General features: G+C 42.5%; 1 protein-coding gene across 2 annotated transcripts; it reads right to left on the bottom strand.

Annotated features, from left to right (window-relative positions):
• Positions 1-2,056: 2,056 nt before the first annotated feature.
• LPAR1 (lysophosphatidic acid receptor 1) lies at positions 2,057-75,328 on the bottom strand. Of its 2 annotated transcripts, none has more exons than XM_037374170.1 (4): positions 75,243-75,328; positions 51,034-51,203; positions 38,786-39,533; positions 2,057-4,207 (listed from the first exon to the last, which is right to left on the bottom strand). In XM_037374170.1, the coding sequence occupies exons 2-4, from the start codon at positions 51,091-51,093 to the stop codon at positions 3,906-3,908; spliced, it is 1,110 nt and encodes a 369-aa protein (XP_037230067.1). In that variant the 5' UTR covers positions 51,094-51,203; positions 75,243-75,328; the 3' UTR covers positions 2,057-3,905. The 2 variants fall into 2 exon arrangements, with proteins under 2 accessions (XP_037230067.1, XP_037230068.1); XM_037374171.1 differs by lacking the exon at positions 75,243-75,328 and adding an exon at positions 59,683-59,780.
• Positions 75,329-144,179: the final 68,851 nt, after the last annotated feature.

Genomic DNA, 144,179 nt, shown 5'->3' on the forward strand with positions numbered 1-144,179 from the left:
AAAATGCCATTACTGGTGCACTACAGGCAGACAGGTGTGCTTGGTTTCAGGAATCACTGAAAAAGCTCTTAATTGGTCTGCCCTGTTTCCTTGTGCCAGCTATCTGCCCAGCTTTGAACATCCCAGTGAGCAGCCAGCCTGAGGCTACCAAGAGATATCAGAGAACACAGAGCAAAAAAGGGGTTGACAAGAAATGCAATGTGTGTCAAACACAGATTACATTTTCAACTTTTCATGTAAATGCTGTGAGTAACAGTTCTGTGGACCAATGGGGTCACCCAGCCTCTATAAATGTGATAACAACAAGGAGTTAAAATTCTACTTAATAATACTTCATTCAAAGAAAAAAAATTTAGTTCTCAGACTTGTGCTACCACCAAAAAAATGAAGTAGGAAAAATACATTTTCTTTGACCTACAAGTTATTTCATCAACCATATTCCTTTTAATACACAACTCCCCACCACTACAATTGCTGAAACAAATACCATTACATTTGAAGTTCAAGATGATTTACTTGGACCAGAGGCAGCCAGCAACAAAAGAATTTTAATGACTGTGGGAGGATCGTTGGTATTTTAAGAAGTCTTCTAAAACCTTTTGAAGGATTTGAGATAAGTAAAAATAAGTGGAGCGATTTTTTTTTTCCCCATAAGTACTTTGCACCATGTTTTCACATAGCAGGAGTGAGTTCTACAACTGCACAATGAAGCTGGAAAATCTGAACAGAGAAGCAAAAGTTAAAATCTGAGATGAAACGAAGTGGCATGGGAAACACTCTAAAGAAGACAGCAAATGAACCCTATTCCAAGCTCTGATTTTTATTCTCTTTGCTCACAGCAGCTTTAATTTCATTAGCTTGCAAAGAAACACTCAATCCACAGATCAGATTTTTCAAGGATATAGAGAGATCATGTCAAAAAAATAAAGCACTAATTAATTTTTAAACAGCAGCCACACGCTCAGTGAGTTCCTCTAGTGGAATCGTACAAGCAACGTTTGCGTTCTGTTGCCTTTGCTTTAAAGCATCGCACTTCACCTTCTGGAAGAAAAAGCCACCTGCTGCTAGAAGTGCTCTGATTAATCTACATGACAACTGAAATTTTAACTGAAATTTAACTTAAATCTTAAATTTAAGTGTTCAAATGGTCCAGCTTCTTGAATTGTCAAATGCCTCCTTGGAGAAGAGCTGATCGATGTACCTGGGCAGCAACTGCCACCTGTCACAATTACAATAAGAAAATAAAAGCTGCCCTGGACACATATATTCACAAGCGGCCTCTGGACCCACCTGCATATCATGAACAATTGCATGGTTTAAAACTATTCACCCACAACTTCTCTAAAATCACTGCACTTTCAGCACAGTAAGCTAAGGTGAATTATTTGCTGCTCTTTTCTTAAGATCATCATCCCCCCACCCTATCCAGGAGAGATTCACTAAACAGCATGCAAACAGCAGTGAAAAGGACACTTGGAAAGGGCACACTGTCCTCACGCCTCCCCCAACCCCCGCCCAACCCCCCCCCCAAAAAAAACACCCCCCCTCCCAAAAAAAAGGAAGTGTCTATGATATCCTTCTTTCGTGAGGGAGTTGGGGACAGGAAAAAGTGCTCTGCCTGATCCAAGGAAGAAAGCAACTATGAGCACTCTTGAGAAAAGGAAATTATTTTTTAGTCAGATGTTGCCGGTCATTGGAGGCACTCTTACCCTCTCCCTTCTTCTGCTTACCTGCAATAGCTCAAACACCATGCAAGCAGTAATGAAAATTTATGAGTGGCTTAGCAAGAAGATGTTTTTAAATCAAAAAGTTCATATAGCTTGTTCTTCTCTTTCTCAGTACTGTTATGTGGATAAAAAGCAAATCGGCCTTCACATTCACTTGCTCTCAAATAGAGTCAGGAAAAAGAGCTGGTTTGTCCAAAGTAAGTGTGACATTCAGTAACTCGGTCAAATGGCAGATAATGTTGTGTTTATCTTCTCTGCCCGCTCCATCTTCCACAATGTCCACACAAATTTGGCTTGACAGTACAGATGAATTTCAGTTTTACTAAAAGCCATGGCAAAACTTCCAGCTTTATTCAGTGGAGACAGTTTCTGCTCACTTGCTGCTCTTCCCTCCCTCAGTGAGGAACTGCCTTTCCCAAGCTATTTTATGCTTGGAAGCATAAAATCCATACATATCTTCAAAGCAAGGGATGCTAAAAACTCTGCTGCTTGCTGGGCTGACCCTGCCTCCTCCATTTCCTCCTTGCCCGAATGGGAGAATATTGCCCCTTATATTACATTCCAGGACAGTACTTTGAAGGATACATCTCTATTTTTTTTGTTTGTTTTTTGTTTGTTTTGTGGTTTTGGCTTTTTGTTTGTTTTTTGGTTTGTTGTTTTTTTTTTTGTTGTTGATATAGAGGCAAATTATGATGAGTAAAATGCCCCCAGGAATTTACTGTTGATATATTTGACATTGTCAGGAGAACACACAGCTTCCCAGTGAAAGGTCCCAAGTTTTTTATTAGCAAGATCCCATGTTTGTTCACTTTTACCCCTGTCAAGGAGTTTTGATTAATGTCACTGATTCTTGCTAACGAAGATTCACACAATTGGCATTTCCCTTCAAAACAGCCATGTACATGAAAAAAATCCGTCTGTTAGGTTAGCTGTTCATAACAATGTGCATGTGTGGCTGTTACCTGTAGCATGGTCTTATAGGTATACAGACCTATAATATATAGGTATATATATTGCAAGCATCACTTGCAATAGCTGACTACCTATGTCGTTTTCACCTTACAAAATAAAATTGTACCTTGGTTCTTAGTAGTCCATGGCTTGTAGGATGAAGCATACATCTTTTGAAAGATAGCCTAGAAATGTTTCTCAGTGCAAAAATGCAGTAGCTGTTTGTTTTTTCTAATTACAAGAAAAATACCATTAAAACATATCCATTTTTTTACATTAAAAATCCCTTTGCTTTCCCAATGCCATAAATATATATATTTTAAAATCTATCAACCTGACTGTAGCCCTTTCAGACCTTAGCAATGTGTTGTACTTTAAGAACTTGTCCATGAAAAACTTGGGACCCCTCATGTGTCATACATTGCATACTGCTCTTCAAAGAACAACGTTAAATACCTTGTGACTAGAGTACTGTTTATTTCATAATCTAAACAAACACTGGAATACAGTCTATGCTTTTCTACTTTCCTGAAGACTTTACAACAAGGGTTTGTTTTTGTTTTTTTTACCTAATTAAAACAATCTGCATACACACAGAGCATGCATGCTTTCTAACACCAGTAATGAAGGTAAGAAGAGTCAGTTTCCATCATCTTTCTGTTGCCTGTATTAGAAAAAAAAATACTTTTGTTTTTAATGTAGTTATGGCAGAGTGGCTAAGGATATGAAGACTAGAGCACAGTTTTACTCCCTGCACAGAAAATGTTCATCACAAGCATGCTGATGATGATAAATATTACATGTCTATTAAATGATAGGCATACTTTTATCCCCTTTACTCCCTTTTTAAAAAGACTAAGTGGCTACATGTAAATGCAGTGAAGCAGGTATAAGCTTAATTAATCGGAGTTGATTCAGACTGGCACCAAGATGCAGCGAAGTCCGACAAAGTCTCAGTGAGGCTTTCCATGAGCTATCGATGACTTTCACCACAAGGCACCTGCCTTCTGCTTTTTGAAAGCAGAAATCAAAAGCCTTGCAGCTCGGCCAGTCCTGCAGATGGGGTGGACTGCGCCAGTGTGTTGGGCTCCCTGGAAAAGAAGCACTTGTAGTCCATTAGTGTTTGAGAAAACCTTGTGAGTGGGTAACCTTCCCTGGGGCCGTGCTCCCACCCAGCTCTGTGGCATAGCCCTCTGCTCTTTGTCGGCCACGCGGCTGGCTGCGGTTTTACACCACCGAGTGGTCATTGCTGTGGACACCAGCCAAGATGGTGTGGTTCAGTGAGGATGCCGACCGGTCCGAGCCTTCGGTGGGGCCGTTGGCACTCTCACTGCGCTGGCAGCAGAGGATCTGCTTGAAGGTCGCACTCATCTCCTTGTCCCGATAGGAGTAGATGATGGGGTTCATGGCGGAGTTGAACTCCGCCAGGAGCAGGAAGAATTTTTCATAGGCCAGGACGTTACACTGGGGACAGCAAACATCAAGGAGCAGCAAGACTAATCCTGGGGTCCAGCAGATTATGAAAGCACCTAGGAAGAGAAAGAGAGGACAAAAACCACCAAACCCCACAAATACACTAATGCACCATTACTTGTCAAAACACTAAGAGAACCATCCAACTGGAAGTGACAATGGTTTTCTCTTCCAAGAGTATCGTTCCCACACTATTTCTTCGTTGACCTGATGAGAGGGATGTGTTTCAAAGATCTGTAAATGGTTATGGGCAGCACATCAAAAGAGCAAGGCATTCCCCACACACACACTCACCATCCAAAACTCTGCTTGGCAAATACTTTTGTGTTTAAAGTTGATAATGAGGAACACTTTCCCTTCAGCTAGAGACCTCTGACTAATCAATCTCTTGATCAGGAGAAACAATGCAGTAGTTTACTTCTCAAACTAATAACAACAAAGAAAACCTTTCTGTGAGTGCTGTGACTGAAGCATCAGTAACAGAAAAAGAGTGGTGCAGGCAGCGATTCTCAAGAAAAAGAAAGACTGGGTCTTGTTAATCCATTTCAGCCCCATTATGTAACGGAAAGTCCTAAACACACATCCTTCTTGCACTGAAATGCCGGCCTTCAACAGATCTACTTCTTTTTTTAGGGCTCTATTCACTAGAAATTCAGAGGCTCCTCAGGCTTCAATAGCGTAAATGCCAAATGCCTCACACTGATTAAAATGCTTCCCCCTCCTTTCACTGCTTTGCAAAGCTCTGAGGGGAGTAAAGCCCAGAACAAAATTCAGAGTTCAATACAGAAATGAAATCATATGCCTTGCACTTTTTTGGGAGTACTCAGTTAAGCAAAGATGAAAACCCCTTCCAAGGTTATAGATGTTTTAAATATTAGCACTGCTGGGGAAGCCCTTACACACTAGTCATGTCAGAACAAAGACAGTGCTCCTGAGATTTTCCAGGCTGACATGCTTGCCTGATGTGGAAACCAAGTCTTATCATCAGTGGGCAGGCTCAGCACAGGCAGCAGCAATAAGGGCTTCCCAGCACTACCTGGCAAGCGCTGTTTTCAGACAGGTTCTCCTGTCACTGTGGTATTTATTTGCTAACACACTGACTTTGTTTTTTTCTGCAGTGATGCTCTCTGCAGGTCTAGCAGCTGACTACAGTCAGCCTCTGGAGCATGCAGACTTTTTGCCGTGCCTGCCAAGAAGGTGCCAAGCTATTTCCAGTTTGGGCAGCAGCGCCTGTAAGCTGTGCAGACACCTTTCTGTTTGGATACCAAACTCACCTAGATCAAACAGAAAAATGTTTTCTGAAGGGCTTTGCAAACATGCGTGGTGTGCTGCGCTACAGACACTGGTTGCCAACCAGGCAACCACACACAGGCTTCCTACGTACCAGAAGACATCCCTATACTGAGCTTGCTCGCAACTGATGGTGCCACAGTGCCACTCAATGCCTATCACTTTGCTGACCAACTAAGACTGCAAAGGGAAAGAAGCTGTTAGGCAAACTGCTGGCTGACAGTACAAAGCATCGATGTCTTTGGCCAAATGACTTTGTTAGGGGCTGGCAGCAATTTTACAGCATAGGGATGAAACTCTCCCACGCCAAGGTGGCATCAAACACAAGAATACACTTCACAGCTTTTGTCTGCAGCTCTTTTGGAATTCTAGCAGTCCTAGAAAAGAGTACTTGAAACCCATACAAAGGACTACAGTCTTTTGTCCCTTCCTTGTACCAGTTCCCAGAAAAGTAGAAAACGTCACCTCTTTATTTGCAGGATTGTCTGCATTGATACAGAGGCTGTCCTCTGCATGCAGCAGCTCTGCTGAGCTGGTTTCTGCAGAAACCAAGCTAAACTTCCCAATTCAACCACTCACTCCTGAAACTGGTGTGTTCAACCTCTTAGCTAGCGAGGCAGTGGTAGACTTTGTTCCAGCTTGAGCATGTATTTTCTTCATTACAGTCTGCCTCAGGAGAACATCAGAGAAGGGAACAGTGCAAGTCTTGGGACCTACAGTTGAGTACCAAAGACGATGACAGCACCCTCACCAGGCCTGTAGCAGAGAAGTCCAATGCGGGAACAATAGAGCTGACAAGAAAGCTCTCAATGCATTGTTCAAAGTTGCAATTGAAAGCTTCCAATTTTTCAACAATTTTTTGGTTTTCTTTTGTTTCTTTTCCCCCAGATCTGTTGTTGAGAATCTGAACATGCCGAACAGGATACGGTGTTGCTATCATTTTTTGGGTATGTTAAAAGCATCAACAAGAAGAAATAGTACTGTGAGGCAGGTAGGCATTTGCCCTTGGGAAAGCCCCAAATTCTTTGACAAAAGTCCACATGTGGCCCACTGCATTGACACTGGTCTCAGGCAGAGTTTCTGAGCCCTTCTGGGCTCCTCAGTATCTCAGATAGGTCCAATAACTCATATGCTGAGGCTTGACATGACTGCACTTCAAAGTGAACTGTGACTGAGCAAGCAACTAAATGCCCTGTGAAGCTCAATGCTACGCTGAAAAAAGATAAAAACAAAGGGTTGCTTTCCCACACGGCTCTGGAAGGGTATGGAAGTAATTACTCTGCAAGTTGTCACCCTGCTGCTCACACTGGACATGGAGCTGGGTCAATGATGTGCTGGCAGCCAGGGTGTCAAGAGAAGGAGAAACGCACGCTGCCCAGCTCCAGACCTGTCTGGGTAACATGGGCTTTCCTCTGCCCTGGCCCCCAGCCACAGGCCAGGCTGATTTTCCAACCTTTCCCCCATGTGGCAGCAGCAGCAGCAGAGGAGCACACAGCATCCAGGACCTCACCTTTGTGCAAACAGGGCTAGCTTCAAGTCTCTGAACAGACAGCTCATTTGTTATTGGAAACTAAAACCCACTGAAGACAGCCCCATTCATTCTAGAGGGTTTTATTTTATTTTAGCCCCTGGGATTTTCCTAGCAAAACTTCCCATCATGCTAATGGCTCCTGCAGCTTATTAAGTGCTTGCAAATGGTGACACAAACAATGCTTTGGGTTTTCTCACTTGTTATGTAACTGTCAGTACCCTGGAAAATACTGGAAAGCATCACTCATGGTAAGGGCATGTTTGAGTTAGGTACTGTGCAAGGAACATAAAAATGTCAGGCTCCTATTACTTCAGATTTAGGAATCATCTGTTAACATTGAATTCTTTCTCTGAAAGGAAACACAAGCTTGGAATTTATTTTTCCTACTTCTTACTTGGAATATTTGTCAAAGTAAAGTGATACTAAGCTAAAAGCTAGGTTAAATTCTCCCCTTTCCAGAAATCTGTTCTGTATTGATTTCACCAAAAATGAAGATCTAAGAATATCACATCTAATAAAACTATGAGATCCAAAAACTTCCTGCTATCAAATACTGAAAAGCCTTAAGCGTACATCAAAATCTTGATGTATTTTTCTGCTCAGGAACAGAACTGAGAGTAGCCTGAAGTAAAGTATGAGTAATTTCCACATGTACCTTAATATTTTACAAACATGGTCAAAGCAATGATATACAAAGCAGTTCTATTGCATTCAGTGAATTAATTTGTTCATCTTCATGGGTATGTCATTGTCACGCCACGGCACTAGGAGAGCCCAACATGTACAAATAAAATCCTTGGGTGGCTGAAGAGCACCATGGCCTGGAAAGATAGCACCTTGGGGTGACACCTCCAACCCTGGCAGTCCTTAGAGGTGCTGGCACTGCACAAGGCTGACCAAGCTGTCCAGTTGCAGAAGGAGGAACATCTCTGTGTTGCCTGGCCAAGTTCTGCCCTGCAGGTCTGGCAAGAGGGATGGGTGGGGAAGAAATGGCCATCAGGCTGAAGGGGCAACTGGCTAGCCATGAGACAGAAAAGCTTGAGGGAACCAGAAAAATGCCACTGTACATTTTAAAAAAAGATTTAAGGAGACAAGAGGAGAAGGGCTGATACAGGCCAAACTTTCTGTTGCTGTGTGGTACTTTCATCCATGGCTGAAACTCCAGCTCCTCATGCATACCCTGTCTTGCTGTGCTGTGACAGAAGTCCACCGAGGGCTTTCCAATCACCACAATATGACTTCATCACATCTCCCTGAACCTGGTGCACCAGAGCAAATTGCACTTCCATAGTAGCTGGATGCTTGGGAACTCCTGGGTAAGCATGGCATGGCCTCACAGCAAGATTTGATTGCAAGACAGTAAAAACTGTTGTGGGCAGTAGGCATATGAAACCAACCATGATAGATGACACAAAAATAAGTGAGTAGAAAAATAAAAGAGAAAACTCCAAAACCCAGCAGCAGAAAGGAAACAAGCTACATGAGAATAAGCACGGATGAACTAGTCACTCATTACTAGGATGCCAGACTGGATGGCTACTCATGAAACTTCATGAAACTTCTCATGTTAGCAGGTGAATCATTTTGTAAGCAGCAACTTTCCCTCCCCCCCCCCCCCCCCCCGACAGCCTAAATCTGTGTTTATTCTATGAATGTTTCTTTTCCTCTAACTCACAACAGCAAAAAAGTGTTTCTGCTCCTGCCAAGTCACACACTGCTGTCCCTGGGAGGCTCCAGTGGGATGCGGCTCTTGTCAATGCACACCTATTCTGAAACACCCCTTTTCTCCTGCTTAACCATATTATGTCCCTTTTGTGTGTCCTTTTCTACCCATCTTGATGTTGACCCTGACTTTGCTGTTTTCTGGCACAGCCTTACACCCACCCTGCAAATCCCTTGTAAGAAGAAGTCCATATGGAGGTGAAAAACTATAGAAAGGCCCTCTTGGAGTGAGAGAGGAGAAGGGGGGATAAAGATCTCACTTGTGTTTGCAGTTTTGTAAAGATTACAGAAACCGGGTAAGGCACTACCATATCAAAGACAGAAAAGACCCACTCCAGCTGAACTGCAGCGACATTTATGTTCTGCCACTCTTGCCCACACACTGTCCTCTCCAAATCCCTTCCTGTTGTCAGTGGCACTTGTGACAGGTGGCTACACCATCTCTTCCACTGGGTTGATGGTGACCTACAGAGGAAAGGACATCGAGCATCACTGCCAGTTACCCACAGGGAGAAGGGTCTTGCTGCACATTCTGCAGGCTGAAAGCAATGCTATGGGGAGATGATTTGTTTTATTTAACAAAACTATAGCCAAAAAGACCTACAGAAATGCCTGGCAACTTCCATGCCCTGATACAATCCCACCCTCAGCAGGGAAATCCACTTGCTGTGTTAGCTGAGGAGCAAGCTCATCAGCCACAACACAACTGCACTTCTTCATGCCCTAGCCATCTGTAAGCTGTATCAACATCCCTCCTTATCACACTGCATAACTGTCTTGTGCATAGCATGAATAGACATAAGTACTGCATGAAACAGTGCTTATTTAGTTACATATTGTTTTCCCCAGATACAAATATTAGAGAATGAAATCTAAAATGAATGCTGAATAATTATATATGCAAAAGATCCATGAAGATCATTTATCACACTGTAAACATACAGAGTATATGAGTTGTTCTTCTAATTCTAGTCTGACATAATTTTCCCCAATTTTGCCACAATATTACTACAATATTGCTTATAGTTCTAGGTGGATGAAAACACAGTTGTTGCTGGTTTTTGTAGTTTCTGCTGAAAATAGTCTATATTGGGGTAAGGTGTGCTTCCACGCATGGAATTTTTATGTGAAAAAATAAAATGTGGCTACCACATACGGACCAGATTAACAAATGTAACATAATCCTATGCTGAATTTGGCAAATTCTGCAGAACCTCAGATATACAAGGCTTTTCTCTCCATCCACAGACTCCAAAAGACTAGTGGAAGATGCTAGTGAAAGACAATCCTTGAAAAAGGAGGAGGGCAGCATGCAGCAGGCCAGCAAGAATGGTCTTGTTGGAAAGGGTGCTATCAAAACCCCTTCATTTATTTAAGGTGTCTGTGTTTAAGGAAGCTGTGTGAATTTTGAATTAGTGAGAGATTTGTAGCACACTCCTGCCATTTTTGATTGAGGGCAGAATGCTGCTTTCTCTGACATGTGTCTGGGAGACTTGGATGTGATGGCCCCCTTTGGGTTTCAAGCCAAACATTTCTCTGGTGGAACTGTGTATGAAAGGAAAGGTGGATACCTCCAGCAGTGTGAAACAGGAGATGAGAAACAAAACAACACTAAATAACATCTACATGCATATTCATGCAGTGGTATCTTAAATATACATCTCATAAGATGATTTGGAGCAAGATGACCCAAGCAAATATGAGAAAATACACAACTATGTGGCATATGGGAAGAGCTGGGTGGTATGAGCTATCAGCTTCTCTTTCACAACACTATACATACCCATCCCTGGGGACCCCTGTTTTAGTCTTCCATGAGCTGAATAGCTCTGAATGTGCAGGTTACAGATAAAATCCAGACATCAGCTTTTCCAAGGACCCGAACTCCACATGAGAAGTTGACAGGTTTGCCAGATTTTTCAGTATACTGCATCCATGGTTTGGACAGGGATTTTTAAATAATCTGTTTCTGCTAGTACTGCATCCATTCTCTGACTTCCTACCTTCTCTACAGCTATATGCACCAGCACATTCCGGTTTCTTCCTGAATCCTGTCTGGGCTTGCAAGTTTGGTCAGGCTTTGCACAAAATAATGGGTGGATCATGTAGAACACAGAAATCTTGCCTTGATCCAAAACCTATTTCCCCTTCCCAGCAGGAATACAGTGCTTGCTTCTAACATGTCTTCACTTTTGAACTCCTGTGCACAGAATTTACTCAGTGTTTAAGGGGTGGCCACCTTTGTCAACAAATCACCCCCTCTCTGAGGATCCTTTCTGCTTCCCTCTCAAACCATTCATCTGGTTTAAAACAAGCTGATAACTTTACATGAATGCTTTCTTGGGGCTCTGCCTGTGCTCTAGCTGGGCTGGGAGGAGCGGCAAGCCTTGCCTACAAGTTAAGTTCCAGTGCATGTTAACATCACCTCATTCTGGGCTTTAATATTTAGTATTTCACCTGTCTCTCAATCTCTTTAATGTTCCTCACCTTCTTTCTTTCCAGAGAAAATAAAGTAAAAAACCTCTTCTTAAATGGACATGCATCCTTGACCACAACTGATACTCCTGATGGCATACAGACTCCTTTGCTACAGGCTGGCCTCTGCTCTCCCTGTTCTCTTCCAGTGCTCACATCATTTCACATTTCACATCACCACACTGCTCTTGACAATTTGTCATTGAAACACTGATCTTACAAATTCCTCGGTGAAATCTTCAGGTCAAAGTCTTCCTTTTAAATCAAACACACTTCTGCATCTACACCTGCTGCACACAGGGCCAGCTGAAGACACCCCTGACTCACTGCAGCATTTCACTGGGTGCTGACAACAACCGACAGCCAACAAATGTGCTGGTAGCACCAGCCGCATGCCTGCTGCCTCTCAGCATGGGGATGCTCAGACGGAAAAAGCTTGTGGTCAGTACGACTGCATCTACAGCCATTGCACCTCCCCGTTTCTCACGGTGGCCGACACCTTCGGTCTTCTCTTTGTGTTTTGGTTTGCAAGCCCAGACCAGGGTAATGAAGAGCAGGTTTCTCTCAGGAGGACTTGCCAATGGCAGCTGTGGGAGTCCTCGTGAGCTTGCTCCCTGCAGCACTCTGAGCTCGCCACGCCTGAGTGCTTGCTGCCAAGTGCGGGAAGCAGGGTACGCTGACACTTGGCCTCCTGCCTCTTCTTCTGAAGGTCCTAGCTGCTGGGTGTCTTTCCACCTGGACCCTGAGTGGCCTTTCCATAGAGCCTGGCATCAGCTGCGGATGTTTCAGATACCACATAGGTCTCCATGCCGTTGTGTTATCTCTGTAGTATCCGAAGCTTTTGAAGTTTGAAACAGCAACAGACAGAAAAGCCTGGAGAGAACTGATAACAAAACAAAACAAACTGAAGAGAAAATGAGACGTGAGCAGAAGCAAGCAGTCAGAACTGATCTGTTTATTTCATGGGTGCTCATTAAATCCTAGCCCAGGTTAACACTTGCCTGGTGTCATTCTCTGCCTGCTGCTTGCAGTCCTGCAAAATGAGTTCGCTGGTCTCTGGCCAGCTGATCCAGCGCCTCCCCAGTATTTGTTGACTGACACGTCTGAAGGAGAGATCAAGTGCTAATGCAAATGGAGGAGACCAGGACTGTTTTTCAACTGACACCTGCAAACCAAAGGCGTTTGAATACCTTCGCCTTTCAAACTTATGCTTGTTGTGGTTTTAAAGAACAAATCACAAAGGCAGCACGTGCAAACCACTTTCCAAAAAGAAAGCAAAAGCTTTGGCCCGTGGCAATTTATCCACATGCATTTGAATCCCTCAAATCAAAAAGTGTTAAAGGAAAACAGAATTCACCACTGATCTAGTGACTGCAGGAGAGAGACAGTGGTCCCCTCACCACTCCCTGCAAAAGAAGAAATGAAGCCTTTTATCTATAAAAAGCATTTTAGACAAAAACAGGAAGTCATTAAACACCAATGGTCAGGATTCCAACTGATTTCTAAATTCATAAAGATACGTGAAGCTAATCTCTGAATAAAAGCCTGGCTGTTGCCAAAGCAATCTGAGTATTTATCTCTGTGTAAAGACAAACAGTAGTCCCTGTGGAGTTTTGCTGTTGCCAAAAACCTGACATATGGAGGAAATTTTAGTGTCTTTTTCAGCTTTCAGCCGTTCTAGATGAGCCTTTATTCTCTGTTGTGGACACAAACACTCCTACAGTCCCAAATCAGTGGCAGTAGCTTGGCTGGAAAAGGAACACAAAAGCCCATCTGATAAGAGGCTCCTGAGGCTCCTGGTCCCTTCGACACAGGACAAAGAAAAGCAGGCAACCGATGTCTGGGGAGAACTAGAAGCAAGAAACTGCCTTTCAGTCCATTTCTGGCAACCTACCTGCATCCCCTAGCCCAAACTCAGCCAGGATCCTCTTTGTGGGCACTGATTGCGCAGGGTCATAACTGGGGGTGCCAGGTGGGTGACAGACCCATGCCTGAACAGCAAGAAGACCCTGTCCTAGGAGTCTGGTGAGGCCTTCAGGTCCTGGATGCGGGGTAGCTGGAGGTGGCCAGGTCTGGCGGCGATGCGGTGTGTAGACAAACACGCCTAGGCAAGCACGATGGCTCGCCACAAGAGGTCATCTGAGGCGGGAGTGGGACGGCTGGCACCCTGCAGGCCGGGCTCACAAACTAGAGACTGTTCTGCCCGTCTCCACAAGGTATATTTAGCGCGCCTGGGACTTGGGTGTTTCCCCACTTCTCTAGTACCTGCAGTTTTCAATCACAGAAAAATCATTCACAGCCATGATGAAAAAAAACCCTGTCTTGCCCACTTTTCCTCTGGAAATCCATGCACCGCCTGCGGTGCTCTGGTACTTTCCCATGGACAGTCACAATGCTACACTCAAACAATACAGTTTGTTTAGCAGATTTCAAACAACTCTGGTACAAGAGATTGTTTAATTGTATTTTCTTTTGTTGTTAAGGGCATTAAGTGTTACTGATAATATGTTTGGATAAGCTCCAGTTGCAACACAAGTTTCCAAATGAAGCATGGGTGGATGCAATTTAATATGTAAAGGACTGCTTTGATTCTTACATAAGATGAAACTAATAATATTAGAAGAAAAATATTAGCCTCTATCTGCTTCCTTAATAGCAATAAAATTTGTTTCTCCCATGCGAGTACCAGACTATGAACAGGAGAAAGGGTTACAAAGAGGTAGAGATACTTAAAATGACTGTTATATTCCAGCTCTACCTCAACTACAATAAAACTGTGTGTGCTTTTATTTTTGCATAGACATATGACAATTTATCTCATTATAGCTAGCTGGTTAAGCTGTGGTAGACACCCCTCGAAGGAACTGCATCAAGACCAGTTACACAAAACAGTTTAAAGAATCAGAATCCACCGGTGGCAGTGCTCCTCTGGCAAAATGAAGCACATGAGCTCCGGGGTGCAGTGGACAATAGGGGAAAACCCCTCTGCGTTAAAGGGATGTCACTCCAGAATAAACCTTCTGGAAAATCAGTCTGTCTTTTAGATATGTTAGGATAGCCTCCTCCTCAAAAAGACCTACTCCTCATCTGAGTAGATGAAAAGACTGCCTTAAAGCAGCAGCAGTGTTGGACAGGCTGTATACAAACTGCAGCGCTACCGTAAGTCACCTGCACACCTCTGCACTGAAGCAGCGTCTAGGTCATACAGATATTACTCAGGTTATCAGACTACCAGTAAGGTGTCTACAAATAGCAATGATAAAACAGAGGGATAGCAGACAGATATGGCATAACACTTCACGAGAGAAGCACTGAGTAAAACGAACCACCCAAATTTTTCTTCTGATAAGTAAATTCTGACAGCTTATCAGAAGGGTAAATTCCAGGTTTTAGCACTTAATTCCATATGTACTTGTTTAAACCTGTCTCTATGAGGCTGACAGCTTGGGTAGAAAATGCAGCTTGTGGTCTATATTTCTACAGGAAGATGAGACATGATTTAAAGGGATGCAGCTACCTCTTGGTTCTCACAGATACTTCTGAATTCCCTTGGAACATCTCATTTTCCCTGTCTGGACAAGATGTCATCATAGTGTAACTTATGTCTTAGGCGAGAATGGAAGATTAGTATTTTATCAACTACACTGAAGCCAGCCTCTGGCTTTTCTTTCATATTCAAAATCTGGATTCTCTTTCATATCAGTCAGAAAGGAGCAATGCAGTTGGGTATAGCAGGTACTTTTTTCCCTGTCAGAAGGGTGTTTACTGTCCTGCAGCATATAATTTTACTGTGGTAATGAAAGTATTTCTCATACTTAAAATGGGAAATACAGCGAAACAAGTCTGGAAATGTTTCATTGCTGATGGTAGATGTCTGGATTCCAGTGGCAGCTTTTCTGTGTTTTCCTTTGTATTTAGCATTACAGAATCTATATTGATTTAAAGTCTTCAGGCAAACACAGAAGACAGCACTGATAAAGTTTAGCCTTTATTTCAACTCAGCTTCCAGAATCACACTGCCAAACCACGCATTACTGCGGGAAAAAAAGAGTGTGTATGCAGCTAGCCCCCCTCTCTCACCAGTACACAGTTGTGGAAAATCCTGGGAACACAGCTATTTGGGGAGAGATCCTTTGCGCAGTTCCATGTCATTAGGTCAGGACAAAGCAAGGGAAAAATTCAGAATGCATTGGACACCTCCATCACTACTAGCGAGGGAACCCCAGTCTGATCCACCTAAAGGGTTAGCTGTTAAAACTGCTTCTGGGTTAGGTGAGTGACATATCCTCTCACCACGACTGAGTTTTCACAGACTCCACATATTTATCTGAGATGTGAGTTTGATTCAGCATACTGAACTAAGCTAGTGTTTCAGTTGGTTTTCAGGAGCAGCGCTCTACCTTTGGCAGTCTGCTCTCCTGTGCTATATTTAACCCCTGCTATACAAAGTATGGCACCTAGAAGTGTCCAAGAATAGCGCTTGCCTTTCAGCTACTGTGTTAGCACCACATCCTGCGTCACTGTGGCTTAAAGATTTCTATATAAATAGCCTCTGAAACCACAAAAAGAAGCACTATCACACTATTTTCAAGGTTGCTCAATCTGCATGTTTCTGAGGATGTGACTCCTTTGACCTCTGGCACACAGTCTGCTCCAGTGTCCCCATAAAAGACTGTAGATTTTGGCTATGATAAAAAGGAACAATAACGACGAAGGAAAAAAAAAAAAAAAAAAAAAGCGGTCTTCTCTTTCAGCTCACTTACTCCCACCTACTCATGAAAGAGCAATTTTATTGCAGCAGAATACTAAGCTACTTTCAACACCAAAACCGGGCTGATTCCCAGCCACCTCCATTTCTTTCAGGGGTGCCCACAAGAAGTGCCAGACAAAGGTCATTTAAATCCAGCCCTTATCTACCAAGTGAGGAAGGAAGAGGTGTCAACACTGCTGCTTTCTTTCTAGCATGCCTGGACCCCAGCTCGGCTTTGTCCTGGGTCTTCTCCTGCTGGGCACGGAAAAAGCTCTGTTCCCACCGAACTCTTGGCCTCTCTTTTCTAAGGTTACCTGTCTCCAGACTAAAGGGTGAAACCACCTCATCCCTTAGGAAGACACAGAGAAGGCAAGCTGCTGCCAGGGGAGAGCTCATGGCTGTGCTCCCTCACAGACATGCCGGGGAGCGTGCTGCTTCGGCAGGGCAAGATCTTGAAAATTCTTCCCTTTTAGCACTCTCTGCTTGCCAGGGACTTCAGTCTTCAGGGGATAAGGGATTTAAACCATTCAATGTAAAATCTTTGGCAGTTGTAAATGACACCATCTAGTATTTTCAAAATACAAGACATTTATCTGAGATGCAAACCGAGTGGATTTGGTAATAATTCACCTCACCATTATATGCGGCAGGACAGTACTTTTTAAAATAACCACTAACAACAGCTCCATCAGATGCAGCACATCAGCTAAGTACAATGCAGGCCACACCAATGGCTGCCAGAAGCAGAGTATACCTGTTGAAAGTGTTTGCTTCGCACTTGGAAAGCCTGAGACTGCATGCAGAGAATGATAAAGCAGTGGCATCCAAAAAGCAAGCCTCATTTTTTATCCACGCTCTGATGGCCCTTAGATCTGTCTAATCCCCACTGATTGATCCCATATGCTGTGCCCACTGGCCACATCTGCACGGCATGCTGCTCTGATCCGTCAGTGAGAATAGGTTCTAGATGCAGGTTTGGGATGTCTGCTCAAAGAAAGGGGACAGCATACAAGCAGGGAGCCAGCCATCAAAGAAATCATAACTCCACTGACTTCCAGAAGCAGTTGTAAAAACAAACAGTTGCAAATGGTACAGCTGCACTGAAAGCAGGACTCCAAAAGAAAAACAAAGGCTCCTCCATACTCTCTGTGGAAAACCACAAGAACTTTCTGCAAGTTTATCAGCCCTTAAAAGAAGGTCTTAGTATGTCTAAGCCATCTACTGTAGTGCATCTTTCTGTTCTAAACAATGCTGGGTTGCAACCATGGATACAGGCTGCAAAATAGAAAACCTAACTAGCATAACATCAGCTGTAGTTCCCCAATGAAAGAAGAGCTGAATGACCAAGACTGCTACCAAATCATAAAGGCAGTTTCCAGCTGGATTACCTTCGGCATCTTGCACAGGTCTGCAGCTCAGCTATGGGGCTGAGAAGGCAGTAAATTGATGGGCTAGCAAAAGGGATGAGACAGGGCCATGCTGATTAAAAGTACACCTCCTCAAATCACTGCTGCCAGCTTCTGAATTGCTCCATGTTAAAAAAAAAACCTACAGCACCAAGGAGACAGGGTCTGCTCACTGGCACTGCTCGATGGTACCAGCATGTGTCCAGGAGGTGAAACCTGGGGACACAGGAAATATGTTTTATTGCAGTGTGAACTAATCAAAGCACTACATTGAACACTCCTTCTCCAGGACACACTCAAAATAGTGCTTGCATGATCATTCAGATTGTTTCATCCAGCACTGCTCACAGGAGTTGAAGTCAGATTATTTTGGGACAGACACACCAATAGACGAACTCACAAGATTTCTGCAGTTGTTTTTGTAGCAGTTGTTTGTGGGCTTGCACCTAAAGCAAATGGGAAGCTGCATGAGATAAACTGAGACCTTTGAGGCAAAAGGCCCTCCACTGAGGAATTTTTGGATTAAAAAAAAAGGCAGAAAGGGCAATTAGTACATTGTAAGCAGATTGGTTGCAAAATCCTATTCAGCAAAGTAACTGGTTCTAAGAAGTACCTCTGCTGCTTTAAATGAAATGCACAGCTTTTTTTTTTTTTTCTTCAAAAAAGAATAAACCCCAACAATTTAGCAACAGACTGAAGGAAGAAAATCATACCTAACCTCATTTTCTTTTAAAATATCTTAACAATGAAGGAATATTGAGGGAAACTCCCAACACAGCAGCAGTGTTTTGGGAGGCACATAAAGGAGAAGCCCTGATACAAACTCAGATCAACCTTTGCTGGACTTCATTTAAAGCTCCTGGTGATAGTTGCTGGCTTCTCACCACTTTTCTGCAGAGCTCAGAGCAGCGGCCATAAGCAAAGCCAGGCTAGCAAAACTAGGGATGAATGCAGCAAAGCAGCGATGCCATTTCAGTGATGTAGGAAAAGCTCATGCCTCCAGCTGCTTGTCTTTAATAGGCAGGCTTTGTAGCCTCGGGATTGATCACAGCTGTGGCTCAAATAACAAAAAGCCAAACCAAGCGACACAACAAGCTTCAGATCTGCTGGGTTCTTGCTAGCTGTTCTGCAAACCGAGAGGAGGAGAACAGCACAGATTTTCTGTCTCTGATACCTTCTTGGAGAAACAAGTGACAAAAGATGAGTGCACTTGTTCCTCCTCAAAATTAATGAGCAATCAGCTTCCTTAGTCACCTGGTGACACCAGAAGTGTTTTTACTGGCACCAGTGCTCTATCCGCTGTCCTGCCATCTGAACCCTAATACGGTAACTGCATTCATTAATGCACTATCTTTGTGTGTGAGAATACAATGGGATAATGACCAGGAAGGTTTTCCAGACTAACCTACTGCAAGTTTGATGATTCCATAGTACTTCCAGCATGTATTTTTCTGAAAACACTCACTATTTATATTTATTGTTCACTACTCTCCTGCCTTAAACAGCATTTATCAGAGAAGGCTGGAAGCACATTTCACCAGCTGTAATACTTTTAAGGATGCAGTTTTGGTGTATGCAATGAGGCTGAACACGGCTATGGGCGCATGACAGGTAACGTGGTCTGGGCAGGACAGAGTCTTTGCTGCTTGTTCATTTCATCAGCTTTTGGCTGACCTCAGGTCTGAAGCCAACTGAGTGCTTTGCAAAGCCTGCGGTGTCGGGATCCCTTCGGAGCCACCTGGGTCGGTGAGCTCTGTGTGCTGGTGCACAAGATGTCCTTCCTGGTTGTGACTCAGCCGCCCTCCTCCCTTACTGACATGGCTTACCTGCAGAGTGTGCGCTCCTCACGCCTGACCCACCGCCGGAGAAGCCCGAACCAGTGCCTGACCATGGGGGTTTTGCAAAACCCGAGCTGTGCGTGACTGGGGAGGGGAATGGGTGAGAACAGGGAGGTGGCAGCAGCACTGCTGGACACTGTTCCCCTCTTACCCTTCCCAAAACCAGGAGGATTTTCCCTAGCAAGCCATAAACAGTGTCACTCTTTCACAGACAGTGCTGGCTCTTTTTTTCCCCCTCCAAACTGGCCAGGGATCCCTCGAGATCAAACCCTGCTACTGTTGCCTATCACTGTGACTGTCCTCTGGCATCAATGCTTTCTATGCTACTGCATAATAATACATTTAATTAAATATTTAATAATATATTTATATTTAATTTAGAATAAATTATCTATAATATATAAATTATATAAAATATAGAGTTTAATAACATAATTAAAATAATCATTATGCGATACATGATAATATGATTTGTTATATAAGAATATAATATAATAAAGTAGTACAGTTACTATACTATTGGCTATACCTTACAGTCACAAAAGGAAAAAAAAAAAGGCGCAAAAAATGGTGTCTGCACCTGATCTACAGCCTGGAAGTTCCTCATCTCCTCCTTACTCTTCATGACAGAATAATGATTCATCAGAGTTACTTTGGGCAGGAGTTCAGGGTTGATGGGAGAGGGTTGAACTGCAGACATTTCTTAGGGTTCAGTTGTGGTTGTCAAATACTGCTGCTAGCAGCAGGTCTGAGCTGGAACGTTACTTCAATGCAAGCATTTTGAGTGGAAAATTCATTCATTCACAGTAGATGGTGCAGGGCGCAGGCAAAGGCAAACACATCAAAAGCAACAAAATGAGTTTGTTCACAAAATGCGGTACACACTGTCAGAAGACTTTTTGATACTGAGATAACTACATACAGTACAATGGGCGCAAGGAAAGGGAAAGGCGGAGGAAGTATGCCAATGCCTGTGAGAGTGCTGCATATTGCTGCAACAGGCAGGTGTAGACATTGACAGATACAATTTAAAACTTAATCTTTTCCCCAGAAATGTTCTATCGAGACATGTAAAAAAGATGCAAAGCGGCAACCCCAAAAGTTGTTAACAGCAGAAGAGGGCCATATGACCTGCTACCTCTCCATCCTTCTCCCTAGCTGTGCTTTCTCAATTTTGTGACACTACGAAAGTTGTCCCATCAAGCCAGCATCACAAGAGCATGAGCTGTCTCCTTCCTGTGCTGAATAGCTGAGAGCACAAACTTGCTGATGAAATCCTTTCTTGCCACAATTCTTAGGTGATTTTTCGGGGAACATTCACACTTAAAGCAACTTGCAACACACTAAGCAGGGAGAAGGAAAAGAGTGTGAATTACGGAACAGTACTGATGTCTCTCTGGCTCATTTACCGCTGCCTGGCTTTTCAAAAGCATGTTGTTACCACAGTTTTAGAAATTATTTAATGCCACTGTGGCATTGTGTTTGTGTTGCCTGGCTTCAAGAACAGCTAATCCTTTTTTTTTGTGTTTGTTTTGAGGAGCGGTGAAAACAAAAATACTGGCACACCTCCATGCCAAGGGAAGTGATGGGACTCTTTGGGAGTCCCTGCTGGAAGGACCAGGAGAAGGAGCCAGAGCAGCCTCCACTTTCTGGCTTCCTCAGAGAAAAAGGCCAAACAGTTCACAGTGGTCACCCAGGGAGAGTCATGGCCACCCTCTATAATGCTCCCTGGCATCACGGCACAGCCAGTGAGCCAAAACCCTCACTCACTGGAGGCGCTCCCAAGCCCCAACACAAACTCTCTACCCCAGCCATTTGTTGGCATTCAGAGACAACTGCTATGACTAGAATTTGAGGGTTCATCTCAAATTGTGCAGACCCACCACCTGTGCCATCACAAAAAGTGCAGGCCCACCACCTGTGCCAGTTTTTGGTTCTTTTTCTCAAGCATCTGTATAATTCTGGGAAAGGGAAAGGACACATGCATCACATGCAGACCAAAGGAACATTTACCAGCTCTTGAGAGCTCATCAGCTCTAAGCAAGTCCTGGAGCCAGAGCTGACACTGCCACAAAGGGGGCAGTGGTGCTCGCAGAAATGGAGGATCCCCTGGAAAAACCTCACACCAAGGGCACAAATTGCAGTATGCGTATATGCCCTTTAATCTCAAATGATGAAAATAATCTAATATCACCTAAATGAATAAACAGTTCATACGTGAAGTGAGCTAACAAATAATTAAATATTTCCAGATGTTTCTGTTACTGGTATCTCTCATGCTGGTTCAGGAAGTTTCCAAACCTATTGCTAGTCTAGCAACTCTTCTCTTACAGCTCTTTAAAATGCTGGCAATGTGCCCGTCTTTTCCAAGCACTTTGTGTTTTATTTTCCTGGGGCATGAAAGATAGAGGTATTTAGACAAAGAAAATATACTTCCAAGCTTCCAAGCATGTGGACTTTTTTTTTTTTTTTTTTGCTTTTGATAGTGGTCAGTCCATGTCATGGAAGTGGAGGAGATGGTTTCAAGATGTGGCAACATACATCTCTTATTATCGCAGATTTCAGCACACAGAGAAATCCATCATATCACACTATTGCAAAACGCTGTCTGCAAAATTGCATATGTGCAGCTTTACAGGCAATTATGTCAGGATACTAGTACCTTTTCTACGCACTGTGCTAAGACTACTTTCTTAACAATAAAACCCCTTAACTCTTTAACACAGTGTCAGAAGCCTTCTGCTTGGGCTGACTTTTTTTGTTTGTTGTGGTTTCTTTCTTACATACATCTGAAGAGATGCTCAATGAAATTGCTCCACCCAACAGACTTTTCTCTTTCCTGTTTGAAAGCAACTGCAACAAAAAGAGGCAGTGAACTTAAACTTCAAATGAAAAGATGGGGGTCAAAGCTTCTCTAATAAAATCTCTAGCAAGTATAACATTTTCTTTAGTAATTTTTATTATTTTGGAGGAGATCGGTACTCCACAATGCAATACGCAATGGAGACATCCCATTGCTCACACTTTGCAAGATTCCCTCTACTGTACGAATCAAGGGTAACTCATGATAGTTAGCCTGTGGATGCAGGAGAACACTCTTAAAAGTTTTGGGAGAAAAGCGCATTGTTTTAAAGCAAAGTGCATAACGTACAAAGCTTATGGAGGATCACAGTCATGAATTTAAATAAATTTCATCATTTTTTAAGGTCAAGGTCAGGTTTTAAAATCTGGTTCAAGTTCCTGCTAAGATTTCAGCAACGTTTTTGGTGAAATCCTGGTGTTAACACAGCCAAATGCAGAGCTAGCGCTTCACCCAGCTCTGGGTCCAGCTCTTTCTGCTTATTTTAAATGGAGGAGGTGTTAGAAATTTGAGGCACTGTCATATGCACTGTATCCTGGAAAACTGCTAAGCTGGCGGCTGAACATCCCTCCCAAAGGGAAATACTCAAGCAGGCACAAATTTCTGATCAAGCCTTGACTGGTTGTTATCTCTGTGCAATCTACTTTTTCAATTACTGATGCTCTGTCAGGTGCTTAGCTTAGGAGCTGGAAGTATGTGACAACTAGGTTAAAATAATTTTTTTTTTTAAAAAAAGTACCTTTTTGGTGTCAAGTTTCCCAGAGCACTAAGGAGGGGTTATAGTCTTCCTAGAACAAGCAGAATTTGGGGAAGCCTGGAAAAAAATGTATCCCTACACTACAAACCACTGCCATGCAGGAGGGCGTGCCCCAGTCCTACTCAGTTTCTGTGGGCTCTGCTGGACCAAAAAAGCCCCCCCAGATCTCAGCAGCAACAGTAAAATAGCCTGTGCCAGCAGTGGCCAAGGGCAGCAGGCTCTGTTGCACCCTGGTGCTCTGCTCCCTGGGGAGCAAATGCCTGCCAAGCCAGCTCTGCAAGCTAGGTACTCGATACTCCTCCCACTGAGGTAGTTGTCTCTCAGTCAGAGATAAATCAACAAGGGGGCTCAATGATGAATATTTAATTGTACTATTTCCTAAACTTTCCAAGGAAAAAAAACCCCAACCTTTAAGTTTCATATCCAAAATTAATGGGGTATCTTTACTTATTCATTTGGTTTTAATTCTTAGCAACTCCAAGTTTCTAGATGATTCAGAATTTCTTGGGAATGTAAGCAACTTGCAGATGGGCTGCAGGGTATGAAACAGGCAATTTCAGCAAAACCAAAAAAATCCCACCTGAAACATTCAAAAAACTAGACAAAAAAATTAGATAATTTCTCAAAAGTGTAGTGAATTAAGAGCTCCCTGTTAATTAAACCATGCATGCCTGTAAAATCAACGTCCATATCCATAAAAGAAGTGTAAGAGGTTAAATCTTCAATGCATGTTGCTAATAACATACGCTTCAATATTTTTTTAATGCACACTGAAAAAACTGAAGTATTGTCACTGGCAGGGTGAAAAAATGCATCAAATGGTTCTTCCATTTCACGGCCTCGTTGCAAAAACTCAGGGAAAATATCTTCTCTTCTTAGAGTAGTAAATCTCAACACACTGGATATTTACATCTATGACAATGGTTTCCTGTAAGGTATCTATACTTTGTTTTCTAGAAATAGACCTGGAACCATTTTTCTCCACCGTGCCACAAGGCAGGACAGCCTGGCAGCCCAGTGCAGCTCAGAGGCACCTGAGATGGGGCTACCAGTGCTGTGGGACAGGGTGGTCCAGGCTGCGATGGCCCCACAACATCCTCCCACAGCTCATGCTCCTGTGTACCATCCTGGTGGCTGGGCTGGCTCCCAGAGGTGCTGTTCCTGCCTGCCAGCTGAACGGGGCAAGGCTACAGAAATAAAGTTATAAATAACAAAAGGGAGTGGAGAGATGGGAACAGCAGGAGGGCAGGTGAAGAATTAAAGAAATATAAATAAAAGGGAAAATCTCACAGGAAGCCGCATCAATCACTAGTGTGTTGTCTGGAATGTGCTTAAAAGGTCACATTTTTTGAGTGCATATGGCTTTATAAACAACTCTTATGCTTAACTTGGTGGGGCAACTGGGGCCAGTGCTGCATATCTGAAAACCTTCCACTCTTTAACACCTCCCACAGCAGCACATGGGTATTTGACAGTTTAACAGACTGAAAGCTGAAGTGTTCATCGAAAGAATGCTACGTTAATTATTCCCAGTTAATTAGTTTTCTTTGTTGGGTTATTTAAATTGACCCCTCCTCCCTCTAGACTGAACCAAGCCAAGGTTTTCTGCTGGAAAGAACTCAGCGGAACTCATTTCATGCAGAAGACTGGCTAAACAGCCAAGGGTTGGATCCTGACTATCCTCAGTAAAGGACCATTTTTAATCCTCATGGTCTACAGAAGCTGTATAAGTCTCCTAACCAACAAGCATTCTTTTTACCTTTTTTTTTTCCCCTTCCTTTTTTTTTTTAACAATAGGAAGGACGTAACACACTTTGATATTACTCTCTCCTTCTTGAAGGAAAGCAAATCCAAAACGCAACTGGGAGGCACAGCCCGTCCACGAGGCTGAGCATCAGGCAGCAAGCAAGCAGCAAGTGATGATGCCTCGGCATCCAGAACCCCTACACATACGTCTCACAACATTGCTTCCACCTAGGGAAAATGCTTTCTGGGAATCGGGTTGCAAAATGTAAAAATGCAGAACAGGGACATAAAGAGTGATGCCAAGGGGGCTGAGCAGGCAAAGGAGTTTTTGCAGGTGGCCTTTCTGTGTACCTCCCATCCCTGTGGGGCAGACTCAAGCACCCTCCCTGGGGATGGGAATGGTGAGGGCAGAAGCCGCTGCTGAAACCTATGGAGAAGTGACTGAAACCAGCTGCTGGATTAACAGCTCTCTCGGGGAGTCTCTTTATCTTCTGTCCTCACCTGGGGCTGGTAGGCTTTTTCAAGTGATCTCATTAAGCCCTTAGTGTGCCTGAGAAAGAAAAAGGAAGGAACCCCCAGATCTTAATGTTTTCATAGCTAAATCCTGCAGACCACCCTATATTCTGGCACCAGAAGAAAAGCAGAGGAACAGAAAAGCCAATTTTCTTAATTTCCCATTTCTCTATGTTGTATTAGCAATCACTTATATTGAATTCATAATAACAAAACATGTGATCTCTTTAGGGAACAATTAATACATTCCACTGCTGTATACTACAAAAGGTACTTCCAAAAGATGTACTGTTGAAATAAATTAATAAATCTTCATGGAGAACTCATACAAGTTCCAAAACCCATGCCAAGCATTATTAGAAATGCCAGTTCCTTCTGTATTTCACGATGTACCCAGGGGATCAGCTTCAGCTACCGAGGTACCGCATCTCTTCCACTCTCATCTAACAGTGACAGTTACCTCCTTTTCTCTAATATAAATTATTGACTCATCAGCTTCAGAACAGGAATTTTAGTCCGCACACTTAATTGGGAAATGATTCTTCAGTTTCCTAAATGCCACAGCATACAGGAAAAAAAATTAAAAAAATAAAGGGAAAAAAAAAGTAATCATCATGCAACTACAATCTTCAGATTAACCGTATCAGTAGTCAACCTCTTAAACAAAATACAACACAAATTAAAATTCTACCAATTTACCTATTCATCTTGCCTGAATGTAAGTCTTTCCTTCCTGTTACTGTCAATCTTACAGATTTTTATTTTTTTTCAAACCTTTAGGTCAGGGGTCCTCAAACTATGGCCCATGGGCTGGATACAGCCCCCCAGAGTCCTCAATGCGGCCCCCGGTATTTACAGACCCCCCACCCCCACCCCCCGCTGGGGGTTGGGGTGGGGGAAACCAAGCAGCCGCAGATGGCTGCCTGCCACTGCATCCGCACCGGCCCCCTGGTTAAACAGTTTGAGGACCCCTGATTTAGAGCTTGTGCACCACCCCATGACACCCACCCTGCACATTAAGATGCGACACCCTTTGAGTAACCCACCGGCATCTGTGTGGCCTTTAGCAGTACAACCTATGTTTCAGGTGATTTGTGGCAAGTCAGGTTGAAGACCCAATGACCAACACTCGCACCTGCAACTGCGATTAACTTTAAACATTTCAATTGTGCCTAGTGCAGTCACCACATGGAGAGTGTGACTTTCAAATGGCACATGCCTGAAAGCCTATAGCAGAACAGTAACTGACCAAGCAAGCCTTTTGTTATTCTGCAATTACATAAAACCTCTCAATATCCACCTGACAAATCATACACTTGAAGCAAAGCAACAGATACGAAAACCGGAGGCTTAACTGTGACCCATCTAAAATGTAGAGCATGCCCTCTCCATCTCCTTCAAAGGCAGAAAAAAATGACAGAAATTTCTCAGTCTCGGAGGATGAGACTGAAACACTTGGGGATGTCAGCAGGACCACAAGATACCACCTTCACCTCTTGCCTTAAGGTAGAAGAATAGCCCGTGGTCCCCTCAGATGCATTCTACCATATCCAAGGAGCAGAAAGAGCAAAGTTACAAAGTTGCACACTGTTAATATGTGTTTGGAAAGCTCAGAAGGTGATGAGAACTCAAAGAAACACAGCAGTTGCTTTTGTGTGCAGCAGCATGTAAATGAGAGCGTTGCTGTGGAGGCGAGACTGGATAACACCAGTAGGAAATCCAGACAGAGCAAAGGCTTTTTGATTCAGATATTGAAGAGCCAGGTATCTTTCTGTGTTGACATCACTTCAGAAATCACCCATGGTAATCTAAAAATCCACTACATTTTACAGGGTGGAAAGGCAGTCCTCTTCATATTATTTGGCTTCCATGCAAACCTTACAGTTTATTTTGCCTGGGCACATGCATGGCAAAGGCAAGGGATCTCCTGGAAAAGGAACTGGTCAGCACTGAAATCCATTCGACTATTCGCCTCCAGAGGAGGAACGAGAACATGCTGTGCCCTGCTGATGTGACTTTGAACATCAGGCATTAGCAGACGTGCTTTGCAGGTCTGCCAGCTCAAGACAAACAATCTTCTATTGCAAATTTCTGTTTTGACCTCTTCAAGCAGGGCTTAGGAAAAACCACACATCATTCCCACACTGCTTTCTACAGCGTGGTACAAGCAGATGGGAGTTGATATGCATTTCTATTTGCAGAGAAGACACAAGTTTTCTCCTTCAGCCTCTGCCTTTCTACATCCATGAGGCTTTTCCCAGCCTGGAGTTAAGTGACTCTTTCTAGCCCCTTTGCCAACTAACTGAGAGCAAGGGGCTGTTTCACACATCACTTAAAGTTGACATTTTTTTACTATGTATTGAAAGAAATATATTTCCCCCTTAAACAGTTGTAACCTGAAGGTAGAAACATCATTGCTTAAAGTACATAGCCAAACTCATGGCTATGCTAGTAATTTTTGAGTTGTAACCCACCTATATGAAAAGCAGACCTTGTAGCACCAGCTGCTGATTAATAGGCACAACATTACTGACTTTTTAATACCGTTATTCACCAGACTCTTCACTCCTTGCTCTGCTCACCAGCTGAAGAGATAAATAAAAAACCAGCCTGTTCCTCATATGTTCAAGGTTTGAAATTAAACTTTTTTCTATGAAATTACTAAAAAAAACCACCCAACTTTTTCTCCCACTTCATGGGAGCTAACCAAAATGCACATGCAATAGCATTGGCACGGAAGCAGGCGGGCTGTGAGGGGCAGCATGTTGCACAGGAGACCTGCAAGTGATGCTGGGTCCCTGGTGCAGTACCTCAGCCTGTTTTGGGGCGTTAGTACAACCACTACAACCTGGGAAAAGTAAACAGAGCTTCCACTGCACCCTTTTCTCTTATATAAGCAGGATGCTGTTATGGTAGAAAATGTCATTAAATGTGTTTATTTTGATAACTCATTAAGGTAACCAACTTAAAAAAACCCCAACATATCATGAAGGAAATCCAGTTACATATCTAAACACATTTAATATATATTTGAAGACTTACTCTAGATTTCCTTTTATGAACTACAGTTTTCAATTTTAGCTTGTTTAATGGAAGAAAACGGCAACCATCCTACAAAAACACAATCGATTTACACAGGCTTTTTTTCTTAACTCTTATATACACAGCTTCTGCTTGGAAAATTCACTTCTACATTTCTCCTTGTACAAAGGTAAAAAGCGGGCACTTAAAAGCAACTTCAAACAAAGGAAGACAAGAATTATCAATGCCATGTGTCTGAACAAGTTCTTTCTGAGGTTACATCAATATCAGAAGATGGGAAACAGCTCCAAAGCCTCTTTTAGGAGAACAAGGAAGGTAGTGAGTCCAGAGTCAGAGAAAACAATTTCCATGAAAAGAAGATAAATGCAGGAGCCTGGCAGCTTCTCCTGCTTGTAACAGCTAAATTCCCTCCCTCTTCTTCGGGGGCCAACGACTTCTTTCATGAAGGAAGATGGTTCAAAAATCTTAACTGTCCTTGTATTTATCTGTGGTTATATTAGCCAACTCATACTTAGATACCATGTACTTTATTAAAGCAGAAGACCCAAGCAGATAGCTCTTACTCCATCGCAAAGAAATAAAACAGGAAGCACTTCAGACTTAACAAATTATGTCATAGCTTCTGAACTCTCATGACCTTCCATACAAGCTCTGAGTCCTTTTACCTGCTCTCCAGGCACTGGTGGGAAAGGAGATGTGTCCACCAGTGGACAAGAAGCACACTTGAACATAGCGTCAGTGTTTCTCTGTGTGGATACAAGGAGAGAATGAACTTCAGTGACTTTTCTAGGCTGAGCAAAGTGGAGGGGTGGCACGAAGGCTTGCTGAATGAGAACTGCAGAAAGCATGAGGATTTTCTGTTGCTGTTGTTGCTTTCAGCTTTAAAGGACGATGTAAAATGTGTAAGTGTGTAACAGATACTTACTCATGGAAGGGCTGGAAAAAAAAACCAGAAAAAAGCAGAAAAGACCTTTGTGTGAAAGAAAAAAAAAATAAAAAGCAGTCCATCTGTGAGCTCAGTGACTGCATCCCCAGCTGAGTGAAACAGGAAAATAAGAAGCTGTTCTGCTAATCAAGCCAGAACCAGAAGAGCTCAGAATCAATTTTTTCTTTCACGTTCAGGTTCAAAATACATTTATTGAAAAAATGCAGAAACTAAGCCTTTTCCTTGACAACACTTTTCATGCTGAGATTAGAAGGAGGGAGGCACAAAAGCTGTTGTCTGAAAGCTATCGCTCAGTGCTGACCATTTCCCACCCACTGACTAGCGGCTGTACCTCAGATGTCTCAGCAAGCTTTTCCACTGACCATAGCTTTGTGTTTTGATGTTAAGAGCCAGAGTTTCATTGAAACTATAAAGGAAAAAGTAATTTGGGGTTTAAAATCATATTCTTGTGTATTCACAGATTACCCCAAAAAACAGACAACCCAGAATACTTACTCACGCTGCTCATGTGCAATGAAGCAATGCACAAGAAGGAGCACCACTTCTTCTCTCCCACAAAACAATCTCTTGTTTTCAATGTTTTCCACTGGTGGAAACAAATGATTGTTCAACGCCTCATTGAATGCCGTTTTGCAATGCGACAAGTTAACAGCTGGCATTTTTGTTCACATAGTTTCTCAAGCCAAGGTCTAGTTTGAGCCGTTTTCACTGAAACACGGCAAGGAAAAACTGTATCTCAGAGATAAAAAGAAAAAAGGGTGGCTGGACATGGACATCACCCAAGATCTTCCAGGCTGCAAATACTTTAACAGTTACCGAGGCCGTATCAATTTTAGCTGAGGATGCAAGAAATTTAACCCAGAGAGTTAGCGAAGAAATTAAGCAAAACATTTAGAACCAAACTCCCCATGCAATTGCATGCTTTCTAGAGGACAAAAAGTTATCTTGCAAGCAGGCATTCTGCAAAAGCCTTATTGTTGCCCCTTCTAAAAGATGGATTTCCATCTTTTGTTGCAAAAAATTCAGCTCAAAAAGCCCAGGATAAATAGATAATGTCATGACATTTTACATGTAAGCCTTCCTGCAGATGCTGATTTTCCAGTTTTTTCCTCAGTAACAATTTCAACCCTGGGCCTTCAGCTTTTCTCAGATTTTACCGAGAGCTCTGGTTTAGCGGAGATGTCCCACAGCACATCCCCACCTCCGCTATTTTGGAGGAGCCCAGGTTGATAAGTACTCACTTGTGGACGTAGCATGGCTAAGTGGAGTCAAGCAGCAGAGTGAGCTATGATACTAATTTATTTGGTTTAGGGCAGATTTTCACTAAGTGAATTTCTTTCTTTAGCCAGCAGTTTGTTATTTCACCTGGATCCAACAGAAAAGGTTGGATTCTACTGCTTGGAATAAGGGTGTGATTTCAAAGTCCTATTATTCATGAAAAAAATAAAAATCAATTTGCTTGGCCTTGTTGTAAAGAGTACCTAACTTTTGCCATTACAATTAAGTTTTAGAAGCCTTTTGGAAATGAGACAACCTATGCAAGCAATTAGAATTATTTTTTATTTTTTTTAATCAGAAGTTGAACGTGAGTACAAACAGAGAACTACTCAAGGTTTATCGCTCTCTGGCCATTCTTGGAAGAAGGCAGAGAGCTTTCCTTCACCCTTTAAATTTATTTCTTCCCTGAAAAGGTAATAAATTATACTGAAGTCAGGAGAAAGACTTTTATTAAACAAGACCTCATTTCCATTGTATGTAAAGGAATGGATTTACTAGAGGGATTTTCCCCCTTCAAAAGTGAAATAAAATAAAACCACATTCCTGCCTTGGGAAATGATGGAAGTTCCTCAAAGCACAGTTTCAAAGGAACCCAAGTGAAAATAAATAATACTTATTCTTAACTGAAGGGGGAAAGAAGGGGGAAACTTCCAAATGGTTTCCCCAAGGGTGAAGCAATGAATTACACAGGGATACTTGGAATACTTCAGAGAAAAGACAGTTACCAGGGACATAATAAGCTTTAGCTGGGAATGCAGCAAATTTAATTGGAAGGGTCAGTGAAGAAATTTAAGCAAAACTGTTAGAATGAGACTCCCAACACACCCGACCATGCTCTGGGTTCAGAGGAAGAGCTGTCTGGATCCAAGGCACCAGTAACTTCTGCTTTAGCAAGGAGAGCTTGCACAGGCTGGTTTTGAAAAAAGAAAGCTACTTACGAGGTTTATCACACAAACAAACTGACTACACTGTAATTTTCAAATACTGTGCTTCCTTATTCTTTTTCTGTTCAATATCCTCACCAGCCAAGCAGTACTGGGAACAGGTTTGGTTTGGGGCTACCAGACAAAACTCACAAAGGTTAACTGGAATTCATTTACAGGACTATAAGTGACAATAAAAATGATCGGGGAGCAGTGAGATTTAGACAGACAGGTTAAGTGTCAGAGAACGTAGCCAGTATTACTTTTACTAGAAGCATTAAAAAAAATGAAGCAAACACAAAACATCCTATGCAAGTCCAAAAGGTCTTAAATTTAAGACACACTCCAACCATTGCATAACTACATATAGATTATAGCTTAGATCCTAACTTATTTTTAACAGTTCTTTGTGAAATTTTTTCTTTGTTTTATAAAACAGAGCTAGATCTGTCTAATAGAGTAATCAAGCTATATTTATCACGAAAATAAGAATATGGATATTTACACATATGAACATAAAAATATTAGTCCACTTGTTATGGATAAATAGACATCAGGAAAATTCTATTTTTTGTTATTAAATCTAAAGATTTCACAAAGAAACCTTCTAACAAATATAAGCGATAATATGAAGCCTTCCGTTCTGTTTCACCTACTCGTAAGCTGAATGTAAGCCATTTTTTAAGTCAATGCCAAAACGTTGTTAAGATGCATGGGAAAAATACACCAAAAATATTTTAAGTAGTAACAGCAAGCCCTAGGAGCCACCCCCACCCCAAACTGTACATGTTATTTTCCTCCAAGGAAGCTTCTGAGAAGAAATCACACCTACTCCTAAGGACTTCCATGAAAAGAAAGATATCAAAAACCATCAAAAATCCTATATGATAAGCTATGCCATAAAAACCCCCAAACCATACTTAGAGAATAATTTTAACAGCTTGAAAGTATTGCTGCTACATTGCAGCTCTGAAAGCACTTATTATAAACCTACCCTCTCCCTATAATGATAGTAAGAACTAATACTACAATTAGTCCTCCTCTGTGAGGAGCACTCCATATAGACTATAGTCATCAGCCACGATTTCCTGGTTTAGTTGACTGAGTGTTAAATTCACAGTTTATGCACTTTTAAAATATACTTATCTAAAAACACTGGGACTGCACATAACTGCACCCTGTGTGCTAGAACAGAAACTCATTGATGCTCAGGCTTGTATTGCCAGTGCCAGTTTCAGAATTTATTGCCCTGTTTTTCTGTCAGAACTAAATCAATACACAAGCAACATTACTGTGATGTAGAGGTCAGGCAGGGTTGATGACTCTGAACGAGTCCCCAGTGTTGACCACAGGGTAACCCAATATTTATAACTTCACTCCCTCGCTTCCAGAGATGCAGCTGTGAAAATGTGCTACTGTCATCTGAACTCCAGCCTGATGTCACTGCCCAGCCCAGCTCTCTAATAAAAACGTAATAATGTCCAGGCAAAAGAAACCCAACTGGTTCCTGCTCTTCTGCAAATGGGGCCACTGCTGCCTGGTGGAAGGACATCTCAAAGTTAAGATGTCATCCTCATTCTTAGTCATCGCAGGCAAAATGCTGCTGGGGAGCTCAGCTCTCTCCATGCCAGCAGGACTCTTCAGGGAGAAGGAAGTTGTCTTCTTCCAGTCACAGGGCTAAGAAGTAAACCCTGGCTTCCCCAAAAGTTCCTCTTACCAGCTGCATTTGGCTACCAAGGATGATGTTTGCTTTGGCCCACCAGAATAACTTTACATGGGCTGGGAAGGTCTGCTGAAGTTCAAGCGATGACATGACTAAGCTCTGTCTAGACAAGACCATCTTCATCTCGGTCCAGTATCACTTAACCTGGTAACCAGTGAAATATAGTTAATAAGGCTTAGGTAGGTCAAAGCCTTATGATTCAGGGGCTGAAAAAGACAGGCCATCCCAGTTAACCACCTGACACTGCATGAGGGGTATGGACATAAAGATATACCCGGGGCAAAACACAGGGTACTGCCACTCAGGTTGTAGCACTATTTCAGAGCGTCTTTATTTTCTACTGAAAATCAAGCACTCTTACTGCTTGAGGAAAGGAAGCAGGAAAAGGTGCAAGCTGCGTGCCAGAAGAAACAGAGTAGATATTGAAAACATCGTTTTAAAAAAAATGTGCCTCCTCAGAACTTCATGATTTTGATCTTGGCATGAAATGCTGCATATCAGTCAATCACCCAGAAAGGTTAAAGTTATCAATAATGCACTTCATTTGCTTTAACTGTCTGGCTACAGCACATGTTGACATTCAAGTGCATTACCATAGTTACTTGCTGCTTTCTGTTTCCATTTGGTAGCTAGATGTGAAAGAAAACCTACAAAAGTACAAAAATAAGTCTCTCATGCAATTCATAACTGTGGCAGAGAGGGCAGGAAAAAAGCTGTTGCTGAGCAGTTCCACCCTCCCAGATGTTTATACTGAACTTCCAGATGTTTTCCTTGCATTTATTGCTTCGTTATAATAAGTAAGGGACTGTCTTCAAACACAGTGAGACTCCTTTAAATCAAAACAGTTTATAAAAAAAGAGCCTTCACTTGTTTATCTGTGCCCACATTAATTTCTAAATCTTACAGAGTAAACCACATTCCTCCAAACAAAGTGGATGGTCTTACAGGAGGGAAAGGCCCAAGTGTCTTTTTAGTTCCCAGGAACATAAAGGGTAAGCAATTGTGAATTCCTTCTTTGCTCTCCCTACATCCTGGCAGCTAGCTGTGGTGCTCGGCTCAACAGGCATGCCTGATTTTGGCCAAATACTATTGGGAACTCACCCAACAGAAAGCTAATTGGCAGGACTGGTAAAATACATGTAACAATAGCAGCAACAACCCTTCTTATTTAAAATTAAGTGATAAAACCTCGGTGTCATAATCTCACAGTCTAACTTCTAAATAGAGAATAATGCCCTAAGACACGTGTGGAGGTATGGGGAACAGTTATCCACATTGCAAAAGCAAGAGCTCACGAATTAAGGATGGCTGCTTAACCAGCATTTAGGAAGAAAATATACAGGGTAACTTTCCAACAGTAACAATCTAAGCCGGTAGTTGTCTACAAATGTGGGTATATAAGAACCCACAAAAGACTAGCCTTTCATGACTTATTCCAGGCGATGGAAATCCAGAGCAGAGCTAGTTTTTCCAGCCCTGAGCTCTGAAATCCTTTCTTAGTGCTTTTGCCATAGTATTATAAAACCGTAGTTAGCTACTCTCATCCATTTTGGGGCCAAACCTGCACTGGGCCAAGTCAAATGCATTCAGACTCTTAACTATGACCTCTACCAGAAAAACTGTTTAGCTTTGCCTTTAAATATAAGATGAGAAAATGTGGGGGATGGAAGAGAGGATGCCAACTTTCAGCTGTCACCCAACTTTCTGCCTGTTCCCTTGATTGCTCATTTAAACATAACACATGGTAGTGGTGAAAGGCAAAGTGTCATTGAGCTGCAAGCCAAACCCAACCAGATTTTATGGCTATGTGTGTTAACACAGTTCAGTCCTGCCTTAGCCCCAGTGCAAAGGGAAGGCGTGCTCCAGAGAAGGAGCTTTATGTTCCTTGTTACTTTCGAAAGATTTCAAAAGCAGCCTTGTTAAAAGAAAAAAAGGGCTAAACTATGAAGTCACTTCCTTCTGTTTGAAATATTTTATTCAAGAAAAAAACCCAAAAGGGCATGAAAAGAAAAAAAAAAAAAATCTGCTCTCTGCTTATGACTTGTTCCTAGGATTCAGCATCCCACCCGCTCTGCGGGATGACGCAGTGTGCCAGATCCCGACCGTTCCAGCCAGGGCATCAAGCGCCCGTAGTCCTCCCACACAATCACCCTCTTGTCAGCGGCGGCTGGCGTCCACCCCGCACACGCTGACAGCATCGCGTCCAGAGGACTGCACCCCCTTCGGGGCGGCTCTTCTCCTCGTGGAGCAAGGCGTGAGGAGGGCGGGCAGTGCTGGGCAGCTAACGAACAAGAAGCTCTTGTGTTACTTCCCTCCCCCTCCTGCCCTCTGAAACACAGAGTGGATGGGGACAGGGGAAAAGATGTTCTTCCGCTTGCAGAAGCGAGGCTTTGCCCGGGAGTACAGCCAGCAGGAGAACTTCAGGATGGCCGTTTATGGAAGTTTAAAAGTCAAACGAACAGTTCATTGCTGCCCAAGTCACAAGGGGGTTACTTATGGCTAAGCAGCATTTTAACAATGATCCTAAGATGAGGACCAGTTTGCCTGCCTCTGCCAATGCTCATAGGTTTACTCCAGACTCCTAGCTCTGTTTTTCCTTGGTTCCCAAGCCACCCTCCCTCTCCTCCAGAATGAACTGCCTCCTCCTGGCTAAGTGAGCTGACACACATAAGCTCCCTTCCCCACTCAGCTGCGGGGCAGGAGAGACGGGAGAGGGTTCTTAAGAATAAACTGAAACACTTCCTTTCCCCATCTCCCCTCCAGCAAAATGGTGCTTTCTGCCTCAAACAGCAACATATTACCCTGATCTGCACCATTAAGAAAGGCAGGGTGTCTTTTCCTCTGTGTCATCGAGGTTCACTGATGCAGAAAAAAAAGAGAGATTGCAGGACATAAGCATTCAGCAAGTTGCTCCCAGCAGCCTAAGACACTCACCATTTCTGCCTTTCCCAAAACTGAAGCAGATAAACTTGCAGTGGTATGTATTGACTACCTTTGCAAGAGGGCACTCAGAAATATGGCACTTGAAATTACATTTTCTGTTTGTGAAAACTGCAAGCCACACTTACAAGCATACCGCAAGCGGCACCAGAATACCAGGACACTGGCCTGATCAACAGGCTGACAGCACTGTCTACTCCAAGCTGAGCTACTGTCTAACCAGTGCTTTGAAGGGACGCTTAACATTTTTTTTTTTTCTTTAGAACCATAAAACAATCCTTCACTGGAAGTGCAAATCCAGTAATATGGGACAGCACTCATCAGCTGATGGCAACTGACAAACATTTCTCAGGGTTTATTTAGCAGTCTGCTTAACTCCCTGATGCACAAACATTGAACCTCACAAAAGTCCCTGTGGTTGCCCCTAGGCTTGCTTCTTGAGTTCAGGCTTTTTTTTTTTTTCTTTTATTTATTAAAAAAGCCAAAAAACCTAATCCACAACAAACCCACAGGTACTTGCCAGCTACCTTTATCTTACAACCATGACTCACAGGTAGTAAGGCAGTGAAAGCATTGCTGCTTCTTTACATATAGCCCTATGACTGACCTCCTCTAACCAAAGAAACCATACTACTCTGGGAGGGAAAAATACTGAACACCAAACCAAAACCCAAACAAAAAAGTCAATTTTCAAAATAATACCAAAGTGGGAGATTCGAATACAGGATGACACATGTCACAGCCTGGGAACGCCTTTATTTTCCTCAAACCAATTTAATAAAGTAATATGTTACCTCTCTTTGTAAATGGAGTTTTGTGCAGATTAGCAGAGGTGCTAAAGCAGAGCATGTGCACGATACTGAATGAACTTAACTGCACCAGAAGCAAGGTCCTGTTTGACTTTTGAAGAGAGCTTCAACATGTGCTACCTGCAGTCCTGAAAAAAATCTTACTCCAGATAGCCCCAATGAGGAATCAAGTTATTAATGAACTACATCAGCACCCAAACTTGAGTCACCTTTAGTTTGGCTAAAGCTACTTAACCTCTGGAATTGTTCCACTGTTTCCAGAATAATACCTGGGAAAAATAAGGTACTTATTAGGGGGGGGGAAAAAGGGCTACTTGATGTTGTTTGTACACATCACTGCTGTGGCCACACTGGGTGATCTTCCCTGTGACCTCTGCTCATAGGAGAACAGAGAAGGGTGCAGTCACTATCTCACTTTCCTGCTGCATACATATCTCTAGTCCCATACTGGGAATGCCTGCGATTAGCTGCCATGTACTGTTTATTCAGTGACTACTTTTTTATTCCTATAACTCTGCATTGCACTGGTATGAATGCTTACTATTTCCCAACTATTTTTTTTTTTTTTTTTTTTAACATCTGAGCTAGTTTTTCACCTCACAGGAAATACTCCACTGCTGTATGAACAGCAATTCCTTCAGGAGGGAAAACAAGGATCTACTTCCTAGAAAGCAGACTGCAAAACATGAATTTTCTTTGTGTTCTTAACCTCCTCTTGCCTTCTGCAAGGAGGATCATGGAGGTGGGACAGGACAGATTTCCAAAACACCAGGCAGTCAGGAGAGGTTTTACCCACCACTACAGCCTCCCTTGCAAAACTCACAGAGATTCTTTCCCTAAAGAGAAGAGCAGGCATGTAGGAATACATCTTACCAATGGCTGAACAGGTTAGTCAACTACACAGTTCATGTTCTGGTTACAAAACTAATCACTAGGTCCAAGAGTAACATGTACATTCTTAAACTAACATATGAGTTGACACAGTGACTCACATCAAATCTCTGCAACTGTTCTGCTGTGTTTGTGTAGACAGAAACTGCTAAAAAACCACAAGTCACAGTGTAAAGCCATAGAAATCAGGATGTCAAAGCAAGAACTGGGGCTATTTATGGACTACTAGGGCAACTTCACCATACAACAGGGTACTAGGGTCCCAAGAGACCTGTGTACAGTGCTGGAGGACCTCATGGGTGGGAACACAGGTTGGGACAAAGAGAAAACTAGCACCATCCCTGCCTGCCTGCAGCTCGCTATTATGTGTGGCAACAACGAGCAGGATAAACTGCAAAGAACATCACCAGGGAATGGTACCCAGCATCCAAGCCATGCTTTTGCATAAGAAAATTGGGAGTCCCAGACAAAAAACAAATACAGCAATTCACAGAAAGACAGGAACCTTCTGACTCCAAAGTGTGTCATGACATTTGCCTCACGTTTCCCTGTTTTCCAGGCCCTGAAGTTCAGGCACCTCCTGAGCAGTGTGCTGAAGCACACCAGTGCCTCATATGCTACTTTTCTGCATTAGAAAGTTGTCAAGTGCTCAGATGTGCCAAATATTAATGACCTGAGCAAACTGTACACGCAGCCCTGCTTAAAATGCAAACCCTTTTTCTTCAGTAGCCTGTAGCCCCTCACTGTTCTTGAAATGCAAGTGCACTGCCTGAATACACACGACAGCTTTTGGCTGGCAAAAAGGAAGTGAGAGGTACTTCAGTGGAAGACTGAGCCTTCCCTGTACTATTTTAAGGTTGCAGTCATTTGGCATCTTCAAAGACAAAAGAGCCAACACTGCACAGTACAGGCTGCTACAACAGGTTTTAAAACTGCATTGCTGCTTACATCTCGAGGCTCGGGATTTTCATCAGTTTCATGTCACAGAGCTGAGTGGCCAAGTCTCTTATGCCCACTTCCATAAATAAAATTTCTAGTCCAAACACAGTAATGAATGCTGGGAGTTCTATTTACCACCACCTCTCGTAGTGTCTTCCAAATGCTGCTGAACTCCCAGAAGCTGGACATGCATTACTGAAATCTCCTGATAAGAAACAGAGGGGGGAGAACAGGGGAGGCAAATAAAGCACTTACCAAGCACAATGACCACAGTCTTCAGGAGGCTCATCATGGTGTCCCGATTCCTGCGGGGTCCAGAACTGTGCCTGGACATTCTCATAGTCCTTTGGCGGACATACCCAAAGATATGAGCATATAGGACTACCATGACCACAAAAGTGACCAGGTTGAAAATAGCCCAGAAGACCAGGTAGGAGTCACTATAGAGTGGTGCCATGTTGGAGCAGTGAGTGATGTCACAAATGCAGTTCCATCCAACACTTGGTATGGCGCCCATGACGATGGCCATAGTCCAGATTACAACAATTACGACCACGACTCGCCGGTTGCTCATCCGAGTATGTAGCTGCATTCGGAAAACCGTTATGTGCCGCTCAATAGCGATGGCCAACAAATTGGCTACAGAAGCTGTCAGGCTAGTGTCAATGAGACCCTGACGGAGAAGCCAGGTGCTTACAGTCAGTCTTCTAGTGTTGGGTCCTGTGTTGAACATTAAGTAAAAGTAGGCCAGCCCTGCAAAGAAGTCCGCAGCAGCTAAGTTGGCCATTAAGTAATAAATAGGAAAGTGGAATCGGCGGTTGACATAAATAGCCACCATAACCAAGAGATTGGCCAGCATTATGAAGATGCAGACGGTAATCCCCAGTCCCATTACAAGTTTGCTGACAGTGTTCCATTCCGTGGCTAGATATTTTCCACTTCGGTTATAAAAGAAGGCAATGGTTTCATTGTAGTAACACTGTGGTTCGCTCATGGCTGTGGACTGAAAGAAGAGAGGGGAGGAAAAAACCAACAGAGAGAAAAAAAAGAATGACATCAGAACTGAAAACATATGATTGCTTCCATGGACAAGACACGCGCAGAGAGCAGGGAGGGGGACAGGAAGGGAACACACTTCAGAACAAATTCATTTGTTCAGACCAAATGACATTCCACAACTCGCAAACAATTGCTCTGAGGAGTCCAGTAACAGCAACCAGATTAGAAACATCCAGAAATGGTTCCATCTGCTCTGGGAGCTAGCACGATTTCTGACGTAGTTGTAAATTGCACTGCAAATGAGCTTCTGGCTAAGCAGACCTGCTGAAAATTCACTTAAAAAGAAGGGCATGCAATTTGTAGGAAAAGTTAACGTTGTTACAGGGCACCTTATTTACATTATCAGTGCATAAAACTGTTGTTTGGCTGGAGTGGTGTTAAAAGAAGTACTTCTCAAAGAGGAGAAGAAGTGGATTACATACCCTAGCAGGTTTTGATTCATTCACATCTCCATCAGGGGCATTCCTTGTTGTTCTGTCTTAAAAACTGGGAAGAATACCCTAGACTAAGATCATCAATATGCTCCAAGACAGAATTGCCAGGGCTGGGAGCCATGTCCATAAAACATGCAGTGCATTTACAAACAACAGAAGCATATCAGTGTATTTCTGCAAGCATTCTTTTTTTCATCAGCCAAATTTCAAATCAGGGTTAGAAATATAACTCATCTAAACTGGCTTATACCAATTTGAAATAGGAGCAAAGCAAGAAATCAGAAAAACAGTATTCAACTTAACCAGTGTTAAAAGCATCAAGCCTTATTTCTTGCATTAAGTATTGTTACGGCTATGTTAGGGAATACACAATTTATTTTCCTCGCAGAGTACTCAGCTGAGCACAGCTACAGGTGCAAATACAAGCCTTATACTCCACCACAATGTGGAAGTTTTGCTTAAAGCTGTTAGCTAACAAGAAAATGCTTAACGAGCTTCCTTCCTCACTTATAATCAGTTACTCAAGGTGCAATTCCCAAAAGGCAAAACTTAGAAAAAGAAACCCTCTGAATGACATCCTGGTTCCCTGTTTGGCACAGCTTAACCACAAAGATGTAATAATAATAATTAAAAAAGCCCCAAACCAAGAAAATAACGTCAAAAAAGTCTCTTTCTAAAGAGACCCAGGAGACTTGGCTCTGACACCCTACTTTTATGGCTGTGAAACTCCACTAAATTTGAATTTTTACAAGAAGACAACCAATTTTAGCAAGAAACCAGGTAATAAGACCAATCAAAGAACAGAACAACAAGAAGAAAGGATGAGAATTTCTTCCCATTAAAGCATGCGAACAAAAAACTATGTTTTGGACAGCTCCAGCCGTTCTGCAGGAAATGCTACAGCTAACCTAACCTTCATGTTGAAACCAAGATGTACCGAACTGGGAAACAGAATTAGTAACTGGACTTGAGTGAAAATAGTATCTGATAAAGATTTCCTTAGAATTACCCAGAGCTGTTTCTGTTTCATTTTATTTCCATCTGTTTGTCAACACAATTAAGCTAATTTCAATAAAGCAATATACAAAACTTTCCACCTATATCCGAAGTGCATTACATGACATTTAGACTTATGTTAAAGAAAAAGGTCTTTTTTAGAATGATTTTACCTCCAACACAAACACTGATCAGAAACATTTGCAGACCCAGGATAATAAAAAGCTAGAGTAAACAGTATTTCTCAGCACAGTGACTATAAAACTTTTATTGTTCCTCTAGGATACATCAACTCTCAGGTTAGAAACCTTTCAGCCTTAATTATTTAAGAATTTTAAAAAGTTCTCATGTAAGATTTTTCTGTTGTACAGAAAAAACAATTTATAAAGGATACTTAAAGGGGAACCTAGCTACAAGACATCTGGCTTTAATTCTTTGTTTAAAGACCACGTGGTAATAACAGGTCAAGTATAGGAACCCTTGAGGGAGAGAGGAAGTCATACGAATGAATTAGTGGCCCTTATAAAAGCTTGCCAACATCTGCATTAATTATGTGAATGCCCTGGTTTCTTTGCTTTCTGTAGGAATACCTGGATGCAGTCTTGCAGTCTGAATTATGGAGGAGGTCAGGACTCCAGGATCTAGTGGGGACTTTTGCATTCCTGACTAAATTCTCTCTTTGTCTATATATTTGTCCATCTAAATTCCTTTCAGATGGCTGCTGCCCATATGTAACTATTCCTGCTCCACAGTTGCTCCTGTAGGCAGAGGCCAGCTACACCTGACAACACATTTTTAATTCAGAAACTTAAATTGTGGTAGATACACATAAAAAAAAAAAAAAAGGTGATTGTGTGGCTTTGTTTTGCAAGTGGGTTTAGAATGTGAATTATTCCCTTATTTTGTAATATTTTCCCCAGCCTTTTCACATGAAATATGAAATAAGATATGATAAAAAATATCTTGTCTTCCTCACAAAATGCCAAGCCAGGGCTGAGTGTATGCAACACACATGAGTATGTAAAACATTACAGTTAGACTTGTTCTATTTAAAAGCACGACAGCACTGCAGCAATCTTGGAGGAATAGCATGAGGGTCACTGCTTCTCTTCTCATTTTGAAGACACAGGAACAAAATGCTCTGTTTGCATAAGGGATCTTGGAGAAGTTTTGTTTTTAAGGTGTGCTAATTTAAAACCTGGGAACTCTTTTAAAAACAATCTTTTCAGTCCCAAGGGAAAGAAGTGCAGAAGAGATAGTTTGCTGACAAAAGTTCTAACAGGGGAATTTCAGATGACCAGCTTTCTCAGATGCCAGCATATATCTTACAGGAAGGTTTTGATCTCCCAGGTCATGAATGTACAAATCCCAAGGCATTGCATTTACCTATGATGCTGCTATCTGACTGGAAAGGCTCAAGCGGGAGAGAAACACAACATATCTCCGAGTACCGAAAGTGTTAACATACCATAACAGCCATCCAAGCAGGCAGACTCATCCCCTCTCCTGCCCCTGCAGGAAAAGGGGCAGGGAAGTTTATATTTTAATTTCCTGAAGTTTCACTCAGTGTGTTTCATTGCCTGGGTAAGCCAGATGTGCAATGCCCTGAGATTTACCTCATCCATTTAGAATATCTCAACAGAAGTTTAAAACAAACTGAGCTGCAAATTGCCCATGTTAACTGACCCTCTAGGACACATCCCTGTAGAGAAAAGAAAGGTCTGGATTATAAAGCAACAAGACAGATAAAGCAAAATGGAGTAATAGCAGGCTAAACACAAAGCCTCCTCTAACCACGTGAGGTTGATTTAACACTCAAGACACAGTTGTCCTAAACAAAAGAACAAGAAAGTCCTGAGCACATGGAGTTAAACCTCTTAATATTTGTATGACGTAGTTATAACCACAACATAGTACACACAGACCAGGAAATTTGGCACCAGGACTTAATAAATAAACCTTGCTCTGCTTCTATAGTCAAAACCAAGTCCTCCTGTGACCAGACATCACCTTGGCACTGGCCTTTCCAGCCGCTACATGCTATACTCATCCTCTTGGTTCCTCTCCTTTGGTGGTATGGAACCAAGCCACTGGGGTGGCAGTGGGGAGACTGGGAAGAAAAACCCATGCAAACATCTTCAGAGTGTTTTGTGTTTGATTTGTCTCGCTGCTGTCCCACTTCTCCATCACAGCTTAAAGAGTGGGGTGAGGATCTGGATCCAAGACATGGAGCAGCTTGCCTGTGGGATGTTCTTAAGTGAGCAGGCCCTTACCCACCTCTTCCCTCTTGGGAAAGGATCAGAATGGAGAAGGTACTGGCTGCCTGGAGTGGGAAGGCGAGAGGGGATCTCTGAATCCTGCCAGCTAAGAGGTGAGTGACAGCCCACCTGGTGAGGTCTGTGCGTGGAGAGATGCTTAGGGTGGAAAACAAACACCACCAAGTTTTCAAACACTGCTGATTGATACCGTCTAAATGAAGCATTTAGTTAGCACAAGGTGCCTGAGGGGCAAATGATCAGTTTACAAACCCCACTACAATCCAAGTGTTTGCTGAGTTCCTCAGTCCACCTAACAAAAAACAGAAAAAGAAAAGAGGACGCTCACACCCCACCTCCACCCCCGCATGCACAAGTGTATTTCTTACTGAGAGAAACAGAACTGAACATTCTTAGAATACTAAGGTCTCGCTTCTACAGAGCTTTTAAAACTTGGAAACCACAAAACTTATTCCATATCCAAGAAAATTCTTAAAAATATTTTGACCCTAAGCTCTCTGAACACAGTCTGCTCCTCTTTTTCCCCCCCCCCCTCCCTTTACTGAACTAACCTTGACATGCTGCTGTTTTCTTACCCAGAATGCAAACAGGAGATGAAAAGCAATTTATTTGGCAAGGAAATCTGAGGGAGATTATAATTTTGTACGCAATGAAATGCCAAGTACAAGTCAGCGACCACAATTTTGAGAAGTCATGCAACTTGCATGCAGTCTCCTTCAAGTTTGCAGGACTCTGAGGATACTCATTCTGTACAGGATGAGATTTTATTTCTGAGGTAGCTAGTATTGGATCCTAAAAATAATATTTAGCATTCTTAGTGCCACCAGAAATCCAGAAAACATTTCAGGGGAAATGCAAAGTTAGGAATGATGGACTAGGACTCCAAAACAGCAAGAGGTGTCTTACACCCTTACATTTAGCGCTGCAGTGACTGGAAAAGCAGTAACACTGCCTTCAGTTTACATAAATACTCTGAAGTTTACCAATATACCAGGAAGGCTAGAGCTGAAAAACTCTGGGGAAGCACCAACTTCAAAATCCCCAAATAAGAGTATCAATTAAGAATATTTTAATATAAGCATAAGCAAGTAAGTATAGGAATAATTGACTCAATACGTAAATACTTTCTTAACCCACAGCTGCAAAACCATGGGTTTTATGAAAATAAAGTTGTAACAGATGAGAAAAAAATTCCAAGTTGCAACAAAAAATTTCTCCATTATCTAATGAAAAACACAAACTATTGTTCAAACTGCACAAAGAAAAAGAATAAGTTTAAAAACAAAGGGGAAAAGACAGTGTTTACTTTAAAGTAAAAGTTTAGGAGGCATTTACCCAAAGTTCAAGTAAAATAAAAAAATAATTAAAAAATCAGAAAGTCTCAAGGCAAGGGTCCTGATTAATTATAGCCTTATGCCTACTATGCCTATGTACAGATACAATCTCCTCTGCACAATGAAAGTATGAAACCCTACCACCAAGACACAACAGCTTCTCACATATTCTTTTCAGAATTGCATCTTCCGAAGTAATTGTTCAACACTTAACGAAAAACTTGTACAATAAGGGATCCTTTTAACTCTGCTGTGACATGATAAAGCTTAGGGACAGTGTGGCAATAGCTACCGTATTAAATCATTTTTAGGATGCTTTTGTTGTAAACTGTATTACTATGGAGTCTCAGATCTAACAAGTGTCCCAACTACTAGAAACAGAACTTCTCAGTTCAGTGTCTTATACCTGGAAAGAGTAACCTCAACCTATCTAGCCACTCAGTGTACCGAAGAGATCCAGACACCAGCAATACCAGAAAAAGAAGCAATTTTACTACTGAAAGGTATAATTCACAAGTGACACAGATCCTGTTGGAAACTATGATTAAGACCTCCACAGACTGACTATAAAATCAGGGAGGGTGTTGACCTTCTCTACTGCTTATTCACTGTTGACTACTACAAAAGCAAGTTCAAAAATAGTTTCCATGGGCTAAAAAAAAAAAAAAAAAAGGCATGAGTGAAAGCAGGAAATCCAGCAAACTCCAAAAATACCTTTCTTCTGGAAGATGCCAGGGTAACTATCAAGTCTGAAATACCTCGACTCAGCCCTACAGCTTTTCAGGACAGATAAATCAGGAGCCATGAAATTCGCTATTCAAACACAAGAGCATTATTGAAGAGTAGTGATGGTCAGGAGCAACACTGAGCTGGCCCAACAGCACTGCAGATTACAAAAGTTGAACCCACAGAGGCAGCACTTGGTACTGCTACAGAAAGGAAGCATGCATGCACAAGCACATGCACATGAAGTCTCTTTCACTGCAGAATTCTGCAAGCAAAAGGAGTTTCAAGAAATTAGAAAGCTAGAAGAGTTGGGAAAAATACCCAATGAAAGACAGTGAACTCATCCCTCCAGCAACCTACCCAATAATTCAGACACTGCTGTGTTGTTCCTCCTTTTCCACATTTTCAGGTGAGCTGCATTGCTAGCCAGCACTACCTACATGTTCTAATGAACATTTTCTAGTTGAGGAGCAAATGTTTGAATCAGAGCATAGTTCTACATCGTCACATCCCACTTACTTTGCTAGCGTGGCTTAAACACTTTGAATATTAGATTTTTTTTTTTTCCCAGACCAAACAGCACTTCTCTGTCACCCCATCTCCACCATTCAAGCTCATCTTGAAGGGAGGCCACCACTGCAACATGGAGGTACTGCAAAAAAGCTAATTTGCTTTGCCGCTAGGAGAGACACGATAGGGCATGTTGAACCCAAATCAGGTAGTTGAGCCTAAATGTCCCATACAGAGTATAGAAAGGGCTTCTGCAAGCCCTGCAAGCTTCATTTTCTTCTGAGAGAGCTTTCATGACAGGCTGAGCTACACAAGCAGTAGCCAAACACAGCTGTAGGCTCAACATTTCCCAGCTTTGTGGGAGATAGAGGAAGACAATTGTAGTCCATCGCTTAATTTAGTGACTGAAATACTCCACCTCTTACATCTTCAAAAGAAGTCTGTGTCATGATGCAGACTAGGCTTCTCCACCATCTTGCCCAGCTCACACTCCCAATGCCTACCTGCCTCACTCTCAACATCACAGCCAGGCATCTGACCTGCTGCAAACCCCTTGAAGGCTGCTGTGCAGGACAAGTGCAGCACAGGACAGACCTTTCCCAAAGACCCCAGTCCCAGGAAGAGCTTTCTGGAGAGGGGTGCAGCACACAGTCCTCTATCTGTGTCACTTTAGAATCCACAGGAGTGGAAGAAATGGGAAGGGAAAAAAGATCTGCGCCTCTAACACCTCTAACATGGAAGTGAACTTTCATGCATCCTTTGGGTCCAGTTTGGTGCTCAGTAAGCCAAGCTGGGAATTAATTCTTGGCTATAGCGGCTGAAAGACTGGCCTTTTATGTGGACAAAATGCTGTAGGTTACTGGGGCTACTTGCACCTCCAGGGCACAGCTTCCATTACTCCTTGTGAAGCAAACCAGCAGTGTGAGCACTTGGGAGAGCTTAGCCTACAAACAAAATGCTTATTCAAAATTATGTTAATGAGCACAGTAAATTTCATTTTGGACTGGAAACTGAGATTTCCAAATGGAAATAAGATGGCTATTCTGTGTTTACCATGGCAAATAATTTTTTCTTGAAATATACATTAGACAGTTTGTGTTTCTTTTGCTTTGATGCACTGTTTTGTGAAACATATAAACAGAATATAGAAAAATATTTCTCAGAGCTCTGGCAGCAATGGGTTCTCTACCAGTAACTTGTTCATACAGTACTGAGCAGCTGCCTATAAGGCAGTATTGGTCTACTTCGAGCAAAACAGAGATCTCTTTTGAACTCCTGGTAATCTCCTCTAGTGTAAGATTAAAAAAACCCATTCCCTATGACGCCTGTAACTGGATGGATATAGCTCTGATCACAAATGACTACTTCCAGTCTCATCACTTCCTTTTGTTCTCGTTTACCTTGTTCACCACCACCACAGGTTTGTTTTGGTAGAAAGGTTAATTTGTTTACTCACCTAGAAGGGGAGAAAAAAAAAATAATCACCCATTTGTTGATGCAGAATTGGGCACCAAATCCAAAATGCAAATCGTGTTGGCCTTTGTTAGGTAAAGGGGTGACTCCATAAAAACTTGTTCTCAAGCATCATTATAAAGAGGGAAAAAAAGCTACTGAGGATAACCATCCTGTGGTAAGGGTAGTTTAAATCTCTTCCACTCCAATTCAAACAAAAAGAAGGGAAAAATAGGTAAGCATTCAGTGGCCCAGAGCAGGAGAAGTGGTTTTTGGCTCTGGTAACCACATAGCAATGAGAGGCCACTATAATGGAAACTGCTCTGGATTTCTCTTAGAAACAGCTGCAAAGCAGTTATTTCAATGTACTCATTTACTTCTAGTATTTGGCTGGTAGGATCCACTGCTGGCAAAAGCAAAGAGAAAATGATGAATTTTTGTTGTTTTCTTGTTTTAAGCATTTCTAAAGCACTGTTGGAAGTCCCTGGTTCATTAAGCAACTGGAGCTCAAATAATTTCTTCTTCAAAGGTTTTAGTGCAGAATTCATCTCATGCCATTCACAAAGAAAGAAGATACTAATCACTTTACAGAGTACATTAATCAGTTTAGATCATCACTTGTCATGTTTCCTTTTTGCAAACAGCAAAGCCCTCTGGGATGCTAAATGCTTCTCACAGAATTATTTAACTTTCCACTTACTGCATTATCAGACTAATCAGGTTTCTAATGACATAATTTTGCTTACACATAGCTGAGGTATGAAGTCATGTGTACCACAAAATATCCCCAACTTAAAAGTCAAGAAGTTTTGTTACATTTTGTTTCTCTCTCTTTAAGAGCAGAATGACTTATCCGTTCTGAAACCACTAGACTCTGCCTTACAATAAAAGCTTGTTGCCAAAAACTCAAAGCATATTCTTGAAAGTTTTCATTTCATTGACTTCTTTGACATATTGTGGATGGTGTCCCAGAATGGTTTTCTATTGCAGATTTCAGCTATGGATAGCTAAACTACCCTGAAACTTTACTTATCCTTCACATTTAAACATGACCAAGATGCCTTAATTCTGTGCTCTTAATCACAGCTTATGCCTGTTAACAGGATGCTGGGCGGGGAAAGAAGACAGGAGCAAAGAGCTTCAGACAGGTCAGTATGTAGGGAGGGTACGAAGAGACATGACTATGGACAATGTGTTGCTTCAGTAGAGGGTTGCAGAAAGCACCAAAAGCAGTTTCTATAGTGGCATGCTAGCAATAAGAATATTTTAAAACAGTAACAATTTCCCACCTGGTATCCAGAAGGGACTTTAAAAAACTTTCTCAAGATGTGTATCTTTTGTTACCTGACTCAGAAGGCAAAGCTTGAGTAAGATACCATTTGCAATTAAATTAGCAGGAACTTATTGTGGTGCCACCACATACATCTGTAGGATTGAAGCCCAAGTGAAAACCTGTCATGGTGGGCTTCAGATTGCAAAAGAGCCTGCTGAGGTATCTGGGATTCTCCTTTATGGCCAATAAGAGTCTATTCCTTTTTGACCTGTGCAGTTAAAGGACTTATGGTAGGCAGAGGAATATTTATTACTGATATGCATATACACACGTAGATATATGTACATGTGTATATAAAATAGATAATATTTACTTCTAAGATTAAATTGACCAAATGTGAAGGAAACCAATTATTCTGGCAATGCCAAAAGAAAGTTTTAAGAGAAAACTTTAAACTTTCTTTATCTTTAATCTTTTTTTAAGTAGCAAAACACTTCTTCTGAGATGCCATCTAGCTCATGCAAAAGGCATGCAAGGCTACTTCCAAGTTAAAAAAAATAAAATCCTTCCCTGAAACATTAGTCTCTAAATGTCTTCTGCAGCACACTGTAGCATCTGCTCTGTTTTAAAAGGCAAAACAATGCACCCCAGGAAAAAAAAAAGGTGTTTTAATGAATACAGTTTTATAAACTATACCCAAAATTCATTTGTATGCTACCACAAATGGGAAAGGCAAGCTCATGCAGTCCCAGTCTGAAAAGTGCTTTACTTCAATACCTCCATCTAACGATGAAAGTCCATTTTTATGCATGAGCTTGAGAGAACGGCATTGTTCTATGACAATCTCCCACACTGAGATACAAGTCTTTTCTTCCTGTTGCTACTTCTTTTCAGCTCCTAAGTCAAACATTATTGATGCATAATCTCTAAAACACATGCGTAGAAGGGCAGCTGTTCAGATTACAAGTCAATGACCAGAATCATCCATTTATCTCTGACCTTGGGTCTAGTGATGCAAGTCCATGGCAGGATTTAATCAGCAGAAACTCCCTGCAGTCACAGGACACATGTATTTGTTGAACCACAAGTACAACAGAGTGGTGACTGTGCTGATCATCAAGTCCTTTACAAGTGACAGCTTTTCTTCCACTCATTCTCGCACCACAGTTGACTTATTTTCTTTTCAAAAAGGCATTTATCCTTACCAGCAATCCTTAGATACACAAATTTCTCATATATAAAGAAGGGTCTGAAGAGACAACCCGTGGAGGCAGGGGGTTCAAGTGCCTTTCAGGGCACATGAGGAGATCCCCTGGGGGAGTCTTTCTCCAGAAAGGGAGAAAGCAGCTAGACAGCCTGGGCTACAAGCATACAGCATCCACCTCCAACTAGGTATTCTGTTCTGCTGTAAAGACCCAAAATCCTTCTCCTGACCCTAAAAGGGACAGAGACTTGGAAAGCAACAAACATACTTCTAAAATATACTAGCTCTCCATATGAAACACAGGAGAATGAGGAGGACAAAGAAGTTTCTCCAGAGCGGATTTTGGGTTCAGCTCACTTCACATCACCACCTACTAGTGAACATGGTCTTTGTAAATTCACAGGGTCGAGAGATTTCTGAACTACTGCACTTCTTAGTGCAGATTGCTAAGAGGTATAGTCTCCTGAGCCAAAGAATCTTCAGCCAACAAACAAAAGCAAAGTAAACATAAAATCTCCTGTTATCTGACATCTGCCTTAAGCAATTGTGGTGCCTTCTACAGTAAAATGTAGAACTTAGAACTGTTAAGGATGTAACAGACACTTGGATCTCTATAAAGTCAAAGGGATTTTGAAAAATGCTTTTCTGAGATGAAATCTTGATTGTTATTAACAGCTCTTTCTGTTTGTAATACATACTTCACCAGAAAGACACAAGTACTTGGTGTTCAGTACGTGGAGCTGAAGAAATCACTTTAGTATTTATAAATATCAAGCCTGAAACACACACTTTGATTCATGATAGCAAGATTAGTGTGTTAGTAATTGTAAGTACATTATTAATTTTATTACTGCTTTCAGCTTAAAACTTTAGCTTTCCTGATAAGAACACTGAAACTGAAATTTCCTGTGGCATTATTTCAACTGAACCACAGTATGACCTTCTTCTATTTTGTATTCACTAGGCACAGTAAAAAAATGAACCATAGCGCAGGGATCACCTACATGGAGTCAATGAGGACTGTATTTTGCCATATATTTTCTTCTACAAATAGTAAAATAATGTCATGTGTCAAAATAGGACAACATTTTTAGCAAGTGATGACTGTCTAATACAATATTTCAGCTGAGTCACAGAGGGAATTTTAGAAGTGAGACAGGAGAAAGATCTAGGATTCAATGAGGAAATAGGAAAGAGGTTCAGTCAGTTTAGTTGCCAGTTTCATTGTGGTCTACTCACCTCAATTACCTCAGGTTGGGACATCATGGAGGACGGCACCAAATCAGTGGGGATATCCATAGTAGCTCAAAATATCCCTGCTGTCCTTTGCACCCTTCCTCTGCACCCGCAAACCCGTGGTAGGAACACAGAAGCACTTCCTCAGACCCTAGTCATGCTGGCATTTGCTCCTAGTAGGAAGGGAAAAAAAAAAAAGTGTTGAGAGTAACAAAAGAACTGGACGTGCAGTCAACACCCAAGCCCCTCGGCTGCTGCAAAAACCAGCCTGTGATTTTGCACAGCCCAACTTGCTTGCATGACGATTCACAACAGATTTGCAGAGAAATTTCAAAGGGCACACTGGAATTTGGTCCAGAAGAACAAAACAATTCACTTGACCACACAAATTAGAATTTACACAAACTGAGTAACAGCAAGTAGGCTAATGCACAGACTGTACACATTTGCAAGGAAAGATGGTCGCTTACAGAGCACTGGAATAGTGTTAACGGATTTTTTTTTCTGTAGTTCTTTTGTTTTCCCTACACACCAGAAAAAACAAAACAAAACAAAACCAACCCCTCACAGAAAAGTACTCATGGAATTACTTGCTGGAATTTAGGATACATTTATTTCCTCAGCAACTATTGGTTTACAGTTTGGTGATCACATGAACTTTTCTTCTGTCTTAAGAAAAATAACTTAAACATTATGACATCCTTATCCTTGATTTATTTTAACCATACATATTTGGGGTTTGGGTTTCTGTTTTGTTTTTTTTTTTGACAGATTTGCTGTAGGTAAATATACTGAATTGCTGTGTAAAGTTTGATCAGTTCATCCAATTTTACTTCTGTAACTACCATGTTTATCAAGGTTAGATCAGCTTCCCATAGGTTTCTATTCTTTGGTGCAAAGAAAACTAAACGAAAGGGGAGAAAATGGTAAATGGCCAAGAAGTTAATCCCATTTAAAAATTCTGGACTAAGGCTACTGCAGTTTTCTCCCCCCAGTCAGGTCAGACATATAAAACACCACCCACAAGTTAGCCACCACAGAAAGGATTTTGCAGAGACACCTATTGCTCTCAGTATCTACCAGTTCCTATTCTGTAAGTCATGGCAGAAAACCACACACGCTAAGTGTATTCAGCATCCAACAAATGCACCAAAAATGGTGTCAAACCTAACTAATCTTTCTAACTGAGACCATGGTGTAGTCATACAGACACAGCTAGTGACCTTCCTGGCCACCGGTTCATTTTTTTTCGACAGTAACGCTTACGAAGCCAAGAAAGAACAGATCATGCTGTAGGAAAGTTGCACTCCACATGGTTTTCTGAGTCAGTTATGTCTTTTTTTTTTTTATTCATTTAAACTTAGCCTTTGCACACCACTGTGGAAATTTTTCCTCCTTCTTGAAAAGCATCATCTTGAAATGCCTGCCTCACATTTCAACACATCCCCACATGCCTTACGTCACATGTAGCTGTCTCATCTTCCAAGCTCTAGGATCACTTTTTCCATCTTTATATAGCTTTCCAGTGACCCCTATTCTTTCCTACTCATTTCTTGCTAGTAACCTTTCATTCTTTCCACTCCTTGCTCCAAATTTCTACTATACTCTTGAAGAGGACAGAAAATGGAGATTTAGCAGTCTTCCACTGGAAATTGAAGAACCAAGCTACACATCCTTCAGGCTTCCCCTTTTCTTTTAAAAAACAGAGGTTTGCCTTTTTCTGAAATTCACTGCTTTTCGTACAGTGCATGACAGATGAAGGAAACACATAGCATCAACTTGAAACTGCTTTTCTGACTATCTGGCCAAGAAGAGAGTGATTTTCAGTAAAACTCCATCAACAGCCTCAAGATCCTCAACCAACACATTTCATCACTGTCTAGCCAGCTGTCACAAATATAAGAACTCAGAAGACCTTTTTGTTTGTGTTCTTCTGTGTCACTGTACCTACTTTACAGCATCTCACTGTTAGTTTCTTTTAAATTTTATTCTCTTAATCCTGAAACACTGCCACTCCTGGATAATGAAGATGGGGAAAAAAGTACTGATAAAGCAGACTTTAGGGAATACTAGACCAAAATCAAAAGGTACACTTAGAATCCTGTTGGCCACATATGAAAAGGAGAGGAAATCATAATTTTTACTAGGGAGCATCACAGAATAGAAGAAAAAAAATATCTAAAGAAAAAAAAACACCAAACCAAACAAACAGGTCTCCTCAGCCTTTAGCTAGTTCTGTGTACTCCAGGTAGAACACAAATGCCAGAAAAAGCTTAACCCCATAAAATTTAATGAGCACTTTAATGCAGATGAGAGATTTGTCTGTAGTAATTTTTCACCATAAAAAAACTCCTTAGCCTATGACCATTCTACATTTTTCCTTCTGCACTTAGCTGTATTTTTATTGCTGATATTGCACTGATACCTCAATTCGCCTTGAAAAGGGAAGGGTCTTCTGCATGCGTCTTGCTTCTCAACCACCTGAACACAACCTACACAATAATTAGGACCTTCTGCCAAATCATTAAGCTTCTAAAAGCATTCCAGCTGAAAACAGGTTGGACTATACTAAAAGCACTCTCCCCTGGCTCCCGAACCGCCCCATCTTCTTCAGCAGTAACGAAGTACAAAGAGGACTGTGCTTTCACAGCAGTGCAAAAACAGACTGGCTCCATTCAAGCAAACAAAGGTGGCTTCTAACTTAATACCCGTGTGAGTTCAGGGTGCAGCCCCGTGTTTTTCAAGAACTGTGAATAAAGGGAATAGGATCCTCAAATGAACTTTACGAAAGGGCATTAATGACAGAAAATGTAATCTCTATTAAAAAGAAAGCCTGAAATGCACAAGCACAGGAGTGGCTCCTTACTAATGAGATTTTGATGGCTTGCTGCACTAAAAGTAACTGGGGAAAAAAAAACAAACCCACAAAAACCCAAAAAAACCAAAACCAAAACACCAAAATTTGGAAGTAGATTCACAGGTATTATTCCCAGACACTGAAACTGCAGGTGTCGCATGTCAGTACCACCCTACATACTCTTCACAGACGCTGCTGTCTTTACTGAATGCATCTGCAGAACTGCAAGCTGGGAAACACATTGGATCTGTATCAAAAATTTGTAAAATGAAGATTATAAAATTTCTTATCCTCTGTTAAGGCGAGTTATCTCTAAGAAACTATGTTTCATTGTAATAAACTACAGCATTTAGAAAATCATCTGTAGTAATACATTGAGTTTTTGGTTAACTGAGGGGAAAAAATAATCAGCTGACACTCAGCAGAGTAGCTTATATCTAATATGCAGAGCAGGAACACACCCTCACCAAAAACATACTGCTTTCTGACATGCTATCATTAAGCACCACGATTACTGGATTAGCTCTCTGAGACCACAGAGAAGGGGAACAGTGCAGTTTTGTTATTACGTGGAGTAGTTAGGAGAAACGCAATCACATATTACAGAAGCATCATCTTGAAGGAACTGCTTCTGGAAAATCCATTTTAATGACAAAAATTATTACCCCTTATTCCTCCCCAGTTTCTTGCACAGTACCTTGTGATCTGCAAATATCAGGAGTGATACAGTAATACCAACAATTTCTGCATTACTGTGTATCTCATCTGGGCCTCATCTAGAGTAAGGTGCTGGGACTGAAAGGCAAATTGGATTTTCACAATTTGTGTCTGTCTCTTGTGTCAGAGAATTTCAGGTGTCCTGCATCATTCCTACCTTTCAGCTTTGGTTTCTTGCACCCGTATCAGACTCTTTTGGTATCATGGCTTGACTTCACAGACCTCAGTTTTCTGGGTTACATGACTCTGAAGATGCTGATTGGTAGGGCCATGAAGTGTTAAATGTGACTTAGCTAAACAAAGCTACCCTCCCTGCACACCTGTAGTGAATGAAAGCCTAACTTACAGTTTCTCAGAGAACAGTTTGAAGTTCTTATTGATCCCAGATGGATAGGACCTGTAAACCCATCAAGGAAAATAAAACAGAACAAAATGCAAAAAGATGAGAAAATAAGATGATCGCCTAAGTGTCCCACTTCCAGATGTCACTTCAGAGACATTCCAGATTTCACATGGCATCTGAAGTCTTGCCATCCAAAAGTCATCACCTGGCATCACTCACCTCCAGCAGCCTCTTTCACTAAACAACCATCGCTTTTAAGCATTAGTTTGTTCAACACACAAAAAAAACCTCTGTGACTCCACCACGCAGCCTTACAAGGCAAAAAGGCAAACAAACACCATCCAGGGAACAGCAACAGCAATGACTTGGTGGGTCTACTGCTTCATTTTACCACTTGTTAAACCGATGGTGATAACATGAATTTTTAGTTATCTGCTATGGACTTATGGAGGTGTTTTTTCTGCTCCCAGTAACCACTGAGCTAATAAAAGAATAACTACAGATGCATTTTCTATCATGTAAGAAAATAAAAATGAAAGGCAGAAAAATTGGTTTCAATTTCATGCATCTAAGAAAAGAAGAGGCTTTACTGTTACTCCTTCCTTTACTACAGTGACTGCTAGAAATTATTGCAAAAATCTGGACTTGCTATTGCAAGTTACAGAGCACTAGATTTTCTTCCTAATAGAAAGATACTACCTCTTTTGAGTCCTTATGCTACTTTAGGTAAAACCTTCACCGCCTCTGATGCTGTCACTTTGAACAGCATATGTACATCCTCACAGAAATGCAATTCACTAGCTTAAACCTGTTTGAAAAGTCACAAATAATTTTTTCAGAACACCAAAACTTTTATTGACGTATACTTCAAACAAATTGATTAAAAATCCTAAAAAAAACCTAGGATGTGTCAACACGATTTTGAAGGTGAGCAGAGGTACCTGCAACTGTGAAATGATAGTTTTAGCAAACTGGCAAAGGGCAAACCACATCACAGAAATACAGATAAGAAGCTCTTTATCTCCCTGAAATTGCAAGGTGATCCAAACTCTGTTAGCATTGACTTCTTTGAAACAGTTTGTTTCAGCAAGCCTTTGCATAAACACAGCACTCAATTTTTCTCCTCCTGCCCCCCCCCCCCCCCCAATCCCTTCTCACCATTCTTCAGTTCATTACTGGTTAAAATGAGGGGGAAAGCCGTATGCTACTTCCCTGTCCTGTCACCTCAGGACTTTACTCCTCTTCCCTTGCATGGTATGTCTGGAGTGGCGTTTCAGCAAACATCTTGTTTTGTATCAAGAACCAGACTGCTGAATGTTGGAAGTGAGTTTGTTACGTGGTGTACTTTGACAAATAAATGTGCAGAAGGAGAGGCATAAGACATGTGAAACTTTACTCGATGACCCGCCAAAGCATAAGGACAAAGTGAACTAACCGAAGCAGTTATGATCTCTACAATCCGTATTTCCTCCCAATTCTGCCCTCTCTCTCTGTTCCAGGGTGTGTTCTGCCTGCAAATGAAGATAACCTCCTGTGCCCGGTGTCAACTTGCTCAGCAGTTGAAAGAGCTGCAGTAAGTTAATAGCTGTGATTCAGTATTGGGTAAAAGAAGCAGAAAAGAAATAAAAGAGATTTCCAGACAGATGGTGCCGCCCATTGTTATACTCTTGCCCTAAAGTCCTTCTAAACAACAGCAACAACTCTTCCACTTAATGAGACTCTTTCCCTACCTTCTCCCCATCAAATTTCCGATGTCTCAGGAAGGACATCTCCCCTTTCAGCAGATGCATCAGAACAATTTGGAAGCTGACACAAAATTAACTGTCCCTGCCAAATTTGAATACACACATTTTACTGTACAAATTCTGCAGCTTCGTTGCTGTCAGCCCGACTCTTTCACCTCATCCCCCTCTCCTGAAAACAGGATAAAGGCTCCCACCACAGCAACATCTATTACTACAGCAGTAAGTCCTGGGCTAGATCTAGTATATGGTACTGACGAAACAGCTTTACCAGCAGTGAATCTGAAGTTACACTGCTGGAATTGGAAGTCATTTTGTCGATAATAGCATGGAAGAAGATTATCATTTCTGACGTCACAGGGACTGATGTGAGCTCTGACTGGGTTGTACCACTGTTCATATACATCATAGTAGGAAGTGGATGCAACTATTCAGCATGGCTTCAGGCCAACTACCAACAAATTGCCCAAGTTACATCTGTTATTACAGCACACGGAACACTACCCTCTGTTGCCCCAGTGAAGGCCAGTTGTACAAATGTGCCTCATCCCAAAGCCTTCCCATCTGTTGCCTCTAGTGACTGGACAGACTGCTTTAAAGAGCTATGGAGCTATAGCATCTTGCCCATTTGGAAGATCTTAATCAGAATGAATAAATGAACTGTGAAAATGGATTTGTGAGGTTTTACTGAAGGGTCATTGAAGCCTGGAAGGGGAGTGCCAGAGGAAAGGGACAATGTCTCTCTGCTTCCTTTGCTGTACCATCACCCCCCCCTGGAAACAGCCTCTGCCAGTAAAGCTAGATGTTTCTTGAGTCCAGCTTCACTGTCTAGAAAGCTAGGTTTTACTGGAGTTTGCTAATACAGGGGAAGGTTCAGACACAACTATTGGAGATCTCTACCTTGCAAATGCTGAAAAAAAACCCCACCCAAAAACCAGAGTAAAACATACTTGATGATCTCTGCCCTCTCCCGTTAGTGAGAGTGACTATCACTGAAGTTACAACCAGCCCTAAGAAATTGGCCATTTTTTTCAGTTGGAGATCAAGGACAGACTTAAGATGCAACAAAACTTTACTCATTCCCTTCTGCAGAAGAAACTGAGGTCGTCACAGGGAACAAGGTGAGTTTTCCATCCTGCTGTTATGCTAGCACTTCACACATGGGCAACAAATCCTTTTTTGCATGCACAAAGACAGGCAATAACTACACAGAGTAAAAGATGCTTAAGTAATACCTCATCCCCAAAAACACAGCACGTACAGTTGCCCAAATTGCAACTGGAAATCAATCTATACCCAGAAACATTTTTCCATCAACTCCCTGTCCTGGTGGAGAAATGACCTAATCATTTCTTTGCAGTAATCTGTGGTTAATTCCCTTTGAGATTAAATGTCAGTTCTTTGCCAGATGCTGTTTAAGACATCAGACCTTTTCTTTTGCAGGCTGAGTGGGTTAATCCAACAGCATCAATTTCTACCTGGATAATTTCTGCTCACAGAACTTCAGTTACTGGTGAAGTAATTCACTATTCGAGCACAATCATTTCCAGAGCAATTATTAAAAAAAAAAAAGGTAATTTTCCAACCTGACACAACAGATGAACAACAAAGAAGCTGTCTAACCAAAATATCATTAAGCTTTAAAAGGGAGGGAAGGAGGGAGGGAGACATGCAATAAGTATTTTAAATGTTTCACTGTCATCATCAAACAGCTTGTTAATAACAAAAAAACCTGGCAAATACAATGGATAATTGAGCTGGTTGGCCCCCAAACCAGGATCAGTTAGCACTAACCCCTCTCTCCTGCCATCACTGTTTGGCTATACGGTAGCAAGACGAGATCCAGTGAACTGGGGACGCTTGCAGGGCTGCAGGAGCACTAGTGGAGCTGCACTTCAGGACATCCCATGCAAGCGCAAAGGCTTACAAACACCTGCAAAAGGGTTGGCAGTGAGGTAGGCTGAGATAGCTTCCTGCCAAAGTGCTGAGAGAGTGCAGAAGAACAGCCTCCAGCAAGACCTCTGGACAGCAAGTGCCATCACTACCTGCCCTTGGATCTCCAGCATGCTGCCTGACCCACATCGAAACCTCCTAGGAGACCAGAATGAAAGAACACGAATACCCCAACAGATCAGATCACAAGAGCAGAGAACCCCTGTTTCGGCTGTTGAAAAACATCCTTCCTTTACCCTGTGTGCATCATCTGCTTTCTGGCTTTTTTTCTTTAAACGTGATCTGAGCACTTGCGACTTTAACAACCAAAAAAGCAGAAGGACAAAAAAAAAAACCAAAACAAAAAACCCAACCTTTCCCAAGTTCAGATCTAACCCACCCACTGAACATGCCAAGGCAAGTACTGTTTACACTGCCGCTGCTCCAACTTCAGAACGACAGTGTCCTAAAAAAATTGTCTTGGAAGTGATCCAGCATCACAAAGACAGACCACAGAACCAGGGGTTTTATTATTGCTATGGTCCCACTGCTTCTGTGTGTGTGATGCCTGCTTTGATTGCACTTTTTCAGCCAAAGCTTACATTCCACACAATATGTATAGCACAACCACCTCTTAGCCACTAACGGCATCAAAAGCAGGACAGCAGCATGTTTAGCTGTGTATCACTTTGCAGACTGCTTTACTGAGAACAGCAACCACTGGCCAGAGCATTCAGCTTTTACTTAAGCCAAACCAAAACAAAATATTAACAAAAAAACAACTTGCGAAATTTAACCTCAACTTGCTCACCCACCTGAAAAGCATCTTACCAAACAATCAGAAATAAGAGAGCTAACTTAATGAGATCAAATAAAAATGCAGAAGCCCAAAAGTGTATTACTAAACAAGAAAGAAAAAAAAACCCCACACAAAACAAAAAGGAACTCGTCTTTCCTACTTTCCCTTCTGCCTTCAGCTAACTCACACCTGTACACCTCAAAGAGTTTTTAAAAGGTGTTCCAGGGAAGTCTGCAACTTTCTGAAGATAGAAGAGACTTACAGTTTCCACGGCTTCAGTCTTCACTTTCAGGAGAGCAATACAGCTGTTAGCTTTCCTCATATAAGGGGGAAAAAAGACGAAGCTTTCAGCAGTAATCCAAGGCTAGAAAGAAAATTATTTCAACACAAATTTAAGCAATTGTCCTTACATTCAGTAGGACTCTTCCACAACACAATAATCAACAAAGGATCCAAAATCTACGTCATTTGCATTCACAGCACAGCCTGTGCTTTGGGGTGGGGTGGGGGTGGGGAAGACATCAGTCAAATCTTTCTGAATAGGAGCTCTGTGGTTAATCAGGGAAAGATCATTGTTCTGGTCTCCATAACTAATAATATGAGTACCACAGGACTGCTGCTAAATCGTCCCATGACAGAAAACAGCCTGTAACGAGCTCAGCAAAGACGTGTCAGGTAGAGCCTCCTTCCCCACGCTAAACAATTTCATGAACCCTACAGAGGCAGCACTGTATGAAACTGTCCCTCTTCCCCACTGCAAGAGTAAGGAGACAATCTGTCACCTTATTCATTTACCACACACTGAACGAATTTACAACCATAAAACAGTACCACCGTGCAGTGGCACTCCCTTTGAGAAGCCATCTACTCTCACAGAGAACACATGGGTCAGGAGAGACATCTTCCTACTCATCCCCTGGGGGCAAGATCAGACCCCCTGCCCACTCCTCCCAAAAAGCACATAAATCTGAATGTATATAAAACCATCCCAAACAATAAACATCTATTCACAGATTTTCAATGCAAAAAATTCAGTAGACAGTACACTACCCTGAGGCACTTATCTTGCAGGGAAATGTTTTCCATATGCCACTCTTATTTTGCCTGTCCCTGTGCCTCATACCCCTTTTGAGGCTGACAAAAGCAGGCCGAGTTCCACCAAAGGCCAGACAGTCCAAGTGTCAGTAATTGACCTATGCATGTCTGCCCTTTTCCTTTACCTGCTCTGATGTTTATCCCCGGAAAGGACCTTCAGTTGTTTTACTGTGGCCACCATGAAGGCTCTTTGGTGAGTAGATTATTCCTCAAATTACAAGTCTTTCATTCCTTCTGGAATTGTTTTTGTCTTGGGGTTGTGTTTGTTGTTGGGTCTTTTTTTGGGGGTGGGGTTTTTTTGGGGGGTGTTTTGCTTTGTTTTGCCTTTTTTTTTTGGGGGGGGGGGGCGGGGCAGGGTTGTTTTGTTTATTCAGGGAAACCAGGAGTCTGATCCTCTGCCTATGAAGTTCAAATGCATTTTGTTGATGACCTCAATGGCAGGCAAAGAAGGCAGGAGGACTCCCACTTTCCCAAGCATTTGCTACAGGTCTAAGTGAAGTCAGAGAGCTCCAGCACCATTATTTTGCAGCACGTACCCACGCGATTTCCAACATGCATGAGCTGGTTACTCATGGTAAAAGGTATTTGAGAAGATGATGTTACAGCATTGATTGAAGCAGAATGGATTCTCATTTTGCCCATTGTGACACATTTTCAGATTAATGGAACTAACCAAAAACATCTTGAAGGAAAAATAACAAACATCTTCCCTCCTCTGTGTCAGTGGTAGCAAGATGCTCCATCAAAAGGTCTTTTCTAAGGCATATAAACATCCCATCATGAAGGCAGGAAACTAAACATTGCTGTATCTGATTAAAAATAAAAGAGATTTTTCTTGGCCTTTCTAGTCTTCAGTGTCCAAAACAATTAACTCCTTTCCCTCAGGATATTCTAGGGGACCTGCATCTTTACTATTCTGACTTCTGTTATCAGAATAAAATGCCATCTTTCACTAATCAACATAAAATACATTTTGAAGGGAAAACCCCATATTATTTGGCATTGTAACATGAGAAATCATGAACACATTCACCCTAGATCATGTGAATTACGGTACAAACTGGACTCACATCCGCAGCAGTCTAATCCACAAGGCATGCAGTAGTACACTAGGTTTCTCAGCATACTGCTCAGATGAGATTAAAAAGAAAAAAAAGAGGTACTCATTTTCTATTCAAATCTCAACATTTTTGCTATAAATGCCACCACCATCCTGTCCACAACTCAATCATGCTCCTTTTCCTCATTAAATACAGGAATTTTTCTCTGTTACACATTGAGGGATTTGAAATCTGATTTATCATTGGACAAAACTTCATTTTTAGTTTGTGTACTTGTCCTTTTCAAGAATCTTTTCTGTACTTCCCTGACCTAGGTCAGCTTGCACCATCCAGTGCAATTCTCTCACTTGCTCAACCTCCTTTCCTGATTAGTTCCACATTGTACCTATTCAACACACATCTCTTGGGCAGCATTTTCTTGCCTTTAAATCCAAAATGATACTTCATCTTCTCTTGAAGCCTCTTCCTTCTCCGAAAAGATTCTTCAGAGCTTTGCCTTAAAAGTCAGGCCTGCATGGCCTCATTTTCTGCAGCTCCCCCTTTAAAGACAACCCACCAGGTTGCCTTCCCATCACCATCTGGAACCCCTAGACTTATTTCAGTCATTATTTATCAGGAGCGTAGCTTCTCCCAGTGGCCTCCATTAATGCTTGTTTATTATGGATTGCTTAGAGATGATCATTGCCTTCCCACTCCGCAAGGCTGGAGAACCTTTTCCCACCCTCACTTGGGGCAATGAGTTAGCATCTGCCTTAATGCAAGGGATGCTGGCTGGTACATGCATGTTTCTTCAGGTGTTTGGGGAGCTTCTTCAACAAAACTATCAGGTCAGCATAAGGTAAAGTAACCAAACCAACCACACCCACCCACCCACACAAATTGTTTTAAAACATCTGTAATAGCAGCACCAGCTTCAAGAAACAACTGCAGCAGCAGCTCCATTAGATTTTTTGAATTAGTGAGTGCTGGAACAATAAGATGTCCTGGAAAATTAATTTCTTATTCCTCTTTTTCAAGTTAAAGCAACATGAACTAGGAAGACTCCAGAGTAATAATGGATGCCATCATTTAATTTCAACATTATGTCAGTACTCTAAACTTGAAGAAAAGAACCACCAAGAAAAGGCCAAGAAAATAAAGAGGAAAAGCACAGCTAGACACAGACTGCTGGAAAATAACACCCATCTGCTCTGGCTTATGTAAACAAGTAACTACAATATGGATGGTCTCTCATAGCACAACCACAAGGAAGCTTCTGTCATATGACAATGTTTTCATAATCTGCACTTTCATCATAATGATTTCTAAAGTAAAAAATACTTCTAAAATAAGTAATTCCAAACCATTTTATTAAATTATTTTAGAATGGTTTATTTCTACTGACAGACATTAACTTTGAAGATGTTAAATAAGAGGGAGAAAAGTTCAGAGTCACCATGGATAGCTTACGATTTAAGCCACACCATTAACTGGTGCCAGCATTGTGCACGCATGTAAAAGAAGCAAGTATGGTGTATGCTTTTGTCCTCCTCCATTATAAACAAAAAAACCCCAAACCAAAACCCAAGCAAGGAGCTGTTTATTAAAATCATTCTGAACACTGGGGCTGCAAGAAGTAGTTTTCACCTCACAGAGCCAAGACGGAGGCATTGCCTCACACTAGTAGGTGGTAGAATTTAATTCCTAGTGCATTCTCATCACAATTTTGCTTACTAATCAGTATCATTAAAGAAGACAGTAGTAGGCAAAGTCACTTGTATCAAGGTATAAATCACCATATAAGATATCAGAATGCTTTTCTCCAGCTATCACTCCTCAACAGGAAAAGCAGCAAGAACATAACCTTCTCAACAACTTACAGACTTTTAATATTTATTTCCAAGAAGAAAAAACAAAGTAGTACAGTTAAATACTTCCACAGATCAGCAACAGAGACTCCATTTGTTAACCTCACCTGACACCATCCACCTTTTGTTTAAAACTCAGAAAAGTAGTAGTATGCTGTCATTCTTCTGAAACGAGTTTGTATTTAAACATTCAGGCAATATCCTTTTACTAGATAAAAAACATCTGGATGATAACAGAATGTCACAATTCTTTAAACAGCTTTGAGGGGGGCCAATGTTAAGGCAAATACTTCTTTTTTCCCCCTCCATCCACAAAACAGATGTTCAATCTTCAGGCAGAATGAACCACCACAAAACACAATAATCTGGAAATGCTGAAGCCAAGGAAGTCCACAATTAAGCATGCCAAACCCAAAACCCCAAATTACAAATGTACTATCCTAATATAGATCTACACAGGCCCTGACCAATGGTGCACAAACAAGAGTTTAATTAAGTTTATCTGAAACAGAAACTTGCCGGCCACCCCCCACAAAAAAAGTACATCAAAGACTGCAAGGAGTCAGCTTAACATAGTTCAGGCCAGCACCAATGCAGACAGAGTAACTGTTTATCAACTTCTCAAACTATTCATGCTGCTCCAGAAATATTTTTCTAACATCTGCATCAGTTCAACTGACTGTTCTCCAGGCAATTTCTGCAGTGCTGTATTTTGCATAGTTAAGCTGAATGAAGTTTAAAGGAATTTAGAATTTACAATAAGAAATAATTATCTTAATGACAGGGTTTAAATTCCCTATTCTCACGTCACTGCTTTTTCCCAAGACCACAGACTTACTTATCTGATGAACAGCAGTGACCCAGAAATAAGATCTTACCTTTGATCTTGCCACAATGGAGGGGGAAGCAAACCCAGTAGCTCAAGACAACAAAAATCGTAATGTTGACAAATGAAAGGTAATTACTTCTTGCCCACCACACGCCAAGTCTTTGGCGTGCTTAGGGCAATACACACAGAACTTGCGAGTCCAGGCTGTAAAATCAGGGCTGCTTACTCCTTTCTTGGCAGAGATTGAACGGAATTCCTTATCACCACAGTCTAAACCACTGTCTATGCAGCATCCCGCTCAAACAGTTACGGTTTTTGAGGAACAACTTTTAGGGATGATCAGGAAGTCACACTCCCCAAAATATCCCTGGAGCAGCAACAGCTGTCATGGATGCTCAGCAGAGAGCTGCAGCAGAGTACTGGGGTTTGGCCTTAGGTAGCTCGCTCTGATCATTCCATGAATTCAAGATTTATAAACACAAAGCAGTTCTCAAATATGCCCTGAAAGGAGAAAAATGCAGGACATACAAAAATTTCATCACCTTTCTCTCTGACTCTTCCCCTTTCAATTATCAAGTGAAGTTTAATGCAACTTAGGCTGCTGCCTATCTGAAAAAGCAAGTAAACACAGGAAGATTAGCACACAGCTTGACTAATTCACTTTAAGAATTGACTTGGATTAACTCTGATTTGTGTTTAGCAGACAAGCTTTTAGTGCATACAAGAGGTCACATGAATTAAGTGGGTTCTTGTAAATTCACACCATACTTCAGTGATTACTCAACTTCAACTAGGTCCTCAGCATACATACTGCCCAATGGAAACAACAAATATTTCAATCAGAGCATTTAGGAGACACCAAGAATTCAAGTGGAAAATGCAAAGCCAGGGGGAAGAATGCAGTCAGTGTAGAACAGCAAAAACCACCACCACCACCTAACGCACACAATGGCAGAAAAGTACTATCTAGTCTGGGTCACCACTTTTAAGCTACATGCCCTTTGCACACCTTTTAAAGAGCAAGAAAGGAGAAAAAGCAATCCTATTGTAACTGAATAGCAATGGATTGTTCTTAAAGAAAAAAGAAAAGCAAACCTAAATATTTTTTTGCCTCAAACTCTACCCTTGGAACTCAGTTCCATGCACATTAGCATGGGTACAAACATTAAATGCACACACACTTCAGAGCCTCCTTAAGACAGTTCATTACAAAAGCATAAGGTGTAAAGCATTACTCGGGAAACCATTAGGATTCTCTTTGCAACCACACAAATAAGCTAAGTAGTACAAGGGACACAGGCCACAAAAGGAGAACGTACTGAAATCCATCCACAAACCAGAGTTTTTAGGCACCCCACCGTCGCAACCCACCAGCTGTGTTCATGCTGAGCTCCCCTGACCCCTGACAAAGCCCACTTAGGCATGCAGGGTCTGGTTTTCAGTCTCTCCTGCTGCTGAGCAGCCTCTCCTACATCAGCCCCTTTACTCCGCTCTCATGAGACCCCACGTGGAGTACTGCCTTCAGCTCTGCAAGCCCAATGTAAGGACATGGACCTGTTGGAGCAGAGGAGGGCCACGAAGATGATCAGAGGGCTGGAGCACCTCTGCTATGAAGACAGGCTGAGAGAGGGTTGTTCAGCCCAGCCTTCCAGTACTTAAAGGGGGCCTTTGAGAAAAAAAGGGGAGGGACTTTTTACAAGGGTTTGTAGCAATAGGATGAGGGGTAATGGTTTTAAACTGAAAGAGGATAGATTTAGATTAGACATTAGGAAGAAATTCTTCACTATGAGGGTGGTGAGACCCTGGAACAGGCTGCCCAGAGAAGAAGTGGATGCCCCGTCTCTGGAAGTGTTCAGGGCGAGGCTGGATGGGGCTTTGAGCAACCTGGTCTAGTGGAAGGTGTCCCTGCCCATGGCAGGAGGGCTGGAACTAGGTGACCTTTAAGGTCCCTTCCACCCCAAAACCATTCTATGGATCTACACAAACATGTGTCACACAGCAGAATTGGCACCACTTTGGAGAAACCCAATGGCTGCTACTTGGTCAGCCACAGTGTAGGGTCATTGCTGGGTCCCATCTGCCTTCAGTCTTGCAGCAGTCTCCTTTCAAGGGTGCTCCACTTAACCCAACAGGCAACACTGACTGTCAGGAAGAGTAAAGCAATGTAACTAACCAAATCCTCAAAGTTTTCCAGTATAACTATACTAGCATCCCTCTCTAGTGGAGATACAGCTTATGGAAAAGCCCCCACTGCAGGGTCCCAAGGGGAAGTTAAAACACAAGCAGAACGGTCAGGGGGAAAGATGGGGCATGGGATCACTTCTGGCACAATTACGGGAGGCAGATGCACAGCAGCTTGGCATTCGAGTTTGCTACTAACGGAGAAACATCACCTCATTTTTGTAGCTCCCCCATGCCTGCCAGTGCTAAAGCAGGAAGGAGTAGGGTGTGGCTTCAATGCCAAAGCCTTTCCTGCAGTTTTGTGCCACTCTCCTGAAGGAAAAAAGCAACTGCTTTCTCACAATAATTGTACCACAAGTCCCTTCACAGTATCTTCAAGGCTTATTAAGAAAATTTTAAGGAGGAAAACCAAAAAAAGCTGGTTGAGAGACTTCTTTACAGGTCTTTGTCATTAAAATCTGAGCAACTGGCTTCTGTTCATCAGAAACTTTGTGGAGGAGACACTGAAGATGGAAATATGCAGGACCATGGTAGAAGTGTTCATTCAGGCATACAAGTTTTAAGGCATTTATGTGTTCTACAGTCATGTAATTCCCTGCTGTCATCAGGTTGTCATCAGCTTGCCCATCCCTCCCTGCATTTTTTCTCTAGGCTGAACCTCTTTGGATGCTTTTGCATGTGAAACTTCAGCAACCCAAGGCAGGGAACAGAAATATATTTTACTTCTTGGAGAACCAGGCACTAAGCTATGCTACTCCTATCACCTGTTTGCCAAACTGCAATAATTCCAGAGACCTATTTTAAGCCCATTCACCAATTACCAGAATTGCTTTGATCACAGCAATACCCTGAAGTCTCAGTCTGCTTCCAGTCTCACGTGCATAGGATATTTGAAATAGGACACTGCAAGTGCTGTAAACAAGAAGCTGAAAGACTAGAGGAGCAGACAGATGAATTTGGAAAAGTCTTCTCTAGTTTGCAAGGTTTCCATATAGGGAAATGCACTGCTCCGAGGTGAAGTTTTCATCAGTTCCATTGAAAGCTTTAGGAGGGGCAAAATGAACCTGGTGCATTGTGAACCACATCAGGACAGCTCTCAAAGCCCTGTGTAGAAACCATGCTCAGGACAGGTCAAAGGCATCCTGGCTCATCTCCACAGCATTAGTCCCCATGTCTGCCACATTTTGGGAGTAACAGCAAGCAAAAGTAAAGACCACTAAACCTGATAGACATTTATAATGGTATCTTTCAAGTGCAACATGTCACATTCATAATGGTATTCCTCGAACATCAGGTACCTATCCAGACATCCGTTTGCCTGAAGTTGCTTACCCCATCACAACATCTCAGGAGAACACAGTGAATCCTATTTCCATGACTATAGCAATGAGGGAGCAGTGACCCTGTTGGAGCACTGGCCTTGCATCTGCAAGAGCATAGCAGTTTACAAAGGGAACACATCGATGGAAACAGCTGAACACCCCAAGGAATTCTTCACCAAAAGCCAAGGCTCCATTCCTCAACCAAATCTAACAATTATGTGGATGGTAAACACATGCTCAGGTGTGACTTACAGCACATCCAAGGTGGCATATAGGACAACATGCTCTTAGTACCTTAGCTGGTTCCTCCTGACAAGACAGCAGTACCCAGGAACATTCTCAGCACAGACCCAGGGAATATTCAAGTTATTTTCCTGTACCAATAATTTGCCAGTCAGACACTTCAGCAGAGCTGTGTACACATTTGCAAAGGCATCTTCCAAGTACAATAGTCATGACATTCAATGCAGCATAAATACAGAATTTACTGTGCAGCATTCTCCTTTGGGATTTACAGGCTTGTTATATCAGTCTGAATCTATTCTGGTCTATCGCACATTGCCATACCAATTTCCTCAATGCTTCTGAACTTCAATAATTAGTTTTCTATGTTAAAAACTAGCCGGCAACTATAGAAATGTACTACAAAGTTTAATCCTATAAGCACATCCTGAGGCAAAGTAGCCAAATTGTCCCTATACATCCTACTTACAGCTTCATTACCACACCAAAGCAACACCTCTCCACTGCAACTCATCGCAGGACTCTACCTACCTTGTAAAACTACTGACCCAATCTCTACAGGGAATCACTGAAATTTACGTCTACCAGCTGAGGTGTCAATGAAAGCGCTCTGAAATGCATAGATAGAAAACACCCACCCCTGCCAGCCTTTGCTGCTACTTTGTATTTTCTTACACATAACTGTGAAAGTTATTAGTAAAATAACAACCAAATCTTAAGGGTGCTAGGACCCAACAAGTGTCATCACAGCCACACAGTAAGGGACTGGAAAAAACACAAGAAAATGGATCCCACCAAGAAGTTCAGTGAGCACCTGACACAGGCAGGGGAACCGAAGGAATACCATGTCTTGACCACAGTAAGTACCAGCACCATCCCTCCCAGTTCAAGACAACTTCTAGGGGCAAGGTGATCTCCTGCCGACACAGCAGTTCTCCACTGAGGTCTCCTGCCATTAGCCAGGCAGTCGAGGGCCAGCAGCTGTACCTGGTGCTGCTTCTCGACAACTTGCTTCACCTTGCCCCAGAGCAGCAGACAGTGGAGATGCTCACCACCTGCGAGGCTGCCGTGCTGCCAGCTGAAGGGACAGTGACCACTGCAGCAGCAGCGACTCTTGCTCACTGCTGGCAAAGTTGATTTGGAAATGAGCAGCAAAAAACCTCGGGCTTTCTTCTGCACCAACAACCTGGTGACACCCGCAGCCTGGCTGGGGACAGGAAGAGAAGGGGAAGGCACACTGCCTGTCACACACTGCAGCTATGTAACGGCACCCCAGTTCCCTCACTCTGTCAGCAGCAGCAGCTCAAGGCGTCGGGACACCGTCCTGCAGGTCTGACATCCACAACAGATCAAAAGCAGATGACTAAACATTTAGTGAAATGCAGTGGCAATGTACCCGTTACCAATGCCCCACTGCAACAGACAAAACAACACTTGCCACGCTTGCAAGATATGTAGCTATTTCCTCTTGAGAGGTTAGCAGCCTTTCGCCTTTCCTGCACACACCGACCTGAAGGATAACTACCTAACAGATAGGAATGAACAGCATCTCCCTTGACTTCTCAGATACCAGTAAGTCTTTGCTGGAGTTAGTGTCAAAGCTTAGTGCTCTTAAATAATCACACACACATTCAAAGAAAATTTGAATCTCTCTATGCAGTTAAACATTCAACACTCATCCAACACTTTTTTTTTTTTTAATTTAAGCAGAACTGCATCCAACTTCTTCACAATAAAAAAGGATACTGTTCTAGTCATACATATTGTTTTCAGCCTGGATGGAAAAATATCATCCTCAATGGCCGAAGAAGTTCTAAGAAAAAGTCTCTGCAAACTGCTCCTATAAATAATGTACTGGCACCATTTTGTATTTGACATACACGCCCTAAAAAGAAGGGGAAGAGGGAGGGAAAGGGGCTTACAATCAAAAACAGTATGCATTTCCTTTGCCAGATTTTTACCACTCTGAAAATCTCCAGCATTCTGTACAGAAAGATCTTCCCTTTGATGTCAATCCAATGCTTTTTTGCTTGCTCCTGCAAGCACTGCAGTATGCAATAAATTTTCTAGCTGGCAAAGAAACGGATGTACTTTCTAGAGAGTACCTCTGAAATTCACCCTACTTAGAGGGTCACTGTGGCACACAGATTCCTAAAGAAAAGGCTAACGGGTGCGTAGGTCTCATGCGGGCATGTTACAGACATTTGAAGTTCATCATATATGACCATCAAAATGATCAGCACTATTTCATCAGTTTCAAAAATCCACTTCAGCCGATGTTTGCCTGTTGTTCACAGCCAGAAGCAAAAGCAGATATTACAAGGCTCAAATACTTGCCATCTTTGTATTTTTAAATAGAATTTAGAGGTTTTCACCTTCTGTCTAGAACACGCCACGTGGGAGCCAAAACAAATAATCAGTGCCAATGCCTCTCAAGTTGAAGTAATTTAAAATAAAAATAATGCAATTGGCACAAAACTGTAATGCAGTTCTCACCAATACAGTACTTGTGCCCCCAACATGTTTCCTCCTGAAAGAGATGCAGCCGTCCCACTTTTGCAACTGGAAGCATTTTTCATGTCACTGATCCATGCTGTGTACCCCCACCTCAGCAGCAGACCATGATGCGATCTGCGAGTGGAAAAATGGGGAAATGCTTACCTCCTCTTTCCCGAGCAGGAACAACAGCCAGCTCCTCATCCAGCTCCACCAGTGATAATCTTAAAGGCGTTTGGAAAGCAGAACACTCCCCACACGCCCCAGCCTAGGACACTGTCCAGGCTATTCATTCCAGGAGTAGCCTGAGGAGGAGGGACATGGCTTCTGACCCCTGGCAGCATGGCTGGCAGGGGCACGCATGCCTTACCCAGACTCCTTGAACCACAGCAGCCACATGAATCTGTGGCTGTTTTCATCTGCCAGAAGCAGAGGAAGAAGGTTTGCTTTTTTTATGAAGAAATACTTCTTCACAATGGGGCGAACATGCCAGTGCTCACCCGTTTACATGCACTAACATAACTACCTGCATTATGTGGGTCAAGAAGGAGCCAGATGCAGTAGAAAGTAGATGCAGGTCTGAGAAAAAAGTGTTTAACAAACTACTCCAGGCTGTGCCTGTCAGGAAATTCTGGGGACTTTGCACTGATCTAAGCAAGGGTATTGTTCCCTATGCAGAAATGTAATGTCTTAACCACCTTAAAAGGTCTTTTTGAAGGGCTTCTTAGAGAAATGGAATGATCTTGGAGTTGCCATATGTAATAGGGACACACATATACTACCCAAACTGGCACTCACTAGGTTCTTTTCCTTACTGGTGCTAATTGCACAAATAGAAGCTACATTTTCAAGAATAAGAGGCACCAGTTATTAAAAAATGAAAATTGATCCTAGAGTGAAACCTTCAGTTAAACAATGACCAAGACTTTACAAGTCAAGCATGCTATTAATCAGCTCAGGTGTGGAGGAAGAGCTTCAGGCAGTCAAGGAACAGCAACAGGTGAAAGGAGAGATCTGGATATACAAAGGCAGGCACTTCTCAGAATTCTTGAACTTCATTAAAAATCAAAACAAGGCACCAGACCTGCTTCAGATGTTCACTCTCATTTGCTTCAGCACAGCAATGAAAGTGCAAAAATGCATAGGCAATGCTTCTACTTGTTTTAAAGCAACTAAGCTTGAAAGATAAATGAAGAAAACCAAAATCTGAGTCCCCTGAAACGTAAGCAGAACAGCAGCTCTTATTCCCTCCATAGAGCTTTCCTCTGCCCTAGAGTAATCTAATATTTCTGTCAAAGCAACACACCAGCCTTGCACCTAATCCAAAGCCGTTCAGTGCCAACAGAGATTTTAGCATTGATGCCTATGGGCCATGGATGAGGCCTTAAGCACTTGCATTAGCTACAAAGGACACTCAGGGAAAACACAAAATGTCTAAGTTCAGCCCTAATGCTGCATCACTGAGGAGTGTCACATTTCTACAGCATTACCTTGCAACGCATGGAAAAGCAAAGTTAAAAACATACATGGAAAGTGCTACGTAATCACTACCTGTCCAGGCCATTACCACCTCAAGTCCCTGTTGATCAGATCTTTCTGGAGAGCAGTGGGCTTCAAATTGTCATTACATCACAAGACTTCAAATGGGAACCCTAACTGAAGGGAAAGCAACCTTAAAGAAAAGGACAGAGCAAAGAAGGGGGGGGAGGGCGGCGAGGGAAGAGTGCAAATAGGTTTTTTCAGCGATTACCATTGCCTTTTGATAACTCCTGTGCTTTTGTTTAATATTTTTTTTTTTTACAACAGCACTGTTTACTTCTTTTAAAAAGTTTGCTTCCTTTTCTTTTCATAGTGCTAAACTGTTAAAAAAAAAAAAAGAAGAATATAACCTATTGTGGAAGAAGAAGCAGCAGTGAAATACACAAGAACTAATCCACAAGCTGTTTAGTGAAACAGTTGTGTTTCTTTTTCCTAGCACTACTTGTGGCAGTTGCAGTTCAAACAACCCATTTACACAGATTTAAACTGAATTTAAGTGTCCCTTAAATTACATGCATTTTTCTTTATGGAAGGGAGGAATTCTCACAAACATAGCTGATTCCAGCTTTGGGAGGGAAATGATAATGAAAAGGACAACAGTCTCACAGTACAACCTGTTCCCACTCTCAAATTCTTCTAGGTGTCCTTGGACATCACCAAGACCATAAGTAACAGCTGTGAGAACTCCCCATCCAGCCCTGTCGGTGACAGAGCTGCACATAATTTCCCCCTGAACTCATGCAATAAAGAAGCCACACAGACAGCAAATGGCACGGTAACAGCGCTCAGCAAGTGCAGGCAGGTCACCACCTAGAGGTGCTCCAAGCCAGCTCTTCAGATATCTGCAGGAGGCAGCTTACCTCTGAGAGCCAGTGCACAGAACTGCTGGGTACTCAAAGATGGTGGTGGTCTCCCAAAAACAAAAGCTACTCAGAAGACGTGCCTTTCGGTTTAAACCTCAGAATATCAGAGAAAGCAAGCTCAATACGGAGATGCTACTAGGAAACAACCGTTTATTAAGGTGTTATTAATGGCCCATCACAGCAATGCAAAAGCCAGCCCTTACAGAAGTCCTACCTAAGTTTCAGCTCCAGAGCTAAACACTTTCATCAATACCCTTGTCCTGTATTCCCCACATGGTTTTGCTGTGTGTAACAAGCTTGTGACAAGCCAAGTTAAATTTTTTCTCCTATTTCTTAGCAGAGAAGTAATTAAAATATATGTTTTATATATCATATTTTTACAATCTTCCAGAGTTACTGATGAAAATCATGCAGCTGTTAATTATCTTTGCACACAGTGATAAGACTGCCTGTTAATCACTCATTAAGCTCACATATTAAAGCTGGGTACACAGTGTAGCATTACTTCAATTCTGCATTTCCCATGTGTTTTGTCTCAAAAGCTGTTTAACCTTTCCACCCTTAATATTTGTTTTGAAGAGGGAAGGAAAAGAAAGCAGACACCAGTCAGTATTCTCTCTCCAGCCAGCACCATTACTGGTAACTTCTCAGAACAAAGTTTGTAGCAGCCAAGGGTCTAACCAGTGCAACCTGTAATAAGGAGTGATCTGGACAACAGCATACTGAGCATGAAGCTATGTTTCCACGTATTCCTAAAATAACATTTCCTTAGTTATTTGCAGCTGAAAAGCCAGAACCACAGCTCAGGTACAATTGCACAGGATGAGACACTGTCAATCTTTTCTGGAAAAACACAGCATTTGATTTTGGGTAGTTAATATTTAATAAAAACAACAGTAAAATGCTGGCCTATCGAGTTGCTTTGTAAGTCTGAGCACGTATCAGTTAAGGAAAAACGTATGACATGCCTAGAGCTGGTATTAGCGAGCTGCAGGACGGAACCTCACTTAAGCCCGTGCGCAGAGAGTATGCTTCAGTCCACTGCTGAAATTGCCAGAAGGTATTATTTTAGTACTACAGTATACCCCATCCTCACACAGGAGTAAAAGGCTGCATGGCATGCAGTCCTGGCTGCCAAATTGAAACATGACTCTCAGACCTGAGAGTGACTCATTTTAAACCAAATGGTACAACACACCAAACCTGACTTAGCTTGCAAGAGAATTTCTCTGAAAAGATAGAATTGCAGCAGTTTTAATTGTAAAAGAATGCAGCTACCCTAATTCCCCAACACTTTGGGAACACAGGTTGCCTACAGAGGCTCCTGCAAGAAATTTTGCCTTGAACCTTAAAAAGAAAAATTACAGTGGGGGAAGAAAAAAAAGAAAATGAGGATTTGAGCAGCTTCTAATTTTTCTAATTTCTTCAGACAACTGAACTCAAAAAGGTATGACCTTGTTTCACAGAGAAATGCACAAGAAAAAAAGTTTAGGCATTCCAACATTTTTCTGATAAAGGGCTATACAGAAAACTTTTCACACATTTCCATAGGAAGGATCTTTTTTGGCTGGGAGGTTTCCCATTGTGGAGCTATTAAAAAAGAACATGCACAAAGGAGTGAGACGAAGAAACCTGGTCCCTCTGGTTCCACCTCTCTCTTCTCACTTCACTTTACTAATGGCTTTTAACCTAAAGCTCCCCTCCTTCTTCCCACCTTGCCCATCTTTCTCTAATACTCCATACCCTGATACTTCCCATTCATCCTGTGCCTGTGCTTTACCTTTGCAAACACCAGGGATACACGCACACATGTCCCATCTGACTTTGGCAGGCTCTTCATCCAAAGGACTGAGGAAGTCAGGGGAGAGAGGTGGCAATCATTTTTTTAGCTAGGACTTTTTCCACTGTCTTAATTTGGTATAAATAAATCCAGAGAGACTTCGTGGAAAAAAAAAAAAAAAAAAAGAAGTTAAAAAAAAGAAGAAAAAAGTTAGGATAGGCCCTAAGTATGCGAACAGTGGCAGTACTGTCAGTGTCCCTTCATCAGCCAAGTGTCCATTCCTTACTCCAGGCCAGCCTCAGCGGCGTTAGTACAGCAAGAACAGCTGCCGGACCCGCCGCCCAAGCCCGCCCAAGCCCACTCCCACGGCGCCCCGTGCCGGACCCCCGCTTGCGGCGCGCCGCCCGCCTCGCTGCGCCGTCCACCCGCCGCGGTTGGCACCAGGTCCGGCAGCACCGCGGAAAACACCCAAAAAGAGGAGGAAAAGCCCGGCGGCACGCAGGCGGAGCCCCGGGACGGCGGGACCCCTGCTCCGCTGCGCGGGCGGCCCGCCGCGGGGCGCTTACCTGCGGGAGCTGCGCGGGCGCGGCTGGAGGGAGCGCGGCGCCGCCGCCGCCACCGGCGCGCACAGAGGGATGAGAGAGAGGGCGGGGGGCGGGGAGGGACGGGCTCCCTCCGCCCCCGCTCCGCCCGCCTCCGCCGGGCGGGGGCCCAGGTGCGCCCCGCGCCGCCCCGCCCCGCCCCGCCCCGCCGGACCCCGCGCCCGCCCCGCGGTGGCCCCGGCCGGGGAGCGCCCGGCATCCCCGGCTCGCCGGCATCCCCGGCTGTCCCGGCGGCGGGCTGGCGGCCGGCCGCGCCTGGCGGCAGCGCTGGCCCAGGTCGAAGGCTACCTCGAGTAGGGGCTGCGGGGCTGCGGGCAAAGGCTGCCCGGCGGCGGCATGCGGGTGTTTCTGGAGCAGCCGAACTTCTCCCGCTGCAAGTGCTGGGACCCCCTGCGGCTGCCGGCAGGAGCCGGGTGCGAGATCCTCTTACTGGAAGAATCAGTCCGTGCGTTCACCAAACCCCTGTAGCTGGAAAGGGGCAGGGTTGCGCGGCGGATACTTTTCCAGACTTCTTTAGAAGTGTTATTTCATTATACACAACCAGATTCAAATTTCTTCTACTACCCCCAGCCCCCCACCAGCTTTTGCTGTGGAATAGCCTGATTCCGTTGGGTTGCGGGAGCATCTAGAGGCCACTTTTGCATGTGCATGCATCAAGCGAAAAGGCAGTGTAGGCTGCACGGCACTTAGCATTCAGAGGCTGAAGTGCCTAGGCGTTTCTAACCCCTGTAGAGAGATTTTTAGAGAGATTACTTACGGCTATACAACAAGCCAGCAACTGCCTCCAGCGGTACAAAAGCCCATAATGAAAGACCAAGCCCATTTAAAGTACTCCTTGTGTTTCCCAAGAAGCCAGAAAGCAGCAGAGAGAGTTCTCCTCAAATCACACCTTTGCTTGTGTACTGTCAACACAATGATGACCCTAGCTTCTACAGCTACTGACAGTATCTACTGTATCACTTATATCGCTGTTATTAGAAAGATGTTCATCATCCGTGTGAGCACATTTTTTTACTGCCATGGCTGGTTAGGAGCTCTTTCCCTTTAGGAAGCAGTCAAATGCTCTTGTCTGTGTGTGTATCAAAAATGGTTATGTATGTGTATATATATCTTTATTTCAAGAAGACAGAAGTTTGGTGCCCACACGCTACCAGACCTTGTTTTTGTACTCAGCACTGTGATTTAGCACAGAGACTGAGCTTTAACATGCTGAAAAGTCTTGTTAAACATTCAGCAGGCCATTAACTTTGGCAAATGCTTGATTTCATCCTCTATCCATTTTCAAAGCAAGCTACCAAGTGTTTGCAAGGAGTGACCAAGAAGCATGTTCTTTTACAAGCTCTAATACATGGTTTAGCATCCATACACTAAGTGTTGTGACAGTCTTTAATGGTTTCCCATCTATGCACAGGCTGCATCCAGGTCGGACAACAACTGCAGGCTGGAAACAGTGTGCTCAAACTGCACGTGTACACCCTGATGGTAGAAAAGGGGTGACTTGCATGACCCACTGGTTGAAAAGCAGATCTTCAGAATGTAAAAATGATTCCTCCCATGCTATGTCAATAAGTTTTTCTTGTGTAGCTTCATTATAAACCAGATTTTACTCAGCTTTTTTGGGAGTCAGGGGCTGCCTGCATGTGTCTACAATTCCTGTCCTGTGCTTAGCCAGTTGCCTGGGTACTGCTGTAACAACCAAGAATAAGTTAAATATAATCAAAGCTTCAAGCAAAGGATGAGCTGACAGGACCTACATCTCAGTGGCAAGACCTACCACCCCAAGCAAGCAGGAGCATGTTTCATTGTGATGGTGCAGGTATGAAGACGGTCGGTGGGAAGAGCCACTGCATCTGCACATTGGTAATTACCACTGCATAGCCTCCATAAAAACATCTCACCTAGTATGGTTACTCAGATTTGCTGGTTAGGACCTTCTCTAGTGACTTTACCTACTGACGCCTGAAGGAAAAGAGCAGTCCTGTGCTCATGGGGAAAGCATGATCTGTGCATGAGGTGGAATTATATGAAGGCAAAATGATGACACATGTTAAAAAAGAAAAAAAGTATTTCCGAGTCCACCTTCAGTAAAGTAAGGTAGTTAAAGCAGCAATGTTTTTTCAGTTGCTCTGATTTCTGTTAGTGAGTTCAGACAAGCTTGCTTTGCCATGAAACAGTGACTTCTCATTTATTCAAGGCTAATATAATTAATTCTCAGTCTCCTACTCTTGCTCTAACTAGAAAATATAGGCAATCTTCAGTAAATCTTAGAAACAGGCAAATACTGAAGGTCCAGGGGAGATCATGTGGTCTGACTAAGTTTAATGAATGTAACTTCTATGAGACTTGGCTGTGCTGCTCCGTGGTCTGAAATGTGTTTATGTAATCACACACAGATGTACTGAATCGCATCAGATAGGGAAGTAGTTTTCACATCTTTCAGCCTGGAAAAAAATTCTGATTCCAGAACAAACCTTCTAAGTTCCATGTGCTCGATTTTGTGAATTGATTCAAATCATAAATATGCTTAACATGTACGCACATTGATATATTTAATTCTCAGTGTTCATAGAGTTTCAGCAGTGTTTGCAAGATTAGTCATACAGACCCAGAAAAGTTAAACATCTAATTCCTCTTTGGTAAGGGCCTGGAAAGTACCTCTGGTGTTTTTAATTAAAAAATAAAATTCAGGGAATTTACAGTTAAGATGTCTCTTCATTGTCACTTCTCTATGCAGCATACTGTGGTGTTCTTTTAACAATGGATAATTTAATTTCAGATTGGAAATGTGCCGCATCTTTCAGTGCTGTGGATGCTTTGAAGGAAGTGTTAGATGAGACCACAATTAATAGTATCTTAGTGGGGAAAAACTGGGAAGCTTCAGCATTATCTGAGATAGGAATATTAGAGAACTTTAAAAATATTTTCAGTGTAGACTTTTTATTGATCAGCTTTTAAGTATGTTCCAGTTTCTTAAAACACCACTGTCCACAATGAGTTGCTTAAGCACATGTTACGAAGAACAGCTCCAGCAATGCATGCAGAATAAAGAGCTCTCTGGAGTGTGACTTTTTGCTCATTTGTTATATATAGACTATCCAAACCCCAGTGCTCAAATGTAAGGGATCTGTTCAGAAGAGGATGCAGAGGAATATGAGCAAATAACCTTACCCACAGTTGGAAGACACACTGTTCTCCAGAGCAACTTCAGACACATCTGAAGTCCCACAGAAAGAAAGCAGCCCTATCCGTAAAGCCACGACATCTTTGTTCTGTTGTGACGCTTCTGCCCTCCTTCAGTCTCCTCTGGCCTCCTGCTATGTATTTACAGCAGCAGTGCACGATGGCCTACGAACCATGAACTCCCAAACCTGGAAAGCTCTCAAGGCAGAGAGGAGCTTTTTCCATGCAGAGTTTCTCTCTCCCTGGCTCAGCTTCATGCTGCTCAGACCTCAGCTCATCTAAATGCTTCTGCAGCGTAGCTGGTTGCTGAAAAGCTAACACAACTGTACTCCTCCTGCAAGCCAAACTTTGGCTTTTCATGGCTTTCTGCCCACATCCAGCCCCTAACAGCAGGACTGCAAGGCTGTGATTGAAGGGAAAGTGGGTGCCCATGGGTGCCTGAGCAAACCAAGGGTTAGCGATGTGCCCACAAAAGCAGAGGAGATGGCTGTCCCCCATAGCCTCCATGGAAAGATCTGGGTCAGGTAACACTGTTTAGAGCAGCCTAATGCCAGAAACAAGAATGGCATCCATCCAAGTGGTCAGCATGTCGGCTCTTTGTGAAAGGGGCTTTAGGTTTGTCCTGGCGCTTGCACTATCCACGCTGCTCTGAGATGGTCACACCAAGATTTGTAAGATGCTTCAGGCAAGTTATTGTGAGAAGTGTGAAGGAGTCCAATGCATTAGTGGCAAATCCAGTAATAACTTGTACACCTGAAGCCTCAGCTTCACTGACCTTAGAACCCATGTGTCAGTAGGTGCCAGAGCACACAAGAATTGGTGGTGTGAAGCATATGGTGCTTGTTTGGGTTGGGCGCGGGGACAGGAGGCTGCCTTTTAGGAGCAGAGGCCAGGAAGCTGACTGTTGTGGCAGCTTCAGAACCACAGGGGAGGTGAGAGAGTGAGGGCAAGCTGTGAGTTTTGGGGTAAGGGCAGAAATGGGGATAGCTGCAGGATCCACAAGGGGAAAGCAGTGGAGATAGGCTGGGGACATGTGTCTCCCATGGGAGGGCAGCAATGTTGAACAGCCCCACGTGGCATCAGTCCTTTGGCTTGGAGATGTGCCTGGGCTGGAGCCTGGGACTGGGTCACTGCTGCTGTTTTGGGGAAGCTCTGCTTTTATGCAAGATGCCTAAAAGCCCAAGTAGCCACCTGGACACTGCTACTTGGCCAGCATTTTGTTCTCCAGGTTCTTTAAGAAACAGCGTTTGTTTGTGGGGTGTTGAAGAAAGACTGGATGGTGAGTGTTGTTCTGATTTATCTCTTCATAAAGCATAGGATCCCAGTCTGCTATGAAAGAACTGAAATCCCCCTTCTCAGGAGGATACAGGGAGGCAAGGAAGAGCTTTAACCCCGGCAAGTGCTGCGGCAGCCAGTTAAAGCGTGCTTTCACACATCTCCAGCACTCACCTCTCTGACTCTGGCTGTGAGGTCCAGTGAACATAAAATCCTGTCCCAACAGAGTTCATTAGCTAACAGACAGCATCTAAAATACATAATTTTTCCTGTCTGTGCCCTTTCACTGGGAACTCAATAATATTTTTCCACCAAGAAATTGAATGCTGTACTACTTTACAGGATTAAAAAAAATAATTCTCGGAAAATGTCTGATGGAAACCGCTGCACTGTATATAACTTTGCACATCAGTTTGGTCTGTTTAAATGTCAGATCTCTGAAGAGCTGCTGGAGCTATCACTTGAAAAAAAAAAATAATGGCAGGTGAAAAACTCAGTCCAACATTAGAATTTCATTTCATTCAAACAACAGTATTTATCATTAATGTCTAAGTGTTGTTACTTCCACTGAAATATAATTTGCCCCTTCTGTCTCTTCCAGAGCTTTGGCACCATGAACCACTAAAACATTTCTGTGTGGTGCTGTGTCCACATGGGGATGGGGAACACACAAAGGAGAAGTGGAGTGGGATTGAAGCTTTAACTGAACAAAATTTAAAAAAACCCACCCTTTCAAACACAGGATAAGACCTGTAATATTAGCTGAACAGTAAAGAATTTGGATATATTTAGTTAATGAAAGCTATTGCTTGAAGGTAAGATTGGTTCATTTATGTCTGCACAATAACAGCCCCAATGCAGAACATATGAATGCCAGATGGCTGGAACTGTTCCATTAATGAACTGATGCTTTCATTGTTCTGAATTTGATTTTGTAGCTTTTTGCTTATAATGATTTGATTGCACCATTAAAAACCTTCAATAAATTCCCAATAAATTATTCAGTGCTCAGAATGCGAAAGAGGAGATGCCTCTCTGCCTCCATTTTCCATTGGCCTTAAATGGGACTTGCAGGTGTATAACACCTCTGGCAGTCAGGCTGATGAATACATTTCATGCTGTTTTCTTAGTACCGCCATTTAAATAATGTATGCAGGACCCACGCACAATGTTCTTCTAAGGCACAGGAAGATTCATTCCAGGTGACACTCCATTAGAGTCAATGGAGTTATCCAGGGAGGAATATGAAGGACAAAAAAAAAAAAAAAAAAAAAAAAATCATGGGTGTGTATATAGGGAGAAATTCCTTCCAAATATGTGAAAATACAGGAGTAACATCAGGCACTGGGAGACACACTTTTCCTCCAGAGCACAGGCCTCTTTCATTAAACATAATTCCTATTGTAATAATCTTCCCGGTCTCCAGGTTTAATTAATAAGCAGTCTAGGAATCTATTTCTTGTATATGTTACCACAGGCACATTAAATTTCTGGCTTACACACCTCCTCTCTAAACTTGCTCTAGGCTTCAACACTCAACTCCAATGCTGTGGCTCTGCTGCCACCCTTTGTCACAGACAGACCTGGTATAGTTAGGTGACAAACATATCTCTGTCCTCTGTGGCTCCTCTCAGATCCCCGTGTCTGAACAGAACTTATGAACAGGGAGCCTGGAAAAAGAAAAAAAAAAAAATCTAGATATTGGTTAGCAGTGAGGACAGGCTTCCTACCAAAGCTGGGCTTCTGCTCTACACCTACCTTTGAGATGCTGGAAGGGCTTCAGTCTCTAGTGCCAGAAGTGAAGCCAGGTCTCTTATTTCTTCTTTTACTTCCACTTCAGTTCTTTTAAGGTTGTACTTATTAAGCAAACTAATAATAAAGTTAAATAAAATAAAAGGGGGAAAAAAGAGGAAGGTAGTGGAGTGTGGAAGCAGACTGCTCACAAGACCCTTGGGGACACACTCTGCTTTATCCTGTTGCCCAGGGCCCCTGTGCCCCTTTTTCACATAGCTCCAACAAACCTCCTCTGGTGTTGGTAGGGATTATTTGTCTCTGACATAGCTTTCTGGGGCACGACCACACTGAGAAAGAAGCAGAGGTCAGGTAGCAGAGGGAGGTTTTGGTGCACAGCCTCCTTAGCATGAACACAGGAGTACAAAGGCAAGTTGGGGTGGGGAGAGGCAGGAATACCAGGTAGCAGAGCTGGCAACCCTTTTCCCTGGGCACCTCTTTTCCCTCAGCAGAACACAGATTTTTTCCTGGGGTGCTCTGTGTGGTTCGATCCTCCTGGATTTCAGCATTGTGTCTCAGGGATACTAAAGCCAGGGGCTGACCACCAGCCTGGAAACCAGGCTGCAAAGATGGGGTTCACCCCACCGTCTCATTTCTTGCTCCACCTGGAACACTGTGGGGTGTTCCCCTAAGTTCCACTAAGACCTGGCCTACGGGAGTTGGGTCTGCAGGGGAGCTGCAGAAAGCCCTCCTGTGCCTTCCTGGTGTAGGGGGAGAGGACACTGAGGCATTCTAGATGGAAACATAAGTGTAGGTTTAGATCCGGTCACCTGCCAATGGAGAGCAAGCCAGGGCAATGGAGAAATCTCAAGGATTTGCACACCACCACAGAAGCAAAGCCCATAAAGTCCAGAAACTCAGATGCTGCACCCTTACAAGTGCTCTGCTGGCTGGCTGCCACAATATCTCTTTCCCATCAGGGTGATGTGTCACATCACATGTGGTGAAATGTCCCTCTCTCTGCCTCATACAAGTACGGAGGAAAGACTTGGGGTCAGCTCAACCTCATTAGTTAATAATTGAAGGCCTGGTTGCCTGCTAACTATCTGTTGCCATTTACAGTTGAATCACTGCTTGTGTTTACAGACCACCACGTAATATTTGCAGCATTTGTTTGCAAATGTTCTTGTAGCTCCTTTGTGCTGCCTTCACAGGGCAGGCAGAGTAAGGGCTACAATGAAAACCAGGCAGAAAGCTATTTGTTTGATGCCCGTGGAGTCAAGGAACAGACCCCTTGACCTCATCAGCTAAAGCCACTTTAAAACTGATGAAGGTCTAACCCCGTATTTTTAACAGATGAGCACACCTTCCCTGATGTCACATCTGCTTCTTTGAGCAGCTGCCAGAATGTAGCTGGCTTGGACTGTGGTTTTTCAAAGATTTCTGGATTCCCAGTTCTCCTATTTTTTTAGTAGGTAGAAGGTGTCCAAAGTGCAGAGGGAGGTCTGGTAATTTCCATGGTAACTCTTTGGAGACATGCTTGCCTTGATGGACCTCCTCAGCACCAAGAGGAGCCAGAAATAGCTCCAGTTCTGGCTTTTGAGCAGCGCTATTAAAAAAAAAAAATAATGTGGGGCCACATCAGATTTTGGTTTTCATTTTTTGTTTTGAGGAGCAAAAAGCTTCTCAAGGAAAGGCAGAGCAAAGAGTCACCTGAGCCAGGGCAGGGAGGAGGCTCAGGAGGGTGTTCAGTTCCAAGGGGACACAGGCCCATGGAGGACCCTGCACCAGGGCAGTGGAATCAGAAACAGGAAAAGCAAAAGTAAAGGAACAACAATGCACCAACCCAGTCCCCTGTACCACCCGCCGCCTTATCAAAGGGGCTGAGTGAATGTGGCAAAGAGAGCAAAAAGGGAGAAGAGGTGTCAGGAGTGCAGCTGAGATGTTTCTCTAAGTGTTTGTTTAATTGTTTTTGTTTCTCAATACCAGCATCAATAACTAGAAGCTGATTAATTTGGAATAAATTAAATTGGTTGACATTTCCTGACACAAAACTGCGTTTTTTGGCCCATGACAGAAAGATGCTGTCTGGTAGGCAGAATATGGGTTACTGATTCCTACAGTTTTGTTGATGGAAGTAATGGATGTCTGGCTGTTCAGGACTAACAATACCTGAATTCAAATCCTTGCTTTACCATGGCTTAATATCTTTAAGCCAAGAGTATGTAGATGTTTTTATAGAAAACATGTTTATCAGTCATCAGTTTTGAATGCAAAGGACAAGTAGCCAAGGCAATGTCTGTGGCAGCTACTACACTTAAAGTCAGATTTAATTACTTTTCCCTGAGCCTTCAAACATATAAGTTGAATTAAAAGGGCCAGCCTGCTTCTGCATTAGCCTGGGCAAGAAACCCCTGCCTTCCAGAAAGCAATAACTCTGTTAAATGGAAGGGAAAAAAGTGTGCTGCATTACAGGAGAGAGGCACTGACCTTTCCAGAGGTTAACAGGCAACGCACAAAATAGAGATTTTTTGTTCATTAGGAGGAAACATGAGAGCATAATTAGAAACAGGCCATGCTGTATGGTTTTGCCTACTACTACTACTATTCAACACAGCAGAATAGAGGAAGGTACCCACTAGTGTGGGGGTTGAATTAATGATTGGAAATTTAATAGTGAATGATTAAAATAGGCACTAATTTTTTTCCCCATAGAAGTTAGGAGACTAGCGATTGAGTGTTTGAACTTAAAATCAGTTGAATAATGGTAATTTTAAAAACATGTAGGTTTTTTATTTATTATTCAATAGTATAGGTAATGAAGAGGAATGTATGCCATTCAAATATATCATTAGGTGGATGGAACAGTAAGAGGCAATAGGAAAACTATAAGCATACCACAGAGACTGATCTATTCAAATTGTCCTGAGATCTGTTTATAAAAGACCCTGAGCCAAAATTCAGTCTCCATCTCACCAGCTGTGCATGAAGGCTGGAAACAAAGACTTTTCCTTTCTTTGAGGCATGCCCATACACCCTGTGAAGGTTAACAGGAACTGCAGAAGCATTTGCCCTACGGGAAGGTGGAGTCAGGAAAAACACCGTATTGAAATGCTCCACCAGGAGTTTGGTGTTCAGGACGTACAGCCCACATGGATATATTGAAACTATTTTGTCTTTCCCTTCCCAGCAAAAGCTTTGCGGAAGTTGTAAAATGTTGAGGTTGAGCAAGGAAGAAGTAGGTCGGGGTGCAAGGCTGGTCAACTTCATATACTGGGAGCCTTACTGCTGAATTACACATGCTTGCTGCCACATGCTTAAGCTACTTAAAGTAGAGGCTTTAAAAATCTGGCCAGTCTGGCTTATTTTCTGCTGAAAGCCATGGAGCTGTTGCTAGTCAGGAAGAAGTTCTAAAGCCAGGGATTTGACACAACCTCTTGGTCACAGAGATGACCCCTGACTCAGGTGGCATAATGCTTGAATCACTGGAAACAGAAGTGTCACTGTGCCTCTTTCCATTCAGCTGGCATCTATGGGACAAGATTCATAGCCTGAAAAAGACCAGAAATCCAGCTCCTTTTCAGACAAAATATTCTGGGTACCATTTTGAGGCACATGCTTCATGGTCACAGATCGGTCATCCCTGCAGTGTATCTTCCTTTCTGACACAGAGTAAAATACATGTGTGTTTGAAATTGGATTGTAAGGACAAGAAAGAAGGATTTCCTTCATGTGGATGCCAAGAATCACTTCTTCTTCAAGGCACATTTGGATATTATGAACAGGTGGATGAGCCAAGTGAAATCCACTCCTCAGCCTGGGTTCGTCCCAGCTAAGGGTAAACGCAGATGCATGGCAGCAAATCTTGCAACTCAGATAAGGTGAGTTTATGTGGTCCCATAAGCACTGAGTAAGTGAAGTTACATATTGTGCAAGAAATCCGAAAAATTGTGAGGCAAAATGCCTAAAAAACCCTATTTATGAAAGGACTGATATCATGTATAGTCTCTGCATTTTAAATAACACTGTGTATAATGTGCTACGTAAGCTTTTTAAATACCATGATTTATTATACCTTCATGAACTTTGTTAGGATAGCTTTTAAATATGTTGCATTAGAGGACATATTGTCAGCCAAACACTTCTGGACCCTGTTATTCTCTTTTGCCTTTTGAACTGTGACCCGTTCTTCATCCCTAGTGTGATTCAGCCAAGCTGTTATTTACTGCAGTGAGTGAAAGATTACATTTTGTGGAGACCTAACACCTAACAAGAAGGCATCCATAAAGTCATTCACACAGTAACATGCATAACTTCTGTGAACTCCAGAAATTCGTTACTCCCCCAAAATACACAGGTCATATAGAGGCAATGATGAGTTAATGGTTGAGGTCAAAATCAAGTTCTCAGTGTCAGGAAAGGGCTAACATAAATCACGTGGCTTTACATAGAATCATAGAATCATTTAGGTTGGAAAAGACCTGTAAGACCACCAAGTCCTCATCCACACCACTGTCTGCATGCCTAAGTAGCTCAGCGTGTGACTTCCATTAGCACTTGAAAGGAGTGTGACAACAAAATCCCTCATCTTCAAAATAGGAATACACCCTAGTAGTTTAGCACATTCCTGGGAAGTCTGGAGCAATGCACTACTTGTGACTTGGGAAGGGTGGCTTCCAGATGCTCTTTTGGTCAGTCAGTTAAGCAGGGATTGTGTGCAGTGCTGCTCCTCAAATTGCAACTCTTTTCACACTGCTCATGCAGCAGAACAAATACCCGTGCTCCCTGGGATGAAGTTTAAGAATAAAATGTAGCAGGACTTCTCCATTCTGCTTCCTACTGAATCAGAAGCTTGAACTTTGTTATGCCAAAGATGTATAGGCTTTACATTGCTGGAAGTACAAGAAGACTGCGGGTACAAGAAATAGCAGATTTCCTTTTGTAGTAAGGATGCTATCTGTACAGAGCAGGAAAAGCTCCTCCCAGCATCCATGGCATGATGAGAACATGCTTCTCTTGTCTTGCATCCCATTCTGGTTTCCACTGTGCTTCCCAGAGCCTACCAAGAACAATAAATCTGCTTCTTTCCTACTCACAGATGGATTTCATCTGGAGGAGGATTATCTTCAGGTGCATAGTGAGGGGTTGTCTCTAAAAATAGCATCTGCCTTCTAGAAAAACACCCTTAGAAACCACCATCAGCTAGAAGTAATGGAGATAAGGCAGGATGGAGAAGTGGAGGAGGAGAGTGGTATGTCCATGTGGTCCCTCCGTGAGCTGGGCACCTGCTGCAATCCAGACCAGCTTCCAGGACTCCTGGAGGAACTCAGGGTCAGAGGTTTCAGTGAGAGTGAAACTGAGAACAGAGTCCCTCAGGATATGGAGTGCAGAGGTGAGCTTTGAAAACCTCTGAAATTAATCTCTACAGTGAAAAAAAGATACAAGGCCTTTTAGTCTCCTTCCAAATGCTCCATTTAAAAGCATCAGTGCTAAACTCAGTGAAAGCAACAGCAGGGGTTATACACTCTTTGGGGCACAGACTGTGTTTTGCCAGTCTCTAGCAGGGTGAAACATCAGTTTTGAGTGGAAACTGCAAGTATTGTAGTTAAAAGGAAATAAGAAAAATGCAATTCATACACTGCCACCCCATACATCTAGGGCTGTTGGAAGCATGTGACTCCTGGGTTTGAGTTTCAAGTGACATAAAAAGTCCATGAGTATCATTACTACTAACCACATGCCTTGCCCCTCACCCACTCTTACTAATGCAGACGTTGTCCTGGTTTCGCTTAAGCTCAGCGTAAACTTGCATTTCACTGCTGTAATGTCACAGACATGAATTAGAGCTCCTTGATGACATCATAGTCATGAAACTTGCCTCACTTTGCTAACTGGCAGTGGAAGTCTCACTCCTGACTTCCAGTGATGCAGAAGACAGTATGCATGGTGCAAGGGCGCAAAACGAGGGGATGAAATAGGGGCCTTTGTGACAAAAGGAGGCCAATTTCCAACAACAAAACGAAGCTTGTGCTGGGATTTTAAAGTGATCATGTCACAGCTTGGAGCTGCTCTATAAAATCTCAACCTGCCACTGGGCAATGGCAGACTTGAAGGCTTGCGGGTGGCAGAACTGTAAAAATCCAGGAAACTATCAAATAAGCACAGCTGTAGCCCAGAACCTTCTACCCTGCAGCAAATTTGAAAACCACTTGACTTTAAACATCCCTCCTCCTTCTGTCCACAAAGAACATGAGATATGGAAATTTTGGGACTGGGGGCTGGGAACACCAAAGATGCAAGCCTTGTTATCAAACCTTCTTCTAACTCCACCATCATTAGTTTGGCTGATGCTATTCAGAAAAACTGTGCTAAGGAGATGCATTTGATGGAATTACACAGAGCAAAAAGACTAGGCACAAAGCAGAAATCTTGGAAGGCTATATAATGTTCTGAGATTATAAAGCAGAGATTTATAAAGACACAGGAAGAAAACTGAATTTTGCAAAAGAAAATATCTCTAATAACCAAACAATAATGATAAAAAGCCTTTTGTCTGCAAAATCATCCCATGGGTTTCATTGTTTCCTCTTGCAAACAATGTTATCTGGAGAACAGGCAAAATTTCCATTTTACAGTCATCTATATGTTACAAGAATAAGGGGGCAGCACAGATGAATTGTCCTTTCTAAAGAACACTTTTGCTGTACCTGAAAACCTCCCCTAAGATTAAGGTTTTAAAAAAAGTATATTTCTCTTACACTTTTTTGAAGACTAGAGTTGTCAGTGATGCCATAAATTTGGAAAAGAACTCCCCACCTTTCCTGCCAGCAGCAAAAGATGTTTTGCCCTACAGCCACGAGTGATTTTAGATTACACATTAAGATTTGATCAACATATGATTAGTGTATCTGAGCATTTCAATGAAAAAAAACAGGCTGGCATTCAAAGGCTGAGGTCGCTGCTTGAAAGAGAAATGTACATGCATAAGGACACACATGCCTCCTCTTCATTGGCATCTCTTCCTTTCAAAGCACGTATAGTCACTGACCTCCTTTGTCTCTTCATCTGTGTCTATTTAAAAATGCCAGTCAGTTTGAGCTGTGTAAAAGACTTCTAAGCTAAGTCTGATAAACATCTCTGTCATACTGAGTATGGTCTGTAGTAAGTTCTTTATGGTGGCTTACAGACAAGACTTCCTTCTTGTGGCTTTGGGAGGTGTGCGCACAACAGAAGCAACAAGTACTGACCTTGCCAGAATGGACCATCACCAGCACAGGTGGGAAAGCCATTATTCCTTTACAACAAACAAATGTATAAATAAAAACAAACCAGAGCAATGTTAAAGGATTTGTGCCTAGGTTGAAAAAAACCACCAGGAAGCAATTACACATCTCTGCTTTTTTGTTGAATCTTAAACTGTGCAGCACTTGCCTTCTGCTGAAGCGAGCGATAGGCTCTTGTGACTCACGGCTACTTAAGCGCTTGTCTCTTACCTGCTTGCTTACCTTTCACTGCAGCCTAATCCTTTACTGGCGGATCTGGAAATGGATTTTACTGTATCAGCACCTCCTACGCTCTTTCCGGCCTCCCAGGCTCCACTCGTGGGGATCAGGACTGTGTTGTGCCAGATATGTATATGCTAGAGCAGAAATTCATAGTCTCTACAGCTTGCAGTCTTAATAAGCAAGACCTGCAGAGAGCAGGAGGGAAGGAAGGGTTATATTCCCCAGTAAGAAATGAGGGATTTAGTGATTTGCTCAAAGTTGTGCATGTAATTGCTGTCACAGCTAAGAACTGGAAGCAGAACACTGGTATTTCCAAGTGCCAGAACAAAGAAACTAGACTTGTACAAAATTTGCTCAGCTGTGATTAAAGGAAATAAAAATATAACTTAAAAAAGGAACCTAATGGTTTTATGTTTGATATGTAGCAAGACACAGAAGTAAATCCCCCACCCCCCCCTTTCTCAAACCCAGATTCCATGTACAGATGCATACAAAGATGAATTCAGAGTTTAAGTGGGTGAAGTTTGGTTTATTCCCCTGGAGATGTGCTTGTTTACATATGGCTGAACTAGAGGTATTATGTCTTTGACAACATATTCCATTAATATTTTTGTACATACCCATCTGAACCACAATCTCCAACTGTTGTCTATTACTCTGTTTTTCAGTTGTTTAAACTTTTCACCTTCTTGCTGACTTCCTAATGGAACAGATTCCTCGTGCTCTGGTTTCTGGTGTTGGGGCTGAGGGGTTTTTTGTTTTTGTTTTGTTGTTGTTGTTGTTATGTTGTTTTGTTTTTGAAGGTTTGTACAGATTTTCCACCACTTTGAGCAAAAGTTTTAGGAATAAGTATGCAACAGTGGGACCAATCCTTTTGCCCTTCCTCATTCTGAGGTTCTTCTTTTGGTTTCAAGAGTAGAATCTGCCGAGCAAGACACTACTCAGCACAAATAAAGCTGGCAGAAGGAGCCGTTAAGCAGAAACAGAACTCCTGTCCCTCAACCAGAAGGCATTATGATTTCTGTGACAAAGGAGATCATGTTGCACTGTTGCACAGTCACAATAAGAGGAACAGTCAGTTCTCTGAAATATATGATTTTATTTTAAGCAGTTTTTCATGGCAGAGTGGGCTAAGCTAACACTGCAGCTAGGGTCCTGCAAAGAAAAATCAGAAAAAATCCTTGAAGGTCAGATCCTCTTGCCCCTTTTGGTCTTTAAAAATACAGCTGGAGGCGGGTGGGAGTAGCACACCAGGCAACTGTGACCTCCAAACACATCTCCACAGGACACAGCCATAGAAAATGCTTGATCAGATGCTTCAAGTATCAACATTCAGATTTATTCTAAGTTACACCTTCTTGTTCCTACAGCATAAAGGGCACTAACTTAATCTGCTTGGGACAGTGACAAAACCTGTGCTATCAGATCTGTGTTATGCTAACCACCTCCTTAGACTGAATGTATGGACACACCTTTATGACCCCAACTTTTCTTTTGAAACAGGATTTAACCCTTAGAGATCAGGGGAAAACACCTGGGAAAATGCAGAGTAGATGCAGTAACATAAGGCAGAGCATGTACCAGAAAAGACAGTGGTGTGAGAAGCTCCTGCTTTACTGAGGAATAGATTTGAGGGAAAGGAGACAAGGCACACCGGAAGAATAACTGATATTATCCAGAGACAACACAATCCAAGCTGCATGTTGACCAACTGGATATTGACCCAGGGGGCAGGAACTGGAGAAGCTGAGAGACATGGAAAACTTCTTAGGAAAGAAAAGCACTGCAATGAAAATTCCTGCAAAGCTCAATGAAAAACTGGAGGGGGGTGTGGATGGGGGAGGGTGAGTGTCCAGGGAAGCAGTCAGAACAAGGAAAAACAATACAAGAAAGACAAGTGAAGACTTAATGACTGAAGCAGAAACTGCAGTAAAGTGGGGAAATGGGGAGCCTTCTGCCAACAGACAATCTGCAAAAGAAGAATTTGGGCAATCAAAAGTAAAGATGGAAAACATCCTCAGATTCAGTTAGAACAACACAGAAAAAAAAAAAAAAAAAGGCACAGACTTTTAAACAGAGTGAGTTCCTCCTTAATACAACATCCAATGAAATATGGGAACATAGCCAAGATATCATTAATATTACTCCAATAGTAATGTCAGAAATAGAAGCTGCAATTCAAAAGATGAAAAACAATAGAACAGCCGTCAAAAAAGTCCTAGCAGTAATGCTAAGGGTATGTGATATCCATCACTTAAAAGAAACTGTGGCAGCTCAGCAGCAATGCTTGAGAAAAAAAAAAAAAAAGAGATCCCTGCAGCACACTGGAAACATGAAGTTATTGTCAAAATGCCCCAAAATGGGATTATAGGAACCATGACATCTGGAAATCAGTTATCAGCTGTATTTAATCTGAAAAGTTCTCTGTAAGCGCTGCACCCCATGGCGTAAAAGGAGCAGTGGATGGAAAGTTTTGGGAACAGTCTGGATATAGGCTCAGCCCTGTATAAACCAGATACATCCACTTAGCCTGTTGTAGATATATGCAAAACAGATCTCAGTGGCTTTCAAAGCTCCCAAAATAGCTTGAGGAGATCTTTGCTGTGGCGTGTCTCTTGGTCCAAGAGAAGCTTGGCCGCTGTTATTAATAACAATAAGGAAGATAAAAGTGAAGTGCTGTAGCAGAGAAAGAGTAAGCAGTGATGTGGTGTGAACACGCCTACAAAACATGGCTGCATTTCCCTTCCATTGATATTAGGACTTGCCCTGATACTGATAATGAACATGATACTGAACAACAACTCCAAGAAATGACAAGGAATGACACCTGAAAAAGAAAAAAACAGGTCAAGCAAAGCTCAGATTCCATTATGCCAAAGATATTTTTCTTAAAAATTGGTTCTCAGCAGATGTCAAGAAGATAAAACTTTTACCTGAGTAGTACAGTAAAAGCTAAGAGAAACCACAAGAAAGATGTGAAATTAAGAACAGCAAAGATATCTGCAGTATTCAGTCAGCTTAACACAGCAGTCTCCCAGAGGCACAAAGAAAAGACGGTGTGTAGGAGAAATCTTTAAGAAGAATTTTCCCCAGGGAGAACAAATACCTGACCTCATCTTCAGAAGGGATAGAATCAGCCGTTAAGGAGAAAGCAAGGGTAAAAAGACAAGTTCCCACACTTAGCATCAACGTCTTTTATGAGGAGACACTACCTCTCCATTTTGACAGCACAAATGCCCCAAGGTACAGCTCATTGCCACAACATGTCACAGTGTCCAAGTTCTCAGGAGTTCTCAGGAAAAGAAAAGCTAGATGTTTGCATGGCTGCTTAGAGTACCCTACACAGATTGTTCTTTAGAAGATATAAAAACAACCATACTAAAATTTCCAGCCTTTCTGGCTAGCTGACGGAAGACAGTTGTTATACCATGGCTGTGAGCTGTGGTCACACCTATTCAATGTGCTTAACACATCTAGTAGTTCTCTGAAGGCTGTAAACCACTGTGCAACCTTAGTTTGCACTGCACACGTGCAGAATTTTCTGAATGCTTTGAAAGACCTCTGGGTAAAACTGGGGGCAGACCACCAGCAGAATAACCATGCAAATGTAACTCATTGCTGTCCTCTTTTTGTCTATGCACCTGACAACAGGTTGGATGTATGATCAGCAGATTTGCCATGTGATGCTTAGCTTCTCATACTTATTCTGCAATCACTTCAGAGCACCAGTGTAGTTAACTCCTTAACAACACACTGACATTTGTAAGAAGGTCCATTGTTTTGAGGAAAGCATATCTCAGCCCTTCTGCTAGTGTTGCTTACAACTTGAGGTCTAACTCAGTAGCAGGTTGAGATTCTTGAAGAGTTTGCAAAGTTTAACTCAGGGATGTGAGACTCCATGGCCTCCTCCAATACGGACAGGAAACCTTTACATATGCTCCCAGTAGAATCTTCAAAGGGTGAGGCAGGAAAACACGTGGTGAACATGTGGGCTTCTGTGGGGGGTGATTCTGCTGTAATGGATATTTTTCCTCCATCAGTTTGTTGTGATGCAGACAGCAGATCCTGAGGGAATAGTGTGGCCACTCCTTGGAGTGCAAGATCTGCTTGCGCTGCAGTGACAGGCAAAGCTAACGTTGCAACCATTTGCCATTGCCAATAGCTATAAGCTGCAGGCTGGCTTTAGTTGAAAAAACATGGTGTCACAAGCAAAGGTGAGCATATTTTCTAATGAAGATTTCCTTGGCCCTGATCTCTGTCACTTTGTGGAAGCTTATGCAGCAGAGGGAGAAACTCCTTTTGCTTTGCTTCATTGCTTTTTTTGCCAAGGGCTAATTATTGCTTATACATTGCAGTTATATAACTGATTATCCCAACGTTAATTAAATCCTTGCAATCCTTAGAACCCCAAGCAATGGAGCTGCCATATTTAACCATTGTATTTAATCAGTCAGTAGGAGAAGGAATCTCCTGTTTAGAGTGGAATATACTCTGAATTGCTCAGCCTCTCCTTGTAACTTCCAATACCCAGTTTCTTAAAGGAAAAACTCATTCCAGTTTGCAAGCAGAAGTCATGTAAAGCTCCCTTCTGCTTGTCCTCCATGCAAACAGCACCACAGGAGTCCACACCCTTCACCGCTCATGACTCTGCACCGAACATAGTGTCTACACAGAATTATTTTGTGTCTCTGGCTCATATCCTGCTTGAAGAAGCAAGCTGTTAGTTTTTTTCTTCCTTGATCTTCAGCTCAAAGAGCAAGGCTTTGCCTATTGCATGTGTGCAGAACTATTTCTTATGTACTCACTTGACCTCAGTTGCTTCTGCACAACACAGTTCCGCAAGGAAACTTTGTGCCATGCCTGAAGTGAAATAAGGTTCCAAGACACCAGGAAAATGTGAAAACTGCCCTAGTGCTTTAGCAATATATTCTATACTCAGTCAAAACCTGGGAAGGTTAGAGAGAGGATGACAGACATTAACATGAAGAACGGCTGTACCCAGCAGTGCGCTGCACATCCTTCTTGATGACAAGTGTCATTTTCCTCCAGCAAAGAAGCCATCCCTTCTTCTTCCTTTCATCAGTTAGGAAAGATAGTGTTTCAAAGCGCATGTGTGTTAGCCAAAATTGTCTCAGTATTCTCAGAAGTGGAAAGAGGAAAACAAGCCCAAATATTTTCATGCACAAAAAAGTTAGAAGTCTGTTTCTATGGATATTGTTTGTCTCAATGATGCAGTCACTTTGGTATGAATCTGATTGATTTCATGAGCAAAGTAACAAAATGTTGGCTAATGTACACTACTGCTATTGTGCAGCAAGTAGAGAACATAATTGAAGATGGCTCCTTCTCGTTTACCCTGGGTGGCTCTTGAGTGGTGGCTAGAATGAAAGCCAACAAAAAATAATAATTCTGTCCCTAAAGCATGCAGGCATGACTCTAAATTCAGACCAGGAACAGAACAGGGAGGAATGGAGATAGTACATTTTTCATGTTCCAGAGTAAAGCCACACTCCAAGCAAAGAAAGGATGGGGTAATCTTCAGACTCTGATTCCTCAGTAGGGGATGAGATGTTGTGTTGGAACTGTGATATTCCGGTATTTTGCATCTGGTCAACAACATTTTTGAAGTACTGGGAAAATCAGAGATAGATGCAAGTAAAATACAGAGTGGAGAAGACTTGTGCGACGTGGGAGGGTCTTGCGTAAAAGTAAGATATATGCCTTCAGCACTGAATTCCAAGCAGGTCAGAGGTAATAAGTGTAACAAATCACAGTTCCACAAGTGCTTTTCATGCCATTTAACGTCCTGCTGCTGCATAGTTCAGTGAGGACATGGAACAATTGCATAGCAGGTGAATGCAGCAGCTTTTCTTCTGACCTGAGGACAGATTTGTGTATGGTTTAGAGTAATCTGCAGTCTCAACACAATTGAATTGTGTTTGAAAAAGCACTAAAACATCCAGATGTTTAATGGATCCTTTAAGTCTGTGGAATTGGGTTAGGGATCATGCATACAAATCCTTCCTTGTTAGGCTTTTCTGTAAGGCTAATTTGGCTGGAAGCACAAATTGCTCTTGTCTAATGGAAACAACTCCCTTCTCCATCTTAATATTCCCATCTCAAAGTTACTGAAAAGATTAAGAAAACCCTGGGAGAAGTCCAGTTTTCCAGGATGGGAGGTCCCTCCTTTGAGTAATTTAGTTTCTTCTTCTTACAAGAAGTCAAAATCCCTCTTTATTTCCCTGAGTTCTCTTCCTCCAAAATTTATTTTAAAGTTTTGCAGAGTCTGAGGTGTGCTAGGAGCATGTAATTGCAGCCTCCACCTTAGAAATGCTTCAGAGAGACAGTGGTGAGAAAACTGTTAGTATGAAAATAACAGCCTCACCAATATACCCACTCACAATCCACAACTGAGCAGCATCATGATTAATGTTTTAGAATCTGTCTTTTCTCTCCATTTAGCCCTAACCGTTTATAGCCAGAGTTCCAGTCACATCAGGTGTTTTTGCAAAAAGCAAGGTTGTTTTTTTTGTTGTTTTTTTTTTTTCTTTCTTTTTTTTTTAGAAAATAAAAACTGTTCCATTCAAATTCTCTTGTCCTGTGTGTATGGCACAAACCTTTTCAACAGAAATAGCTTCTACAAAACCAAGCCCTCATTAGACTAGTCTGGACTCAAGTGGATACTAGGGGCAAACTGTCGGGGGAACTTTTATTTAAAACTAAAAATGTCATTGTTACTATAGGCCTTTAACTTCTGCTTTAAGGAACAAGTTTTCCCAACCCCACCTTACCAGTTACCAGAATGAGATTTAGCATTATTCCTAGGGATGCACTTCTACCACGGAAAAATATCTACTTATTTCCTATTGGTCTTTCAGTTATATTCAGTAAGTTTTAATATAGCAAAAACTTAAACCTGAACTAAGGTAAGATAAGAATTTCAGGAATATGCTACCAGCTCAGGCCAGTGGTTCATCTAACTCAGTTTTTGGTCTTGAATAGCATGGGGAAAGTATGCATGCCTGGCCTCACTTTGCAGTCCACTCCCCTTGTACTACTCCCCAGCCTGTCCGCTTGTGTCAGGGATGTTTGAGAGCACTTCCCCATGCCTTACAGAGCACACTGACAGACCTGTCATCTGTGAATTTGCCTCTATCCCTTTTGGAAACTTTTCTGCTGTTCTCATTTGAGAAACTTTTTCTTTTTTAAAATGCCTATGTTCTCCATTTGAAAGCTCCTTAACTTCTGTAGATTGTGATCTATCAAGGACTTGGTTTGCTTTGTTTTCTTTTTGAGTTGTGGCACACAATTTACTTTGGCTTCTAACACGGTATTTTTTAAAAGCTCCCTTGCTGCTCATAGGCTCTAATTTTTTTCTGCCCTAGATGTTTTTATGTGCTTTACAGTTTGCTTCATTTTCTGCAGTTCCCTTCTTGAGATTGAGCAGCTTCATACTACATTTCTTTGACACAGTCTCTCTGCTGCAATGTTAAACTTAATGCTGAACCTTTCAAATGGACTTCCTACTATAGTTCCTAATTTTGTTATTTTAAGACCTAAGAGTTACTCTCCTGAGCTTATTTTGTGCAGTCTCCTGACTGGCATCCTGACTGCTGCTTCCTGAATTCTCTTCCTAAATTTATGCTTGTTCTAGAGCCAGAGATACAGTATGGAACAAAAATTTGTGTTTCTTTAATAGCAAAATCTGGTGGCTGCTGGCCTAAACTTAACGTGGATCTACTTTGCAGTGGCACAGTTACTGTTGTTCTTCAGCCCTGATGTTTGCAAGCTGCAAACTAATCTTAATTCCAGCCATACCCTTCATTATTTCACTGAGAAACCTGATCTTGCTTGTCCCAAAAATATGTTGTAATTAGCTTCTAAAGAATTGACTTTGAGAGCTCTTCAGTGGAAAAGATAACTGGAACACAACAGAATGAGTACAGTTACTGAATAATGACAGTTAATGAAAAAATACCCAGGACGTATAATACTATATGCAGAAAGAGAAGGATCTTAGTGATTTAATTCTTAGAAGGTTTTAAATATTAAGAAAGATCACTAATCTTTTTACAGCTGTATCTTTCCTTTCTGCTGAAAGTGTACCTGCTGCTGAGAAGCTCAGCATGCAGTGAACCTGAGGACAGAAGAGTGTTTTTCCAGATGAAAAGAGTTTTTTCATTGTCTAATCACTATTATTGATTTGTGTTATCACAAGTGGCTGTATTTGTTACTCTTTTTTTTTCCTGGGAAGGGCTGATATATGTTTACACCAATTCTTGTCTTTTGTGCTTATCTTCACCAATATCATTTTGGTAGCTGGGCAGCTCCTCTTGTTCCTCTGTCTCCAAGCCTCACCCTCCTGGGTGCTATCTACATACCCTGTGGAACTATAATCCCCATTTTCTCCCCAAGAAATGTCATGGATCAGTCCTTAGTATACCTGAGGTGCATTATCCAATTGCAGTCTAATTCTTACTGTATAGCTTCTACCTTACCAAGCTGTAAACATACTGCTTTATCAATAAACACTGTTCTTGTGGAGATAATGTATGGAAGAAGTTTTCTAAACTTTCTTGTTAATGTCTTCAGGAATTATGATGCCTAAAACTACATTTGGATTTGCTTTCCAGCTGCTCCCTTACTTTGATCCAGACCTGCTGTACTTTGGTGGCGTTGTTCTCATGGGTGATGTCCATTCCCGTTACAACTCTCACTTACTTGCATTTCCACTGCAACAGCAACTGAGCATCTAGTGGATTTATTCTCCTACACTCTTCTGAGATCCTACACTTGAGTCACACTCCCATGGTTACAAGTCTGTGCCAGTGCCAGTATGGTGGTTTGACCTTGGCAGCATGCCAGGCGCTCACCAAAGCTGAGTTGTCAGTTGTCCCTCTCCTCCTTGGCTGGGCAGGGGAGAGAAGGTATAAGGAATGGCTCGTGGGTCAAGACAAGGATGGGGAAATCACTCAGCAGTTACCATCATGCACAAACAGACATCACTTGGGCAGATCAGTTTAATTTACTACCATTCAAATCAGACTGGGACCATGAGAAATAAGACCAAATCTTACAAACACCTTCCCCCGACCCCACACTTCCCCCCCCCCCCCCCCCCCCCTCACTTTTTTCCGGGCTCAACTTAGTTCCTGATTTCTCTATCTCCTCCTCGCGAGCAGTGCAGGGGGCTGGGGAACGGGGCTGTGCTCGGTTCATCACACCTTTCCCGCGCTGGTGCTTCCTCCTCACGCTGCCCCTGCCCCAGCGTGAGCCCCCCCGCGGGGCGCAGCCCCCCCGGCCCAGCCGGCTCCAGCCCGGGTCCCCGCGGGGCCACAGGCCCTGCCCGGAGCTGCCCCAGCGCGGGCTGCCCGCGGGTCACAGCCCCCTCGGGGCGTCCCCCTGCCCCGGCGTGGGGCCCTGCCCGGGCTGCGGGGGGGGGGCTGCTCCCCCGGGGGCTCCAGGGGCTGGGGGCACAGCCCGTCTCACCGGGGGCTTCCCCACGGGCTGGGGGGGAACCTCTGCTCTGGCGCCTGGAGCCCCCCCTGCCCCTGCCCTGCCCGGCCCGGCCCGGGTGCCTGCAGGGCGGCTGCGCTCACGCTCTCGCTCCCCGCTGCCTGCGAGCGCCTTTGCACAGCGACTTTCCCCCTTCCCAGCTGTCACCCCCGAGGCGCCACCGCCCTCGCTGCCGGCTCGGCCTCGGCCAGCGGCGGGTCCGGCCTGCAGCCGGCTGGTGTTGGCTCTGTGGGGCACGGGGGCAGCTTCTGGGACCTCCTCACAGAAGCCAGCCCTGCAGCCTCCGTGCCCTTCCCCCCTCCCCCCCACCCCCCACCCCCACCCCCCACCCCCCACCCCCACCCCCCACCCCCCCACCCCCACCCCCCACCCAACCCAACCCAACCCAACCTTGCTATGCAAATCCAATACAGCAAGTAACTGTTCCCTGTCTTCTAGATCTAGGTGCCCCCTGTCTCGGACTGGATCTGAGTGTTTTTTCACTTTCAAGGACTTTCAAGGGCAGCCAGTAGAAGGGACCCCAGCAATACTGTTCCCTGCAGCTTTGTGACAAGGCACGGAGGAAGGACCCTAAAGAAGCAGCTTCACCGCGTAATGTCGTTGCTCTCTACCCAGCGCTCTCCTTTGGCAATCCACCCAGTAACTGCCACAGGACCCTGTTCTGCAGTCAGCTGCCTGCAACCTGTGACTGTTATCATGAGCACTGCAAAGATACCTCTGGAGCTGCTGCTGATTGTGCCTTCGTTTGATGGTCTCACTGGGTACACATTGCTGTGGCTAAAATAAACAGTTTTGAGTGGTGAAACCTTGAAGTTAATTTGCCTTTGGGTTTTTCAGCAGTGGTTGGTGTTCAGATAACAGCAATTTAACCACTAGATAGAGCATTATCTTGACCGAAGCATTATCAATATGGCAAATAGAAAACTGTGCAGTCAACCTCAGTTACCTTTTCCTGTTCAACATTCACTGCCATTGGGCTCAGGGAGGCAACTATCTGCTCAGTCCTGTGCTGCACCAAGCAATGCTTTGAAAGAGCACAAGCTAACACAACCCCTGACACCTCTGTTGACTTTTCCAGATACTTTTCCAGTAGCGCTTTGGGAAGGTAAGTTTGCCTAAATGTTAAGTGAAAGCAACTCAGTACTTCTGGGAAGCAAATCCTCTGTCATTACTACTAATGCTAGCTGGTGAACAGGGTTACTAGGAGTGGACTGGACCCTGCAGCTTGGCTGGACAAGCCACAGCATTCCTGGGAATGCAAGTGTATTCCGGAATGCACACGTGTGTACCTGTGTGCACAGGGTGGGACATTCACAATATCCACATTCAAACAAAAGAAAGGCATAACCAACACTCACACAGTGAGCCTCGTGTGGAGTTACAACTGAGCTAAGAAGTGATGTCACATGTCAAGGAGTATTTTGTTGCTTTGTTTCCTGCTTTTTAGGTAAGGAAATTACATTAGGTACCACACATATCTAAGTGAATTGCAGCTGTTCATGTACTTATCCCTGTCAGTATCTACAAGGCAAGATTTCCTTTAAGATTTTCAGCTCAGCTGACCCTTCTGAATCACTGTGACCTCTCTCACCACAGGGACTGAGCGCTCTTATGCCTGTAATGTCACTTATCTCACAACCCCTCACACACTGGAACAGTACTACTGCCCCTCTCACACAGGTAAGAGCAGGAGTGCTGGGGGATAAAAGTCCTGCCTGACAAGTCCATGATGGAGGTGGGTGCCTTGCCCACATACAATCTACGTGTCATCTTATCTAGGTGCTGTATGAACACACAGGACAACTGGAACAGCATGCAATGACCGAGCATGTGTCAGGTCAGGTTTTGCTGCAGTGGCCAAGCCTGGGATGGGATCAGATTGGGTGGTACTTTGTTGAGAAAGTGTCAAAGAGTTGATAGATACTTCTTTTCCTCTTCTTTTGGGGTATATACATGAGATAGGAAAGAGCTGTGTGCTGGCAAGGCTGGCTTTGGGGGTAGAAGAGGAGCTCTTCGCAGTTCAAGACAAATAAAAAAAACTTATCTTTGTTTGCTTTCTTTTTTTACAAAACACTTGGCTGCTGAAAGGATGCATAAACCAAGTTTCCTCCTGCTATGTTCTTTTTCCTCTGTCACAGTTTCAAGATATTCTTCACAATCAAACGCTTAAGAACAATTAAATATCTTTCCAAATAACAAGGCAGCAGCCAGAGGCGAAGTCCTATATTGTCCAACTCCAGTGTGAGCCTTCAGACTGAGCCTTCTCTTTTCCCTGAAGCTCTGGATTCCTCCTCTCTTGGGTTTGCAGCACCCAGAATTTATTTAGAAAACAAGAGAGTTTAACCCCTAACAAGCAAGCCATACCATATTTACGCAGTCAGATGCAACAGCCCTGACTGAAAGGCTGGAAGCCCCTACAGCGAGGGACCTGACCAGTGCTTTCAACATGTTATTTAGAAACAATCTGTTGGTTTTTATAGCTTTTGGCTATATAGACAAAACACAGCCAGTTAAAAAAGTAAAATTAAATAAAATCTAAAAAATATCTGGTGGGGCTTAGGCTCTTTCCCTTCAGTGCCTTACTCCTGGCTAACAAGATTAACTCACAAAGTATTTGGTATCTTTGCTGCTCTGGACTTGGAGCTATTCCAATGCCAAACTGTCTTGAGGGGTGTGTGTGTGTAGTGTGTTTCTAGGCCTCCTGACACATCACTGTTGTTGTTCTGCTAATGCAGTAAGTCTACTTTGTTCTAAACTGTGATCCTCTTCTTAATCCTACTGATTTACTTTCTACTTCTCACCATTAATGTACTCAGAAACCTTCAAGATTGCAGCAGTAGGGCCACTTCCTTCAAAATATCCTATCGTTTCTTTGGCCACATGGAATGTGAATGTTGTTTCATCTGTCTTCATTAGTATAACAAATGCTGCTTGAATCCCATGGCAACCATACAAAAACACCTGTTAACACAGAAAATGAAAAAGAAAGACAGATTAATAAATATATAAATACATAAAATATATATTATAGGATATCCAACAAAATGATAAGAGGAAAAGCAGATTACTTTTTTGTTGTGGGTTTTTTTGGTGGTTTTGTTTGTTTGTTTGTTTGTTTGTTTGTTTTTTTAAATAAAGACTTGTAGATGCCCAGTCCAGCAGTTATCTTCCACTGGCTGTTTGGTGGAGAGGCACAAATCCACTTACACAACCAGAAAGAAATATGCAAAAGCACACATATCAAGCACAGAACCATCCTGTGTTTGTTTATGCCTATTCCATCACACGTTATTTGGTAGGTCTTATATTGTGGCATTTTGGTTTTTATATGCTGTGCAGTACTTCAATGAGCTGTTGTTTTGCAGAGCTGTTCTGTCAGTTTGTGCTCTTGTAAATATGTCTCTGAAATGGTGGAGAGCTAGCTAAAATTAAAATCATATGTCTTTCCAGCTGCAGCCAGCAAATGAGGATAAAGGCATTCCTGAATCCCATTAGAGGATCTCTGTGGTATTTCAGACATCTTGAGGTTGCTGTCATCAAGCCTGTCCCTACTAAAGATCACTCCAGCATTGTAAGAAGCTCACCCTTACAACTGTCATTATGGCAGTACTAATTGTCCTAGGAGGTGGGTGGTCACAGTGAAAGTGAACGCTCTTTTGCTCCTGCAACACTGAAACAACAGGCTGCTCTGCTGCAAATAACCTGTGCTGGCGGACTCCTAGAACTAAGTAGGCAGCCCAGGGACGTAGGAGCAAACCGTGGTGGACTCCCTGCCTCTGGTGGAGGCTTCCATCGACTCAGACCCACGTTCGTGAGAAAGCCCAGAGCATGAGTGGAACCCATCAGCACGGACAAAGGAGCAAGGGGAGCAGTCAGCAGAACTCAAGTGTGAGTTGTAGACAGATCAGTTCAGCACATGGTGTGAAGCAGGAAAGTAAGTGTGCATAGGATATTAAGCGTATATAACCTAATGTATTAATAGTCATCATGAGAAGAAGGAAGTAAGGTTTTGAATCCAGTAGATAGACATATGTAATATCATGCAACTCTCTCATTTAATCATCCCCCATGAATTTTGTACATTTTCTCAGATTCTATAAACTATTTTGAATTTCCAAATGTGCGAGCATCATCTGGTAAATCACCTGCCATCACATTTGCTTACTAATGCCAGAGAACAAAATTGGGTTTAATTTGCAAAATGAGGTATGACCAAGCAATTGCTTACGGATATTGCAACGCCACTGTGGACTTCCCACACACAGAGCTACCCTGCAGTGTGAGACTGCATGACACAAGGCAGCTTTATGCATCTGAGCTCTCAAGGGCTCTGGTAGTGTTAGTTATCAGTTCCTGTACCAGTGTTGCTTCTGTGGTCACTCTTCTCACAGCAAGCACACTTGCAGCTGCGACCTTGAACCCTTGCTCTCAACCATGAAGACCAGTAGAACAAAAAAGGTTAGTCAATGTGGGCAAAATGTTCCTCCCCACTCACCTCTAACTGCTTGACCTGGTGGGAGGGAAAGCAGTTTTCCTGGTAAAACTGGAGGCTACAGTCACTGAGAGCTATAAGCTGTGGGTAAGGATGAAGGGTGTGTGGTGTGAAGGAGCCATACCTTTCCTGTCTCTTCATGCATGGCCCTTTCCAAAAGGCAGCTGTCACCAGGACCACAGCTCTGCAAAATATTTCAGAAGAGGCAGTCCTCAGCCTCTTTATATGTGGTTCCCCTCTTTATATGTAGGGGTAACATCTGCTATTGATACTCAGGGAGTAGCTGTGTGCGTGCAAGTAACAAAAAGCTATCATAAATATAAAGAAATGAGAATTTTTATTGAAGGGTGTGATGCTTCCTCCTTGTTTTCCCCAGTGTATGTTCTGGAACAGAAAAATATTCCTTTCCTTCATTTTTCTAGATACTAATCTACATTTTAAGATTTTTTCTTCTTCCTGGCTGGAGTAATTTTCTTGCCTCAGCTGCTAGAAGTACTCAGCTATTTATTTTTCTCATTAACCACCACTACCACCGCTAAATGGAAGCAGTTAAGATTTTCAACCAAATTAAAGTTGTGAAGCAAATGCATTGATTAGTCTTTCATCCCATACTTTGCCAAGTCTAAACAAGAGAGTGCACTTGTGAAAGGAAGCCTGTAAGGCTGAGGTCACAGGGAAGGTAAAACCGAAAGCCACAGGGTTTCTAGATTACACACAATATTAAGAACCACCACCAAACTTTTAGAAAATTGTTATAATCTTTAGGAATATGAATTAATTACAGGATCATGCTTCTTGAGGTAATAGTGACAACTTATATGTTCCCCTTTGTGCATATTTTTCAACCAGATTATCGCAAAAATGTTCTTCAGGGAACAGGGTGACACATCCTTATGAGGATCTTGGGCCTCTCTGAGACCATCAGCTAGTCCTGGAAGGTAGGAATAATATCTTCTGTGGACTTTTTTTTCATTCTGGTGCAAGGCTGACAGAGTTGCTGCCAGTAGACAGGAGATGGTAGCAAAGATACATGGGAAAAAGATCCCATGGGGAAAGGAGAGATAAGGAAAGAAGGATTTCGAAACACAGCTCATTCCCAAACTGGAGTTTATCACATATGTATTGTAACTTCACTGTCTGGGAAGTACTGTTTGCATGAAAAATGCTTTTTCCCCTGTATCACCAGATTTACATAGACACTATTTTCCAAACTAGAATTTCTTCTTCTTTTCCTGAGTCTTGCCATGATCTAGATGCTACCAGTACCACAGCTCTCAAAGGTGCCATTGAACAGTATGCTATGCAGGCCATATGATGGCATTAAGTTTAAGAAATTAAAAGTGCATTAAGAGTAATGAGAAGTATGCTTTAAGAAATAATGGCTTTTCACATCTCTGGAAACAAGAAACCATACAGCTGAGAGAGGCTTGAATGACAAGGGTCAAGTTCAAACTGAGATCACAATATCCCCCCAAAAGGTTGGCGGTGTTTAGATGCAGAATTTTCCTTTAGAGCATTGCTACTGCAGCGAACTGTGAGTTTAGCTCCATATGCAACACTGAACTCTCTCAAATCTCCTTTGGATGCAAATCTTGATCTGGGTCCATCTCTGTTGAGCAGCTTTGGCAAAACCTAAGTACATCAAATTTGTGCTTGTTGAACCTTGTGTCGATTTCTGCCCTCTACAGGAAACGAACCCGGTGGCACTCATTTGCTGCCAGAAAAATATCTCCTTGCACACACATGGGTGATGCTGCTTATTTTCTGCTTTTGTGACTGCTGAACAGTTTTGCCTGTAAAACCACTATTTTGGGTGACGGTACGGGAAGTGGAATAGGTTGTGAAATTGTAACTCTGAAGCATTCTTGCAAATACAATGAGGATTTTAAGACCATGGGGAAAGAATAAACCCCAAACATTACACAGTGACATTTTTACATTCTGTGGTGCAGTGTAAATTTGTTTCTTATGGCCCTAAATAAGAGGCATGCCAGTTGCAAGCGGGTCACTGAAGCAAGTACCTATCCTTTCCCACTGGGTGACATTCAGGAGACAGCTATCACAGGCCTGCCGGTGATTGCTAGATTTCTTGTAAGTTACGATTACCATTATATGACTATATTGGCTCGTGGGTGTGTTGGTCTGCTTGCAAATGGGAGACAGTGCTTTATTTGAGAGCTCTGGGAGAAAGGGAAGTAAATCTGCTTAGGAAAAAATAACAGTGAGAACGTAGATGAAATTATGGATGACACCATAAAGTTAGACAACATGAGTGAATGGGGCTGTTACAAAGAGAAGAAAATTCTGGCAAATGCTCTTCAGGGGCACCACCACCCCAGGGTGAAGAGATCAATTACAGATGCAAAGTTGCAGGTGCCGGGAGCTGTCTGTAAGTCTCTCCCTTGACTTGTCCTTTTTGTGAGAGTTTTCCCACTGTCCCTCACATGAAGGTGCACAAGCAGAATTGGGCATAGGAATACTGAAGCAGGTGAAGCAAGCTACTAAAATGTTATGACAGTCATAGATGGCTCATTTGGGAGTATTAAAGAGTGCAGTGGGATGGAGTGGCACATATTCTTTAATAAAGGACAAGAAAACATTTTATGGTGTAATACATCATGGTAGGCCAGACAGCGCAAGTGTGAATCTCAGTCGCTTTCAAGATCTCCCTGATTCCCCCTTGTCTTTGACCATTAAACGATTTTTGTATTGTGGGAAATCCAATTAAAGACTAATTAAAGACTAATATTTATCTCATATTCTTCCTCCCTCCTTTTTGTAGGCTTTGTCCACATAGAGAGCTGTGCCAGTATTGCTTGGTTGGTGTTTTTAGGCAAACACTGTTAAATTGTTAGTGAATGTCTAAACAAGAAGGATCGAGAGCCTCTGACTTACAGGCTTTCTCATTCTCTCTTCACCCCTCGGAATGGCCCCAACAGTAGAGCCAGGTCAAATCACAGCAATTCTAGATTAAGCTTTTGTGTTTGACTCTTGCTGATACTCTGTTCTTTTGCTTTTCTTTTCTTGTAGTGCCAGTCATCGTCCACGTGCCATCTGTGTTGTCATCTGTCTGCACCCCCACCTCCACCCCCACAACTCAGGAAGCATTATAAACTCAGAGCAAGACTGTATGATCCAAAAGCAAGTGATCACTGCAAAGAAAACTGTCCCAGTCTAAAGAGATGCTGTATGAGCAAACAGCTGCAATACACTTTCCTGCTTAGCTTTATGGATATTTATATATATTATGCTGCTTATTCTGATAAGAAAGTTGTATGCTGCCAAACAGAAGAAAATGGTTTCATATCTAAAAGTCTGAGTTGGTATTTTTTTGACTTTCTGGAGCCTTAGGGATGTCCTGTTAATTCCTGAGTACTGCCTTGCACAAACTGCAAGGCAGCTTCCCCCATTTTCTTGTTTAAAAAGAAACTCCACTCAGCCTGCCTTTTCTTCTTTGTGGTTCCTCACATTTCTTTCTACCAGCCCTTGCAGAGGTGAATTCCCTTGCAGTGAGAATGAAGAATTTCAAAGCAATTAGGAGGTGGGTGGTTAATCTTCATGAAACTTCTCAACTGGTGTCACTTAGCATTACTCCAGACAGCATCAGCATAATTAGGCTAGTGCTTCTGGCTTTCTGGTTTGGCTTCTGCTGCTTGTAGGTTTAAAATCTTTGTAGGAAGCTTTAGGTTTCGTGAGCTGGTAGCAGAATACATGCTCAAGTTGATGTCTGCAATGAGCTGTCTGGCAGAAGTAGCAGGCTGTTGAGATGACTTGTGGAAAAACTTCAAGCTTGGCAAAACCCCACAGCATACTTTCTAAAAGCAAAACCCCAACAAAACCTTGCTGGCTTCATGGTCTGACCTTTCTTCCTCTGCAAGCGTCATGAAACGCAAGGGAGAACGTGACTCTGCCTACCACTGCCTGCAGAGCTGTCCGGCAGCCCTAATAGTGGTGATGGGGAAAAGACTCACCTCTGAGTCACTCTCTGAGTTGTTTTTGGTATCAAGCTGTGGCTCAGGAGGAGCCTTGTGGATCGCAGCTTCACTTCAAGTGGCATGCTCTCATCATTTGCAGTTGTGTCAAATGCCTTATTAGGGCTGTATTTTTTTTCCTTGTTCCCATGGAAGGAGGAAAGTGACTGCACTGCTATACCCAGACAGAGCTCCACCACCTCTAATGAATGCAAACATATTTATTTTTTTTTGCGTGAAACTCCAGGACACTTTTTCTCTGTCCCCCCCACTTCAGAGCACTGAGAGCACATGAACATTTCACAGACCTGTGCCCAAACCCTCGGTCAGCAGTCACTCCCCTTCTCCCCAAACTGCTGAATGCTTCTAGTTTACGCTTCCCCCACTTCAGCTGCTGCTGCACTGGTCCAGTGTTGATTCAAGTGTCATCTTACCCCTAAATAGGTGACACTGCCTTGTTTAACTTCAACTTCTTTCACTTTATCTAGAACAAGCATTTTGCTTGCCAGATTTCTTTCCCCTCTCTCTCTTCACTCTTCACCACATCCCAAAAAGGACTGAAGAGGAATTCATTTCCAGCTGTGCAGGAAAGGAAAGAGAGCAAAACAGTTCACAGTGCAGCCAAATTTCAGCTGAAAGATGACATTGCATTTACTGAGCTCTAAGTGCAGATGAACAAATGCAGAGCCTATTTAATTCTGATTCATACTGAGCTCTGCCTGACCTAAACCTGGTCCATTTGTCTCTTTTTCCAAGTTTTAAACTATGACAGCAACAGGAAAATTAGAATACATTCAGCCTTCATTTCAACCAGGGCTTTCGTTCCTCTCCTTGGTTAGGATCTACCCTAACAACGACAGTGTTTGGCTCAGGATTTACACACCGAGCGGGGATTTGACCACCACTTGGAGCTCAGTTCCCAGTCTGTGGTTCAAGGCAATCTGCAGGACCTGGAGTGATATCATTTCAGCCAAAGCCTTCCCTTCCTGTCCCTAAACTGGGATTGTCATTCCTCACCTTCTTGCCTTTTGCCAGCCTCATCCTATTGCTGCAGATGCTTTGCAGGGACCTTTACCATTCAGCTGTGGAGACATCTCTGTTACCCTGATGCAAGAAGTATTCATTGTTTATTTACGCAGAAATCAGCATGTAAGTGCAGGCAGGCCCAAATGACTTAGGGCTTGGTGGGTGCACAGGAGCCAGTGGATGGCCATGCCACACCAGCTCTTAAGGCCACCCTGCCTTTGGGCAGGAATCCCTCCTGCCTATGGGGGTGGATCTACTTCTCAGCTTCCAGACCAACTTCCTTGCCTGTAAGACAGCATCAGTTCCCAGAAAACTGCACGTGGCTGTGGCTGAAATACCAAGTGTGATTCTGTCTCAGGGATTTGCTGCCTTCATGCTGTGCTCCAGCTGTGCTTTCATGGCAGATGACATCAGCAGCACTCCTCAAGCCCAGCATATAATATTCTCAAAGCAATACAGAAACTAATTAATTCCAAGTGTGCCCCTAATTTCCTGACACAGCTTGTATCTGCCTTTACTTTTGCACATGCAGGAACCAAGCCACCTTCTTTCTCCTCATCCTAAGTGGTCTTGAAGTAAGCAACATTAAATAAACATGCAAGGTTGTATATATTCCGTACAGACTGCATGGGGTTTTTGCAATGTGGATCTCATTAAGATCAAATGGGCTAAGGGAATAGCAAACCTGGCATTGAGTAATAAAATAATCATGATAGGCCTTGTGTAAGCCAAAGCTTTCAGAGGAATTTACCACCAAATTCAACATTCCAAAAAGTGTCCTTTAATTTTGCATGTGCAACTACAAACACTTCATCAATTTCACAGCGTAACTATCTCACACTGAATACAAACTAACAGGGGCACTAAAAATCAGGAGACATAAGTCTCATGCCGGTCCTGCAACTATTTGATCAAAACTCAACAAAGTCAATAGGAAGTCTTTTCAGAAAATTGAGCAGTTCCTACATCACATCCTAAAAAGTTTCCCGATCAAGACTATGCCCTTTTTAGGGCTTATTTTAGATGCAAATAATTTTGAACCACTCTTAACAAAAGTTAAATACTTCACAAAAGTGTTATACCTGTTTTAACACAAGAAGAAATGGATTTGGTTAAATTGGTGTAATTTCACTGGAAGTACACTGTGGCACTATGACCCCAAGCTGATTGCTTATCATTGCAAAAGGCGAGTTTGTCACCTTTTCTGGAGCACAACACCCAGCTGTGAGCCCCCGTATGCCCATGAATTTGTTTCTTAAACTCCACAGACAGCACGAGACCATGTATTGCTGCTGCTATTGTTGCCTTCGTAATGACATGCAGCAGCGAGCAAAAGCAGTTAATCAATTTTCTCCAAAAATCAGATTGAAAATGTAAAGATAAATATCAATTTGACATTAATAATGTTGGGTTTCTTCTATATTTTTCCTATCAAATATTGTATTTCTCTTGCTCGTCCTGTGTCTCATTCAGCTGTTTGCTTGAGGCTACACTAAATGAATGAACATGAATGGAGCTCACAGAAATGTATTTTTCAAGAGTTTCTACTGTTCACAGTGGTGGAAAAAAGCTCAAAAATGTGAGTAAAGTGATTGCTACAGGGCTTGCAACTGTAAAATAAAGGGAAAGGAACTCACTACATAGTACCAAAAGTTGTTCAGGTTATTTTCTCCTAAGCTGAATCCAGTCATCTTGAGGCTTTCACTCAGGATTTTGGGGTGTTTTGAAATGATGACTACTGCAGCAGGCTGGATAGGGTGACACTTGAAAAACCTGCCTTCTAGTGTCCCTCAGTGTTCACAGTTAAGAGGGTCCTTTCCATCAGGCTACAGCACATTCCTATACAGCTCACTCTGCACAATAAGCATTTTGCAGGGTCAGTCTGCAAAGATGCTTTAGTTCAGGTCAGCCAGCCTGAAGCCTGGATTTTTCCTGCATTTTTGAAGGGTTCAAAATGTCATGATCTGGGGTCACTCTGCACCATAAACTATTGATGCAGCCTTCTACATAAATCACGCCGTTAGAGATTTCTTTACAGCTTTTGGGTTCAAAAATGGATCTTCCAGCCCCCACAATCACAGTGCCTCCCGGCCAGCTGTGAATTAGGTGAATTACCTCAAGCTGTTAGCTGCAGCACGTCTCCTTCCAAGTAATTAATGAGGAGGAGAGAAGAGATGTTTTCCAGACTCCTGGTGTGAGGTAAGAGTTGGCTCCTCTCCTTTTCAGTGCAAAAATGGCCGGAGAGGTACCCGCCCACATGAGCCTCTGTTAAGCGATGTGAGGTGTGGGCTCCTGGCCAAGGGAGCAGTCTGTTGCACGGTTTACCCCATGCCACTTCAGCACTAATGAAAGAAAAGGAAGAGGGGGTGAGGCTGAGACTACACTGACACCAGGAAAGGTAGCATGCCTTGTTGGCAGCTCATGATTTTGCAGGAGAAGGTATGTGATTGACAACCCCATGATCCAGTACCGGGCTCCAGTCATGAGGCACCAGCTTCTAGGAAACTTTTGCAGATTTTAATATTTTGTTGTTGTTGTTGGTCCCAGGGTTTTGTGTCACGATGGGCAACATAAATTGCCAACGGCTTGTTCCACATCCACCTTGGGTTGTGGGTACTTCTGGGCTGGGATTCTACTTTGGTCACAGCACAAAAAATGCCTTTTGCTTGAGTGGGAAATTACCATCAAGCACAGAGAGATCTGATCGCCTGACTGGGACTATTCCTCACTAGAAAGATAAACAGTAACCCCAGACACATCAAAGGCTTCTGTGTGAGGTGGAGAAGAAAGTCACTGTCTGTTCCACTGGATTTACCAACACACTTGTAAAAAACACTAGCAGATGTTTTAACTACACAGACACAGCCTAAAATCACATCTGTCACACCCAAGTAGGTGGTATAACATCTTCTGGCTTCAGAAAGGTCATAAGCCAGCCCCGAGGAGGACCACCACCTCATTACCCATTTATGAAATGACACATCCGAAGGGGTGATGAGCAGGACAAGTGGGAGCTGTCACCTGTGGATCTGGAAGTGTGAACTTGCCTGCCACAAGAAAGCAGCAGCAACAGTCTAAACATGTGAAGGACACAAATCACAAGGCGTAAGCATGGATTAAACTGGTAAAAATGAGGAAAACATGGCAAATATTTCTGGGCAGTTAGGGTACAGTGGGGCACAAATTTGAAAAACAATTAATTGCTTTCAGAAGTTCAAGCACATAGATAAGTGATGTCCAAGGATTTATTGCATTTCTACACTCACATTATTTTTTATCCCCAAACCACTATTTTATGAAAACCTTAAACAGTTATTACACACATTACATTATCTTATGTTCAGTCTTCCATGAATGCAATCAAGCCCTGGGCTATGCTGTATATTAAACTTTGGCTGGGCTCACTCCTTCCTCCTTGTATTTTTCCATTTTTTTATGATGTTGTAAGTTTTGGTTTTCTTTCCCTGGAATCTTATTATTTTTAATTAAAATAAATAGTTTTAGTGTATCCTTTCTCAAACGATGCAGACTATCTAAAGAATGCTGGAGCAGTTATTTTAATTCATTTTTTTCTAAAATTTCCATTGTAGTTGGAACATGCTTTGAACCACTTCTGAAATTCCTGTCTGGTGCTTTCCCCCTTAAATGTTTTGCTCTGTTTCTTTCATTGTTTCCTTTCTCAAGAGCTATCAGGCAGAGTTCTTACATTTGAGGTTAGCATAGGTAAGACATCTTGGTGTCTCTCAGGGGAGAACTGTGTGTTATCACAATTGTTTTACCCTTGTGCAGGAACACAACTACAACATCAACAAGTACCCAATTGATCTCCTTTGGTGGGACATAGAAATGAGATCAGGCTGAAGGTTTTTCCTCTGATTAACATACACATTCAGCATCAGAATGCTGCTGGCATAGGTATTTTAGGTCAAGAAAGACACCCTCCGTATTTTCTTCAAAGGAAGAGAAATGCTGCAAGGGACCACAGACAATATACTGATATAGCCGGTGTCAGTCAACCTGGGAGATGCTTTCAATGATTTCATTGGGCATTACTCATGTCCACCCTCCCATTTCTTGGTGATATCATTAATTCAATAGCAACACCTAAGTCCCATGTCAGCATATCCTGGCTTTTTGACCACTGTTTCCAATAACCCACTTCTGGCTGTAAGCACGTTGCAAGTCCCTATACTCCAGTTTGTTCCCATCATCCATGGTTTCATGATCTGTTGCAGTTAAAATTATGGACAGACCCCAGTGATACTGAAAAGATGTTTGGGTCATCTAGTAATGATAGTAATCGACTTTACTCACTCCTTGCTTAGATTCCAGATAATATTTGCAGTCCTCTGCCCTTCTATACTTAAAACATTTTTTCCTTTTTAATACACATGAAATTAATATATCCAAGACATACACAGTTTCATCTCTGCTGACCAAGCCCCATACTACATGTGAAAAGCACAAAGGCAACAGAGGAGTTCTAAAACCTTACACAGTTCATTTACAGAATGGTACAAAACTGTGCAACTTAGGTAAAAAACGTTTAAGGGAAAACCACAGGCAAAAGAAAAATATCCTGACTTCGGGCTGCCACAGAATCTAAAATTGAGGAATGCTTTTGCTGAAGTTCAGAAGCAGTGTCTGACTTGGGTCAAACATGGGCTTGTTATCAGAGAGATGCAGCTCATGTTCATTTCAAAGCATAAGCTCCTGCTGAGATGAAAGAAAAAAAGAAAACCAAAATTATGTGTGGCTTGGTGTTTACAAAGTTTCCCATGGGATTTTGTGCTTGTCTAAATCTGAATTTGAGGTGAAACTCATACAGACATTGGCTAGGTAGAAGTCATAAGGCTGAAGTAATTGCTGACTGCAACTTGCTTAAAATGCCAAGTTGATACTGCATCTTCACCTGTTGTACCACTCTCTGCAAGCTCCAAGAAGTCACTGCAGGAAAATACCACAGCAGCATCACAGTTCCTTTCCTACAAAATGTTGAAAACGTAGGCTCCTTCCTACCACCTCCAAGAATCCCTCTGTCAGCTGCGCTAGGTCCCGTTCCTCCTCCCAGGGCAGGCTTCATCTCCTGAAGTTTTGGGTGAAAATGAAGGTTATTTCTTCCCATCTCACTTCTTACCACATGCATGAAACAATTGATCTTTGTACTATTTGTAACTTGTTTGAAGGTTTATGTGCCATTGCACGTTCTCTTCTTTAAAGTAAGCACCCCTAGTTGTCCCAGGTAATTTTTTCTAATTATCTTGTTGCTCTTGCTTGGCTCCATCTTTCATGAAGTGAAGCAGCCAGTGCATGTTCCTGCCAAGGCCTCCTGAGCTCCAAGTAGGAAATTTGAGGAATCTGTCCACCAACTGAATCTGTGTAGTTTTAAGTGTCTTCTCTCACTACTCACACTTTAGTATTAAGTTTCTTCTCTCACTATTCATGCCTCTTTCAAGCTCTCCTAAAACTGCTGGTATAAATCAGGCCTCTGAAGTGCATATCAACTGGTTTGCTTCTCTGGAGGGAAAAAATCCATTACTGTTTGCCAAAAAGGGCTTAAATGTTCTCACTCTTCACAGAAATAGGGCCACTAGCCCTTGTAGCTGTTCAGGAAAAAAAATAATGCAGTAGTTTTGATGACAAATAGGAGGTAAATATGGCTGGCAAAGCCATCCCTATCTCTAAAGGGATGTCTCCTCTGGCTGCAAAAATCTAACTTTCATGACCTCTTCCTTCTGTCCTTTTTTGTAGGCAAGCAGCTGGTTCCTATTAGCCTGCAGGAATGCCGTCCCCTGGCTGGTGCAGAAGTGAACGTGCCATTTGAAACCTGCAGCTTGCATGAAGAAGGGAAAGGAGTATCCTGCAAAGATCATTGAATAATGATGACTAATGATCCCTTTCCTACCTACATGATCTATCCAGAGACATTATCTGACTGACTTGTGTTTTTTCAGCTTCCCTTTTAAAACAAATGTGTTTTAGAGCACAGAAGCCACTGGACTGACCCAGGAGTATGTGTGTTACACTATTTTTCTTCTCTAAAGCTGTATTAAAGTTCTCAACAAAATACAGTCTTTTCACTTCAGAAATTACTGTCTAGAGGCAAAAGCTAACTCCTTCTCTTTCTGTGACCTTCCCAGGCATCAAAAGTCCTATAATCTTGTTGACATCACCCTGTGCCACAGACACAAAATGTCTTTAATTATGGAAATGAGATGATTAAACTAATTCGCACATGCATTTAGCTACCAGTCTGTTGTTCCTGTTTCAGACATACAGAAAGGCTTGTATGCCTGTCACCAGATCTGGTTTTTCGTCAGTACTGGATCAGTTTGTCTAATAAAGGGTAACATCCCTCCCAGTAAACCTTGCTTTGTTGATCATCAGCAAAATCACACTGAGGTAACACACGCTTAACAGCTGTGGATGCAAACACGCATGATTTTGTGAGAGAGACCTGACCATTGGGACATGCCACACATATGTTTAATATATATGGGAATGTAGCGAAAAGCTAAAAGGAAGAATATTAATTTTCCTTTGTCTCACATATGAAAACTAAGAACTTTCAGACATAAAATACAGGCTTTATAGATGGCTAGCTTGAATTTGGCATTGGAAAGGGAGAGTTAGAGGATGGGAGAATCCTTATTTGAAACTGAACTAAAAAATTCCCTTATACATTGTTTTCAAAATGAGTAAGATGTAATGGCTATTTTATGCCTATGTGATCATTTTTCCTGTATTATTTCTCATGTTTGAAGCACGAAATTTACAGAACAGATATATACTTACCAAATTTAAATGACCACAGACATAAAGACTGCGAAGTCTAAGTAACTCAGGATAAAAAAATGGCAGGAAAATTTACAAGGTAAGAAAAATGAGAAAAAAGGACATTTTCTCCCCTTGCAGATAGTAAATAAGCTAAAGAACAGCTGCAAAATAACAATCCTTTCTTTCTTCTGTTTTTACAAAACTATGATATTTCTCCCTCTGGAAGCTGCAGATGCCTTGGTAGGCTCCTGACAGCCTCCCCAGGGCATGGATCGGTCAGGCTCAAGTGTCTGAGCTCTGCAAACACACCCACATCCAGCTCTCCCTTCTAAGAGACTTGAGCAGGAGATCAGAGATCACATACGAGCTTAATAATGGGCAGGCATATTTTGTGCATTGTGATTATTCTGTAGCTTCAGGAAACCTGGCTTGGAAAGTCACGCTGAATCTCCCCAAAGACAGTTTTTCTGTTTTTGTAAGTAAACTGTCCTACTAAGAGAAGTGTAATCTAGACATGGGCCAGAGTCCTGCAAGTAAACTGGCTCCAGGAAAGGCATGCAGTTCAACAAATTGGTTCCAGTGGTTCCTGAGGGGTTACCACTGACTGCCCTGTAAAAGAAGTTACAGGTAACAGACCATCTCATTGGACCATTTGATTTCTATTTTGAGCCATGGTGTTTTGTCAGCTGCCCAAGAATTTATGCAATGTCAGACAAATGCTATCGGATCCAAACAACTGATGATCAACCTTTTTCCGGACCAGTTTTGGAAGAAGACCCTAAAGCTCATACCCATTCTCAGAATCATCCTCTGGGGACCAAAAAACAAACTTCAAACAAAACCATTTTTTCCAATCTTCTCCTAAAAGGGCTGCATATTGTCTGGGGTGGCTGCCTACGACCAATGTTTAAACACAAGAGGATGGCTCTAGTTTCAAGCCTCAGCTACCTGTATGATGTCTAGATTCACAGCAGTAATGGAGAGTTATTTTCTTTTGTACCTTGTAAACTGCAAAATACTAAGACATCACTGTATGCTCCTGTTCCTATTAACAGAAGTTTCACTACTGTTCTCCATGACAGCAAAATCTGCCTGGAAATGTGCATATTTCAGATGCACAACTACCCCTAAGTTGAAGGGATAAACACTTCCTCAGTGGCACAGAGCTCATTATCTCAGACATCACACTCAGAAACGACCAAAATGAGAAGAAAAACAAACAAGCACATTTTACATTTTCTACTTCTAAAACATTTCCTCTTCCTAATAGCAGGTTTGATCACCTTCCTATTGATATTTTTAGTATATTTGCTATTATTTCAGGATGAAATAGCATTAGGTGTTTGTGTGTGTGTATGTGTGTGCATGCATGTAGTCAGTCTTTCACTGTGAATGAAAAAAAACATGTATATGATAGTAAGATGTTCAGGCACAGGTCTTCTGCCTTGTCAAGGTATTTTACCTATGTTCATGAGACTGAGTTTCATATTAAGGTAACACTGTCTTTTCTCCATTAATCTATTGCTGTATTTTAGTTACACATCCAGTGTTTCAATAAACAACACAGGACCTACAAGGCAACTTGCACAACCGCTCCCTAGAAAGGTCACATCCCATATGTAACCCTTTCAATACTTACATGCTGGGGTCAGTAGTTGTGCTTAATATCTGTGAGATATTCCACAACAACATTTAAGGTCATACGTATTTTCATGCTTAGAAGCTTTTCCTGTTATCAGATTTCTAAGAAATACACAAGCACTTCCTCCAGTCTCCTCTGTTCTTAGAAACAAGTTATTGTTGTCTATTATTTGTTGGCAGGGGAAAATGACCCCTGTCATTGCCACTGGAGATAAGGAAAAGCTTCTCTTGGGAGAAAGAGTAGCTGTAGGACAGTCCATCCAACAAGAATTTTTGAACATTTTTAATAATGAAACCAAGGCTATCCAAAACCCAGTTTTGCAAAATGGGAATGAAGCAGCAAGAGCAAGGAGTGCATGATTCTGCCAAGGTCACACACATCTGCAGCACAGCCAGAGGAGCAGTTTGCCTGATGGACCAGGACGATAGCAGAGATAGTGCAGGCACACAGCGGCATCGCCTAGCTGCTTGTTCCTCCCTCCAAAATCTCTCCGGAGAGATAGTAAGTGGGGGTAGGCCAGCCCTGCCAGAGGCTTTTCCCCCCAGACTTCTGCCTAGCAAAGGAAAGCTATGAGATAATTGTCAATGAGAAAATGAAATGTCTAGTATTATCCTTCCAGCCACAGCCATTCAAGTAACACAGAACATTAGATGTATTACTAAAAACGCTGACTCAAGTTAATTCCTGGTGTAACTTCACCACAACCAACAGGCACAGAGCTGCAGTAGCTGAAACTAACTTATTACATCCGAAAAATACAGCTAATAAGGTATAAAGAGTGGCGTAGTACATGGATCCAACAGTTAGAACTAATGTCTTTACCTTATAAAAGAACAAAAAGAATCTGATCCACAGAGTGAAGGTTGAAAACATTAATACTAATTAAAATGACACTCAGAGCAGTGAAATGCCTACTCAACAGCAGCTTCACCTTGCTGGGAGGAACACCGGCCCGACTCCTACAGCAGGAGTGAAACCAAACTGATGATGCTGTTCCATCCAATTATCAGGTAATGCCATGAAGGTTTTCCCATGCACACTTTGGACCCAAGCTATATCTTCAGTTTCCCTGCAGCTGAATGTTTCATTGAAATTATGCAAACATCCTCTTAAATTTCAGATGGATTCTGTCTGTGGTTGTGATCTGGCACAGGTTCAAGTGAAACAGCCTTCTCTGGCTCTCCAGAACATGCTGACAATGGAGACCTTGTCATTGTGCTCCCCTGCTGGTCCCAGCAGCTAGGATGCAGTACCACAGAAATGAAGAAAGTCGCTCGTTTCTAGCTGGTATTTCTGTTCCGGCTGCAGAAGGGATGTCAGCCAGGCAGAAAACAAGAGAGGCTTCAGTGCTATGCAACAGGCACACATCTGACATTGCTAAAGTTCTGGACTCTCGGTCTTAAAAGTAATTTTGTGATGTTAGCCACCGTCAGCACAGAGGTTGTGCTTAACTGTCCAGAGCAATGCAGGCTTGAGTTTTACTGCCTGCTCTCACCCAAGCTTAGGTGGGAAACACAGCGGTCTTGCTTCCAGGACCCAATGCTTCCACCACACCTCTGGTCTGATAGTCCCCTGGTGCAGGACAACAGCAACCCAAAGTGGGAAGCAAAAGCTTTTCTATTTGTTTAAACTTTTCTACTTGGTTAACATATGATTTCTGCACAAAAGCTAGTGAAATCTAGACCCATGCAAGGGGGTGGGGGCTGCCCCTGTTTTGAGGTTGTTCCTCCACCCCAAAGTGAAATCTCTCAGGTGTGGCTCAGGACAACCTCTTTGTTTCTACTTCTCCCCTTCCACCCTCTACCAGGCACTCTCCTACTCTCCCAACAGCACTTACAGCCAAATTTCCTGGCTTTGCCCTATTATTAGGGGTCTGTCATTGTGTAAACACTTTTAAACGGAAATATTCCAACAATATCCTTTTTTTGCAAGGTTGCGTTGCTGGGCTTCCCCTTAAGATTAGCCTGCCTCAGGGACTACCTCACCCCACACCTTTTCTCGCGCCACTGAACCTGAGCTGTTTTTCAGCAAAGGTGGCCAGAGTCCTGAGATCAGGAAGGACATGCAGTTCATGGAAAAGCAGAGATGCTGGATGTCCTGAGTCTGAAGGCCTGGGTGAATATCAACAGCTGGCCAGTTTGGCATCTGTTCCGAGTCAATGCTTATCTGCTTTCTGCTCCTAGGGTTCAGTTCATGTTTAGCCCGGAAGATGAAAGGGAGAGATGCCGCTGGACAAAAACAATATTCTGTATAAAATGGAGTTGCTTTTCCACATGCAGCTTAGTTAGAAGAGAAGGGAGTTAAGCATGGTAAGAAACATCTGCTTGGGTTGGAAATTAAATGTCATGTTGAAGGACAGTAATTCAGTATTTCACATAAGTGTCACAGGATACTAACTTCACCTTTATTATTTGCTAGCACAGGTTTTGGAGTGGGGGAGGTGGGTAAAGTTTTTTTCTTTTTTACTTTTGGGGTTTTTTTTCTTTCCTTTTTTTTCCTCCCCACCCCCCCCCCCCCCCGCTGCCCCGCCTCCCCCCTTTTTATTTTCCTCCTCTTTTCTTTTGCCATGGACAGAGCTTTAAAAACTCCCTTGTGATGGTAGAAAATCCTGGTTTTGGCAAGCTCAATGGCTTGACAAAGCAACACACGTGACCTAATTCTACAGACAGCTTTGTGCCTCTTGTTTAATGGCTTGCAAATGAGTGCACATGAAGAAAAACAGCAGCCAGTGGAGTATGAGTAATCCAGCGGGGAATGCAGTTTGTTACGGGGATGCAGAGAGTGCCTGCTCACAGCATGCATCACCCACGGTGGCAGCCAACAGTGTGGGACTCCCCTGTCAAGGGGGACGCAAGCTGGCTGTCACACAGGCCCCAGTAGCAGATGCATTGGTTTTATTGGACAAGAATGGGAGCAAGAAGCACAGGGGCTCAAAGACCCTTTACTGACAGGTCCTGCCCCTTCCCCTCATCTCCTGTACTGCTTCTTTGGATGCACCTTGTGGGCTTGGCTTTCTGAGTTACTTTCCCCTTGCTTGAGGACTATAGAACCTTCCTTCAAAGCTTATTGAAGTGACAATGACATTTCACCCATCCTGGTTCTCAGGAATCCTCAGTCAGCCATGATTGAGCTGTACCATTTGTTTTGAAAATAAATCTTACTCTTTACAGCCTTCATGCATTCGGGGGAGACTCCTTTCATGTTCTAAATCCAAGCCTTGCCTCTCCTGATTTCTATAACCACACAAGCACATTCTCCTAGACAGGCTTGGTACTGGGATCCAGTCTGTCATTACAATGACAATATAGCTTAGACTAAGCTCTTTTAAGAACCAGACAACCCCAAGCTAAAGAAGAGATGTGGTGAATACAGAAATGCAGCGTTATGAGAAAAGAATAACGAAGAATAGCCCAAAACTACTCTGCAGTATCTTAGCAGTAGTGGTCCTAGTACAATCTTTTTCAAGTGCCACACAAAGGACATGAGAGAGAGATATATTTCAATGTATTTTTAGAGTGAACCTCTTAGAAGTTGGTGCCAGATAGCATTAGCAGTCTTTGTCATCGAAGACACTGTTTTCTACTGTGAAAATGCAACATCAGTGTGTGCACTGACCTCTTTTGCTGTCAGACCCAGCTATGCCTGGGAGCTGCTTTCAGCTGCCCTGGCTTTCTGCAGGACCTGCATGAATCCTGCAGAGGCTCAGAGCCCTCCAGGATGTGGAGGAGCCTTTATTTGGTCACCAGCAGTCGGCTGTGTGCCCTATACTGCTCCTTTGTGTTCTCATGGGTGCTCTCCGAGAGAGAGGACTGCGGAATAATCTTTCCTGAAGCTTTATCCCATGTGTCTTAAAAATTACTATTTTTCTACTCTATGCTTTCCTAACACAGACTTGTTGCTCCCACGTTGCCCAATGATGTGGCTTAACCCCAGATGGCAACTAAGTACCATGCAGATGCTTGCTCACCTCCACCCTCCCTCACTAGGATGAGGAGAACCAGGACAAAGGTTAAACCTCTGGGTTGAGATAAGAACAGTTTAATAATTGAAATAAAGTAAAATATACAAGTAATAATAGCAATAATTGTAATGAAAAGGGAGATAACAAAACAGAGAGGGGACCAAAACTCAAGAAAACCAAGTGATGCACAGTACAACTGCTCACCACCTGCTGATCGATGCCCAGCCAGTCCCCTAGCAGCATCTGGCAGGCCCTGGCCGACTCCCCCAGCTTATATACTGAGCATGATGTTCTATGGTATGAAATAGTCCTTTGGCTAGTTTGGGTCAGGTGTTCTGGCTGTCCTCCCTCCTGGCTTCTTGTGCACCTGCTCACAGGTGATGATGGGAAACTAAAAAGTCCTTGATTTGGGGTAAGTACTACTTAGCAACAACTAAAACTTCATACTAAATCCAAAACACAGCACTATACCAGCTACTGGGTGGCAAAAAACTGATGGGTGTTTGCAAAATAGGTGTATGTATTAATTCTTAAACTTCAAGTTTCTAGGTATCATTAGAGTGTGGAAGGAATAACAGAAACCTTAGATTAGGGTTCTGTTTTTCAGAAATTATTATACTGCAAAGAAATACTAATGATGTCCTGGAGGAAGTTTCCAACAAGAGTGCTTGCAATACTTTAACCTTTCTGGGATTTTTTATGTTATGAGACACAAATAGGGGCTAATGCTTCCATAAAGCATAGACATTAAAGAGGGAAATTTGTGACTGATCACAACATAGGTCTCAGTATTAGTTTTAAATTTGTCAGTCATTTGGCAAAGCTTGGGTCCCTAACCAGCATTCAGTTTCAAGTACGTTTCTGATAAGGAGAAATGACCCACCAGGCACAGTGGGGTGCTTCTCCCAGCATTTTTACACATTGAATTTTTTATTTACATTAACTTTGCAGTGTAGAATGTTCTGCTTATTAAAAGGCTCTGGTAAAAAAAGGGTAGTAAGTGGTCTGCAAGGAGAATTTGAGGCCTGTTGTCCTACTGGCTTGCTGTTTTTTTAGGCTTGAGATTCCCAGCTGTTTTAAGACTAAAGCTGTATCTAGGGGTAGTATGAGAATTATGTGTCGGTTTAAGACTGTAATAAACAAAAATCCTAAGTGTCATCGGTATCACACCTGAAGGCCATTTAATTAAATTAAAAGCTTCTGCAGCACTTCTCTTTGGGTCTTTTTACTTATTCTTAAATTCATGCTATGCTAGCTAATTTACAGCTAGGGTCAGAAATCAAAGTAAAATGTTAAACTGGAGTTAAAAGTGGAGAATGCATCATTAAGCTGAATTAAGCAATAGTGCAAGAGCTGATGCTCATACTACTTTCAGTCCACAAATATTTGGTCATTGAGAGGCTCGTTTAGCATTTGGGTTATGGTTAAGGCCATATGGTTATGGGAAAGAGAGCACAGAATCACAACGTACATCCACTGCAAGCTGCTACCCATATGAGACTGTGGTGCAAGACTAGCCCTCTGACTTCCTGAGGGTCTCCAGACACAGGAGGGCAGAACTAAACTGAGGATTAGGAGGGGTTTACCAGTCAGAGTCAAGTGAGACCCATAAGTTATGTATATAAGCAGGTTCAGCATGGTTGCCATCCTACCCTATGGCTAACTTCTAATGAGGGTTTACTTACTGCTTTTGGGCAAGATGCTTGCAAGGGTAACTCCATTGTGTTTAAGACCCAGGGCTAGCAGCAAGGTCCAGACTTGGGGGTGCACTAATAAAGAGTATATTCAGGACAGACCAACAATCTAAAAGCACAGCTGGTCCCAACATTCACCATCAGCTTTTTTTTGGTCATTGGAGTCAGTGGGTGTTACTGGAAGTGGAGTTAGAAATACAGCTAGGATTTGGACTGGGATAAACTGAAGCTCTGGAGAAGCCAGAGGAGAAGCCAGTGCTGCCAGCACAACCTTAGGACAGTAGAGGCCCATCTCAAGGCATTCTTTGAGCTGCAGTTTGTTGTTTCCCCAGGCTCATCCTTGCTCCTGGGAGGCCATGTGAGTACAGTACAATTCCCCTTCCCTGGCTCCCCTACACCTGCTCCTCAGCAGGGCCCAGGGTCATCCCTGCTGGGCCACTAGCACCAGGAAAGATTAAGGAAGAGCCATGGGGCTACTGTGAGGGTGGTGGGTACTCAGAGTTAGGTTTCAGTGTAGGAGAATGCAGCAAGAAAAGACATCAGCCCAAGTTCAAGCACTGTCCACAAGATGCTTGACCTTGTTTCATGTTTTCTGATTTTGGCTTTTTCCACCCTTCCCTTTCCGCTTTCCTTTTCCTTACAGAGTATCATCACTAATCTAGGACACTACCTTACCCACCCCACAAACCTGAGACCTAAAAATAAATAGTAAGCAACACAAAGTCCTAACTTAGGTTACTAGGCTTTTCTCAGACTTTTTTTCCCCCCATTTTTTTCTCCCAGCTTGAACTTCAACCTTAATCACAGCCCTTGTTTTAGCTACAGTTTTATATCTGGTCTGGTGACCTCTGAAACCAAAACCTCAACATCGTCCTGTGTTGAGAATTTTTGGAAACTGAAACTCTAGTTCAGTGACATTAATGCAGAAGTTAACATTTCCTTGCTGGTTTCCTCCTTCAAATGCCATAATACCGCTAATTCCAGTACCACCAATACTCCTCTAGATCCGAACTGTAGGCCATTGGTACCTATGAACCTCACTTTGAAATAGCTGGGGAATAACGGTAATGCTAACTTCCAACATATCTGATGACCTATTTTGAATTTCTTCCTCTATCCAATTATTTACCTGAACAAACACCTAACATTGTTCTCAATCTGAGTCATGAAACACACATGAAATCCAAATTTAAAAGTAATTGTAGGACCAAGTGTTACTGCTGTCGGTCCCAAACAAGATTACCCGGCAATTTTAAACCCCTTTTTTGCTTTAACCTTTTAGTGCCCCTTTCTGGACCGTAATCCCAGCATATACATGAAAGACAAAAAGTAACTGGGGAATTACTCTAAATACCTGTGTCACCTCTATTCTCCAATTACTCGAAGCCTGAATCCTAATTATACCCCCCCCCCCAGGCTTAACTTATGGGCTACTAAAAGTGGAAGACCTCAAAACATCCCTGTAACTGATGCCTATTTCCTCTCAGCTCCATTTGGAAACTTGTCTCGAACATCCTCATTGGAGGTGTCCATTCATTTCTAGCTGCCTAAATCCCATTCAAATGCTTGGTAACTGTCTCGTAATACCAGTCATTTTCTGAAAAAGAAAATGTGGATCCAGGCTGATGCCAGCTCGCAGCACAGCACAGCTGATCATTCCTGAGTTCCCCATTTCTCCATAGCTCTACTTTTCCTGCATCTTCCTAACTCCTAAAAGTAGCTCCAGGGACTTGTGCCAAAAAAACCCAACAACCAACCTCAAAATGTTAATGTGCTCGTAGGTTGTATTCAAGCAACAGCCCCAAACACAATCTGCTCTCAGGTCCTTCCTTCCCCTTCATCCCATTCATACTAATCCCTCACGAGAGCTACAACTCCTGTCCTAGTTTTAGTCTCAATGCTCAATGCCAGGTCTCTGAACCTTGTGAAACTTTCAACTTAACATTACCAATTTGCACAAAGGAAAAAAAAATAGGACCCCTGTGAACACGTTACCTTTTATTTCTTCACCGTTTTGCCTCCCTGAAACCCCAACACTGATCCCAGATTCTACCCTGATACTGGCCATAGTCTGGCATCACCTATAAAAGTAAGACATGTCTGTTTCTCTAAGAAAGATGACTAACCAGGTCCTCAACCCTAGCCTGAGGATAAACCTCATAACAACCAAGAACACCCAATCTGAAATAATTTAGCAATGTATTTTTGGTCAATTGCTTAGTGCAAGAGTCAATTTTTCTCCCACACTTGTACCTTCAATTCTTATGCAAAGCCTCGCTTTTCATGTAACTGGGGCTCTATACAGCATAATAATGTTTATATTAACCATGTAAACCATGATACTCTTGGTGGGTGCTTCCTTACAGAACAGGAGCTTGCACAAAGTGGAAAGGCAAAGAAAGGAGGTGGGGGCATCCTATTCATCCAGCTAGAACAAAAGGAAAGATCTGCTGCACATCAGGAAGGCCTTCTGGTAAGAAATGTGGAAACATAAATTGCTCTTAGGTGGATACCACCACAGAGGGAGGTCTGGAGAGATCCATCATTGATTTCTGGCTTGCTGGTCATAGCCAACTGCCCCCTGGAAACCTGTGAGAACAAGCAGTTTGATGTATGGCCTCAACATAATTAAACAGGCCACAACTCAAAAGGATTTAAGTACATGGGAAGTGTTATTTCTGCAGTGCATATGACAAATTAAAGTGATACAAACTGAGGTGTTAAATATATTTTTAAGCTTTTCATAGGACAGAAAAGGCATCATCTTCTCAAATTTTCAACCAAATGCTTGAAGGATATGGTATTGAACTATGTTAAGTGACCTTTACAGCCCCTGGCAAGAGAAAGATGGGAAATAGTTTAAAACTTAAGGATATCAGAAGGATTGACTTTGGAACAATTATCCTGGTAAACCATTTCATTTCTCTGAAACACTGAAGTATTCTGACCATTCCCATCCAGCTACATGCAATACTCACCTAAATCTTTTGTGAAGCTGACACAAATTACTTCATGGGGAAAAAGCAAATAAGCATTTGCAATGGATGCTAAGAAAAGGTGGTCTTCCAGGTTTTCAGATCAGGCACCAGAGAGGTGATGTAGTCCAGTCACAGGAAATCTCTTTCAAATGTTCCTTCCCCCAGGACAGAAGAAAAATTGCTTCCTTTTCCTATGCCCTTGTCATGCTGAGGTCAAGGAGAAAGTCTAATGAAAGGAAAGCACCCCTGGTTTAGTTGCATTTACTACACTTAGCCTGAGCATGTTTGGATTTGTGCTATGCAATATGTCTTCTCTAAGGTCAGCGCTAGAAAGTTCTCTATATTGTCTGGACAATAACATAAGCTTTTGCTTAGACAGACGTCTCGTTGTGAAGAGTGATTTACAGAATATTTATACAGTTTCACTTACTTCATCAGTGAGGTGCAGTTTACAGACTTGGTAACCACAGTGAAAAGGTTGTGGTATTGCTTATAGCTGTAAAAAAAATTTAATTTTTTTTGTTAAAAAAATGTAATTTTTTTATAGCAACATTGCTCAAAGAAAGATTTTCAATGATGACTGAGGTTTTTTTCATTCTTTTCTATTTGGAAGCTCTCTTGTAAATCAAGTTCAAGGGGAAAAAAATTTTACGTTTTTGAAAAGATAACCTGAAACTAAATGGGATAATTTACCAAATGTATAATGTTTTGAGAACAGATATATAGGAAATTCAATTCTGGATCAGAACTAAGGATTTCCTGTTGTGAGTCTTTACATAGGCTTGTTTGATACAGTGAAACAAAAGTTTCCCCAGCTCATTCATTAATATGGGGAAGAGTAGATCTCATCTTTCCCCTTGGGATGAAAATAACATCCTTTGGTGGAAGAGTCTTATCCTGTTGGCATAGCATGTGGGAAAATCTGCCTCCATTCTGGATCCGACTGTAAGATAAGGACCATTGCTGTCCCACACCTTTCTGTGAAATGGAGATTCAGGTTTATGTGCAGCCCTGGAGGAAGTGCCCTGTTGCACATGTTCAGGAGACACCTTCCCTCTAGATCAGCAGTGGGTCTGTTGCAAGCACAACCTTCTGCATGTAGGCTCATACCCATCAAGTAAACGTTGATGTCCAGCTCCTAAGGGTTTCAATGGGAGACAGAGGCAGAAGCAACTACATGTTTTTGGACTTCATTCTTTACCTCAGTTTACAGAAGTTTAAGCTTTTCCTTTGGGAGACTTTTAACTTCCATTCCTGGTTACATCAACAGGATGACATCACTGCACCTACGCAGCCATTTCAGGCAGATGAAAACAGCAGGTAAGATAGCTCTGAGGCACAGCGCTTCCCTAGTACACCCCAGTGCATCAGCTCCTGTGTTACAGCAGTGCCAGTTTTAGTTCAGCTGATGAGATATCCAGGATCCATTTGTAAAAATCAAACCTGGATGAACACTGCGTTCTAAATAATTCTGTTGTTTGGATAAATTTCAATACAAAATATTTATTCAAGCCTTATTTCTCATTTTCTGTGTGGTGTTTATACACATGTGCTCCTAGAATGTTCAAATGCCCAGTAACACAAAAGGCTTATTTCAAAAGCCATTAGATTTTATGTCCTCAAAAACATTGTGTTTCTGTTGTGCTATCTGATGCAGTCCATAGATGAGCCAGTACTACAAAAAGATGCTGTTCTTCCAGATTTGAAAGGAAATGTAGTGACTGGCAGCTTGGAGATATGAGCAGATTTGCTAAAAGAAACATCCACCAAACTCATACATCTTGTCATTTCAGTTAAATACTTTATGAGTCAGACATCTGCTCCTCACTGGATGCCTCTGCATAGTCTTTGTTCAGTGGGATAAGATGGTCCCAAGGCTGTTTGTAAAGACTGTGCAGAGCAAGACTTGTCTTCTCTGTCTGGGATGAGAAAAGCGTACATGAGCTGAGGTTCCTTTCCGTAGTGTCGTACAACACAACCCATAGGACCCCCTGCCAGGGACAGGGACACCTTCCACTAGACCAGGTTGCTCCTAGTCCCATCCAACCTGGCCTTGAACACTGCCAGGGGTGGGGCATCCACAACTTCTCTGGGCGATTTGTTCCAGTGCCTCGCCACCCTCACAGTAAAGAATTTCTGCTTAATATTTAATCTAAATCAACCTTTCTCACTTAGATTACTATTCTCTCCAAGTAATAATATACAAAATAGAGTGGGAAAACCTACTGGTTAGGGTTTCATTCAGGAATGGAAACTTTTTTCCTAATGATCCCTGGAGTGGGTTCAATGTCAGTGACTTTTCATTGTTTTCAAGACAGAAACCAACAATGATAAGGACAACAGACATACCCCTCCAACTTTACTGAAAGAACTATTTTGCTTCAAAACACTTAGGCTGCATTTATAAACCACTTACTGGGGCCTGCTTTTTCTGTTGCTTTGATGTCAGTATGCTTAGTTTGAAACTCAGTGTAAATCGAGTCCCCTTTCAAGCCTGGGAAACACAGGGAAGGTGCCAACAGTAGGAAGTTCCTTGTGGGCATGTTGGGAAGGGTGGCTGCTAGGCCAGGACATGTACAGAGAACTGGTCTCTGCAGCTCTGGGTGGGTGGATGCAATATCAATAAGAGAGTTTCTGTGTGATTCAGCTTTCTGTAACTGAGGCAGGAGTCCCAGAGGAAAGCTGAGACACCAAAACTTGGTTTTGAGAAGACTGATGTATCTTAGGAATTGGAAGTCGCTTTTCTCAAAACAAAAAGTGAAATCCTAACTCCACCCCCAGCTTAACCACCCCTATGAACCCTTCTCATGGGTATACCCAGATTAACGTTGTTTACAGCTGCCAAAAATGATCCCCTCACCGATCCTTAGTGGAGTGGTCTTCCTTTGGGTGGCAGCAGTGCCGAGGTTGATAGCTCCTTCCTATGCTCTGCCAGATCAAATCTTCACCCTCGTTGAAGCCTGAGCTGTAGCCACTGTTATTTTAAATGGCCTTTAACAGCTAGAGTACTGTGGTGACTGAACTGAGCATGAGGATGTCCTTGCCTGGGCTGCAGGTTTCCCACTGAAGAATTGTGCGTAGAGAGGAGCATCTTTACCTTGAACAATTGCAACAAGCAGATACTGGGCACGCTGACCTACTGTGAACCAGCCAGAACCCTGCTTCCCATGGGACATGAAACATGAGAAGGAAAAGAGGTCAGCTGTGTGAGACAAGTTTCAGGGAAGCAAGTGCATAAGCACACACATCCAAATATTGGGTAACAGAGGAGGTAGAAGTGAGCACCAAAAACACTGAAGGATGGGCTAGACATTTTTCATGCTATCCTGCTTTCACAAGCCTACAGGTTAGAGAGGAAATTCAGCTAGAATGGAGAGAAATCAGAACATTGAATATGGGACACAAATTCAGAAAATTCATGATCTTTTAGGAGCTTGGTTTCATAGCAGAACATGAAGTCCCCTAATCTCAGTGAAGTAAACCAGAGTGTGGGGTCTGGAGTCCTTTAGAAAATCCTGTCTCAGATCAACATGACAATAAGAAAGCATTGGTGGGGAGGCCGTACTTACTCAGATCACCTGACATGCACTTAACTGGAGGAGGGGGGCCATTTCTTCTCCCAGGACGTATTCAACATACTCCGTGGGGGCACTCTGTTCCTCATCAGGTGTGCAGGTTTAGGCTAGGATATGTGCTTGTTACTGTAACAGTATCATCTTGTCATGAGGAGATCTTCAGTAAACAGACCCTCTAATGACTTGATGACAAGCGTGGAGGAGAAAATCAAAGTCATAATTCTGCTGCTCACTTCTGTTTGCTTGGGTGCGCTAGTGCTAATCACGCCTTCAGCAAGGCATAAATCCTTGTTGTCCCTTTTGTGTCTCCACATCCACAGAGGCAGAAACAAAGCTGTCAAATTTTTGTTACTAATCTCTGCTTTTGGCATCAAAGTACTTATGATCTTACATTTTAATGACCATGCTCAGCCCTAAGCCCCTGACCGTAATATTTGCCAGGTTTGTCCCTACTGTGGGACCCCAAGATCATCCACCACATTGCAGTAATCTTTACTCCACCCACAAACCTGATCAAACACCCAAGGAAAGTGACCACAGCAGTGACCCCATGATCTTAAATATGAATTAGTTGTTTTTATTGCCAGGAGGTCGCCACAGATTTTCAGGACATACCCAGTGGCAGCTAATTGCCTTTCAGCATGTTGAGAGGTTTTGAAATGGGTTCCTTGGGGAACTAAATCAGTTTTCTCTTCACCGGTCCTCTTCACAAGCCTGTGTGTTTGGGTGTACAGCAGAGATCCCCATGCCAGACCATTAGGTGACTTGTGATTGTTTGCTCCAGACATTAAGGAAATGAAAGTTTTTACAAGCATTATATAAATTGCTTTATTATTTGCAGATGTTCCTGTGCCATTAACAGATACTGTAACCATGGCAGTTATTTATTAACTGTAGGCTAATATGTTAACTATACTAAGTATAGACTACAGTCTATAAACCATAGACTATTAAAAACCAACTTCAGGCTAATATATTAACTATATTAACAATTATTGATTATAGATCTATTTCTGTCTAATCTGATATACTGAACAGATAACCCCTCAAGCTTTCAATTTACATTCTTCGAAACCTCTCACAAGCTGCAGCATTTAACACTGTCCCCTTGTAACCACTACCAAAATTACAAAATATGTGACACAATAGCTCTAACCACAACACAATAACCCCCAACATCTATATTAAATTAAAAATCCCACACCTGCTTGCACAGATACATGAAAAGCCTCTACAGCACTCCTGCACAAACTGTGTCACCAAATAATAAGCCAATTCAAAGCTTGTATCTGATTCAGGAGCAATACCTTTAAACCAGGTGTGGGCTCTAATCAAACTCATTTAGCACACTGACAGTGCTTGATAATTCACACTTCTGATGACTAGTGTGGGTGACCTTATTTTAAAGGCTCAGCATGTTCATTTCCACATGGAAAGAACAAGCAATACCTGAAAGTGAGAAGGAGGTGTCTTAGGTGAAGAAGTTTGACCTCTTGATGAAATAGCACTGAGAGGGGTAAAACTGGGGGACAAAGAAGGAGTTAGGTCATTGATGTCAAAAGCATGGCTTATTATCCTGACTGATAGGGTGTTGCTGTTTCACATCCTTACCCTGTTTGTGCCCATTTGTGGCTCCTTACCTCTTACTTGCATTTTTATCACTTGACCTTGATTTTTAATATGTGCTTCATCCAGCATTCTGCACAATGTGGATCTAACTCATGAAAGAGACTCCAGGGCACTGACGTTATAGAAATAACCCCTGACTGACAGCTTTGCTGATTGAAAACACTTCCAGGCCCTGAAAAATTGGTGTCAGGCCAGGGGATCCCTTGGGTCTTACCCCAACACACACCTCTGCAATGGTTTCTTTCCTGATTTCAGAAAGAGGTGTAGGATAATGAGGCCTTTAGCCTCAATGGTTTCTGGATGCTGTTGCCATCACGAACACTAGGATCAGTGGAGATGTCTATGAATTACCACTTAAGAGAGGTGAAAAAAAAGGGATAGGCAAATGAGTGCAAAACATAGAACAAACACAGATTTTACACCTACGGGTATATTTCAATACTCCTCTGACTATTCCTAAACTGAAAAGTGGCTTTTTTTCTGGTTTTCAAGCAGTTCCACTGCTGTATTGCAGTGGCAGCTCCTGAACAAACTTCTGAAATAGCAGTACATTAACACTTCTAGCACAGCTCACTAATGACTGGGGAGTTCAGAAGAAAAAATAATTTTTTTCCTTTTTCTGCGTATGCTCTTTGCCAAACCTCTATTCCCAAACAGGTAGTTAAACGTACTTCAACCGGACAAAAACTCCCAAGAAACACATACTCAGCTTTACTTCCTGACATGCTCTGAGTTGCTTTTAGTTCTGTATTTCTGTACAAACACACCTAGTGGCTAAATTAGAGGATACGAGCTACAGCAAATTACAGAGTATGTTTAGACTCACAGGCCTGCTCCTTATAGTTAGGGGAAGGTATGCTTTGAAACAGTTCCAGGTTTTTCCTCCTTGGTCTGCATTTGCTTTTTCAAACGCCCCTTTTGCCTTTCTATTTATGTCTCCTTCTTCCCTTTCGGCACCTCAGCAGCCCCTCTTACGTTGCAGGAGGGAACACAGATAAATAAAAAGGCATCCAGCTGCTTTCCTGCTCTGCCTACTCACTCTGCTTCCCAACCCTCTCCATCACCTGCCCCACAATTTTGTCCTTTTCTCCCAGGGTCTGTCCCCGCTGGCCCTGCAGCTCTTTGCAGCCCAGCACAGGCACTTGTGCACCATTTGCAGCAGGTCTGGCAGGCAGGAGGGGTCTGGCTGTGGCTGCTGGACTTGACTGGCACATGCCACCACCACACCCGCTCAACACTTGTGGTGGGACAGGCAGTGAGGAGGGGCAAGGAGAGACCGACATCCTTTTTGCTCTTGCCCAGGCTCACATTGCAATCACACATTTGAGCACGGCCTGATGCAAGTCTCTCAGTGCATCCCTTGGTGGTGGTGCTTGCTCTGCTCAGTCACCTGCGCTCAGCTAGGGTGGTTTGGAGAGCTATCCATCCACTTTGTGTTCACAGCAAACACATAACTGCTAGGTTTTCTGAACCCCCAGCAAAAAGCTGCACAGCAGAAATACAGAAAATGGCACAGGAAGTCCAAATTTGAGAAGCAGCTACTGGACATTATATAGAATTATTGCTACAAGATACAGTAAACATACCTGGTTTAAATGGTTGTTATCCAGATTGACTTTAACAGAAATGCAATTTCGCGTAAAGAAAAAAGTCATGTGTAGTCTTTAAAGTGCATGCTTTTAAAATATTTTTCCCATGACCAAATGTAGAATAAAGACATACAAATGAATATCTTTATGCATACTGTAAACATGGCAACTTCTCTAGAAACAGCTTGCAAAAACATTCTTCTTGTCATTTTCACTAAGCTTTGAGTCTAAGGTAAATTTTTCTTTTGCAGTTCCTCAGCTATGCCAGAAAACTAAATGCAGCTAGAAGTGTTCAAAGGCAATTTTCAGCATAGCCTCTTCCCAGGACTATGGGTACCTGAGGTCTGAACCAGACACAAGGTTACTTAGAACAGCTCGAAGTTACATTTGTTTGTAATCAGAATTTTAAATATCAGAGACAGCCAGAAAATCATTAAGTCTTCACAAAGTCCACTCCTATGACGTTCTTTTCCATCAGCAGTAGAAGCTTTTCTCCCTGCCTTGTATCAAGGACCTGTAAAGCAAGATTTGAGCAGAGAAGTCAAGGCCAAACTGGACCTCAGAAAAAATATTGCTAAGCACTGTCATCATCCCAAAAGAAAATTCTTGTTTTCAGTTTAGGCCACTACTGCAAAGAGCCGTGTGAGTCAGGCAACTATGTGGAAGAACAACAAAAAAGAGTCTGACAGCCAAACATAAACTATGGTCTTAACCAGATGACAGAAATCTAGGTGGAAACTGAGAAATAAAGCAAGCAGGTTTGGTCAATGAATGTTAGTGAGGGGAATGGATTTTGTCAAAACTGAAAGTAATGGCACCTTTCCAAGAAATTATTTAAATCTATCTACCAGGACAGAAATGAGTCTTTATTAAATGGAGACTACACTTTACAAAATGTGAATGCCACCTTGACCATTTCAAAGAATCAAGGTGTGAAATTAGCAAAGGGCTCCAAGAATGGTTCCTAACACAACAGATGTGCGCTCATGCTTGGTAATAACGGGATTTCCATGAGAGGACTGCCAAATGGCAGTGCTTCACAGCTAGCTGCCAGCCCTACACCCACAAAACAGCTTGCTTGGTGTTTAAGTGCTACCATCCACTGAGCTTCTAACTTGCATGGGTCAGTGGGTACCATCCACATCCACTAAAGTGTTGCAGGAGCAAAACAGTTGAGAAATTAATGATACAAACAAGTTAGATGCAAGTAATTTGTTAATCCTGTGTCTGCAATCATGTCTCCCTCTTGAAAACTAACCCTTTCCTCACCAGCATGGCCTCTTGGATTCAGAACTCCCAGGACACTTGCAGATACTGAAAGGTGTACAAGCAGTTGGGCTGTATGAAAACATAGGAAAATGCAGAAAATCCAAGAAGTTGACAGGTGGTTAAAATGTGTGAATTCTTTACATGAAAATAAAGGAGAAACCCTCCACAGACTGGTGGATATAGCCTTCTCACAGTCCATCTCTTTTTGCCTCTAGGATTTCATGTCACCAGTGTCCTTGCTGATTGGATTTGACGATCATATTCCCCCCCCCCCCCCTTTTTTTTTTTCCAGTTTCCTTAGTGCTCTCAGAAATAGCTATCAAATGAAATTACTGGGTAATTATATAGCAGACTCATAAACTGCCTGTAATGATAATCTGTTATACATTGCTTTCATAAGCACAGAGGTAACTTTGCCATGTCACTGTGCCCTGCTTAAGTACTTCACCCATGATTGGTTGTACTTAGTTCACTATTTTATGAAAAATGAGATTTCATTGCATGAGCTTGGGGTCTTCTATTAAATCAGACTCCCTGACCACCTTGAACTTTAGCATAGCAGGAAACTGTTGTAGGTGAAATGTGGTATTTTGATCCACAGAACTTTACATTCCTTCTGGGGCTACTAATTGCCAGTCAGTATTGCTGGCCTCTTGGCCAGCAGACCTGTAAGTCCTGCTCATGGGCATTCACTCCCAAACCACTCATCCTTTTTGCAAGGACAGTGGGAGCAGAGGCAGGCTATCCTATATATGTGCCTGATGGGATTACATAAAAATTGATGGGTTTGGTGGAGGAGCTTTCCACTGCCTGGATGAGGAAGAGTGAGAACAGGGCAGCAAACAAGCTGTGGCTGATGACCAGTTTGAGGAATTGACATCCTGAGGTGCCTGGGAGGTACATGGGGCACAGGGGGTGTTGGCACTCCCAGCCCCTGCTCTGGGGAGAGGTGGAGGGGTTGGGGGGGGGGGCTGCACAGCTGCTCTGCCCACTCCTGCATGTCTGGGCAGAGGGGTGTAAAGGGCCCTGCACTCACTTCGAAGCTGACTCAAATTAAAAACATGTAGGAGGCTGTGCCACTTTTCCCTGGAGAGGATGGAAGTCAGAAGAAAACGGGGTGTGGGGGTGGAGGGGAGAGGAGAGTAAAAGGAGAGAGCAGGAGGTGTTCTCTGTTGATTCCCATCCCTCTCCTTCTTGGTTTTCAGTGGTCTTTCCTCAGTTTCTGAGCAGGGTGTATTAAAAGGGGGGAAGCAAAACAAGATGAAAAGCAGATTTTTCCTCTTTTTTTTCTTTTTAAAGTTAAAGAGAAATGAAAGGTTACAGTGTCATTTTCTAAAATGGGAAAAAGGAATATTTTCCTGAATTTGAAGTGTTGTCATAAACCAGAGTTTTGGCAAAGCTGCATTTCTCAAAGATGCTTTTGGAAAAAGAATATTCATAAGCTTTAATAGTAATCCAAAGTTTCAGAGCATATAACCAGCAGTCTCTCCCATGTGGGCTGTGACAAGGGGGACAAGAGCAGGGAAATTATGAAGGAGCTGGACTCAGAGATGGACCCCTTGCAAAACCTGCTTCCCATTGCACCACGTGCAACAACACGCTTGAATCAGAGAGGACTGTGGGAGAGGGTTCCTGATTTCTCTGTTTCTCTGGCATTCAGCCATGTGTTCAGCCTCATGACTGCCAGCAGCAGCATCTCCCTGAGATTAGAAGTACACTGCACCTCTGTCCTCTCCTCTCTGCTGTGGAGGTAGGGTCATTTGATAACTGCTGGCTGGTTCGTGTGCAATAAAGAAGCAGGAATAGGTCCTGATGGTTTCTTTTCTTCTAGTTGCGAACAAAGCCTGCACTCTAGTGGATTATCTCTACAGGAAAGTGTAATCTATTTATTGATTTATGGGATATAATGACTGGATTTCCAGAAATGCTGGGCTCTGGTCTAGCTCCACCTCTTCAGGACTGTGAAGACAGCAAACCCAAGCAGACAAGTGCTTTATAAAGTCTTACCCCACCCCAATGCCCAGTTCTCCAGAGAACCTCAAACATTTTGGTTATTCTGGTGTCCTGGGCTGTGCATTGAGGACAGATTGGGTGTAGATAGCTGTCCATGTTTACACACAAAAAGGCAGTTTTCCATTGACAACTTCGTTACGGAGGATTAGGAGTATAATTCATTCTAACAGAAGTATTATACATAATAGTAGTTCTTTGACTGTCCTGGTTATGAATAGCTCCACTCAGTTTCATGGAGTCTGTCTGATAAAAAACAGATGAATATCTGGTCCACCATGCTCATTGAAACATACCCCTGATTAGACCTAGGAAAATCACTCATACTAAAATATTTGTTTGACACTTACAATTTGCTTGTTACGCAGTTTGAAGTCTCCTTCTGGCAAATTTCCACACTGAAGTAGCAAGGCTCACTCTTTAAGGGTCTGGTTCAAAACCAAGGATGTCAACATAACTCTTATTGTTGACTTCACAAGGCTTTAGAGCAAGTTTTAAGCCCCTCGCTCATGGAGGGTTCATGCCTATACCTAATGGTAAACAGGTTTAGAAAGCACTGAGGATACTAGGAAGCTTGTCCCTAAGTCCTTTGCCAAATCTGGGCTTAAAATATTTAGTAACACAATGTGGAGCTAGAGACAGTCATAGTGAATTTAAAAATCTGAGTGCATGAGGAACCGTTGTTATACTATCTCCTCTGCTCTTACTGCTGCCTAAAACCATAAAGTCAGGCATGAATAATGGGGGCCAAGAGCTAATTATTGTACTATTAAGTATCATAAGAAATGCTTTCCTGTATGCACTTCATTTCCATTACAAAGTGGGCAGGAACAATACTGTTGCCATAGTGAACATGTCTCACTGGCAGTGATGACCCCAATTCCACCTTCCAGCATTTCAACCCTAGGTAAAAGGCAATCTCAGCAGCAAGTATTCTCTTGGTTTGTTTGAGTGTATCCAATCACATATTTTCCCTCTGTGTATGATGGGAACAGTTAGATGACTATTTCTCTCCCCCAGCAGCTTTAAAGCCTGTCATCCATCCTCAGCTGAATTAAGCAGAGGGCGTCTCTCCATTCCTGCCCATAGAACCAAAAAAGCTCTATTAATTCCCTCTGTAAGGGAAAAGGAGCAAACCAATCTGCCCATTTCCCCCCTCCCCTCAGACAGAGGGGAGTCATCAGTGAACAGTCATTCTGAGCACCCACATGCCCAGAAAAATTAAGCAGAGGTCACATTTGATTTGCCAAGGATTTTTTTGTCACCTGGAGTCTTGTATGTCTAACAAGCCTTCCCTGCAGACAGGTCACACAAAATACCTGTCTTCCGCACAGATGTTAGTATTTCATACAGCATGAGCTGCACAGTAGTTCTGACAGAATTTAGGCAAAAAGTCAAAATGTGCAAACCGAAACACCTGAAAGGGAAGCTACTGAAGATTAGCTCCTGTGCTGATGAGCTACTTACTTCATGTAAGACTACATGCAGAATGTAAAGTCTGCACCTGCTAACAACAGAACCTGAAGTTAAAACCTGAAGTTAAAAAAAGCAGAAGTTAAAACCTGAAAGAAGCTGGACATGACTGGAAATACAAATATTAAAAATGAGGTCAACATGAGTTGCTGGAGATCATGCCACACAAACTGTTTCTTCACCAACTGGCCTTTCCCTTATAGTGCTCAATGTTTTGAAAGATTTTTGCTTATTTGGAAGTTCTCTACTGATATAGTCGAAAGTGTTAAATTCTTTCAAGCTCCAAAGACTCAATGGTTATTGAAAATTTACATTTGAGATGTTCCCATCTTGCTATAACAGTTGGATTGTGGCAACTCTAATAATTAGGATGACCAGAGGCTTTTGTGTTTAAATTTGACAGACCTCTGCCAACAGTAACAGTACTAAAACTATAGTACCTACCGCTGAAAAAAGGAAATTATAGCAGAAACGTAAATGAAGGCAGCGTTTAACAGATGAGACCCTGCACTGACTACTTATGTCATCTTCAGACTAAATAGAGCAACCTGTCTTTCTTAATGATCTGGCTTCTTCTATTTAGCAGAATTTGAATGTTTGTTTGTTGTTGTAACCTGACCTCTCCAGTATTAATTTTCTCTCAGCTTCACGGATCTGGGGAGAACCTCAGAACTTTGCTGCTGACAAGCGCTACCGCGATCACCGTGGGGAGCCAGGAATTCAAGGAGCAAAGTCGATGTAATCTGCTTGTATCTGGCTCCATGCAATTTCCAGTTGCTTTATGCAAAGCCAGTCATTGTTTGCAATTCATCAACTACAAAAACAGGACTGTGAGGCCCAGGCAGGTCAGTGTCCCAAACAAGACAGATTGTTTTTTAAATTAGAAGGGTTGAGCCCCTTATCAGTCATGCTCTGAGTTCTCACTCAACTGATAACAGAATCAGCCACCATGACACATTTTCTCAAACTTTGAATGACTGCCAGTCCCCATCAAGTAAATGTAACTATTTAGACAACTCTCTAAGACTTCCGCCCCCCCCCCCCCCCCCCGCCCCCCCTATTATTTTCCATCCCTGATCACTTGGCTTAAAACAGGTAACTAGAGATAATTTTTCTGAAGCTGGAGATACTCCTTTTCCTCTTCCTTCCATTCCTTGCTGCCAACGTGATGTTAGATGGCGTGCACATGGTGCACGTGGGCTCTTTAAAACGCATTGAAAGCTGCAGGTAGACTTCAGCTACGTGGGCCAACTCACCTTTTATCTTCATTCCTCTAATGTTGTTACACTGTTTGATGATGCCATAAATGCTGGGATCCTCTGCAGTTCAGAAACCAGCAAGTTTTCCAGTGCCACTCTCAAGGATCTGTCATCAGACCTACAGTGTCTTCAAAGAGGGAATACTCCTCTGAGCCCTCTTGGAGGCTGGATGCCCACCAGCTTTAGAGATTGGTTGGTATTATTGAGCAGAAGAAGCATGAGGGTGCTGGCCCCTGACAACATGAGGCTGGCACATCTCGTGCAGTAATCGACAGCAGATGGGGACACACTGTGGCTGGGCCCTTTGTGAGGCTGTCTGGAAGCTCTGCTCCAGCGCACAGTAACGTTAGAGCGCGGCAGGGCTGAGTGCTGCGTGCTAGGACTGCAAACACAGGGGTGAGCAAAGGAGGAAGGTATGTCTGCTCTCTTTTCAGTCCTGTTCACACTGCCTCTTCCTTACAGACAGGCCATAAGCTCCACTAAGCAATACATTACTTGCACATGGGTATTTTCTGAAAATTAGTTTATGTATAATTCTGAATAGAGCCAAAGCTTTTAAAAAATTCTTACTTCTGTAAAAATTATGTGCAATGACTTCCTCCTCTGCTTTCATAAACAAAAGAAAAATTAAATACCTCACAAACCTTATTTTCAGTGTAAACCAGTACAATTTTTTATTTGGATATTTCAGTTTTACAACAAAACTTCAGCCATTGGTGTTTTTTTTTATATATATATATATAAATAAACCCAGAAAGAATTTCATTTCATTCAACAGCTGTTTTCTCTCAAGGAAAATTATCAGAAGTTTCCAGTCAGCTTGTGGTGTTGGTGGTTGATACTTTTCAGAAAACTAATGATGTGGATTAGGAATCTTTATTGATATCATTCCTTATAATCCTGCCCAAAATATCACGCAAAACCATTTCTATCAGCATATTATGAGAAGAGTTTGCTGATCTCTGACCAATGCATTTTGTCTTATTTGTATGCAGGCTTTAAACACCACAGGGTAGTCTCTTCCCACCCATGCAAACAATACAGTGAGGATCTTACTTTGGCTGAGACTCCAAGGATTTCTATAATATATTATAAAATGCTGTTACAGTAGAAATAAATGCTTTTCAACACAGGGAAAGCTTCCATCCAGCTGGAAGGAGATGGGCTGCTCCAGTCGGAGGCTATCTCCAAGCAATCCCATCTGATGAGGTGGGACTGTGAGGGATATTTCCTTGACCCTGGTCTTGCAACACTATGACCAGCTACTCACTTCCCTGAACACAAGCTTATGGTCCAAATGTAGCACAAAAGGAGGCCTGGAAATGGTATTTTGGCTTTTCTGATCTTTAACCTGCTTTTTATCAGATTTGCAATTTATTATGCAGGGCATACAAACACACAACCACCAATCTTCTGACTGTTGTTCCAACTCTCAAAATGCTTGCTTTAAGCACAGAATATAATTCCCCATTAAACTTGCTTCCTCAGCAAATCTTGCCTCAGTTCTCAAAGATTATTTCTTCCTTCCTTAAAGAGCTAGCATAAAACATATGCATGAGTAGCATGTCGCTTCTATCTTTAAATGTAGCTTTTTGTTAGTTGGGCCTTAGGTATCTTATGGGTCTTATTGGGTAGCAGTGACTTCTGCAGACATGCAGTGGAGAGTAGGCTGTCTCTGGCAAACTGTCAAGTGGAGACTTCACAGGCACACATGAGAAAATAAAGCAAAACTGCAGACAGTAAAATAGTTTTGATCACAGTGAGTTCTGATGCTGTGGTAAAGCAAAACCTCTTTTCTTTAAGTAAGAAGATGACACGTGACTGGGCTCAGGGCTGAGCTCCCAAGTGATGCCCATGCCAGTGTTCTGCAGGCAGGGGCTTGAACTCTCATGGCTCTTGGACTAAGGGATGGGAGGAGATGATTAAAGAGATGCCACTGTTGCTATGACCATGTTTTTTGCTCCTGATGCTGCTGGTCTCCTGTCCAGGAAGGAATGCCCAGTAAAGTTACATACAATTTATATACTTAGAAGAATTTTTTATGGGTTGCAGTCAGGGCCAACTGGAGAAAATCAGCAGCTCCCTAAAACATCCCTTTCCTTCCTCTGACTGCTCTCTCTGAGCTACGCACAAGCCATGGTTTACAGTGGAGGGGGCAGGAGGAGGAGGAGATAATCAGAAGCACATGTAGGCATTCACTACAGATTTGCTGAACCTTTTTGTAGGCAGCTGTTTGGGGAGACAGCTTGGCTAGAGGAGGGAGATGAGAAAAATAGCACAGCATTGCTGAAGCTTAAGGACTTGTCCTCTTCCCACACAGACAGCAGTGTAGTGCAATTTTCTACCAGGGCAGCATCAAAAAACAGCACCAGCCCTGGTCTGTGGCTTGGCATGGGACACTGCTGGAAGAACGCCATGTCATTCACTTTTGGTGAAGAAGCCGGTTCTACCAATTGCTTCACAACAGTCTTGCAAAGCAGTTTCCTACCCAGCCTAATATAATATTTAGACTGGATTTTACACTTGTGTCACCACCTGCACAAAGTAGACAAGGGCACTGGTTAATCTGTGAGAGAGTTATTCAGAGAACAGCAACCGGGAAAAAGATCCTTCCTTTCCTTCCCTTTTAATTTTGCTTTAGAAGTTAAATCTCTGGACAGGGATTGTTTACCGCCTTGTGCTGGCACAGAGCATAACACAGCATGGCTTGGGTTTCCACCTGGGAAATGCCAGTTTACACCTACCATACAAACAATCATTGAAAATTTCTCTTTTTACTTCCAGAGACAAACAAAGGCAAGGCAACTCTTTTCTATCCCAGCCCTGCTAATGAGAAAACACTCGGACAGCCACTGGTGACTGCCAATGGGAACACTAAATACATCTCTCATCCTCGTTCAGGAAAGGTGTTTGGTGACTTTGTTCACAAGTAGGTATTTGGACACCAGTCTGCTAGATATTTTGATACTGGACCATCTTAGCAGCAATATTTCTCCCAGTTCACTTGGTTTTTAATGTAGAACATCTGTGTCTTTCCTGAAATAGTTTGTCTTTTTTTTTCCCTTAAATTGATTAATGAAATGTCTGCTTTGTTCTTGAGTTTGCTTTGCTGCTGTCCAAAAGCTTTGCAGACACCTTAGCACACATACAGCAAATAATCCCAGATTCTCACACACATAAACACACACGCAGGCCCATGCACACGCACACAATATCATTACAATTTATTTCATCTGAACAGAGTGTCTCATCTTGGACTTCGGTTTCAACCAAATGACCCAATGAACTGTAGATTACCTGAGTCAGACAGCTTGTCTAACCGACTGCAAATAATTTTCCTGTTACTGAGAATGCCCTTGGGCCTCTGCATCTCTCATAGAATAAAACTGTTTCCATCTGCATGAAAATGTTGATTTTTGACAGATTTCTCCTACGGACATTGTTTAAAGAAGACTGGTGAATATTTAGAGCATCCTACATTCCTCATCTAGCAGTAGTACACTTCCAAAAGATTCAAGCTGAAGAGTTTTTGGTAAAAATCTTTAACTACAAAAAAAAAAAAAAAAAGCATCTTGTATAGTTTCCTCTGCTAAACTGAACCCTGAGGCCGACAGCAAAGTTCAATGGAAAATAGTCCTCTGCTGATTTGTTAAGGCTTTGGGGCATGCTTTGAGATGTTCTCTTTGCTGGTATTACAGGGGATATGAGATTGCCCATGAAAACAGCAGGGAAAATCAGAGGCAGCTCAGTTGTATGCTGCTTTTATTATTCTGGCTGACCCATTTAAACTGGGAAACCCTTCTGGTATACTCAAGAAATGCAGAGTTAAAAACCAAATGAACTAGTGTTTTCTGCTCAACTAAAAGAACAATGCTTCTTGCTTCTTCTCAACCCTACCCAATCCTTCAGAATGAAGTCCTGATCATTCAGTCAAGGCTTTTTATTCTCTTGGTTAGTCTTCTTTTTTTTGCCTTAGCAGGTAAATGTTACTAAGTAAAATCACTCCACAGAATGAAATATCACACATCCTAGAAACACAAATAACTTTCATATTTGTAGGCCCTGGTAAGTACTGTAAATGAAATTTTAACAAGATAACCAGTGTTTTGCTTTCCATTAATCCTTGAAGCACCTCCCTCTGGGACAGCTTTGGAACTGAAAATGCAGTACTGCACATCTCATTAATACCACGTGCTTTCCCTCAGTAAAAAGAGCTTCTGTCCTACAAACCTTTTGGCACAGGGATCCAAGCTGGGCGGCTGTAGGAAAAGCAGCCCACGGTTTCCTTCTGTCTGCCTCAAAGCAACCCTGAGAGCACTGAGAGAGGGATATTGCAGTATCGGGTTGGACACATCAGGAGATACTTTTATGTCATGGGTTCACACATAACCAGATATTGTTCATCTGAGAAGATAATTGCAAATAATTAGAATTGATTTAATAGTAGAACCACTTGCTACAAAAGGCAGTTCAGAAATACATAGATTTTGAAGGCTGAACAGAATTACATGATCGTCTTTATTGCCTTTCAACATAGCATCAGCCAGAGAGCTTGATGAACACTAACAGTAGATTAATGACTTGGGTTTTGGTAACATCATATTTTCCAGGATTAAACCCATCTTGATGACATACTAAGGGTATCGCACCAGTCTTCATTATTCTTGCCTTCATTACACCCTGCCAACCAAGTGCTTTATTTCTAGTTTTATTACATTGTAGCTTGCCATACTAGCTAGTCCCCATCTATCATTCACCAGTGCCTATGCAGACTCTGAAAACAGCAGAGGAAATGCAATAGGTTCCATAGGCACTGAAATTAGCAGGGGCATTCAAACTGCTGCACAGAGGAGACACATGGCCCATTTCATAACTTCCTGCACTAGTTTGGAATGGGTCCTGCAGGCACACAGCTGGGCTGTATTTCAATAATTAAAGGAGCGGGGCATGATTAACCTTTACTGGCTCAGAAACTGATTCCCAGAGGCATCAGTTGCTTGTCTCTGAAAGCAATAGCTTTGCACACCAGAGCACCATGAGCATGAGGGTATGTTTGTGTCGACTTGTTTTTTGTCCTGGAGGCCAGATGTTCAGCAGGTTTCTGTTAGAAAAGTTCTCCTGAAGTCAATGCTACATTTGTCCCTGCATTGTCACATCAATTTTAAAACAAAAAGAAGATCCGGGGCACAACAACGAACCTTTTTTTCTAAACCTAAGCTATCTGGAGTTTTCCACGCTGGCTTATTGCTATTTGACTAATTTACTTACAGGGAGCATCATATACTGCACAACAAAATGCTTGCTCCAACATTATGTCAGGTTTTGAGCAACAATCTCCCTGACTGGCAAGTATTTCCTGGCAGAGTCAAATAACCAGAAAGGTGGGCATTTGTAAAGCACAACTTAGGTAAGGCATCCCATAGTCAGAGTACGTTTACAACATACAAGCTGGACAATGGTCTAGATCCTGCCAGACGTGTTTATTGAATATACTGCCTGCTGAATTCAGCAGAGTTTTCTAAGGCCTTACATCAAGTTCAAGCACTCTGAAGAGCAGGAAAGCATCCTTCAGAATTTGCACTCTCAAGTGTTCTTGTCAGATGTTCCTATTTCTGACATTGCTTATGCAGTTTGTACACCACAAGAAATAAACACTCAAGGAAGCATCAATGATTTGGCTAGAAGTGGCAAAGCTTAGCCCACACATTTGTAAGTATTTTCCAAATTTTTCGTATTTTTCAAATAAGAAAAGTGTAAAATTTGTATATCCAAACTTATATAGAGGTAGGCAATTTAGTAGTATAACGCTACCAACTTAATGAAGAAAAGCTATTAAATAAAACTACACTAAGTTAGAGATTTATACTTGGAAAGCAGAGCAGGTTTCTTGCAACTTGATGTACATCCACTCTTTCCATTTGTTCTCAGCAGAGACTGACTGAGCGTGGAAGTTGGTTATAAATCAAACCTGCAGCTGCTGCACATGATGCCTGCACTAACTGGAACAAAGTGGTACTAATCATGTTTCTGCTTTTGTGAAGAGCATCAACAGAGATAATTTTGTCATCTAAAACATCTTGGTTTCTATAACAAAGAGTTGAAAAATCTGGATTTGGGGTCTGAGCGTTCAAGAGCAGGTTTCAAGAGAATAATGTCAGGCTCAGTTCAATGAGTTAGAAAGGTTGTGAAGGAAATATATCTATCTCAGACTCCTAGAAACAAACAAACCAACCTACAACACCTTTTTTCAGAGAATTCACATTTGCATAAATATAGCCTGTAGATGTTTCTATGGCTGAAAAAAAGTATTCACATATAAGACCTGAAGTGACAAATACATGTATATATG

The sequence above is a fragment of the Falco rusticolus genome, chromosome Z (assembly GCF_015220075.1).
Source record: "Falco rusticolus isolate bFalRus1 chromosome Z, bFalRus1.pri, whole genome shotgun sequence".
In the NCBI taxonomy this organism is placed as follows: domain Eukaryota; kingdom Metazoa; phylum Chordata; class Aves; order Falconiformes; family Falconidae; genus Falco; species Falco rusticolus.

Bases quoted from the DNA above. Each gene is read 5' to 3' on its own strand.
- LPAR1 (XM_037374170.1), bottom strand. From the start codon at position 51,093: ATGGATATCCCCACTGATTTGGTGCCGTCCTCCATGATGTCCCAACCT. The intron at 39,534-51,033 runs GTGAGTAGACCA...CTCTTCTTTCAG, and splicing joins CCCAACCTGAGGTAATTGAG to TCCACAGCCATGAGCGAACC. The intron at 4,208-38,785 runs GTAAGTGCTTTA...TTCTCTTCCTAG, and splicing joins GACTGTGGTCATTGTGCTTG to GTGCTTTCATAATCTGCTGG.